This window comes from Pyxicephalus adspersus, chromosome 2 (assembly GCF_032062135.1).
Source record: "Pyxicephalus adspersus chromosome 2, UCB_Pads_2.0, whole genome shotgun sequence".
NCBI classification, from domain to species: domain Eukaryota; kingdom Metazoa; phylum Chordata; class Amphibia; order Anura; family Pyxicephalidae; genus Pyxicephalus; species Pyxicephalus adspersus.
In genome coordinates this window covers 32,032,746-32,176,924 of record NC_092859.1, presented here as the reverse complement: position 1 = coordinate 32,176,924, position 144,179 = coordinate 32,032,746, and the positions used below count along the sequence as shown (strand labels likewise).

At 38.5% G+C, this 144,179-nt stretch overlaps 5 protein-coding genes across 10 annotated transcripts in view; 4 read left to right on the top strand and 1 right to left on the bottom strand.

Moving 5' to 3' along the window:
• The window catches only part of LOC140323332 (patatin-like phospholipase domain-containing protein 2), a 17,450-nt gene extending 6,343 nt beyond the window's left edge, over window positions 1-11,107 (top strand). For both annotated transcript variants that reach the window (XM_072400299.1, XM_072400300.1), the window contains exons 2-9: window positions 1,259-1,491; window positions 1,905-1,970; window positions 2,726-2,935; window positions 4,175-4,235; window positions 5,847-6,062; window positions 6,237-6,369; window positions 7,225-7,326; window positions 8,185-11,107. In XM_072400299.1, the coding sequence (XP_072256400.1) occupies window positions 1,259-1,491; window positions 1,905-1,970; window positions 2,726-2,935; window positions 4,175-4,235; window positions 5,847-6,062; window positions 6,237-6,369; window positions 7,225-7,326; window positions 8,185-8,452 (1,289 nt within the window). In that variant the 3' untranslated portion in view covers window positions 8,453-11,107. The remainder of the gene's footprint in view (window positions 1-1,258; window positions 1,492-1,904; window positions 1,971-2,725; window positions 2,936-4,174; window positions 4,236-5,846; window positions 6,063-6,236; window positions 6,370-7,224; window positions 7,327-8,184) is intronic.
• A 2,224-nt stretch (window positions 11,108-13,331) lies between these two features.
• On the top strand, window positions 13,332-28,377 carry SAMM50 (SAMM50 sorting and assembly machinery component). Of its 2 annotated transcripts, none has more exons than XM_072400298.1 (15): window positions 13,332-13,478; window positions 15,649-15,759; window positions 16,402-16,503; window positions 18,000-18,087; window positions 19,168-19,274; window positions 19,448-19,578; window positions 20,138-20,225; window positions 21,863-21,991; window positions 22,407-22,478; window positions 24,108-24,194; window positions 25,703-25,773; window positions 25,870-25,937; window positions 26,167-26,313; window positions 26,944-27,085; window positions 28,178-28,377. In XM_072400298.1, exons 1-15 carry the CDS (start codon window positions 13,458-13,460, stop codon window positions 28,221-28,223), a joined length of 1,410 nt encoding a protein of 469 aa, XP_072256399.1. In that variant the 5' UTR covers window positions 13,332-13,457; the 3' UTR covers window positions 28,224-28,377. The 2 variants fall into 2 exon arrangements, with proteins under 2 accessions (XP_072256399.1, XP_072256398.1); XM_072400297.1 differs by having other exon boundaries at window positions 13,351-13,502.
• A 3,237-nt stretch (window positions 28,378-31,614) lies between these two features.
• On the top strand, window positions 31,615-61,069 carry PARVB (parvin beta). Of its 3 annotated transcripts, none has more exons than XM_072400294.1 (13): window positions 31,615-31,907; window positions 42,951-43,040; window positions 45,101-45,171; window positions 47,523-47,625; window positions 48,800-48,940; window positions 49,451-49,566; window positions 52,144-52,202; window positions 53,473-53,492; window positions 54,303-54,364; window positions 54,465-54,533; window positions 55,259-55,360; window positions 55,727-55,799; window positions 58,055-61,069. In XM_072400294.1, the coding sequence occupies exons 1-13, from the start codon at window positions 31,790-31,792 to the stop codon at window positions 58,129-58,131; spliced, it is 1,101 nt and encodes a 366-aa protein (XP_072256395.1). In that variant the 5' UTR covers window positions 31,615-31,789; the 3' UTR covers window positions 58,132-61,069. The 3 variants fall into 3 exon arrangements, with proteins under 3 accessions (XP_072256395.1, XP_072256397.1, XP_072256396.1); XM_072400296.1 differs by lacking the exon at window positions 31,615-31,907 and adding an exon at window positions 38,212-38,266; XM_072400295.1 differs by lacking the exon at window positions 31,615-31,907 and adding an exon at window positions 41,782-41,996.
• A 4,208-nt stretch (window positions 61,070-65,277) lies between these two features.
• On the top strand, window positions 65,278-91,073 carry PARVG (parvin gamma). 2 transcript variants are annotated; one of them, XM_072400293.1, is made up of 13 exons: window positions 65,281-65,430; window positions 66,355-66,417; window positions 67,163-67,227; window positions 69,877-69,979; window positions 70,840-70,980; window positions 78,581-78,696; window positions 80,081-80,136; window positions 81,265-81,284; window positions 82,474-82,535; window positions 83,792-83,860; window positions 85,120-85,221; window positions 88,914-88,986; window positions 90,837-91,073. In XM_072400293.1, the coding sequence occupies exons 2-13, from the start codon at window positions 66,360-66,362 to the stop codon at window positions 90,920-90,922; spliced, it is 951 nt and encodes a 316-aa protein (XP_072256394.1). In that variant the 5' UTR covers window positions 65,281-65,430; window positions 66,355-66,359; the 3' UTR covers window positions 90,923-91,073. The 2 variants fall into 2 exon arrangements, with proteins under 2 accessions (XP_072256393.1, XP_072256394.1); XM_072400292.1 differs by lacking the exons at window positions 85,120-85,221; window positions 88,914-88,986; window positions 90,837-91,073 and adding an exon at window positions 84,574-84,710 and having other exon boundaries at window positions 65,278-65,430.
• Window positions 91,074-136,992: 45,919 nt separating this feature from the next.
• The window catches only part of SHISAL1 (shisa like 1), an 88,161-nt gene continuing 80,974 nt past the window's right edge, over window positions 136,993-144,179 (bottom strand). Inside the window, exon 5 of the mRNA XM_072400291.1 lies at window positions 136,993-141,858. Coding sequence (XP_072256392.1) covers window position 141,858 — 1 coding nt within the window. The 3' untranslated portion in view covers window positions 136,993-141,857. The remainder of the gene's footprint in view (window positions 141,859-144,179) is intronic.

The following is a 144,179-nucleotide window of genomic DNA, read 5'->3' as shown; positions in this document are numbered from 1 at the left end:
ATTTGGCTTCTTAGACTTATCCTACTGTAAGGACGATTTCATGGTCACGTTGTGTTCTGCATTGCCTGAGTCCCTTCATTAATTATGAACCGGCTCTGTCTGTCCTTTCACAGAAATAATCATTATCTCTGGAGTCTGCACAAGGTCAGACAGCAGTTGCTTATTTTACATTAGATGGCAAATAATGCTGGATGATAAATTAGGTATTATTGTGCAGGAAATAATTTGCATTTATTAAAGAGTGGCAGAATTTTAATAATGTAAATATATAACTTTTGGTCAAGGTAATGGCTTTGGGGTTAACGAATCATCAACTTTAAAGGATTGCTATTACAAAAATGCTTGAATGCCCTTCTCTTTTACATCTGTATTCTTGTTCACCTTGACTTATCATCCCCGCAAAGTACAAAGTCACCAACCGTTACTATTAATATGTGGCTGGAAGTCTAACCTTCAGTGGTTTTGTCATGGACACAGATTCTTCCTTTCTGCTACTAAACCGCTGCCTCGTCTCTGTATAGATGTCTTTACCTTTTAAATGCTCAATCTGGAGAACACTCAAAGCTGACTGTCTCTCCATCCATCCCTGTGCATCATCCCATCACACATTCTGCCACTATTATTTTATGACCTCTAGGATACATTTGACCTTATAAATAAGCAGTAGGGTTTGAGGAATCGATGTTTGGCCATGAATGGGCCTCTAAATAAAGTTTTTGTAAAAACCGGATCTGTTCTAGTGAAATTTCAGCAGATCTTAGACCTGCGGTATCCAAACTTTTTGCAAAGTGGGCCAGACTTGGTGGGGCGACCATTCAGCCTGACATTCTTTGAACCATTAACGTGCGCTGGCAAGCTTGGCCACTCTTCTCATGCCATGCACCATAATAGTTTCTTTGTGTTTTGTGTTGTGTGTGTGTTGCCCAGTAACTAACAGTTGTAAAGTACCAGTAACATTTACATTTTTTGTATATAAATAATAAAAACAAGCGATAATACAGCACAAAACGCGTAGGGGATGATTCATGCATATGTGGTTTACATGTCCTGCTGTATTATCGCCTGTTTTTAACATTTATATTAAAAAAATGTCCATCTTACTGGTATTGTTGAATTTTACAACTGTTAGTTACTCGGCAACATAATCGTGTGTGTGTGTGTGTGTGTGTCATATCTGTGCTTTTCATGGACTGTTTCAAACATAAAACTTCTCTAGTAATATAAAAATACTAATGTTTTCCCGTCTTTATTTTTGCAGCTGAGTGTTGTTCAGATGTAATGGACGTTGCCAAGGAGGCCAGAAAGAGAAATCTGGGCCCTCTACACCCTTCCTTTAATCTGGTGAAGATCCTGAAGAACGGACTATACAGAAACCTTCCTGAAAATGCACATGAACTGGCATCAGGCAAGCTGTGCATATCCCTCACCCGGGTCTCTGATGGTGAGAATGTCTTGGTGTCGGAGTTTAGCTCAAAGGACGAGCTTATCCAGGTAATTTGTGTTAGAGATATCCTAGGTTTTTTTTTTTTATTTTTTTTTTACGTACCCAGGCTCTGTTTCCTGGTGTTATTAAAGTTGTTGCCAGAACAGGATTTGAACGGAAATAATTCCAAGAAGACCATTGTTCTGGTGACCACTCTTTAAAAAGCAAAAACCATCCCCTTTGGAGAGATTTCTCACTCTTAACAGACATCAAGTAGAGATACTCCTGACAGTGGGAGAAAAAACTTTTGTCCTTTTAACAAAGTTTTGGCTATAGATACAATCAGTAATTGTAAATCTGCATATAAAATACTCTTGTAAACCTGTCCATAGTTGGTGGTGTTGTGTTATATGTTAAAATGTTTCTGAATATTATACCAAATATATGTCTGCTGTATGTAACCCACTTGTTTTCTTCACAGGCTTTAATATGCAGCGCCTTTGTCCCAATTTACTGCGGGATTATTCCTCCAACCTTTAGAGGAGTGGTGAGTGTTGATCTATGTAGTCTTCTAGGAAAACCATTAAATTAGGATTAAATGTTAAACCTAGTATCCTAAACTAAATAGGGTTTATCAGCTGTCTGATCTTCTTTTTTTCTAATTCTCAACTTTTGTAAAACTATGATCTGACAAGGCAGGGAACCACCTTCAGGTAATGACCCTGGAATTAGACTTATCTGATTCTTGAACTCTGGGAAAGAAGACTGGGAAACAACTGAAGTTGCTGGTTAGGTTATTTATTTACCCATCTTTTCAAGTTCTGTATTTGCAGACCATATATTGGATAATTAAAGGATACACCAATGTAAAGTGATAAGAACATTTTTAGCGCAGAAAATTAGAAAATACTTGTTGATCTTGCAAGAATCGCACTTACGTGCAAACGACTGCACGATGCATGAACGAGCACTGTACATACAGTGCCATTCTGTTCTAAAGGGGGGGGAATGATGAAGCAGCACCCCACTGCACTGTGTCCCTCTTCACTTCCATTACGATCGCTCATCGTCTATGGATCCGCCAGGACGGTTGTTCGGGTGATGGACGACAAGCACTGTACACACACAAGATTCGAGACCCATTGCATGTGTGTACCTAGCCTAACATTCTGTGAGATAAAGACAGAAAAAACAAAATCCACTAGTCTTATCAATCTTTTCTGTAATAGAGATGAAACAAAGAATGATATGGTTGAAGTCCAGTCATTGACAACCATGTTTTTTTTTTTTTTTTTTCCCCAGCGTTATGTTGATGGCGGAATTAGCAACAACTTACCTGAATATGAGCTTAAGAACACAATCACAATCTCGCCTTTCTCAGGAGAGTCTGATATCTGTCCCAGAGATAACTCCACCAACTTCCATGAGCTTAGGATCACCAACACCAGCATTCAGTTCAGCTTGGGGAACCTTTATCGGCTAACACGAGCACTCTTCCCACCAGAGCCCAAAGTAAGTGACTTCACTTCTGTCTTGTCTTGCATAATGGTAAAGTGTCGCTTGTTGCTCATTCATGGCAGATTACAAAGTGAACAGGCCACCCAATGATGTTCTCCATCTGTTGGGTTCATCTGTAGGAGCTCCAAGAAGTGCCTGGTTATTGAGGTGCGGGGGTGGGGGCATGCACCCTTGTCCGCCTACTCCCAGGATGGAATGACTGAGGCTGAATGGCTAATATCCAAGTTCAAACACTGCTTTGTTTGGTGGAGAGTACCACCAGTATTGTACTCTGCATCCCTATAAACAGACAAAGCAGGAAAGAATCAGTGAGTGGATGGTTGCCTATTTATTTTTAAAATTTAAGAATGGGGGATAATATTTAGGTAGTCCATAATCCTCTGCCCTTTATATGTATTGTGGTGCAAATCATTCTGAGTAGTTTGGGATTTTATTTCAGCATGCTAACAAAAAAAAATCTCCCATGAAAGTTTCATTTACTTCATGTGCCATAGGCAACATGCATTCTATTTAATTGACGGGAGTACTTTTTGCCTCTATTTTCAACACTTTCCCAGCTATGGTCATTGAAAGATTTGTCGCTTTATCTTTATATTTTATTGACCAGAAAGGCTGTATTCAACTATTGGTTACATTGGTACCATTGTCTTGGTATATATTAAATGTATGTTGCTTGTACTCACAAAACTTGCCATTTTATGACCTCCTCCTTGATCATATAGACCAGTGTTTCTCAACCTTTTTTATAATGGGGGGAACTCTTGAAATAACGGTTAGGTCTTCAGGGAACCCCTGCTATAATCACTATATCCAGAAATCACAGCATATTAGTGCGGTGGTCAGGAAGAATGTCTCTTACATTGACCAGTAGGAAGAATTAGATCCTTAAAGATAGCAAAAAGGTCATTGGTGTCACTTAAACTGACCCGAGAGTCACAATCTGCTCATTTCTGAAGGAACCCCTAGCAACCTATGGTTGAGAAACACTGATATAGACAATGGGTCTCATTTCTAAAACATGGGAGTGATTATGTTACTAACAGCAACCAATCTGCTGTGTTTTCTTGGTAGACTGCTCTAAAAAACAATCTGATTGGCTGCTTTAAACACCTTCAGTTGCTCTGTTTGCCATTGTTTTGTATGCCTGTGACAGACATTACCATGATGGTATGCTTTCCTCACAGGCATCCAATTTGTCCATCACGTTTCATGGTCCTGATGTTGTTTCCACAGGTTCTGGGAGAGATGTGTCAGCAGGGATACAATGATGCACTTAGATTCCTAAAAGACAACAGTATGTTTTTTGGCTTAAATTTTTTTTTAAATCTACCAATGTAAACTCTGATTTATTTTCTGAATGTTCCAATCTTGTAACATCTTGCCTTTTGGTTATGACTTGGTCACATTACTTTTTAGGGGGCTACTTATTCTAAGACTATATCCTTAACCTTAAAGGGAAAATAGTGTCTATTGTGTGTGTGCAAATGTGGATCAAAATGGTAATTGTGTGTGTGTGTGTGTGTGTGTGTGTGCTTAAATTTATTTTTTTTTTTTAACTGCCCATATGTAAAACTGCTTTTTGTCCATCAGTAGAATTACCACTGGTTGGGAACCTCTGGTGCAAAGTTTCTGAGATGCTGTTGACTGGTACTGAAATAGCATTACCTAGAGCAGCGGTCACCAACTGGTCCACAAGAAAACTTTGGTGGTCTGTGTCTCTGACCAATACAGCCTCCATTGGGGTTAGGAGAAGGACCCCATTGGGGGGGAGCAAGGGCCTGAGCCGTGGACCATGTCCCCAGTATGGATTGCAGGCTTAGAGTGGTGGGCGGGTTGTGTCTCTTAACACAACTCCCCCACTCTCCATCGCAGGTCTGAGTGGGCAGTTTCTGGAATCATGACATCACTATGGGGAAAGTTTCTTCCCCTTACAGTGATACATGGCTCCCCACGCATACGCATTCTGGGGTTTGTAAATTTAGTGGTCCGGGAGCTCCAAGAGGTTGACCACTGACCTAGAGGACAAAAAAGCACACAATCTACTTTTTTTATGCCTAAAATATATTTTTTACTAATGAAGTATTTTGCTTGAGTATTGTTAATTGAATTCAGTGCTCTAGGCAACAGTGGCTATAGGTTCATAATTATCCTGACCTAAATTACTTAATTCTTTTTTTTTTCTTTTTTTCTTTTTTTCTCTAATTTGTTAAGTTCTATTGTGTGTAATGCTATGTACACACATTGGATGATTCTCTCCAGATACGAACGGTCACGCTTGTCTCGGGCAAGAATCTGACATGTCCCCATGTTCATGGATCTGTCCTGATGGATCAATTATCGACCGATGGTGAACGACCGCTATACAAGTCAGTGGGGAAGAGCGCAGCGAGGTGCCGCTCACTTGTTCTCTCCCCTCTCCTCTCCATAGAACAGAACGGCACTGTGTGTACATCGTTATTTGGTCATCTGTCATGAAAGATCATTTCCAAATATGAAAATTGCACGTGGGTGCGCAAGGGGCCTGTTTATGGAAACAAAATTAACTAACCACAAAAGGCTAAAATTGGGCTGGTCACTAAAAATAAGTTTTCTACTTTTTTTTTAAACTGGACCCTAAATATTTAATCATATGTAAAGTAACCATAAATATTCTCCAGAGGTGTCTGTTTAAAAAACAGTAAATCTGTTTTTTCCTGAAACATTCCTTGGTGGAGTATTAAATACTGCTAATAAACACATGGACCTGGAAGATTCTCCACCATGGAATGTTTCCAGGAATATCAGATTCCCTGCTTTATAAATGAACCCCTAAAAATCAAGGATATTTTTGACTTTTGATTTTTAAACATGTAAATTTTGACATAACCACTTGTGTAATAAATGTCCCCTCTATATTCTTTCTTAGATCTCTTAAATGTGCCATCACCCACAGGAGATCTGCATTTAACTCAGGAGAAATCAGTCATCTCTTCTCAATGCACCAGTCCGGAATGCACCATATCTTCTGATGTAAAGAAAGCAGAAGAAAAAAAGGAAGTGGAGAAGAAGTCTCTGCTGAAGCAGGAGATTTGGCCCCTGGACAAAAGGATAATGGATAAACTGCCACCTACACTCTGCAAAGGTAGCTACAACTTTTATCACAAAATTAAATTAAAATCATGCATACCACTCCCTAGAGAATATTCCCTGGATAAACGTATCTTATTTCCTGAAATCATAATGCATCTCAAGCAAATGTTAGTGAATGTAGTCTGGTGTTACTAAGCTCTAAATATATTTCCAATATTTATTTCAGTATTACAGGAGGCCTGTAAAGAGAAAGCAGGGCTCTACAACCAAATCACTGGTCTTCTGCCCATGAGAGTGGCTTCGTATATGGCTCTGCCTTGTACCCTTCCAGTGGAATCTGCTTATTCTTTTGCTATGAGGTAGGACCAGGATAAATGTATTGGCTTTTTACATATTGTTTTAAAGGTGTGCTGCTTGCAGTTATCTTTGCTGAAGGCTCCTGCATATTAAAGCAAAGCCCTGCCTCTACCAAGATAACCATATCCGCACACAGTGCAGAACTATGTTTGGTAAGGCATTTATTTAGAAAAGATCAGTTGCAGGGAGACCACGGGCAATACTGGTAGTCCCCGGATTACATATGAGATAGGGACTGTGGTTTGTTCTTAAGTTGAATTTGTATGTAAGTCGGGACATGTACATTATTTTAATAAATGCAATTAGGACAGATGTTTGTCTCAACATATTATTAAGTAGCGTGGTGTCAGTTACTGAGCCAATCACAAACAAAGCAAAAATTAAAATTTTATGGAGTCTTGACATTCATTACCTTCTGGAGCAAGCTGTGCTTTATTATGTAAAAAAAAAAACAACTGCAGAGTTTGTCCTTGTCATTAAAGAGTTACAAGGGATTGAAGAAGAGATCGTCCTTTTAAATCACCCACATCCTCAGCTGTGTTTAGCAAAAGATTTCTTGTGCAAGTCATGCAAACCGCCTCCATCCCCACTATCGAGCCTCCATCCTGCACATGAGGGAGCAGGGAAGCCCCGTTCAGATCTAGGAGTCGTCCGTATGTTGGATGCCCTTAACCCAGGGACTACCTGTACTGTTAAAATGTTGTCTTTCTGTCTTTTTAGGTACAGCTTCCAAAGTTTAGCAAAGCAAATTGAAATGTAAAAAAATCACTAATACATCAACTGAAAATTACTATTAGCCCCTTTTCTAAGTGATAAGTATTTTTAATGCTTTGTCTGTGTTTCCTTCCTGTATTCAGGTTGGTGGATTGGTTCCCTGATATGCCAGATGATGTTCGCTGGATGGGTTCTGTAGCAGGCGCCGTTTATCATCAAACAAGGAAAAGGTTGTTCCCACATAGGTAAGTGAAGCCATTCCCTTAGATCTGACTGTGAATGTTATCTATATTTTGGTGGGAGTAGAGGTTGGGATAGAACCCATTATTTCAAGTAGATAGAGTGGAAGTCCTGATCCTAATATAATTATAGCCATCAGACAACGTTTATCTGGCTAGTCCACCATCTGCAGACACCTCACTTCAGGTTTGGCCCTGCCCCATTTTTTCTGGCATTTCAGGGATATAGACACATCTAAATCGCAGCTGGATTTTTACATCTTTTTCAGAAGTTTCACCTTGGTTTTGGAATGCTTTTCTCTACACATGTGCTCATTACTGGTTCTGCTAGTACAATACAGATGTGAGCTGCAGCGTTTGGAACCTGCAGACCTGAGTCTACCACTACAGGCAATCAAATCTTTTATACTTTTTCTGTACAGCTGTGCACCAGACAGATGTAAAAAACAACAGATTAATGCAGCACTTGTAATCATTAATGCTTATTAATTGGATGTATTTTCAAATGCAATGCAGCCTGTGTACATGATTTGGTATTATCATTTTCTTGTAATCCCCTTTACAGCAGACTTTAGATTAGGATAGGAAAGGTGTGTGGCTGGTAGATGAGTGTGTTGCAGTGCAAACATGTAATATCCTGATAGGAGGAGAGGTTAGAGTGACAGAGGAGCACATTAGTCTGCTGCTTCTCACTTCATCGTCCTGCCACAGAAGGATTACAGGAAGACCTGTAAATGTTACTGAAAGTGCAACCACGCAGTGATTGTTGTATGTGTTACAGCTCAACTTTAAAGTAGAAAGGTAAGGACTTGTGTATATTTTTTTTAGATATATATTTTTATGTTTTTTTTTTTTCTCCTTTAGGCCACCAGTTGGCGGCACCTTGAAAAAGTGTTTGAGTCTCCCAGCTCCATTCCAGCATGCATCCACTTATCTGTCTCCCAATACCTACTCCTCCATGGACCTGGAAAACTGGGTGTTTGACTTTTCCTCTCCTTTGAACTCCGATGCTCTGAATTCTGATCTGCACATAAGAAAACTTCTCCCCTCTTTTAATTCTGATGACTCTGGAGTGGAATTATCCTTCTCTGGTGATGACATGGACTCTTGTTCTTCAGAAGTGAATTTCTAGGTTTTACTAGAATTGTGTAATAGAAGTTTCAGTCAGTGCTAAATTCTCAGGATTAGGACATGTTAGCAGTTTTACATGATGCTGTTCTAAACATCTTAACTGCCTGTTCTACAGCAGCCCACAATCTACACGGTGCTACTGTTGCTTCCTAGTTCCTAGTTTGCCTCTTTTGGATATCACCTAGGAAGTCTTGAATAACATATTCACACAAATCCAATTGTTTTATAAGAGAAATATAATTGGGGAATGATGTATATGGGTTAAACTTTTTTTTTTTTCCTGGGAGCCACACTGTAAATGACCTTCCGTGTTGTTTGCCCTTGCTGGTGCTGTTACTGTGCTTTTGTTTTAAAATTGCTCTCTATAGTGGGAGGTCAGCACATCCGGCACAACATGTCACTTTCGCATTGGTAAGTCCTTAAAGTGGAGTCTCGGAGGGAAGTAAAACCCTAAATCCATATTGCCCTAATGATGCCCCTACCTCCAAATGTAATCATTTTGGATGGAGTTCACCTTAAGTCATCTGCCTGCACTTCAGAAAGTTTTTAGGACACATCACGAACCACTGCTCCTTGGACTTTGGGGGCGGTGAAGTCTTTCAATTCATCGCATATGTGTTTGCTTTTTCAGTATGAGACCATTTAATATTACCTAACCTTTTACCGTATTTATATACTTCCTTAAAACAAGATTTCATACATGGTATGCATGGCATTGGAATTAGAGCAGCACCTAGTACACTGTTTTTTTTTTTACTTGGTGTATTTGATATGAATTCACTTTTTCACTTCTCATTTAAAGGGATGGTATGTGTATATAAAAAGTTTTATAATAATTAAACTTTGTGTTTTTAGCATGCTATTTTAATTTAAGCAACAATGTAGCACTTTGGTATACAGAACAAATGTTCAGGTAAAGCCAGTGAGATGTTACTGGTGCTTCTTCTGTGTTCTTACAAGGCCAACTTCATCCAGACTGTTTTATTTTGGTTGGCTGCATGTAAATGAAACTATGTGATGGCAGGTATTTTATTACATCCTAAGTTTAACCTAATTACTCCAGCAATTATAAAGCCAGTTGACAGTGTTTCACTTTGCTGATGGTTATTCCATGGCACAATAAAGACACTAGAGTGATACAACCCATCTGTAAGAGGGGCAGGGGATGGACTGAAAAAGGTTGTCGGACCATTGGAAGCTGGGAGATTTAAGAAGGTGTCAGGTGATTAATGCCAGCAATGTCCACCAATGCATTGTCTGTTCTGGTTATATTCTGTATTTAATAGAAGGGGATGTTTTCTGTGATAATGGTTGCCAATCTGCTTTTACCAAAAGATTAAGTGCCCTAGCTGCGGCAAGGCATTCTGGGACACCACTCAATTTTGCATCAATGCTCATTTGTTTTCTCTGTCAGAGTAATAGAGGCTATTTTTCCTTGTGTTTCGGAACCCCAAAAAATACTGCACTATTGTGTGTATCGAAATAATAAAGGAAGAAGTAGAGAAAAGTAACAGTGGAGCAAAAAATAAGCTGCTGTCCCATCGCTGCCTAATTAGTTTGGAAGATAAAAACTGGTTGGTTGTTATAAACAAATTTGTTTGTGAAAAGTTTAAAAGGACCTCTGCTATTTCTGAGGTCTTCAAATATCCTAAATATTGAAGCTTTATGTTCTCCAAAACTGTCCTGGAAACAGGAAAAGGAGAAACTGATTTGGTGCATTCAGGTGCCTTATGAAACGTAGATCTAGTGTGGCAGAGAACAGTTGGCATCACAGCATTAAAAAAATGCCTAAAATGGTAATGTACATTCATTCATAAGTATATACATATTCACAAAAAGATATGATCTTATGTATATACATATTCACTAAAAGATATGATCTACAATAGGGCTGACTTTAGGCTCTGTCTCCAGTGCCCACACAAAAGTGGAGTTTTGTCCTATAAGTGCTCCCCTCCTAAGCAAAACTGATGGTGATGTTGGGCCACTTCGTTTACACCTCTTTATTGACTTGCATGGATCCCTTTTGCCTGCTGATATAAATGAAGAAGAAATAGAGTCTATGCTTTGTTGTTGTGCTTCTCCATCCTTTGCCTGTGTACACTTTGCCTTGACCAACACACTTCCATTTTGTTGGAGCTTTACTCCTACCAATATTCAGCTTGGTATTTCAGTCTTTTTAGGGGATCCTTTTGTTCTACACTGTGCAATATTTAACCTTCCGTTATTGCTAGGAATCTGCTGTGACTGGTGCTGAAAACTCAGGCAGTGTATTGCTCTAAAACTGGCAGCCATGATGTAAGGTTGGTGGATTCTGTAAACTATGCAGCCTATGTCTGCTTGTCACTGGTTTACAGGGTGGAAATCTGCTTGGCTTACAATGGCTCTCCATTCTTTGTATACCTCAGATGTCTGTATAATTGGATATCTTGCAGAATAACGTTATTGGTCTGTGTAATGATAAAATAAATATGAATAATGTTGGAATAATAATATTTTTACTATGCAAAGCTGCTGTTGGCTTAAAACCTTTCCAGTGTCATTACTTGGTTTACATTTCCTTGGTTTGTATCAATTGTCCTGAACAAATTAGGGGGTTGGGGAATTTTTTTGAATTGCCTAATGGTGACTATGAATTAAATAAATGATGAATTAAATAAAGTCTTGTTTTATTCTGTGTTTTCTCTTGAAAGTTTAAAGCAGAAATCAAATTCTAATACACACACGCATAATTTTTACATATTGTTAGGATAAATATACACACACAGTCAGTTGGCCTTGCTGAATTGTAAAAAATGTTTTTTTTCTACCATCGTGAAATCTGTTCGCCCCAGTGGAGGAGTTGATTATATATTGCGTTTTGTTCTAGGCCTACTCATGGGGCCTAATTTATTAAAGCTCTCAACGGCTGGAGAGGATACACTATAATCAGTGAACACGGGTGATCTAGAAAACCTAAAATAGATCTGGTCCAGGATTCAAAACATTTGCTAGAAAATAGCAAATACCTTTTTAAAGAAATCCATTTCAGGTTTGCTGGATCAACCAGCTTCACTGATTAAAGTGTATCCTCTCCAGCCTTTGAGAGCTTTAATAAATCATGCTCATAGTCTCCATCTGTTAAATCATAAAGAGTGGGCTAACTCTCTGGGTTGTGGATGTGAGCTGCTTTTAAAACTGGTCATACATTGGTCTATGGATGCACAAAATCTGATCTGTCTCCTTACAATACAATAATTCTAAGGTTTACCAGCATGACAGTAGATCTAGGAATATATCCAATGATATGTGAGATGTTAAAGTGTTTATAAAGCCAATTTTTTGAACCTAGTTTGAAATAGGACCGTTGTAAGGTTTGTTCCCCTCACTTTTTGCTGACAAGTTTTATTAGCTAGAGTAAAAAAAATCTGCAAAAGACACACGCATCAATAAAAGCTAATAGATTCCAGCCAGTCTGTATGGAGACTTACTTTCACTTCCTGTCTGGGTAAATCATTGTCAAGAAAACAGGAAGTGATGGAAAATCTCTCCATTACACCGGTCGGCCCTGATTGGTGCACCCCCTAGCGGGGTCAGGAGAAGGAGCCGTGGACCATGTCCCCCGTATGGATTGCAAGCTCAGGGCAGTGGGCGGGTTGTGTCTCTGGACTCCTCAGGCTCAGACCTGCGATGGGAGAGTGGGTGGGTGGGTTCTGGCATCATGACGTCAGTCATAGTGGTCTGTGAGCTCCAAAAGGTTGGTGACCACTGTTCTAGTATATGCCCGGATAACAGGGAAAACTTTACAAAGAGTTCCAAAACAGAAAAACCCTTTCAACCACTAGGTATGGAGAAGTGTTTAGTAGTGGTTTAGACAGACTTTGGCTATACTTTTGCTGTAGTTCTGCAAACCACTACGAAACACTTTTCAGCCACTAAGCCTTGAGGCCAATTCTTTGCAGTTCATTAATGTGCAGGTGTTGGCATGCACCTTTCCCCCTTTAATGTAACACACTAAATCCTGCAACCAGGGCTGGATTTCCCACTGGGCCAACTAGGCCACAGCCTAGGGTGCAGCATTTCTTTTATCACTTATGTACCCTCTACTGGCAATATTAGACTGCTTTGTGTGTGCAGTTCCATTCAGCTAGTCCTATGTTGGCTGTGCTTGGGTACTTTTAACCAGGAGAATATCATGATAGGATTTAAATGTGTACAGTGCCAGCATGTGGCTTGTTCAAAATACATAGCAGGTGTACCTGTAGTGCTGTCACATCACAAGCAGCCTTAGCCCATGCAGGATGGAGGCCCAGAAATAAAAGTATGAGGCACCCAATCTACTCATCTACTTCCTGGCTCTGTCCCTATGGGGTCTCCTTGCCTGGAGCTAGAAGGATAAACGGAACCTATCGCTACATTCTTTACATTATAAAAGCTTTTACACTATAACATTTATATAATGAAAACAAATGGTTTTCTTTTATTTTTAAATTTCAGGGAAGGTCCATCCAGTGGTAAAGCTGGAATAGGAAACCTGCATACACATTTACTGCTTTGACTGATGACAGAGAGACAGTGTTCTTGCTTGTGCAGTCTGGGTATGGGGAGAATTATAAACTGCAGCATGAAAGAATTGGGTCTTCTTACCTACTGGACATGGTAGTACTGTGTGACAGAGCTGCAGGAACTATATATATATATATATATATATATATATTAAAAACATTAATACTGTTGCCTGAATTACATTGCAGAATGATTATTATTAAGTCTCAGTATAATGACATTTCTCTACTCTACATTCACTTTCAGCCCGTCACGTGACTTCTGTCACGCTCCGTGAAACGCCATTGGCCGCCTCAAGCCTCCTCTCTGTCACTGAAGTCCAATCAGAGCGCTCAGAGGGCGTGGACTGCCAAGGTGTCATGGCGGCGTCCAGGTCTGGGTGACAGGGCTGCGTCCGGTCGCTGTGTGGAGGTTACATTTGGGGTCAGAGCGGCGGCCGGAGCTCGGTATACACAGGAGTCATGGGGACGGTGCACGCCCGGGTGAGGAACAAAGAGGGAGAGGAGGTGACCTTCCCCGGGGGCGGATACGGGGGGCCGGTGTGGTGAAGGCCGGGATGGCTTGGGGGTGGATCACACCCGCCAGCTGTGACTGATTCCCGGCTGGGTTTTAGCTTTGGGAATTTTCTCTAATGTCGCTTTTGACTTCTGGATAGAAATCTTCTTCTATAGCAGCCAAAGGTTTCTTCTACACACACTGGCCAGTTTATTAGGTACACCTCTCATGCAGCCATAGAGAAGTCCTGGCATCCTCTGTACCCTGTGTGCCACTCATATGATGCCATGGCGGTGATAGAGGCCTAGCCGCAGTCATGGAGACATTCTGTGAGAAGTAACAAGGCTGCCATTGTCTGGTAATATAAGTCCTGGACAAGCTTGACGGCATTACCTGAGTATTCTGTATATCCATCATTCTTACACCATGACACTTCTAAACATTCACCATGACACCCTGTAAATTGGCAAAAATAGACGGTCTGCACTGGCAGCATGTAGAATTCACTCATGACAGGTCCTCTTTTTTTAAAATACGACCTAATGGTAGATTTCCCTTCCATTCCACTGCTGGATACCAAACAGGAAGTGAGAAGAAATCTCTCTGATGCTAGAAGAAATGCTTCTTTCCTATTGGCTTGCTGTTAAACCTCAGGCATTTTACTATTACCCGCCACTTCACTGTTCCCAACATTCAGCTCTCATTCAGCCATGTGTTGCTGTTATTTGTACTCTTTCCCCTTCTTTCCTGGACGTATCACTGGACATTCACAGAATATAAAGGACTCTGGCCAAGGACAGAAAGCGCATCAGTGAATGAGAAGAGAAACACCATGACCGAGCTTTTGTTTGAGTTGCACCCAGCTATCTAAACATTGGGGCTGCTGGGATTTTTAGTTTTGTATTAGGTTGTAAGCTTTTTGGAAGCAGGGTCCTCCTTTGACTTATACTTGTTTAGATTCTCTGTTAGTTGCTGGCCACAGATGCACTCTGCACCAGCAACTAACAGAGATTCCAGAGTCAAAGGAGGACCCTGCCTCCAAAAAGCTTACAATCTAATATGGAACTTTTAGCCGCGTCAATTTTTGTTCACCAGAATCACCAGCAACAAATACTTTGGACAAGTAAAGTTTTTCCTCAAAACTTTTTTTTTTGTTGTTGCTGTGTATGTCACCCCTTTAAGACTTTCACTCCTTTGTTTTTCATTGAGACCTTTATAACCTCAAAGGAAATTGGGAGATATATCATTGCATGTTCTGTGTTATCTAATAGGCAGTAAATACAATAAAAACAAACACAGACAGCAATAGAACACTGATCTATCAAATCTTTCCTCACTCTAATGCTAATTATAAAGTTTTGCCACAATTGCTCCTAGTGTGTATTTAGCAGTTCCTACACATACCTGCAGCAGCTTCTATTGCCCCCTCCACACACCCAGGTTGGAGCCTTGTGATAGGACCACAATATTCTTTGTGTGTGTGTAGAGCTGGCAACCTGAAGGGGCACTGGAAGCTGCAACCCTGTTGGTGAATACTTTGTATTCCTACAAGCAGATTTATTTATTCATTTCTTTTTAAATGACAAAAACACTTTACATATGACATATCAGGATCACACTGTACAGCAACACATGCGGGGAACATTCATTAAAATTCTTTAATATTTAGAGTTGCTAATCTATAGCTTCTTTCATTTATAAACATTTTTTTTCAGTATGCACTCTGCATATTAAATTAACAGCTGTAAACACATCCAATGTTCTGTGACCGTTCCGAGGTTCAATTTCCTAAAGAAATGCTTGCTGTTGATGCACAACAGAGAAAAAATGGCAGACACTATACTGACACGTTATTGTACAAAACTAAAACTAGCTTTGGTCACAACATCAACCCAAAGATTATTGCTAACATTTTTGCAGGCAAATTGCACAATAACCGATACTAAGCTGCTTAAATAAATATTCTTTTTATGTCTTAATGGGATTTATTTCTCTTCTAAGCTAGCCCCATTGGGGGTGGGGGGTTGTTAGGGTGTATTTGTTGAGGTCTTCTGTGCACTGCTTCGAGTGGTTTAGTGGTTTATCTATGTGATAAGTAAGTAAATGATATGTTGGTACTCATTTTCATATAATTACTCGTTGTCCTTTTATCTTTAGAGTCTGGATCCCCTTCCTATGGATGGACCAGATTTTGGAAATGCTGGCGATGATGGTGATCTGGTAGAGGTGGAGCCTCAGAAAAGGCAAGAAATTTTGGAAAACAAAGATGTAAGCATTTATACATTATAGAAGCAATATGGATTAACACGAGATAATGATACCATTTAAAATAGAAACTTTGTGAAGCAACTGTGTTGGTAGAATAAAAAAAAAAACTGCTTGTAAAGAAAAGATCTTAAGGGGCCTATCATTAAAATTCAAGGTTTTTGTTTTATATTCTTACCCCTTAAAATCAATTCACTGGCAAAGGTGATTTCAAAAAGAAATTAAAAAAAATGGTCCTGAATTTTAACACTTCAACAAACTCAGGTGACATCACCACTGCTGATCTTCACATGTCATAGCTTTCAGAGGAATCATTAAGATCTAATGCATTGGGAGTGTCTAATGTCTTGTCTCCTTCTGGTCATTGGGATTTATTCACTGACACCTGTGTCACTACTATATCCTGTAATGATGTAAGGTATGGCAGAACAAACCACAAGGTGCACAAGGGAACCAGTCTGTAACTTTTATAACTATGTATCGCCTTTGAGTGTCCTGTGTGAGAAGGAAAGTCTGCACTGTACTATAAAGTGGAAAGTGAATGTGCCATCCTTTATAAAAAAAATAAGGGGCAAGTAAATGGTTTACTAAGAAAAACAAAAACATTTTATTTTACCACTTTTAACAATTACCTCTGTCTTTCAGGTTGTGGTGCAACGTGTGCACTTAGAGGGTCTCGGAAGAACAAAGGATGACCTTATCATGCCTGAAATTAGTGATGTTTTTAAAGCGAAGAACCTTATTGATGTACGTATGCAATTTTTTAAAAACTTTTTTTTGGGTTCCTTTTATGTCATTTAATTCTGCTTTAGTATTTAATGGTTGATAAAAGAGGGAAGGCAAAGGAAAGGGTTAGACTATGCTTGGTAAACCTGCATGACAGTATTCAATATCTCTAATTCTTGTCATGCTGCAGCTATCTATCTGTGTTTACATTGACAACTCTCTGACATCCAGCTAGGCTCAGTAAACAGGAAGAAATGCCACTGAAAGCATCCCCTAAGCCTCTTACTGGACCACATTCTTACCCGTAAACCAGTTGCTTTTTCTTGGCGCTTATAGAATCCAGCATCTGATTGGCAGAAACCGTCTCCCCACCCCACTCCTATCAAACTGTACTGCGTTTCACATTGCTGCCATTCTTACATGTTTTGGGCACCAGACAAAGGCAGCTCACAGGAGAAGGAGAGCACTGATACAGCAGGTCTTTGCCTGCTATCTCTGGTTGAAGTTTCTAAAACTGAAGTTGACCTTCCAAACCTGTAACTGTAACATCCAGCCAATATGGACCCCAGGGAAGATTCACTCTTTCAAATGCTCACCCATGAACTCAGTTCCAGAATATAAGCAGTTTGAGGCCTGCACAAAAGTTTCCAGCAGACCAGGCCAATGCTAATGCTATCCAAACCCTCCAGATGCCTATTCTTGGGGTTCATCTCCCCACTGATTCTGTACCTGTCCCCCCCCCAGCTGAGCCATTGGCACTTTTGTGTTCCTGTACCCAAAAAAATTAAATGGGGACCACTCAAAATTCAAATGTTTCCAGCATGGCTGCCAAATCTTTATTTAAGGTTCGGCTATGAACTTACCTCAGTAGCTTTATGGTTTGAATCCATCATCTGCTTGAACAGTGCCGTCTGCTACTAGACTCACTAAATAACTTTTGCCTTCATAGTTTTTAGGTATGTTGAAGCCTTCACAGTTGAGGGGGTCTATTTACAAGCTCTGTACAGTTAAAGGACCAGTCATAGAATATGAAAAATATAAAAAAAAAATGGGAAACAGTTTTACTACTTGTTGATTGTATGTTAAGTTTAGTTGTGTGTTAAATTGTTTTTAAAACAGTAAAAATTATTAAAAAAAAACTGCTATACCCTGCCCCTTATTCCAGGGATGAAAGTTTTTACAAAACATTTCGTAAAAATTTTACCAAGATTGTCCTATCCTGATCTCTCCACCTCTTTGGCCTATCAAATTCAGTCTGATGGCAATGTATGTCAGGTAAATGTCTGAGAAATCAATGTTCTTTTTGTGGGTAGAAGATGGTGTGAGAGACAAACAATTTCACCTTCATGTCATGGGATTGCTGATGGATTTCCTTTTACTTTGTTGGTAGGTTAAATTTTTTTTAAGCCTTTCTCCTCACTTGGTACAGCTGTAGTCAGACTTTATGTCTGCATTCAGAACAGCAATTTATTTTTATTATCCTCTCTAAATTATTGGGAATATGTTTTGTTTTTTAGGTAATGAGGAGATCCCATGAAGCCAGAGAGAAGCTTCTTCGTTTGGGGATATTTCGACAAGTTGAGGTTTTGATCGATACCTGTGAAGGTAAGAACATCATTAGATCCCATTGGAAACTAAACTGACCAGATAACCACAAGTTCTCTTACTGTGAAATTGTTTGTGGTTGGTGCCTTAGCTATTTGTAAGGTTTTGGAACAACAAAAGCTTCTTTTCTCTGGGGCTTTCTTCTCTCTAGTGTGCAGGGAAGTTTTACATTTTTTCTAAATTGGTAAATGATGCAGTCAAGATGAATTGTTTCTTTTTATATTTAGAGATCTAAACTGCTCGGCCATTAGATGGTAATTAAAGTATATGTCTTAAATTTTTAATTTTTATTGATTTTTTAAATAGTCTTAAACTTTAAAACTGACAGTTAAAATGTGCCTTATCTGGTACCTTTGTTTCCCTTCTACATAAAAAAAAAAGTTAATGGAATTTTTAAATAAAGTCTTTTTCATTATTTAACTTATGTTCTACCCAGTAATATCATTACTAGATGTCTTTACTTCTCCATGCAACCTAAAAAAGCAAATTTCAAAATGCTTCAATAGCTGGCTGTCAGTCTGGAATAGTGAGCTTTCCCAGGCAGTATGCATTTGCATGCAGATCACCCTTGGTAATACTTAAAGTGTTCTGTGGCTCCATGATTGAAAGAAAGGAAGAGTTGAGGGTATTTTAGACTAAGAATGAAAGGGGTTGGTGCTGGTTGTCCCTCAGCCAATAAATGAGGCAGGTTTTATCTCACTTGCTGCAGCTTCTGGTGCACCTTGCTAGAAGCTCAAAATATGTAGAGAAATTAGAGTCAATAACTTTAGTACAGTAAAGCAGTCAATACAACTGCAAGACTGAAGGTTCCACCTCATAATATTTCCTGCCTCCATTACTATTTGCATGAATAGCTGTGTAACAGGCACACCCTTCTTTATAAGTGTGATATACTGTTCCCTACAGTTGTGCTTTCTGCAGTTACTTTTTATTAAATTATGCTAATAGATATGGACAGATGTTTTTATATTCACAGAGAAAAAATTATTTTTTAGTACTTTGTATTTCATTTTCAAAATTGGTACTGCTGGCTAGAACTTATAATCAAATATATTTATTGAGTTTTTTTTGGTTTCCTAGGTGATGATGCTCTTCCAAATGGCTTGGATGTCACCTTTGAGGTCAGGGAGCTGCGGAGGTTAACTGGAAGTTATAATACAATGGTTGGAAACAATGAAGGCAGTATGGTAGGGACATCTACTAAATGGTTATAAAAAGATAAATGGCAGCTATATTTGTTGACATTGTATGAACATATTTCAAAGCCAAAAAACACTTTTGTGTTTTTTTCTTTTTAAAATTGTTTCACATCATATATTCTTAGGAATGGATTACACGCATGTCTTTTAATCTCTTGTAGGTTCTGGGGCTGAAACTTCCGAATCTCTTCGGTCGAGCAGAAAAAATGACTTTCCAGTTTTCCTATGGAACCAAAGAGACCTCCTATGGCTTATCATTCTTTAAACCTCAAGTTGGGAACTTCGAGAGAAAGTAAATAAAGTTTTGTTTACAAAACTTTTGGGACATGATAATTCAATCCGAGCTCCAAATTGCTCCCCCCTTCCCTTAATGCAATACTTTTATACAGCTTTGCTTTGTACATACCTCTTTGTCCATGGGTCATCGGCTCATTCAGACAAGGTCACATTTCCTCTTCTACAGCACTGGATGGGTTATGTTTAGTGCAGAGACCAAAACCAGGCTCTATGCAGCTAGTGCATTAAATGATGTGAAGCGCTGGTCAACCTGAAAGAAGGCCAACATTGCATTGCAGAGTGGGGAATGTGTGTGGGCTGCTATACTGACTTATTACAGTCAATTTTAACCTTCCCCATTTGTCTTTCACTTACCTGATTATTCTGGAATCTGGATGCTCTGGGTTACTACTCTTTTGTTTATCTTTGTTCCAGTCTATTCCATAAGATTAAAAATATCTATCAAGGTGTTACAGTTTTTAGTTTGGTAATACATTTAGAAATAAAACTTTTTGAAAGGCAAAGTTTACAGCAACAAGTTTACTGTACATTTCTAATATGTTTTTTTCCTGCAGTTTCTGCCTCAATTTGTACAAAGTAACTGGCCAATTCCCATGGAGTTCCTTGAGAGAGACAGATCGTGGCGTATCTGCAGAGTTTAATGTAAGTAAATGTGTGCTTCTTTTATATAGGACAGTTTATCATTTAACACAACCACAGTCAGTTAATGGTTTGCATACTTGACGGTAAACTGATACTTGTGATAGGTATAGCTGTACTTGGGAACCTGCAGTGTAGGGATTTCTGTGCTTCTGCCTTATTGATTCTGTCGTCTATGGCAGTGTTTTTCAACCGCTGTTCCGCGGCACACTAGTGTGCCTTGAGAGATCTTCGGGTGTACCGTGGGAAATTATCCAATTTCAGTTAATTGGTCTCAAAATAATTTATTTATTTATTTACTGCAAAAAATTTGTCTTCATTTGTCTATACCAGCGATGTATAGTGATAGGCAGAACCAAAAAAAACTCTTCCACTAGATGGCAGCAGGTAGGTAATTTACATGTCTGACTTTTTGGTGGTGTTCCGTGGGATTTTTCTAATTGTAAAATACGTGCCGCGACTAAGAAAGGTTGGGAAACACTGGTCTATGGTGCTGCCTTATCAGTCCTCAAATCAAAAATAAGAGGAGTAGCTCTGATAAGTCCTGCTACTCTGCTAAGTGTCTATACACCCACATGGTGCAGAACTTTCTACCTGTTCTCCTTACTGGAGAGAAGGTGGAGTCATCAGAGGGCTAATACTGACATTATCATTTTTATTATTAATATACAGTATTTATATAGCGCCAACATATTACGTACTTACAAAGTCCATAGCCACGCACAATGTCAATCGCAATCTATTGACATGAGGAAGCAAAGTTCTGCCACCAATTTCTGCAGTTCAGAAAAAGGCATAATAAGTCTGTAATAAGGGAAAAGAACAGTTGCAGGTAAACCACAGGTAATCCCCGTGACTATTAGGGATTTGAAGGGATTTGGTTTGTAGGACTAAAAACACATGTTTAATGTACACTAAGGTATCCAGAGGATTTAATAACATCCTGCCATAATTTCTCAAGTCTTCAGCCTAAATTCAAGATGTGGGGTCTTGGAAAGAAAATAATTTTATTAGGCTGCTTTTTGTTTTGAGGAGGTAAAGTTCCTAGATTGGCTATGTTTTCATGCAGACATAATCCTGTCCGCCAGCGTATCGAAGGGGCTACCCAAAGGGACGCCAAGAAAAAAGGCTTGGTGATGCCAGGTAATGCAGTTGGCTCTGATTAGCAGCAGTTTCTGATTCACACTGTGAGAAGCTTGGTGTGCAGTGAATCAGATTATGCAAACTTAGTACAGGAGATGAGCCACAGGAAAGCCTGGAGTTCATCTTTGTTTACTATGCATATTCCAGAATATTTTTTTTGGAATAGGAATACTGAAGTAGGCTCTATGTATCTGTATAGTTATTCTGAGTTTGTAGCTCATTACAGGGAAGCATGCATGAAGATCCTTTCTTAAAGGTGCATTGACCCTTTAAAAACAAATATGGCACAGTAATAAGTGTGTGCTCGAATTTAAATGGGAAAAGCCTCATACAGGTAAAGAGGCTCCTTCTGTCTTTTGACTATGCTTTGTGTACATTTTTCACTGTACAGTCATCCACTGCAGAGCAGTATTCTGACAGATTCTCTTTAATTGGTTTTGCTGAACCTTCATCTGGCTGCCTCTTTGTTATTTCTAAAGTCCTGTTTCTTTGATCAGTTCCCAATATGGAAGACCAGTCACACCTTGAAGTGGGAGGGAGTTTGGAGAGAACTTGGCTGCTTGGCCCGAACAGCATCCTTTGCCATACGAGAGGAGAGTGGACACTCTCTGAAGTCCTCTCTAGCGGTAAGTCATCATCCCGTGGACGTGTTGTCACCTTAGGATATAAAAACATCTATTATGACTACATTGGGGGTGTTTTGTAGTCCTTATAGAAAGCTGGGAATAATGTAACTGATATTATAGTACTTCCCAAACATATAGCATGGCACGTGAAACTGTACATTACGAGGTCAAATGGGAGCAAAAAAAAGTTAATTGCTGAAGATTTAGGTACACTGTATATTGCAGCATTATGTGATGTAGCGATATGGTTTAGTTGCTCTACTGAAAATTTCTCCTTAAAGCTAAAATCCAAGGCAAGAGCACACACCTAGCCTTAATCATCTGGATTTCATGGGTAGTTTATGCATATGAGAATGATGGACAAGTACCTCGGACCAAAACTTTAATAATTTTTCATCTATATTGCTTTTTCCAGCATACAATGGTTATTGATAGCCGCAATTCTTCGATCCTGCCTAAAAGAGGTGCCTTACTGAAAATTAATCAGGTAACCTTTATAATCCATACATTGTATTTTGTAACTAATAGGCTGGCCAAAGACAGATATTTCTCCAAGAATGTCGAAGGCAGGAATACTATTCACTGTATGGCCAAAAGAGTTGTAAATAAAGGAAGGGAAGACTAGTTCAATCCCTCAATATGTTTTTGTAATATGTATGCCAACCCCTTATTTTCTAAAATATAAAGAGACAGAAACTCAAACCAGTGTTCTCGATGAGTTTAAGATAAGAGGACTTTTCAGACACTAGTATAAACTCTACTACACAGTTTAAATTTGTTACATTTAAAGTTATGTTGTAATAAATTTTGTGTTGTCTATACACAAAAAAGTAAAAGGTCTTGTTGCCCAACATGTTTGCCTATATAATGAATCCTCAGGGGAGGTTACTAGAGGAGACACATCCATATGTGAACTGTATGAATGACGGTGCATCCAGGTAATACAAACAGATCATCAAGAAAGAGTATGTCCATTGTAGTATAATATCAAACATCATATATTATTTAAAGGGTAAAATCTTACATGTCACCTCACATTGGCGGTGCTTGGGAAAGCTTAGGTATTGAGGGTGTTCAGCAAAAGTTGAGAAGCTGGAAAGTTGGTATAGGAAATTGTCCTATAAAGGTTGTAAAAAAATATGTATACATTTGTGTGTGTGTGTATATATATATATATATATATATATATATATATATATCAACTTCTATCATTAGCAAATCGTATAAATTATTTCAGGACAAGAAGGTGTTCGGATGGCATTAAGGAGAGTAGTATTATGAGTAAGAGAGGCATAGGTTATAATAAATTACTGTTAGTGCAAAAAAAAAAGTTATGCCAATGGTTCCTAACTCTGTTGTTGCAAGTGCACTAATATAGCTACAATCACCTTACACAAGAAATTGGAGTGTGTCTGTTGGAATGTGTGCCCATTCAGTCAGAAGAACATTTGTGATGTCAGGTACAAATGTTGAATAAGAAGACTTGGTTTAGTGCTCTAGGCTAGCTTTGTGCACGTGGGTACAGTCATGCTGAAACAGAACAGGACTAAACTGTTACCACAAGGTTGGAAGTGCAAAATGTCTGTGTGCTGTAACTTTAGTAGTACCCTTCATGGGAAACTCCTAAACCCAATAAATTAGAGAGGTGTGCACATACTTTGGCTATAGTGTGGATGTGATGGTCATGTCTCAATAGGTCTTTTCTTTTGACAAAATAATATATTCCTGTGCTCACATAAGAAATGTGATCCTCTTTAATTCTGACCTGTCCCTAAAAGCACTGCACATGCAGTACTTTTGGATTCTAAGCTGTTACAGAAGAGAAAAGTAAATCCCCCAGCTAAAAAATTGGAAAATATTCCTGTACAGTAAAGCTGCACCAATAAGCAGACAGTTGTATATGCAACTATTGTAGATTTGGTGAGAAAACTAGGACATTCGGAGGAAACCAACAAAAACCTGTAGAGGGCATTGACAAACAGATAGTATTCCCATGTTTACAGTTTGTTCATTAGACAGATGTAGAAAGTGTACACAAATATGTTTATGTTCAACAATGGCTGTATTGTTTGTCTAAGTGGTCTGTATTTCTAGTCATTCAATTTGTGTCTTACAGGAGCTAGCCGGGTACACAGGAGGAGATGTCAGCTTCTTAAAGGAAGACTTTGAACTGCAGTTGAACAAACGGCTCGCTTGGGACTCTGTAAGTTCACTTTATAGATCAATAAAGACAATCTCCTCAATGATCCAGAAAACAAAGATTTTGTTGTTTGCTAAGACAGTGGGCAGTGGAATAAAGATCACTTGTATGGCTGCTGGGTCAGATGTACATCTGCTGTTAGCACGAATACTATTTTATATAGATTGGGTACATGGCTGTAAAATATTTGGACTGTTTCAGGCTTTTTGATTCTCATCATTCCAAGATGTAAGAAAAATGTCCTTAAAGTGGACCTAAACCAAGAAAATAAATAAACACCAGGAGGAGGGTAGTACTAGTACAGATTAGTATCTGTTCTATGGCTCTGCATGCGGCACCACCACCAGGGATAATGTAGGTCCTGTTCATGTGCAGGAGTTACATCATCCAGTCAATGAACAGGATCACTGTCTCCAAGGAAGTCAGGGAAAATGGCGGTGCCCATCACTGCGGGAGGACAGCACAAGGTAGGTATGTGCCATAATCAGCAGGTATGCTTAGCATTATGGTGGAAGCTTACCACCCACCAATGAGTTTAGTTCCTCTTTAATACAATAGGTCTTCTCAGCAATATAGGAGGATATTAATAGGTTATGGTGAAATTTGCAGAAACCAGAATCCAAAGAAACAAAATGCAAAGTGCATTACAAGCCACATTAGGTCAGATACAACCTGTCTCATTTCCTGGATGGAGGATCTAGCACATTTATTGCAAACTGTTTCTTGCTCCTTTTATTTCGTTGTATTTCAGATTTCCTATTCATGTAGGCTCAGCATCCCATGTGGGTATTACCCAGGGCAGTCTGCATGCAAATGCACTTGCCTAGGAACCTACACTACTCCAGACTGAAATCCACCCTCATTTATATATTTGCATAACTCCTAAGAGCCAGACCACTGTTTTCATCAGGGGTGAGTGATGAGGCAGGGTCCTGTAATGATTTCAGAAAACTATTTACTGCACCCTGATTGTTCCTCTCACCAACCACAGCCTGTCTGCATTGCATTGTAAAGCACACAGACATAGTCAGTCTAAAATTAGCTATATAATAAAACCAGAAAAGTTTTAATTAAAAATGTCATGACCTTGTTGATAAGGTTAAAAATGAGTGAATCAGGGAAGGCAAAATATAAGCAGATTAACCTTCAGCTTTATTAAATTCTTCATCCAACTCATGAGCACACGTTCAAAATGACTAGTTAACACGTTTTTTTATTTTTTGTAATCTTTGCCAAAAAGCAGCCAAACAATATTGCAAATATTATGATTGTTAACATTAACCATGTCAGCGTCCTATTCTAGTAGCCCAGTAGAAATTATTGTTGTTTATGAAGTAATATCCCCTAAGTTAGTTTGTCCTAGAATGCAGAAAAAGTCTGCAGAGGAATGACTAGCCATCTAAAAGTAGTTTTTCATTGATAACATTTATTAAAATACGTTATAACATATAATGTAACATTCCAAATTTTCTTGACTTAAGTGAACCATATTTGGGGCTTTACTTTACCAGGTGCTTTCTACTTCTTTGTGGGGTGGAATGTTGGTTCCATTAGGAGATAAACCCTCCAGCATCGCTGATCGGTAAGTCCAACAGATTTAATTTCTTGATTAGGAATAAAAAAAAAAAACATTTTGTTGTTTTAATCTTGGATTTCTTTTGAATTTTGTGAATGAAAGGTTTTATTTGGGAGGACCAACAAGCGTGCGTGGATTTAGCATGTACAGTATTGGACCCCAGAGTGAAGGTAAGCATATTTAATTGTAAAGTATTTGCATAGGTTTCACTATGTACAAAAGCTGTTTGAGATATAATTGTATAGTACAATTCGGTTAATTGGTGTTTGTTTTTCTAATATTGCTGATCTCTGTAACTTGCTTTTTTATACTTGCAGTGTATACTTTAGCTACAGATTTAGCAGTCCATTATGGATTTGTAATTGTGACCCTCAGTCATGGATTTTGTTGTCCTTATAGGTGACTATCTTGGTGGTGAAGCATACTGGGCTGGTGGTATTCATCTCTATACCCCACTACCCTTCCGTCCCGGACGTGGCGGTTTTGGTGATCTTTTCAGGACCCACTTTTTCCTTAATGCTGGAAACCTCTGCAACCTAAATTATGGTATGTATGTAAATCATTGTGCTATAAGTATGCCCCCCCTCCAAAAAAAAAATATTGAACTGTGTGAATTGTTTGTATTAAAATGGAGCACAATTTTGAAATGCAACAATTATTATTTATTTTGCAAGAGATATTCCTCTTTTGCAATAAAACCAATGTACCTGTTTGCATCCCTCTGTAGAATGTGCACTGAGCTCATTCTCAGTAGTTCTCAGTGCCTACAATAAGCAGTTGAAGTTGTCTCATTCTTGCTTGGTCAATGCTCCCATTTGAGTGGCAGTGTTTGCTCCCTCTGGCCTTTGCACTGCATCCTGGGAGAAGACTATTCGCTCCCCCATAACCAAATAAACCAGATCTTTATCCAGATTTCCAATGGGATTAGTCTTCAGTTTTCATGAATGAAGTCAGAGCATGTGAAAGGTGAGCAGAAGTTGATTTGTTAATAGTTTTACTAGAGAACCTGTCATTTTGCCTTCAATGAACAATGCAACAGAGTTTCTTTAGGTGTATTTCATTTCCTGTAAGAAAAATAAAAAAAGGCTAAAGTTTTCTTTTGGTGGAATGTTGTGTGTCCTGCACTTTGGATAATAGCTCTCTCATGCTTTGTGTTTTCTCATCCTCTACTCTCAGGTGAAGGTCCAAGGGCTCACATCCGCAGGCTGGCAGAGTGCATCCGCTGGTCATATGGGGCAGGCATTGTGCTCCGGCTAGGAAACATTGCAAGACTTGAACTGAATTACTGCATCCCTATGGGCGTCCAGAGCGGAGACAGGTCTGTGTGAGAAGAGCATTGAAAAAAATGTGGCTTCTTGTATTTGTTTTTTTTTTCTATGGAAACAAAACAACCTAATGGAATGCTATTGGTGGTTGGCATGAATATCTTTACTCAGTTAGGGCTCAGTGCTTCACCTCAAAGGGGACCTATCATGGCTGAAATTTGAGAGCAGTCAATTTTATTTTGTTTTTAATGCTTTAGAAAACTCCTACAACCTATTTAATTTTCTATACAGTGCAGGAGGATTAAAACTTCTTTTATATTTTGCTGGCTGTGTCCCTGCCAGGAAAATTGCCCTCACTTCTTTTGAGCTCAGACCGAAAGACAAAAAAAAACAAAACTTTTTTAGGACAGTGAAAAAAAAAGAACTTTTTACAATGTTTTAATTTTTTGTCGGGACCTTCCAGGTTTAGTGAGGACTGATAACCCCCTTCCTATTTCCAGTCAGAAATTGAAAGTAAAAGGGAAAGACAATCCAGCAGAAGTTTTAATTAATTCTTCAGCCATTTTTTTAACTAGTGTTGGATAAAGTTATAATTCAGACCTATACTCACCTGTCCTGCCACTCGTTCTGTGATTCCTTGTTTTCTTACAGAGCAAAGCCACCAGCAGAATTTCCACATCTATTACACTTCCATCCGTGTCAGATGCCCTCAGTCCCTGCTCTGTATTAATTTATCTGTTGGCCTGTATGTTACTACAGGATACAGTAGGGATGTAGGGACCAGCAGGTGAACAGTATCGGTCTGTGTGGCTGGATGACAATGTAGGAGCACAATTGGAAAACAGGAACAGAACGTCATTCTGATAATTAAAATTCACTAAACAAAGTCCGTCATGGCAGCATCAACAGAAATTACATTAGTTTTTTTGGAATTAAGACTTCCGTTGGCATGTAAAAGCTCATTTGACATTTTGATTAGTTCTCCCCACCTACTTTTTAATTATATCTTTACTATTCTTTGACAGAGTTGTGTTACAATCTCTGTGCATGACATCTGAACATTGCACTATAATTTGTTCTGGGAAATATACAGTGTCTGTATTTCTCCTTCAGTATTGTAAATATGTTTGTATTTTTTGCTTTAGGATTTGTGATGGAGTCCAGTTTGGAGCCGGCATTCGCTTCCTTTAACTGTTGGAGAGATCCACTACAAAAGCACTTCAGACAGAAATTTCTGCACTATTTAAAAACCAACATTATGTTTTTCTTAAATTCTGTTTATGTACAATGTTTTACCCATCAGTTTATGGAGACAGCTGTACTATTAAAACAACAAAAAAAGTGATTTTGTTTTGTAATTTAATTATGACTGTATGTGGTATTTTACACACAACCTATCCTCTGTCCACTGCATTGTGCCTGGCACCACCTGAGCAGCAGGTTTATTTTGTCACACTGCTCCTGTATACATGGGAGATCTAAAAAAAATTCTACAAGTACCCTGAAAAAGGTTTGTTTCATTTGCTTCCATCCCAGTCCTCTTTCCTCATGTAATATGAGATTTGTCATGTGAAACATTCCTTGCACTGGTCAGCAACACTGTGGGGAAGAAGAATGCTTTCATTGCCTGTATAAACAATAGTGAACAATATGAGTGATGAATGCTCTTACCATGGAGAGATAAAGAAACACTATAAGTAGTTAGTATACTAACATGTAGTGCTGTATCATAACTGCTTTCCTACCAAAAAACTTTTATTTAATAAAAAAAGTAACTAAATCATCCCACTAAAAGCATTGTTTTTATTTGGGCACTTGACTTACAGTTCCTGTAATCCCCTGCAGCCAAGTCCATGCAACTCTGAGTCATACGAAAACACATTGGGCCTGATTTTCTAAAGCTCACCAAGACTGGAAAGCATACTTTTTCAGTGAACCTGGGTGATCCAGCAAACCTGGAATGGATCTGCTCCTGGTTTGAAAACATTTACTAACAAAGGGCAAATGATTTTTTTAGAAATCCACTCCAGGTTTTCTAAATCAGCCAGGCTCACTGATGAGTGTTATCTTTTGCAGCCTTAGTGAGCTTTAATAAATCGTGGGCATTGAAACTTGGTGTCCCTTGTCTCTCTATAGGTGCAAGGCTTCAAATCAACCACTAGATGGTGCTGAGCATACAGCAAGTTTTTTTCTGATACTGGTGATATTCTGGGTATACAGCAATTCAAAAGAGGGATATGAATCTAAAATTGAATTGTTCTGTTAGGAGCGAGGGGTGGGGTGTCATTTGTAAATTTGATGCGCAGCACTGTGTGTGTTTCTTTCTGGAGGTATGGGGTATTTTTCATGGTGGCACCTGAACAGACTGGTGGAAATAAAAAGTAAAAAACTGCTAGAGCAGGGGTGTCAAATTCTGACCCGGGGGCCAAATCTGGCCCTCAAGGTCCTTTTTTTGGCCCCTCCAAAGAATTCTGAAAATGAACTATATCTGGCACGCCCGGCTGCGTTACCACCTCACATCATCAATTTCAATACATTGACATTATTCCAGTACACCCATCATGTGACACAAAGCCTAGGCAATGAACACAATGTGCCTGACTACCAAGGGCATTGTGTTTGTTTCAATCCATTAGAGACTCCATAGTGTAATATTTAGTGTCAGACAAACTTGTGATGTGAGAGGATGAACAATACACAGGCTGCATAGATGATAGAAATTAGCCTTTTCAACTCTAAAGTGTGTGTAGAGGGGTTTGTTTTTGTTAGTTATGGATGAAATAGTAAACTTTGTCAATTTTTCAATAGATTTCAAGTTTGGCCCCTGACTTGGTCTATGTTTTAATTTCGGCTCTCTGTGTATTTGAGTTGACACCCCTGTGCTAGAGGCTCAATGCATCGGTTCTCTTCTGAGGTTAGATTTTTTTTTATATCTCATATACCTCCTGATAGACAAATAGCTATTTTGTGTGATGAATCACTACTTTTATTTGTGCATAATTAGTGACTGGACTGGGGGGTGATTCACACAGTCCAGTCACTAATTTATCTATGTAAAGTGTATCTAAGGCTACATTTGTGTCCCCCAATGGGTAGATTCACCCTTTCTACGTGTTCTGGTAAAACTGGGTCAGTGACTTACAGGTGAAAATAGAGTTTGTTGGAAGCCTACCCACGGGCCAATATGTCTTCCTCCCCCCATTCCTCTGAGCCAGCAGGCTGCACCTTTTACAAGGCGTTGATCCTCCCACACATGGATCTATTTGGGCCTGGCTACTCAGGGGATCCCAGGAGGAGTGCACATGCTCCCCCATAGATCTGACAAAGCACAAAATGATTAGGAGGTAGATTGGATTTTTACAAACCTTAGAGCTGGAATTTATTTTTGAATAGTTTAAAATGTAAATAAACACAGCTTTCACATTTACTTGTATTATATTAGTGTTTAGAAAAAGATACACAAACAAAGCCAAATCTTGTATTGGTAAATCATTTTGCTGCACATTTAGGGCCGGTGTCCATCTGTGTGGTGTTAGTACACAGCTGATGTCAGGTGAACCACCAATCACACAAGACAAGAGTACTACAGCCCACCAATGTGCATATATTGTGTATTGCCATGTGTTACCGCACCACAATGGTGTGAATCTGCTCATAGATCAGTGTTTCTCAACCAGGGTTCCTCCAGAGCGTGCTAGGGCTTCCCAGAGTATTGAGCAATTTGTGGTTCTCAGGTCACTATAAAAGATTCTAATTATTTTTTTGGCTCTCTGTATGGGTGACATTCTTCCTACTGACCAGCAATGTAAGGGACATTCTTCCCACTGACCATGATATTGATATACTGTGAACTGTGGATATAGAAGTTACAATAGGGGTTCCTTAAAGACTTGAAAGTTATTTTAAGAGTTCCCCCACAAAAATGTTACGAAACACTCTGTTAGGGTTATAATAAACTGCACTTCATAGAATAAAATGCCTACATTGTACATACAGTACTGCCAGTTGCTTTTGAATGATCACTGGATAAGGTAGAACTAAATCAAATGGCAGTAAATCCTATACTTACACATTGTTTTTTGGAGTCTTTGGGCTGGTTATATGACACATTATATCTTCTTCCACTTCTGTCACATGATGGACGGAAACCCCCTGATGTTCTCAGTCTTGTGAGCTGATTAAAACTGGGTGTCCTATAAGACCCCTAGACAACAGTAAATAGACCTGAAAGGGAGAAGCAGCACTAGGAACCAATTAGGCTCTACTGCACACACATGTGCTGATTAGAAGAGAGCAGAATGTGCATGGTTATACCGCTGCTCCCTCACTGTCCAATCACAGGTGCTGGTGACCAAGTCATATTACTAACTACAGCACAGAAAAGTCAGGTCAGTGGCTGGCTCAGGTATTTTACAGCTCTGTAAGAATCCCAGGACTGCTGGATCAGACATTTAAATCCTGTATTAGTACATCCTGGGTTAAATGGTCATTGGTCACTCCTGGAATATACATTATTATGGAGGGGTGAGGCAGATCGATGGAGGTAACTAATACAGGGAGGGGGATCTCATGGCCAGACTCCACCTAGAACTGAAAGTGTGATTAGCCTGGAGCTGTGTCTTTGCAGAGGTAAATCTCAGCACTGCACCGACCTGTCCCTGGGGAGGGCTCCGGCATGCCGATCACTCCCCCTGTCTATTGGAGGCACTGGGTGTATATAGAGGCTCGGCCTCTTCCTGTCCTCATCACATGAGCCGATGTCTGCTGCCTCCCCACTACGATCACCAACACTGCCCCGGGGCAAGATGAAGAAGGACGAATCCTTCCTGGGAAAACTGGGGGGCACCCTGGTCAGGAAGAAGAAAGCCAAGGAGGGTGAGTGAAGGGTGATAATGATCCCAGCAGGGGCAACTATCTGCCGGGGGAGATGGAATTTGGGATGGGTGTAGCTTGGGAGGGGTTATTGGAATGTAGCCTGGGGGGGGTAACATGGGAAGTGTTATTGTAGTTTATTCTGGGGCAGGGTGTGAAGGGTTAATGGAATCTGTGCTGGTGATAGCTTGGGAAGGATTCATGGAGTTTGTGTCAGGATGGGAAGGGTTAATCTGAGTGTCCCTATGTCACTCACTAGGGACCCCCAATCTGATGTGATGTGAAGGGTTAATTAAAGTGTTACTATGTCACTAGGGACCCCCAATCTGATGTGATGTGAAGGGTTAATCTAAGTGTTACTATGTCACTAGGGACTCCCATTGTGATGTGAAGGGTTAATCTGAGTGTCCCTATGTCACTAGGGACCCCCACTCTGTAATTGATGTCATCTGTTATTGGCCAGGCTTTTTGTGATTAGCTGATGGGGTGCAGCCAGAAAGGGGTTAATGGGGTTTATTATTGGTCATAGAGGAGGGCTAAGCAGGAAGGGGTTAATGGCGGGGTCTTCTCTATTCCAATAAGGAGGCAGGAAAGTAGTAATTAGGGCTGGAAGGAATGGGGTAAGTGTGATGTGCATATAGGCAGAGGGGGAGTAGTAGAAGGTGCAGCCTGTATGTGGGCTAGTGGTGTATTATCTGCCCCCAAATACAGAGTTGCAGCTATAAAGTAATAATAATTGTCCTTAGATAGTAAGCTCTTTGGGACAGGGTCCTCCCCTCCTCCTGTGTCACTGCCTGTATCTGTCTGTCATTTGCAACCCCTATTTAATGTACAGCGCCATGTAATATGTTGGTGCTATATAAATACAGTTTAATAATAATAATTCTGCTGATCAGGATGACAGATGTCATTTTTTGTTTCTAGTACCTATAATGAAGTGTTGAGCAGAACTGATGGATTTGTGACACCCAAAATGTTAACACAGACCAACTTCATACTAGAAGATCCCATAACAGCCCAATGTGTTTAGGTGTTCTGCATTCCTGAACCCAGTGCATGCTGCCATGGAGTGCATTGCAATACACAGGGACACGATAGAGCGCTGCCTGCCCCATTATTTTACACACCGACTGTCATTTGTCATGATACAAAATGAGGATTTTTGTGTTGTCCACACCTTGTGACTACGCTGACCAGCTTCGCATAATGCACGCAGTGTGAACAAACCTGGAGTGTCGCACGTTCCACATTTATATTTAACGTTTCTCTTGCAAATTCATAGTTTTTTGGTAGCACCAGAATCTGATGTACTGCTGTGCTCCCCAACTTTTATTATTATCATTGGCTGACTTGGGAAAGGGGTAGTGCCTTAACCCCCTTGTGGCAATGTTTCTCCAACACGGAATGAGAAACAACAGGAAGTGAGAAGAAACCCCCAGAGGTGATTGTCCCTCAGTTCCTGTCCTGCAATGTGGATGGAGGACCCGCATTTAATAAGATGAACTGTGACAGATCTGTCAGTGGCTGCCAAGTGCAGAGAATCTCTGAACTGCACAGGAAATGTTTCCATTGCTGGGAAAGTTCATCTGCTAGCCATTCATTAAAAGCCAAAACTTGGATGGAATAGACCAGGGGTGTCCACACTTTTTTGGCTTGCGAGCTACTTTTAAAATGTCAAAATGATCTACCAACAATAAAACTTGGACCTAATAACTCCTGTGCGCGGTGGAGTTTATTATGAAAGGCAGGGCTCAGGGATCTACTCGCGTTGGCTTTGCGATCTACTGGTAGATCACGATCCAGCTGTTGGGCACCCCTGGAATGCAGAATGGAGGCCCCAGTCAGTTTATTATTGCTGATGGTGATCCGTTCAGTCTGTGTCTTGGAATCTTGTTGTCACCAGGACTGAAGTGGCTGGAAACCCTTAATTCTGACTGCAGTAGAGGGGAATTCTTGCAGCGGGAAAACCTCTGACTTCCTGTTGTCTCCTTCTTGCCTGTAGGGTACTGGGGCTTACTCCCATCTAACCTACTCTATCCGAAAGATCTGAGGCATATTAAACCCTCTTTATATTTTTTAAAAGATTCATCTTTTTTTTCCTATGACTAATTTACTCAAGAAAAAGATGAAAGACTCAGAACATCTGATTTGTGGTCAGGGCAAATCCATTTGTAGAGATTTCTCTCCTGTTCCTGTTGTATCATAGGGACAGGAAATGAAAGGAAATCTTCCCAGCTGGAAACAGGCATCACAATAACTGAAGTGTTAACCCTTACTTCTGAAACTAAATAATAGTTTTGGCTTTACCTACATGTTGATGTGTACATCCATGAGAAGCTGAGTGTTCAGCAAAATTCCCACTTCACATTATCTAAATATCTTTGTCCTCTCCCTTCCTTTGTGTCATTCTTGTCCCCTTCTTCCACCATATAAAAGGTTTTCACTGCACAGGAAATGCTGCAGCAAACAATCGGTGACACATTCCTTCCCATTCATCTGGGTGGTCATATTGTACAATTCCTTATATGGGGCTCACCTATTCTTATACGCTTTCTCTAAAATATTTCACTGATCCCTGGCATTCTCATATCAGTGCCATGGCTGCAGATCTGTGGACCCCAGTGTGAATTTATGACAAGGGACCCCCCATCCCTTCCTGGGGTCTGTAAATATTTTCCCCCGTCTTCATGCCTCCCTATTTTGGGACACTTTTTAGCTCAAAGTACATATGTAAATGGCACAACCCCACCATGTCTACACTTGGCTTAAAGATGAATATGCAAAAAGTGTTTGGTTAAACTGATGAGGGGTTTTTATATATCCCCCCCCCAGAAAGAAGGATAAAGGGATCTGCAATGAAGGCTATCCCATCAAATCAGGGGCAGTTATTATTATTAAACAGTATATATGTAACGCCAACATATTATGCAGAGCTGTGCATCAAATAGGGGTTGCAAATGACAGATATAAACAATGACATAGGAAAAAGAGAGGACCCTGGACAGAAGAGCTTACAATCTAAGTTGAGGGTATGCATTCTGGAAGTGAGTAGTAGTGCTGATGTTTGCAGATTTTCACATTTTTCTTTATGAAGCTTTGTATTTACCAGCAGACAGGATTAAATCAATGCTGATATTCAATCATTCCCCTTTCCCCCAGCAGTTACATTTAAAGTTATTTAGGAAAATTAAGTCAGAGGAGCTTGGCCAGCACAGACAGTAGTAAGACAATTCCAGAAGAAGAGAACTATGACATCCAAGGAAGGAGGGAACTGTTTGGGAACCATGTTTCCTCTTGGTGCCATCAGTTTCTAGCAAATTCAACAGTTAAAAAAAAAAAAAAAATTCTGGGGAGTCAAAACATTGCATTTAGTACTCTTCATATTGATTATTAAAATGATTGGTAAATTGATTTTCTTTAGCCATTACTTGCAGTTTGTAAAGTTGGTGACAGGTTTCCTTTAAATAAACCCATTCATTTGATGTATCCCAGCAGAATGAAGTTTGTACTTTCAGCTTTTTCAATGAAATAGGACGGCACTGCAACACACGGACACATGTAATGCATTACATCTTGGGCATGTAAAATACCCCCTGGTCTGCCCTGGGGTGCCCTGTTCTGATATAGGGATTAGTCACCCTCTGCTGTATGGATTCTTCCAAAACCCAACCTTGTCCTACCCTGGCACAGGCTGAATGGATGTGTGAGCTCTGTTCTAGTTTTTTTTCTCCGCTATTTTTATATCGTCTCTCTGACCTTGGCTGTGTGAGGGGAACTACAGAGCAGGAATATGGCGTGCCAAAAACAGTGTATGATAACGTGCACAAGGACAGGCCGCTTCTCTGGCTAGTGAATGGGAATATCATTGTTAATCAATTTAAAAGTTCTGTAACTTCACTTTTTGGTCTGGTAAATATATAATCTGAAGTGTTTTGTTGTATCTGTTTGATAAGTTAAAAATAAAACCTGTTGATCCTGCCAGCAGCTTGTGAGCTGGTAACTTCCAAGGCTGACTGTTATCAATTACATTTTATTTTCCAGTTTTTGCTTTTGTTGTATGTTTAGCAGTTTGTATCTTGACCACTAGAGGGAGCTCTATGCATACCCGCTTTGGGGGTAAGAGATCAGCCACAGAGGGGGTGCATTGTTTTCAGTGTGTGACGCTATGGATGTGCATTGTGAGTTTGTTTTTGTTTTTTTGTTTTTTTTAAACCTCACCTACATTTATTAGTATAATTTCCATCAAGCCAGTCCATTTTTCACATCTAAAGAATTCTATACAATTACTATGTACAGCGGCCATATAATGGAAGGTTTCCTTCACCTCAGTCCTGGCTGTCATTATTTGAGGACCACCACCATGGCCTAGGTTGGTGTGTTGGAGACGTGGCAACAGCTGGGTATAAAATAGTTATTTACAGCTTGTCAGGGAGGTATTTAAGCACATTGTGTGGAATGTATCACCCCGGGGCTGGGAGGAGAGATGGCAGAAATTACAAGGTGGAGGAGCTGCTGTGTAAACACATCATAATCGCTATAGGAGCTACAGTGTTATCTCTTTAATTAGTGCTTCATTGCCCATAAAGAGGACCTGTCGCCAGACCAGCAGCAATCCTCACCTAGGGGTATATGTATATATTACATGTTTTATTCATTATGTCTGCAAAAATGTGCAGAAGTCCAAAGACCCCGACTGCTGCTGGGTGCCCCCATCATAGATATGAAGTCGGCAGACTCGGAGCTGTAACCCAAGTGTCTCTCTATAGGATTCTCCTTCACATCCCCCTGCAGCTATGGGTGGTGTAGGAAGTTGAGAAGGTCAGGGAAGCTGGGCCAGAATTAGGCATTTCCTGAAGAGGAGAGGACTGAGCCATGCAAGGCGGCTGTGCTAGGGAATGTTAACATTTTCCAGCAAGTTCAAAGGTGCATTGCAAGTAAATAAAATGATTTATGGAAGAGGGAGAATGCTGAAATACTTGATTTTTTTTTTAGTTAGTTAATTTTTTTTTTTTTTTTTTTTTGAAGCACAGGGTCAGTTTGTATAGTACAGCATGCCTGTAGAAGAAGAGTTGCTATACTTGCCTGTCTGTCTGGGGTGGCCGTTTTGCTGTTTTTACTCCGTCCTGGCTGCTGCAGGCATTCCACACTTCCAGATATTAGGGGTATCAGTTCCCTATCTATACCTCCATAGGATATACAAGGGGTGATTGGCGGGGTGCTCAACTGGTATCCAACCCACCTGGCAGGGTAAATACAGCGGCCGGGAGGAAGCAGCAAATCAACAAAGAGCCCCAGGTATGGTGAGCAAAGTGACCCTTCTATTACAGGCAATCTGTATATAGAGCGTCCCTGTGCCGACTGTCCCTTTAGGGTAAATAGAAAACCAAAATTGAGTAAAGAAACCTTTTTGACTCCCTAAACAAATGTAAATGGAAAAAATTCCCACCAGCAGAATGGGTGGTATAGTCGCATCTGTAGTGTCGCACACCTCCCCTCTGTTCCAGAGCTGCCATCTGCATCATCCGCATTCTACACTGTGGTTTCATCCTCTGACCTATCTAAAGCCATGCACACACCTCAGATAATGGTCTGACGTGTTTACAGTGGTCAACCAATGTTCATCAATCTGCCATTGTGGTTTATTGAATGACTGATTGGGAATGACTGCTGTGCACCCTATGAAGCAGCGGTCACCAGCCTTTTGGACCTCACAGACCACTGAATTCATAATTTTAAATCCCACAGATCATTAATATGAAATTTTTTTTAAATGATAAATACATTTGTAAAATATTGATCTTCCTAATGGTGCCTGACAAGGACTATGGAGGCTCTGATTCATTCATTCATCAGCTCACGGATAATTGAAGTATTACTATTGTTACTATTATCATTAGTTGTGTTATCTTTGGTATTACTAAAGAAATTCAAAATATTAGTTTGCTTTTTCTCACTCATAATGGGTTTATTTCATTCAAATTATTCATACGAAAAAAAATTGTCGATCTCACGCATGGGCAGTGAGATTGGCAAATTTTTTCCCCATCTACGTCACCCGATCTTGTGCCTGGGTCGGGTGACGTAGGAAGAAGAAGCCCGAAAAAGAGGAGAAGATGCCGGCGCTGATAGAAGAGACCTCCGGATGGATCCGACTGCCCTGTGGGATTGAAGGTAAGTGTATTTTTGTTGTTATGGGGTACTTTTTTGAATTTCCCCAATGTGCTATCAGCAGGAAGCAGTGAGCTGTGTATGTGCTGTGTCACTGAGGGTCATTTGCTATAAATTCTGAGGACAGTCCTAGTTATAAATTCTCTGACTTGCCATCAGTTTGCTCTGCAGAATAAATAGACCTTTGCTGAAAAGTGAGTTTTTCTTAACATTGCCTCCTTAAAGTACATGTCATTCCAATGGATGATATGTATAGCCAAATAATTTTTAGTTCAGGATAGGGAGGGGTACATTTTATTAGCAGTCTGTATATCATCTGTCACATTGGGGGGGTCTCATGGAGACTACAAATGGCTGACACATTAGTTGGCTATGGTGTAGTCACCATAGCAGAAGGCACAGCTACATACTACTTTTAACGTTAAAAAGCCAAAGCTATAGAGATTAGCTTGTAAAAGGTTTCACTTGTGGACATTGGTTGCAATTAATTTCCTTGTGTTTTTTTTTCTTCCCCAAAGTTTGTAATTGAAATGTGATTGGCCATCATATCAATGCTTGTTGTTACGTTTTATGGCTTTTATGTTTGTGCACACAAAAGACACAAGCAGGGGAAAATGCATCACAGGGGCGTATATGTATGAGTATGTTTAACCTAGAATTTCTATTATAAAAATAATCTGGGTTATATGCAAGTCAATGCAGCTTTCCAGGGTTTTCTTTTTATACTATGAGATTTATATTTGAGTATATATGGTGTGTCTATATGTAGTTGTACATCAGTAAGTTGGCACAGTGTTTTCTTCTGTCTCTCTGGCCCCTTACACTTTGTGACCTTGTATTGACCGTTATCTCAGTCAATGTGACTGAAGCACAGAGAATGATTTAGTTGAAAAATGTTTTTGTCCAGTAACAGATTCTGGGTGGGACAAGACCAATAAGAATTGGTTAACTGCAATGGAATAAAATTAGGTAGTCTGCCCTACCGCAGATAGTGTTGTGTTGCGAACCTGTGTAAATCTCAGGACTGGAATTGGAGCTGGTTGTCACCTTTCAACAGGAAGTGCCTGAACTGGGATCTTCCTGGCAGGATTGCCAGGTATTATTTCTATAATATATTTTTTATATCTAGTGACAAATCCAGAGAACAGTACGCAGGTTCCTTGCTATAAAGTGAGCAGAGAGCAGATTCCGGTTTTCCTCATGACTTGTTATTCCTGGCAGCTGATGTGTCTGTCCTCTTCCTGGCATTGTGTTTATATGCAGAATTCTAGTTTGGATGCCCCAACCTACCGGTAGCGCTCCAAGGAATCTTCTGCTGCCTTGCTGTTCACACATGTGCCACCTGCTGGTCATGTGATACTCCTCTGCCTTGGCTGATCATATGCTGGTCACAGTTGAGTCATGTTGCGTCATGTGATGTATCTGGGTGTGGGCTCCATCTGTGGTTAATCTTTTTTTACTGAAATCCAGTGGAGGGGACATTACAAATCTTATGATCTAATTTTTATGTTCTCAACTGCACAACTTAGAATACGCCTAAAAATGTATACCAAACAAATCAGTAAAATCTCTGCTAAGCTTTAACATGTTGTTGTTGTCATTAATATACATTTAATAAAATATCCTGGTGATCCTGCCTATGGGGTCCTTGTTCAGGCACTTCCTGTTATAGACAACACCCTGACTGTATTTCACAACTGTGCTTCTGCAATGCTTCTGATGGAGGCTACAATCCAGTTCAAAACCCATTACATGGCTATCGTCCCCATAAGAAGAAATGAAGTGGCTGCAGCCGATCTTATATACTTTGGAGTTGGTAATTTTATAATTCTGTTAGGCCGGTCTGGTGATCTGACAGTTATCTACTGTAGGTAAAGGGATCTGGTATCTCTACGGATCTGAATGTCCATACTTGAATTCTTATCATGGTGCAGCCTTCTGTCCTGGAAAGGAAAGCTGATATTTTATTTACTGGTATTCTCTCCCTGCCAGCCTGGAACATTGCCCTTTATTATTATTTTCCAGTATTTATGTGCTATATCTAATGTCCCTACCATAGTCATATGTCTTTATTACAGTCTAAGGTCAATTTGGGGGGGAAGTCAATTAACCTAACTGCATGTTTTTGTAATGTGGGAGGAAACCACAGAAACACAGCGAGAAACTGCAAACTCCATGCAGATAGTGTCTTGGCCAAGATTAGAGCTTGGGACCCAGCACTGCAAAGGCCAGAGTGCCAACCTCAGAGCCACTTTATCCTGCATGTTCTGTTCTAATGATGGGCACTGCCAGCAAAAAGTGAAGTCTGCTGGATTATCATTTCCAGCAGGGAGATTCCCTTGGCTCCCCTTTATTCTGCTGACCTTGAGTTGCCATTTGCACTAAACTTCATGGATCAGCTCAGCATAAAAGTTCATTTAAATCCCAACAAAGTTGTTTTCTCTATCATACATTATTGTCCTTTCTTAAATAAATCATTGTTTAAACCTTCATCCTATGTAGTATCACAGTACTGCTGTTCTCATGTTGTTTTTAGCAGCCAGTTTACGTCTATTTATGTGATGGCTGCATGGGTTTCCTGATGGGGACAACGGAGGACTATTCTGTGTAATGTGTGTTTAAACAGCCACTGGAAGTCTTTAGCAGATGATTGTTCTGACTGGTCCATGTAACTGCTCCTCTTACTTCTTATCTCTCACCCATCTCATCACATACAATAGAAGAGCAGAGATCACTGCCAGCCCTGCATTGTGTGGGGTAATATAGGGAGAGCCAATGCTTTGGTATTGGATGGAAGAATACGAGACCAGTCACCAGACCACAAAGTTTGGGAACTGTAAATCATCTCCTCAATAAACAAGCTGTACATTCTTGTTTATTTTTCTAATTGCAGTCCCACTGGAAAAAACTATAGGTAGACCTAACCCAAAAACCTCTGATAATCATATAGGCACTGAATAAATATGGCTGCTTCCACTAAATTGTAAGTAGAACATAGCGGTCTTACCAAAAGACTACAAGTATTTTACATAGCACGTGAGATCACTTGAAATCTTCTGTATACCCAATAACGTGCAGCTTACCAGGGCACACACCTTACCGCACCCATAACATGCCCATTCTGGTGTGTTGTAAGTCAGCACTGTAGGCAGGGCTGTTCTTTAGCTCACAAAGAGAGAAGACATATGATAACACTTTGTGGCACAATCCAGGATGAATCTAAATTATATACATATTTTTTTTATTGCCAAAACTTTTTCAATTGTGCCTTTACAGAGAAAAAGGAGGCAAAAAAGAGAAGTTTTATATTGGGGGTAATATACAGCCTTACTCTGGAGTGTCTCTTAGCTCTTTTGATGTTTCTATTTCAGCAAACGTACGCAGTGCAGAATACTCGTAAAGATTAAAGGTGACATCTTCCTATATGAATAAATTATGCATGTGTATAAACACACAAATACATTGTGGCCAGTGCACCATCCCCTGCATTACACTAATGAGCCTGCTAAAGGGTTGGCACAGTTCCTGGCACTGCTGCGGGTACATTTTTAGTCTACACAGACTGGGCTGATGCTTAATACTCACTAGTGAGATGTGCTCATCTGGAGACCAGTCATTTTCATTGCCGATTGGCTCCCTTTTGTCCTAAATTCCTCTTTAGAAACGCTCATTACAGCGCTCTGAGTCGGAGCCAGCTTCTGTTTTTACTGGGCAAGATTTCCAGCTGTCCAAACCCTTTCACTGTGCTCAGCCCCTGTGTCATCCGATCGTCACCCTGTCAGAAATAACCTGGCACCTGGCAGTCTCTGTCGCCTCTGTCCTATGCTGTTTTGCTGACCCTCCTTCAGGCTGAGACCACCATGTCTGGATTTCTGTGCGGGAAACGCAAGAAAGAAGCGATCAGCGCCAGCGAGAATAAGACAGGTCTGATTGTGTGATTGGATTGGGGGAAGTTATCTTTAAGTTTGTATTTGGATGGAATTTGAGTGGATCAGAGGAAAGGTTAGAACCTGCTGGCAGCTTTATTGTCGCCTGTGTCCCTAATCATGATATTCACATTCTGTCTTGATGTCCAAGCAGTATTTTGTACATTTATCACTATAATCAGAGGGTAGGGGTAATCCTTATTGGGGGTACCAGGTATTCCTCTCCCATATACTCTTTCTCCTTTTTGCCCAATGGAACACAGAGATCAAAAAAACAATCTGAGTTGTTCTGTCAAAATACCATGTAATTGTGATGTGAATATGGTTACAGAAATGAATTTCCTAGAAGTTATTGCTCAGAAATTATAAGTGGAGGTTTGTCGGCATTGATCACAACTCTTTTGAGTTGCCTTGCAGTTGTGAGATCTGGTTTCAGATCCCAGCAGGGATTCCTTCAGCAAACTTTGCATGTTCCTAGCTTTGTTTCTTCTGGGTAGTTTAGTTTTGAGAGTCAATGGATAAAACTACTTTGGCATTTAATCGTGTGTGTGTGTGTGTGTGTGTGTGTGTGTGTGTGTGTGTGTGTGTGTGTGTGTGGTGGGGCTTTTTCAGAAGCGGTCTGCTAAAATCAGAACTTTTTAGGGAGAAATCCCTGGTGGCCACTCTGGTCTGGGATTTTATTGGTGAGATCTCAGCAGTGCAGATCTGCACAGTACTGGGCTTTATCAAAGGTGTCCCACTCCCAGATGTCATCCGGTACCAGTTCCTATATCAGTGCTGCATCGGTTATGACAAGGATGTGTTTTACCTTAAGATCACCTAAGGGGTAAATACTGTAACTACCCAGTACCAGAGATAGGTAAAAAAATTGCATGATTGAGAAAAAAAAAAAAAATTGAGACCTGACGCATCTAATATTGTGTAATCTTCAAACAATTTTCTTTTTTTGCAGTGAGTGATCTCCAGGAAGAAGGAAAAAATGCCATCAATGCGCCAATGTCTCCCACTCCTATTGACATTCATCCAGAGGACACCATGCTCGGTAAGGTATTGCACTAGTTTGTGATGGGAAATGTTTTGAGTTTTTGCCTATGAATACATTTTAAAGGTACTTATCAATCAGTTTGCTGCAAGTCAATAAAGAGTACCTAAACTCCGAAATGGCAACAAATGTTCACAGAAACAAAAACAATTAGGTGTCTTTTTCAAGTTTCCCACCATTTTTTTATTTTACCAAGGGAAGAGTAAAACTGAGGGACTATCTGTTGAGTGGAATAATGTCCATGCTGCATGCTGTATGCTGTTTCCTATCATTCAGTGCAGAGGAAGCATCTCCGTTTCTGTTGTTCCTGTGCAGAGCCGCATGGAACCCCAGTCTTCATTCCATTTCTTTTTCCCACCTGGTCATTTCTAGGGGCCAGACCCATCAACTGCTACCAGTAGTTTGGTTTACATGAGTACCAAAACATCCTTGCCCCTACCCTAAGCTCATTTACTTGTCTGGTTCTAGATACAGGTGGACGGGTAGCAACCCAGGAACGGCACTGCATATTCTGATAGTGTGCACATTGACAACTGTCTACGTTATAAGCTGTCATCCTGTCATCCACTGTTATGGCTGCTGTGCACATGGTCTGTTGCTTCTACCAGAACAGTCTTTAGTCTTGGATCTTTCCAAGCCCCTTAAGGGGACAGGGACCTTCCCATCTCACTGGCTTTAGACCTCTTTTTATACAGACACTGAAAACTACCTGACAAACTTTTCACCCCTCCCATGGGCAATAGCTATCCATGTGGAAGATACTTCTATAATCAAAGGATGTGTAGGGCAAGAGGTTACAATCACTCTGTAGATCCTTGTTTTCTCTAGACTTGCTCTTCACCGCTTTTGTGCTGTAACCTTGCATTGTCAAACCATAAAAACTTGTGCTAAAAGTAAAAAAAAAAATATCTCTTCAATGCTAGAAGTTCTGTTTTAATTGGCTTGTGGGGCTAATGGCCATAACATTAGTTTACATCAATGAGCAAGGAGCACAAGATGCTTAGTTGCAAAAGGAGCGGTAGAGTGGATCCCTTACTGGGCAGAGCTTCATGTTTCAGCCTTGTAAACCATGTACACTTTGCAAATGCAGTTAGACGGCAGACTTCCTCCCCCAATAGCACCAAGACCAAGTGGAAAAAACCACACTTCTCTAGTCGTTTCAGGAGGGTAGAGGAGACTAGATGTGGACCTTCTTGCAGGGAAGGACAAACAAAACAGCCTCGGCTCCAGGTACAGGGATCAATGAATGCTCTGATGACTTCATGGGATCAGTAATTTGGATCTACACCTTTTCGCATATGAAATTTCTTCCACATCTACTGCACAGGGTTGAGATGGTGCCCAGATTGGTTCAGGCAGATGTAGTATACTGACTTAGTAAGGCTCCTGGCAGATAATTTTTTTGGCTTTACCTAATTGTCGGGACTTTTTGCTTCCTGGGTTGCTCAGAAATGCATTTTCAATTTGCTCACACTCCTGCTTTTATTTTTTTTTTTTTTTTTTATGAGTTTTTACAAATATGTATTTTACTTGTTTATGAGCTGTAGAAAGATTAGGTTTCTGTTATCTTGGGGTTTACCCTAAATAGCCAGCTTGCTTGCTTTAAAACAAACACAAAAAAAACAATCCTCCTGTTTGCTGGGTATCTTGATTTCATCATTTGCGTATTAAATCATGCTTGATTATTGCTATTGTCACACTGCATCATTTTGGCACCAAAACAATGCTTCCTCCTTGTTCCATAAGGAAGTTGCGCACACCCGAGTGGTACTTGAGGCCCATGACCACAATTATATTCAGCAGCATTAATAAAAAATGGTTGGCAGTTTCCGCACATTGATGCCTTTCTTAGTATATACCCAGTCCAGTCATACTTCTTGTTCCACTGGAAACTCATTCTTTTGGTGAACCTAATGCCCAAATGTGTCACCTTCTGACACACAAATATCTTCCAGGGAAGTAGATCTGTTTCCCTTTGTCCTGTGTATACATTTCATGATTGTGGCTGTTCAGACCGACTGCTGTCATGTCTCTGACTACACCTATGTCTTATTTCTCAGAGGAGAATGAGGAGAGGACCATGATTGACCCCAATTCCAAAGAAGACTCCAAGTTTAAGGAGCTGGTGAAGGTAAGAATAAAACTAATTGACTTTTTGAATTTAGGGGGCTTTTGTGGCCTGGTCACATTTTTGCATGCATAAAGTTCTTAAACACAGGACAAAAATGTGATACTTTCCTCGCATTAAGGTAGCCCACTCATTTTGAATGGGCTCTCCATGTGCCTTAAGCCAGACAAATAGAACTTCTGCACCTTGTTTTGCAATCTGTTTGTTATTGTGTGTCTGTTTAGGTTTTTTACATTCAGAATAAAGGACAAACTGATAAAAACTGTTTTTTTTAGTTTTTGTTTTACGTTGGATTTTTAGATAAATGTGCCACTGCACTGCTTGAAATTCAAAATAGGCTTTATTTGTGTTCCATAAGATGTCCCAATTTGCTGTTAGAGGCTGCAGGAATCCCCTTTTAGGAGGGCTGGAATATCGGAGGATTAAATTCTGGACTGGGCTAAGATAAGGGTTAAAAAAATATTTTCTGAGGATGGTGTATACTGCCTGTTCTAGCTTGTGTTTAGCAGACACTGAAGTGGCACATTGATCTCCATCCACAGTTCCACAAGGACTTTTTATGAGGACCCTGGGGACTAAAGCGATGCCTACCACTGTGAAGCCTCTCTTTAAAAAGCACAAGACACCAAGCAGTCCAGCAATACTTGATTTCTCCCCCATATAGATTCATAATATGATTTGGATTTGTCATAGGAAATTTCTCCATCAGGGACAATAAATGAAATATTTAGTAAAACAAGATATTGACTCTTCTGGCAATAACGTTTTTTGGTACCCTTCTCTCACCAACACATTTTCCCCCTTCAATTCCTCTCCAGTACAAAAAGGACCAGGGGTGGTGAAACCATTCTTCAATGAGCAATAGATGTAATTAGCTGGAGTTAGCCAGAAAAATGTTACTCTAATTGGTAAAACATTATCTATCTTCTATTTCTAAGCCTACAATTTCATTAGGAGGAAACCCCTTTTCCTGCATGAACTAAATGTTGTTTTGATAACTATTAAGAAATCAGGTTTACAAATTCTGCTCCATGCATTAATAAAACCATCTAGTAAAAGCTTTTTCCACTGAATAGCAGCTCATTTAACATGCATGTCACCCTCTCTTGTGTGTTTTCTGACTCTGCCGGCTTCCTGGGTTGCTCCATAATGTATTTTCAATTTGCTCACTTTTCTTTTTCTCCTTGTGTGCTTTTGGTTTTGTATAATGACCAGTAGGTATTTCAGCTACTTGCAGAGGGATGAGGCTTCTGATGTCTCATGGGTTGAGCTTAATATAGGCAACTCGCACAGAAAAGCTTTGCTTCTGCCAATGAACAATCCATCCTTTTTCACCATCAGAAATAAACTTCTCTGTGCTGGTTGGCTTTACATGCATTTCATACTATAGCAACTTTCTATACAAGTATATCCCTCTTTAGTACTGTGCAATAAAGGCTTCCCAGGCATTCTTTTTATTAAAATATTGCCTGGTGATCCTACTATGAGGCATATCATAACTTGCTTTTTTAAATTCTGCAAATTTTCCTTGTCATGCAACTATCGCTGGAGTAAAAAGACTGGAAGGCTGCAGGAGATCAGTGGAACAGAGATGTATAAAAGGAGTATTACATTTAAAAGAAAACCAGAGGGTTGTGAATGTTGACCTATACATTGCTTTATAAATATACTCCTACATGTCATTCAGTTAGGGTATGTATCTGCTTCAAGAACTAGTATAGCTGATTGTGACTTATTAAGTTGTAGTATTTCAATTGACCTTGCATTGCAGTAAATCCACTGTACTGGTGTCTGTGTCTGCTGTGCTTCATGGGCAAAGGGGCACCAGATGCTCCAGTAGGTTCGCACCTGCGTATTTCTAACTATGATAGATTCAGCCCTGACCACCACTTCATCCTATTCCATCCAGAAAGGAAAAGTCAGGACAGAACTTCTAATTAGCAGTCTCTGTTCACATTTACCTTTAAAGTGATTGAAAGTGGATACTTTACTTCTTAAAGCTGTCATGAAGACAAACCTTCTTCTGAAACTGCAAATTCTGTTTCATTCTCCTGGTCCCCTTTGCACTTTGTGGTTCTTCCTGCTGGCCCCTAGGTCACTACATGCAAAGTTAATGATGTGGATGGGTTTCCTAATGGTGACCACAGTGGGCCATGCCAGGTGTGAAATGGCCAGTCATAGTGTCCATGATAGGTCCGTATGATAATGCAAAACCTGGAGTGTCTTAACAAAGGCCCTCACCAGGATCACCTAGTATTATTGGAAGGAAGCTTCAGATTTCCAAAGAGGAGATTGGAAATAATTTTAAACCTTCTGAAATGTGAATAACCCACAAGCTTTTCTTTCATTCTCAGGTTCTCCTAGATTGGATCAATGAGGTCCTAGTTGAGGAGAGGATTATAGTGAAGAATCTGGAGGAAGACTTTTATGATGGACAAGTCCTGCAGAAGCTATTAGGTGATTAAAAGTTCTGTGTAAGGACTAGAATATGAATAGCTATGGAGGTTTATTGTTATGCATGGCTGTGTAGAGTTTCACTTGTGTTTTTTTGCAGCCTTTGTCAGTGGTTGGTTTTGCTGTTATAAACATTATTGCTATTATTAATTTCTGTGGTTGATACAGTTGATCATATCTAAAACTGAAAAACATTTTGGCTGAATTCTGCAAATCTTTCTACTTTAAGTATTTAGCGTAAGCAAACTGAGGCGAGTCTTAAGCTACGTACACACATCCAATGGTTCTCGCCCGATAATCGTCTCTGGGTCAATATTGGATGGGAATCTGGCGTGTGTACAGCGCCAGTTGTCCATCGTCCGAACGACCATCCTGGCGGATCCATGGACGACAAACGATCCTAATGCAAGGGAAGGGGGAGAACGCACATCGTTCTCCCTCTCCTCTCCATAGAGCAGGACGGTGCTGTATGTACAACACTTGTTCATGCATCGTGCAGTCCTTAGTCGTTGGAAGGGATTGTGAAAGATCCTTTCCGATGACTATAATTGCACGTATGTAAGCGGCTTTAAACTTTAGAAAGGGGGGAGGAAGTTGTGCACGAGAACTCTAATGGGCCTTAGGCTATAATGAGAACAGATGGTGGCAAATAATTGCAGGCCTGGCTTGTGTGAACTAGTAACTAAAGTGTATCTAAAGCCATTGCTATATAATGCATATTACCAGTCCTTAATGTTACACGTTTACTGGATTTCCAGCAGGGTCGTTGGGTAATTTTTGGACATTTTTAGGACAAACCTATTAAAATGCTTTATACGGCTTAAGTTAGGTTTTACATACACAAAGTTCTGTAGATGGGTTAGAGGGTCCAGCTTATCATGGAAGGAACAGCAGAGATCAGAGCAGGGCAGGTTCATATTATATTGCTATAAATTACCCTGCTAACTAGTTGTATATTTCACCTTCTCCATGTCATAAATGTAACCAATATGACTCTCTCTTTGCAATCCTGTTTTGTTCTATATTGGTTAAACACAACTTTACAGAACCCAGCTCAATATTTATTTGTGGTAAATAAAAGCATGGTGCTTAAAATAACTGAAGTGTGTAAGTTTTACCTATGAAATTGTTTGCTTCTCTCTTTATGTCATCTAAGAATAAGCAATCTTTCTTGCAGAAAAACTTGCTAATTGCAAGCTGAATGTGGCAGAGGTGACACAGTCTGAGATTGCACAGAAGCAGAAGCTGCAGACCATTCTAGATGATATTCAGGAGCTTCTAAGGCCGCAGGGGTGGGCAATACGATGGAATGTGGACTGTAAGTAACAGTTTGGGTTATAATATGTTTGGGTTATGGGCTCTAGAGTACAGATTTACATTCCTAATGCAGGCAAAACTAAAAAGATTATTATTCCTAGATTGTAAGCTCTTTGGGGCAAGGTCCTTACTTCCTCCTGTGTCTCTGTCTGTATCTGTCTGTCATTTGCAACCCCTATTTAATCTACATTTGTGGGCACTATATAAATCCTGTTTAATAATAAAGCACACGTACACACAATTTCCTACCTATACACTTAAGAATATTCATGCACACTTGTCTGAAGCCTAGGTGATCGCAGTGCAAGCTTGCCCCTCACTTAGTGTCCTTGTGACAACTGTCAAGTTTTGGATTCTCTTACAACATTGGTCACCAGAGAAAACGGAGAAGCTATATTTTCCCTGTGCAGACATGGACACCTGAAACCCCTGAAAAGGCTACAAGTCTTTTTAGGTATAAGGTGATATTTTTTTTTTGTTTATTTTTTTTTTTTCTTTTGTATCTTTGAAGCTATTCATGGGAAGAATTTGGTTGCTATATTGCACCTTTTGGTGGCCCTGGCCATGCATTTTCGGGCTCCGATTCGACTTCCTGAGCATGTGTGTGTGCAAGTGGTGGTGGTCAAGGTAATGTAGCTGCATGCATGCTTAATATTAGAAATATTGTTGTGATATTTAATACAAACATATATTACCCAACATCCTCTGCAGTACAGTTAGCCTCTGCTTTTTGTTTTTTTTTTTAAATGCCCTTGCTACCCAGCTATTAGTTGCTCTTTTGCTATAACAGATAATAATTCCTAAACAAAATATTTATCCTTGACCCTTTTTGAAAACTGATTGATTAAAAACAAAGGTTTAGGGGACTGTTTTCATCCAAGTTCTATCCAGCTTGAAAAAAAAAATCATGTACTTTTCACACTGGATTCAATATAAAAATGTATGAATTATGAGTAAAACTTAGCTTAACTATTTTTGAGTTGAATCCTAAATAGAAAAAAAAAGTTAGGTGAATATTGGGTGAAAATATTAAAATAACTAAATTAATGGATCTTTTAGGCTTATTTTCTAAACTTAATTTTTGAAATGTCTTTTCATTCCAATGTGCTAGGATGCACTAAAGTATTATTGGGCTGCTGAATTACATTGGTAAATGTTTGCTGAAAATTCAATGACTATGATTTAAAGCAGGAGTGTCAACTCAAATACACAGAGGGACGAAAATAAAAACTTAAACCAAGTCAGGGGCAAAACTTGAAATTCATGAAATAAATTGAAGAAGTTCGCTACTTCATCCATAACTTCATAAACAAACCCCTCTACACACACTTTATGGTTGAAAAGACTAATTTCTATCTTTCTATGCAGGGTTTGGGTTGTTCATCCTCTCACATCACAAGTTTGTCTGACACTAAATATTACACCATGCAGTCTCTAACGGATTGAAACAAACACAAGGCCCCTGGTAGTCAGGCGCCATGTGATCATTGCCTAGGCTTTGTGTCACATGATGGGTGTAAAGGAATAATGTCTATGTATTGCATGTAATCTGCCATGTGTAAGGAAATGAATGGAGATTCTCTGCATGTTCCAGCACACTATAATAGTTCCTCAGCCTAACACTGACTGTGTGTCCTCCCAGCTATGTACTACAATCATAGAAATACAGTTGGGACGATATAACCCATTGTTTTCCTGCTGCTGGTACTGCCTGATATAGAAGATTCAAATTAACCTTCAGGTAGTATTTTGGTGAATGTCAGATAAAATATTTTACCGTTCCTAGCAGTAACCCTAAGTGTGACTCGGGGTAGAAAAAAGTTGCTGAAAGCGGTAACCCAGAGTCACACTCGGGGTATGTAAACCTATGGGAAGGTTAGTAAATACAGCGATTACCTGATCCGCCGGCGTCCTGCGCCCTCCATTGCCACGATCCCTGTCTTCTTTCTTCTTCCTCCGGTGTCTTCGGCACACAATGAGTCACCGAGGGAGTTCCCGGTGACGTGGGTGCGTGTGTACATTGCCGGCGGGGCGGGAAATTCAAAATCCATTTGTATTGCATTCAATACAAAATAACTGTATTGAATGCAATACATTGGATTTTTATGTGTAAAAGCAGTAAATTGTTTTCAAGAACCATTTATTTTACAGTATGTATAATACTATGAAAATATTTAATTTTTTTTAAATTAAAAAAAAGTTTTTTTAAAATATATATTTTTTTAAATTTTATTCAATTTATTATTTTTGATATGATTTTGTGTTTTAAACTTTATTATACTCATACTGATATATTATACTGAAAAACAATGTACCGCTTTTAGACATATAAAACCGGAAAGAAATGAACCGCTAGGGAGGTTAAAGAGGATATTTATAAAATGAATTTATTTTTTTTTTAACTATCTGGTGAAATATTTTGGCAATTATTAGTTTACTGCACTGTAAAAAAGAAATGAGATTAAAACAAAATTTGACTATGAATCTAATATGAATTTATTGTATTGTCTCTGAAAATTTGGTAGATCACCACAAGGGGGCAGCAGAGCACAAGTTTAATTTTCCCAGGCTGGTCCTGGTGCAAAATGAATGTATTGATTATTTGATCTTGTATATAAGTCTATTGACTTGTTAGATTTATTCTGAGCACAGAGTGTTAGTTGCAGTGTTCACGATTAAAAAAGGAAAAAAATAAATTTCCACTTCACACCCCTGGGGCGTCCAACACACTGCGCAGGTCTTTAAATGACTAGCTCCCCCATTAATGTATAATAATCAGTCCCTGCTGTTTTACAGCCTATGGACATTTAGGTATTTCATTTGATAAGACTTGGGGCATGTCATCTTCAAAATTCACAAACGCTGAAGTCCTTCTTCTTTTTTTCTTTTTTTTTTTTTTTTTTTTACAGATAGGGCTTTTGTCACTTGCACCTCCTGTGGCTCAGTAACTTAGCCCATTCTGCACCCCATATCCAGCCATGCCTCACCCTGCTCCTCCTAATGCAATCCCAGCAGTTACTTGGCGTCTCTGCCTGGCCTGGGTATAAGGGAGGGAAGCGAGACCTGAGCTGCTGGGAAAACCTTTAGGAACGTCACTACTCCTGCTGACTTTGACATATACAGTTGGGTTTTATAAACTTCTAAATGTACCAATGCACCAATTTTACTAAATCACACCCATTTTTTTTCTGTGTCCTATATTAGAAACGTGAAGGCATCCTGCAGACAGCCCATGTGACGGAGGAGCTAACCACCACCATGGAGTAAGTTATGAAATATTGTTGGAGACTTCAAGACTCCACCATGATCTTCAAGGCAATCTATTCTGTTTTTCTCTTACTGTCTTTAATAAAACCATTCCTGAGCAAGATATGGAGGCTGCCATTGTTCCTCGAGCGGCTGTAAAATTAGAGGAAGTCATCGATGGTTACACAAACTGTTGTAATTTAAGCAGCAGATGTCCAGCACTCCGCCATATTGTGGTGTGTGGTCTAAGCTAATCGTGATCTTTCTCTGGCTCTTCATTGTATTGTTTGTCACACAATAATGTGAGCTTTGCTGTGACTGACAGGCTGAAAATGAACGTCAGATGAGCCGGTGGAGCCATTGAGACATGACTAAAATATAATTGCTTTTTAACTAATCTCCAGCCAGCCGCAGCTCAGTAATAATGAGGGTTTGATCTTCTGGTGTGAACTAGTTATGAGATCTGCAGGCTGCCAAGTGCCGCTGGTTCCTGTTATCCGGAATGAGGGGAGGTCGCTGCTGGAACCTCTCAGAACTGTCCTGACCCATACTGCGCGACAATGTCCAGTCACTGGTCAAATCCAGTCCAACAGAAGTGTATGTAATTAACCCATAGACCCCACTTATATATTTGGTAGTTGATATGAAATGTAATAATGCTGGGATTTAGTCAGTCATCCATTTGTTTGTATGAAGGATTTATAAGTGGAAACAGCTGACAATTATTCATTATTAAATGAAATGATATGACAAAAACATACATTCTAATATGCGGAGTACAACAGGGAAATGAATAAAAAAGTGTTTGGGTGTTCTAAACTAATATAATGCAATGCCAAGCTTGCAAAGTACTTTCTTGTATTGGAAGGCATAGACTTCAGAGATTAGGGCATAATCCTGCCCCTGTACAAAGCATTGGTCAGACCAAATCTGGAATGTGCAGTCCAGTTTTGGGCACCAGTTCACATACAAGGACGTGGAATTGGAGAGAGTGCAGAGAAGGGCAACTAAACTAATAAAAGGACTGTGGAGGAGCTCAGCTATGATCACTCTATATAAATGGTCCATATAGGGAACAAACTACTACTCCAGGAGAAAGCTACTAGTCTTGTCCACAAGGATCCCTGATCCCTGGCAATTGGTTACACAATGTTATTGCAGAATATTAATTAGGTGTAAGAAAAGACCTACAATGGTGCTTTTATATTTCTGACCAATATTCAGCATTACTTAAATATTTATAGCTAAAAACTAATACTTTTTTTCTTTCTTTTTTTTTTTTTCTAGGTTAATGATGGGAAAATTTGGTAAGCACTATTTTTTTTTTCATTTTGCATTCTAAGATTAATAAGTTACTTTTGCTGTGTTTGTGCCCTTTGTTGTGACTTCCCCTTGTTCTGTAGCGCCTTCTCAAATCTTACAATGTCTCCTTAATGGTGAACTCAAGTGAGGTGAAAACAAAAGGGGTTAGAAAGAGAAATAATAAGTACTAATATTTTTCAGTGCTCTTTGTGTCCTTGTTGGATTTTTTGTTCTTGCAATGACACGGACTAAGGGGGAAATCTTCACAATTTTTATTTTTGCATTAATTGGGTTTATTTTAATGTGGGTTGATTTATTCAGATTAATATGTTTTGCTCATAGTGCAATTATCTGCTTAAATGTCCATATAGGTGCGGATATCTGACTGGTAGTCTACGGCAAAATGGTGTTCATTTGATGTTCACATTTATTTTCCAGGGATGCTCAAGCCTTCTATGGTTTTCCAGATGAACTTTACACAACCACAAACTATTTAAATAGGATATTATTTATTGTGGTGGCCCCAGTACAATGTTTAAATGCATGTCCAATAATACATGTGTGTTCTGCCATAAATTAATGCTCAGTATCCCTCAACTTGCTATCAAAGACAGCCATCGAATAAGTAATGAACCTAAATTTGAGGAATACCTAATTAACATGACCTGGATTAGGGAATAATCTGCCTGGCTCGCCTTCTTAGAATATTTTTGTAAATCATTGGTACAGTTTGGAGGTTTTATATGTGAATGATAAATTAGGCAAAGAAGTACATATAAGAAACTTACCTCCCTTTTGTTTTTTTTTCTAATTAGAACGAGATGCATTTGATACTTTGTTTGACCATGCTCCCGATAAACTAAGCGTTGTTAAAAAGGTAAAGAAGTCCTCTTCATTCTATGACCAAGGTGTGCTCATTCAAAATGAAAGCATGTTTAATTAGATGTGTGCCTAATTTTTATTTTTATTTTTTGCAGTCGCTGATCACTTTTGTAAATAAACATCTGAACAAGTTAAACCTGGAGGTGACAGAGCTGGAGTCTCAGGTAAATTGGGGCCCACACTGTACTATATAGTTGTTCTCTTTTACTGCTTTTTATCACAATACAAATACAGAAGATGGTTCACCCACTGAATGTAAAGCTGTGTACACACTTACAATTATAGACGTTAGAAAGGATCTTTCACAATCCTTTCCAACGACTATGCACTGCACAATGCATGAACGAGTGCTGTACATACAGCACTGTTCTGCTCCATGCAGAGTGGAGGGGGGAGAACGACAGAGCAGCAACCTGCTGCGTGCTCTCCCCCTTCTCTTGCATTACGATCGTTCATCGTCCGTGGATCCGCCAGGACGGACGTTCGGACGATGAACGAGGCGCGCTGTACACACTTCAGATTCTCCTCCGATATCTGCCCTGCGACGATTTTTGGGCGAGAACCATTGGGAGTGTGTACATAGTTTAACAAACTCCTGTATGGAAGATGGTTTATCCTACCGGTTAATAGAAAACTGGATTAATTGCACTGAGCCTCTTTGAGCTCCCTCTTGTGGCTAATCTACAAATCTCTTTGCATAGTAGAATAATAACCACATAAAAGAGCTGGCATTTGAAAAAAAGCCATTATAAAACCTGTAAATTACAAATATATGTTCAATAAAATAATTTTACACACCCTAAAGACAAGTGAATATTTTATACGTAGCATTACTTTTATATCCTTTTTATTATTATTATTTTTATTGGTAACCCTGTTCTGTGTTCAGTTTGCAGATGGAGTTTACCTGGTCCTTCTTATGGGACTACTGGAGAATTATTTTGTTCCTCTGCACAATTTTTATCTGACACCAGAGGAATTTGAACAAAAAGTAAGTTGGTTGTTCTAGTTAAATACCGCATTTTACATTTGAAAACATATAGCTGCACTTTATTAAAAAATACAGTGATTAACCTTCCTTTTCTGCAATTTAAACACACCACCATTGGACCTGCTGTGTCCAAAAAAATGCAACTTGTAGAAAGTCAAATGCAGCCTCCAAAGTGTCCTGTGTACTGCTCAATAAAAGTCAAAGAGATTTCACTAATTCTGAGGTTGGAGATAGATAGATATAATATATTCCAAACACATTAAATGCAGGAAAAACAATGCCCATCAACATAGTTCAAGATACACAAATTTTATAAATATGTCTATGTAACGCTATAAAGATTTGCATTTTTTTTCTCCTGTGCAGGTTCACAATATTTCCTTTTCATTTGAACTGATGCAAGATGGAGGATTGAAGAAACCTAAAGCCAGACCAGAAGGTATGAAATGTGTGTTGTGTGTGTGTGTGTCTCTCTTTTTTTTTTTTTTTGATCTACTCCCAAAATAAACTTTTGTGCATATTAAGAAGGCAGCTGGTAAGGACACAACATGACCTCATAGAATGCAATCAGAAGATAAATCAGGGGGCCTTGTTGACCTGTAAAGGGGCTGCCCATAGTAATAAAGTGGGAGAAATGATAGAAAATGCAAAATTCTACAGAACAGGAATAGAGATAAAATCTTCCAATACTGACATATATTTTAGAAATATCTGTGACTTCCCCTTGCCTATGTTTTGTGTTGCCTAAGGGAAGTGATGGCAAATCTTCCCAATGTGAAATCTGACGTTTGATTCATCTTTGTTCCATCAAAAACTAAAAGTGCTTTTGCTGGGGTTCTACTTTAAGACGTAATACAGAACTGTTCTTTCTGCACAAAGCAGCCATTTGTTCATTTGGAAATCTAGCATACAAATCACATGTGATGGGCATCAAAAAGTGCTTTTCCCTCAGAAACTTTCAGGAGTAGCTACGGCACCATTCTCCTTTTCTGGCATGTGTCAGTATTTGGTCCCTGAGGTTCCTGTATAAATTACACCTTAAATTGGGGTTATTATCCTGGTTTTGCACATTGCCTTGAGGTGAGAAGAATTCTAAATCATCGTGATAATGAACTCTGCCTCCCAACAAAGCTTGACAAGTCAATTTCCAGCCCTCTGAGAGTCCAACATTACATTTAACACCGCGGACTGCTCGGATTTGCCCTGGCCTGTTACCATGGTGACACCACTTTAAGTATTCCTCTCCTGTCAATACAAACTTTTAAATCTTGCTCAGAATGCGCAGGTCACTATTGTAAAAATGCAGAATTATTGATTCATTTGGTACTTAATTATAGGATTTCTATGAATAAAATCCTGTATTATCATTCCTCAAGGATCAATAACTACTTCCGAGGTTTTGGGTACTGCGTGGGCCGAAATCCCCGGTGCCTTCGAGCAAATATATATTCTGGGCTTGCAATTACAGTTGGCTCAGGCATATTATAAATTCTAATTATAGGGCAAGGCGGACAGGAATATTGATATTTTCTTTAGTATGAATATATTGCTGCTGAAAGGTCTATATTGTGAAAAAAAAGGATCAGAATGGCACTTGGTGGGGAGATATAGATTAATCTCTTCTATGCATTTCAGCAAATCAATTAGAATCACAACCTCCGCTTTAAAAGGACTTTAATAAAAAATAGGTATTGCTATTTAATAAGGAGTTAGTAGAAACCACTAAATACAATCCATATTTTTAAAGGCTTTCTCTTGTCATCAGAGATTAGTTTACAGTGCAGAAAAAATATTTAGCTCCCACCTTCGGTCCATTGTGCTGATTGACAGCATGGATTATTTGGATCTAGCAATGGATGCTTCAGGTTTATTTTCCTGGCTTGGGGCCAATTCAGACCTAGGCTTGGTGTGCTAATACGTGTTAACACTGCATGCGTATCATGGTGACATTTATTCTGAATGGCACCACAACCATCTAAACCAGGAATTTTGAACATGGGTTCCTCCAGTAGTTGCTAGCGGTTTCCTGGAGCAATGAGCAATTAGGACCTCTCAGATCATCAATTATCATTGACGCCAATTATCTGTAAGGGTGACCTTCTTCTCGCTGATCACCATACTAATCAGTATTGGTGTTAATTTAGTAATTTAAGAGGGGGTTCCCTGAGATCTGAAAGTTATTTCAAGTGTTCCTCCATGTTAAAAAATGTTGAGACAGGCTGCATTAAATCAAAGCAGCTGCATTACAACAAACTACATACAACAAACTACAGCAAACCATAACACTCTATGAAGTGCTGTTTTTAGAAACAATAGTGCACATCTGATTTTGGGTTACATGAATGGACCACTTTAACGCAGCACATAGTAATAAGTAACAAAAGGTGTGTATATTGGCACATTATAGACCTGTATAGGTCTGGAATGACCATTTTCCTTCACTTGCTCTTTTGCAATTCTTCTACCAAAAGCTTACAGAGCGAGGGTTTAGCATTGGAACTGAGGGGGTGATGAGAGATGCAGGCTATCCAGATGGGTGTATATATTTTCTTCTATTGCAGGGTGCAGGCAGTTTTATGTCTTGATCTGACAAGCTACCTATAAAACCTTTTGTGTTTTGTTTTTTCCCCTTATTACTATATACATATCAGACATCAGAGATGACAAAAAAGTGTTTTTTTCCTCTTCTTACAGATATTGCTAACCTGGACCTGAAGTCGACGCTTAGGGTGTTATATAACCTGTTTACAAAGTACAAGAATGTGGAATGATCCACCGGTCAGAAAAGGCCAGCCTGCAACTCTTCTCTGTGCCTTACTTCTGTCTTCCTAAAGACCAGTTACACATGATGGACATCAACCTGAAGACTTCCACAGATCAGAACCACGTCTTTGTAATCTTATCTAAAGAAAAAGTTTTGGAACAAAATATGTGGAGCCACAATCATCTATGTGTTAGGGTATGTTTGCAAAACTAAGCTTCAGCCTGTCCCTGGGTGATATCTGCTTCCTTGTAAAACACTGAGGTTGTCCTTTTAGCAGCTCCCTGTATTGTGGGTTTACTTTAGTTTTTGTGGGGCTTAATATTGTAGATTTGGACAAGTGGTGCAGATGACCAACCAGTTATGGCCACATTTAACAAACAATTATTTTTCCTAAAGTGCACCTGTCATGGCAGAAATACGGAGTGTGTTCCATTGTTGTTCCTTGTCCGCTATCTAAAAATGCTTTTTTTATTTTTTTTTTTTACTCTTGTCAGTATTTCTGAGCCACAGACCAAGAACAAGTATGCATTAAATCTACATTTCTGTGCTCTTGTTATGGAGTGTTTTTTTCCTCTCTTCCTACCCTGGTGTCACTGGGTTAAGAAGTTATAAAAAAAAAAAACATCCTTAAAACTGGTGTTTTATTGGTATTCAGATTTGCTCTAATTTCCTGTCCAGATGGAGGATTACCAGTGGCACACGGCAATAAACACCTACATTTCATTAATTTGCTTAAGTGGGAAAACTCCTGTGGCCTTTGTGGAATATGTGTGCCAGTATATAGTTACATAGAATATGTAATTCATACATCAGTATGGTAAAATGTTCTATATTAAATGTTCTGGGAAAAAAATGTTTAACTTTAAATGCCTATGACTTGATTGCCCATGTGGCTGTGTAGCTCAGTCCAGTATCAAGGAACTAAAACCATTTATAAAATTGAAATAACAATATTTTTAAATTACAAATCAGATCAAATCTCCAGAACTGGATTCTGCCATCGGCTAACACAGAAATTTCTTATTCCACTGAACGATTATCGGATTGCAGCTATTTATTGAGATTTAATGAAATGGTAATATAAAGCTCCAGTCTAGAGATTTGAAACTTTACAGCCGTTTATATAAGTCGTTTGCAAGGCAGATTTTAAAGCTGAACTCAGGCAAGTAAAAGATGCAAATAAATTCAGCTCTGTATTTATTATGATATTATTAAATCTATTTTTTTGTAAATGCAAGCAATGTAAGTACTTGTATTTTACTTGATATCAGCCTTTTGCATCCCTGTACAGCAGAGGACTGGAAAAGGGAGGGTCAGCAGCAGAAGCTAATCCGGTATTCTGCATTCCCGTACAACAAGGAATAGGCAAATGGATGGGTGCATCAGCCTGCTGCTACTCTAACTATCCAGTAAGAAGGCTGGAGGAAGGGAGGGGACAACCCTGTGGCTGAGCTCTCAATTCTTAGGACTAAATGGACAGAAGCGGCAAGTAAAACCCTCTTCCTTATAAATATTTCTCTGTGCCGTTTGCCTACAGTTCAGCTTTAAACTTGCAAGAAGCCTCGTCTTAGGACAATAAAAAGGCTGTCCTGAGATTCTGTGCCATCATAGGTTTTTGACTTGCAAATTTGTCCCAGTTCAGATGCCCACGATATTGAGTCATACCTAGCATTTTCAGAAGGCAGTTTTGCATTATTAGTCAACAGTGGCCATACTCGACCCGGTCCATGCATCACTTGTGCTAATTGGACCTAATGGCTTTCCCTATAATAATAAGATGGTATATCTTTGGTATCTTGAACAGAGATTTTCTAGCTTGCAATGTGTATGCTTTTTTAGTATATTATGGGTATGGTTTTCTGGATTTTATCGCACTATGGCATGTTGTTTTTTTCATAACTAGGCAGCCTATTCAAATTTACAAGATTATCCCATTAAAACTTTAAAGATTGAATGATTTTTGTTGCAATCAATGGTTTTTTAACCTTTACTGGAAATTGAACATTGAAGAAGGTAGGATTGCAACTTTTGGGCCAATACAGACCATTATTTCTTAGAGACTCTGGCATATTCCTGTAGTGATAATCTATACTCTAAAATCCTCCCTACTGGCCAAGATGGGTGGACTGTATTGTCAAACTCTTCATGTGAATAATTTAAAAATTCTTGTGATTGGAATTTGTAGCCTTAACATAGAGTGGAAACCACTGAAATACGATAGGTACACTTAGTAGGAGACATAAATGTGTACAATCCCTATAACTACACTTTTAACATTTCACCACTGCCTATTCTTCCTTATTTCCAGACCTTATGTTGGATTTCCAGTAACTTGTAGAGCTAATATTATGAGACACAATCAAGCTTATACTGACTTTCTGGAAAAAAACTGCTCTGCCCATGTTCCCTTACATTTTTCTTTATTTTTGTTTTCTAGCACATGCTTATTAAATTAGCCTCCATTAGTATTAAAAATAGACCTGAGCTCTGTTCAGTTTCAGTTTTCAGTTCTTCCCACCAGGGTTTTCCAGTTTGCTACATGAAATTCCGTTTTCTTGGAGATCGACAATCCCTTTAAGTAACGTCAGTATTTATTTACCCTTATTTTGAAGACTTGAATTTGTTCTGCTGTTTTTGCAATTTGTATTTCAAACTTGAAAGAACATTAAATTGCATGTTGTATTCTGAGTCATTTTATATAAATTATACCAAAGAAATGGACATAACTTTAAGTAAAAGCCTGTCTCATTACTGTCACGTGTGCCTGAAGATATTTGTTAGCCCTCCTGTGTTTTGAGTGTTGGAATAACCTGTATTTGACTTGCTATTTATACCACTTGTCCTTGAATTTTTGTATTACATTTATGTATTTATTTCTCATAACCTTTTTTGACTTCTTGTTGATTAAATATCAATTTATTAAAATAGACATTCACCATTAAAAATAGTTTTGTGTTTTTACTTTGTTTTTGCTTTTTGGTCCCTAATTTACTAAATATGGTATATCCAATTGCTGAATTTGCTCAATATTACACAAAGGTGGAGTCTGTCACTAGCTTTTTTTTCTGAGTTCCTTGTAACCTGGTTTCCCTTTATTTCTGGATGACTAAAGGAAGTCTTTACCGTTCAGATTATACCCCTGTCTACAGGAGGATTGCACACTGGTAAACAAAAGAAAAAAAATAAGGCCAGCATTTATTAATTAAAATTTTCGTTTTTTTTTCTTCTTCAAAACAAATTTTTTATACTTTTGTAAGACCTGCCTCATTTTAAATCCTTGGATGCACCTTGATTTCATCCATGCTGATGATGTAGCCAAAAGGGATAATAACACAGTTATTTGCTGGAATCCCTGCTTCTTTTGGCACTCTTGCCAGCATAGTAGAAGTATCACACTATTATTTTCAAAACCACTTGAAACTCTTCCTTTGGTCTATTCCTGCTTCTTACCTACGGTGACTTGTTCACCTGTCCTACATTTATCTTCTATCAGCTGTTTGGGTTTCCAAACACCTTGCCTTGTACCATAAGCTAAAGGTGCCTATCTGCCAGGTGGTCACTCAAGTCTGGTTCTCTCTGAGCTTCGCACACTGCCGATTGTAGAGATTATTCTCTCCTACAAGGTGGCATTTTTTGTTGCAATCACTTCTTGAGGAGACTGGTTCCACTCCAGTTTAATATAAGATGATCTTTTATTGTCTGGATATGGTTTGGACTGAAAATGGGACTCCCTTTTGTAATCCAGGGTGGACCTCTTGGGGGTGATCTGTCCTCTTGATTCACTATTTTTGTCAAGTATATTTTACCAAAGCTGTTGGTGCTTCTTGGGCTTTCTGTCATCAAGCTAGATCAGCAAGGCTGTCATTTGGTCTTCTATATACTAATTCAGCAAATTCCTGCCTCTGCTGATGCCAGCTTTGATCTTAAGGGACTTTTACGTGTGTTCTTTTTGACATGCAGGTAGTGGAAGGCTGGGCTGCATACATTTATTTTTTTGTTCTGCTACTATCCTGTCCTGTATAACCCAAAAGTAAAAGACTTATTACCCCTAAAATGACTAAATGAAAAGGTTTTACCAAGTACTACTATTACAATAAACCTGCCAAATACAATACAGTTGCATCAAATTTAAAAGGTGTTCAGCGTTCTACAGCTTGTTGGTAAAAGTTTACTCGTTTTAGGAGACTTCAGGTTCCTCTGTAGAAACCATAGTCTTACAAAGGCCTTATATGTCTACGGAGAGTCAAAGTTACAGCGCTCTAATCGGCAGCATCCATGAGCTTTGCTACTTTCAAGCTTCAACATCACCCCCATTTATCATGATGTGATTGCCATCAGTTTCAGAAGTTGAGATCAAGAAGGGAAACGCCACATTTTCAAAGCAGACCAAAATGACTGGTTAACAGGAAAACTGGAAATGTTGGTCTACAGACCTATTCTTTCTGTGTTCCCCCTGGCAACCTACTTTCCCTTGCACTAGTAATTTAATGAAAGAGTCTGGTTATCATTGCCAACAGAGTTTTCCCTTCAGGCACATATATGAATACATCATGTGCCATCTCTGTTTCTATTATATATTATGATTAGCTAAAATGCTCTCTGTAATTTTCTTCTAGAGCCAAAAGAAAAAAAAGTTCACGTTATATATTTTTGAACTCTTTTGAAGTAAATGCCATTAGACGTAATTACAGATAATGTTGGCATCAGTCACAGCCCAAAATACCGAAAAAGCAATCTATTTCCAGACGGCACAGTCAGCATTTATACAACTGACTTACGATCTTGCCTCTGCTATTACAGGGACTCTGTATGTAAAACGCCATCTTTCAGGCACAGGTCTGAGAGTTACAAGCAATACACACCTTTAGTTACTTTTCAATTTAAAAGGTGTTGCTGCCTTGAGAATCAAGGCACCATTAGTTCTTTTTAAAAGGCTTTGAGTTGTAACATCTGTAAACACCATATTTCAGCAGAATTGCCAGTGACCCTGTCTGGTCCAATATGAACTTTATACATTCTCTTTGTACTCCATTCTACTTTTACTATGGAAATAAAACATTTACCTTTTAAAGCAGAACTCCTGTTGATTTCTTTTTTAAATCTTTCTCCTTTTTTTGGAATAATTTTATATATTGCTACCTGCTCCTTCAATGCTCTAGTCATCTGCTGCTCATCAATTCCCTACTCCAGGTTAAATGAAGGCAAGTATAACTCAACCCTTTCTGGTGAGCTTTGGCTTGGGGTGTGCCATGTCACTGACCTGCTGCAAGTGAATAGCACTCATGCTAATAAAAGTGCCATACAGTACGGACTGCAGTGTTCTCCCTAGCCCTTCCCCCAGACTGACGTCATGGGGGGACCATGTCTCCCGTATGGAATTTCAAGCTCAGACCTGTGATGGGAGAGTGGGCCGGTTCAGAAAGACAACCTGCCCACCACCCTGAGCATGTAATTCCATATGGGAATTACCCCCCAGTAGACCAGCCAGGGCCATGGACCACCAAAGAATTTCTTTGCAAAATAGGAGTGGGCATATGTGCCCATTCCTGAAAAAAAAGTGAGTGCATGGCGTTCCCACCCATGCTTGCCCCACTACACCCCTGGTAACCACCCAACTGTTTTTTGCTGCTTATTGAAAAGCTGGGTCCAATACCTTATAACTGAGACAAAGAAAGAGGGCAGGCATGTTAAAGTTGGAACAATATATAGGAGAGGGGTAGAAGGCTAATGGAATTAAAGGGGTTACTGGATTCTTATGGGAACAACAACTGGGAACACAATATGTCATGTCTTGCCCTGCCCCATTTTTGACCTCACACCTACAGTGATCCCCCCGTCCCAGCTGAAAAAAAAAATTTAGCTTACCACATTGGACGGCTTACCACTGCTGCTAGACCAGAATCGAGACGACTGGCAATGTCATTGTACCAGACAGAATACAGTTAGAATCTGGCTTTGTATATAGGTAATCTTCAAAAGGCCGGAGAATGCTATTTATTATATGATTAGCAGGCAAAGATTGTCTTATTTTGGACAATAACATACATTTAAATATGTCTCACTGCCACTGTCCTCATCAGTGGAAGTTTATGCAAGTAGTTGAGCTTAAAAACTTGACCTTGAACAGGTAGGAATGGGAGACATTTGGTTGCGCTGCATTCAGATCTGTGGAACAGGAACATGCTGGTAGGAGAAGAGAGTACAGTGAGCAGAGGGAAGACCTCATCAGCCTCCAGTAACTGTTTCATTGTTCAGTCACAAGCTACGGGACAGAGGAAAGACACCACATGCACCACTTTCCTCTGGTGTCATCTAACTTACTGTATCGTGTAATTCAAATTCTAATTATTTGACAGGTAAACAGTTTCCATAAGTGTAGCCACAATGTATCATCTGTCAGGCAAAATGGCAGATAGACTTTTTAGCATATTTGTCATGTGCCACATCCCGGATTATAATATCCAACACCATCTTGAAGTACAAGAAGGGACTTTTAAGGCACTTCAGATAAAATGAAAAAACATAACTTTTAATTTCCAAATTTAAAATTCATTCAGTTTAAAATTACATATAAAAGACTTTTTTGTCACAATAGCTTTATAGGAGAAGGTATACACATTGAGTGGGAACTGATTATTTTCAATGAAATAGGTAAGTCCACCTATTTTCAGACAATGGCACAAATTTGAAGATGTTATCACTTTTTGAAATGTATATTAATTGTATTTAATAGTTCCCGGCAACTGTTTCTCGAGGAAGCGGATACTACCGCGAAACGTGTCGAAACTTAATGAGACTGCTATTGTGACAACAATGTCTTTTAAATGTAGTCTTAAACCGTATGAATTTTAAATTTGGAAATTAAAAGTTATGTTTTTTTCATTTTATCTGAAGTGCCTTAAAAGTCCCTTCTTGTACCTCAAGATAGCTTCCATAAATGTATATTATCTGCATGTTCAGCTGCTTGTCTGGAGTTCAGTTTTAAATTAATGTTATATGTATCTGCTTTCACAGTTTTTTTCACCTGTTTCCAGAATATTTTCTATAAATATTAGCATTTTGTCTCATGCAGATTTCTGTGTGTACCAGAGGCAGAAGTAAATAGGGAAGTATTTTATTTTTCTTCAGCCACAACTTCACGTGTCATCATCACGCTCTCTGTACTGAAATGCGCAGGATGAGGAAGTGAAGGGCTACATAACGTCTGACGTTCACATTTCCGAGGAGACGAAGCTAAGCATTACATGTAGGACACATTACGGCCAATATAGAAAGGCCTCCTGGTAACACGGACAGTCCTAGGCAGGTGAGTTTATGAAAGTTGTCTTTATGTGAAGTGGATGATGATGATGATGGGAACTAATGATGGCGAATGGAATGCAGACATCTTTCCCTAAAATGTATCTGAACACAAAACCAAATATGCTAACCAATGCTTAGATGGGATGCTTGCATTTTTTCCTTACAAGAATTTGATTATTTTGCCAGTAACACACTTCCTATCCTAGGGTGACAATGCATAACCGCTGTACACATTCCAACTTGTGTCATAGACAGAATCTGCCCTTTGAACAAGCAGATAGACTTGTATCAGAGAAGTGTGCAGGATATTGGCTACCAAAGGTAATGATGAGTGTCTGTATGCTCGTAGGCAAAACTTTGAAAGGTTTGCAATGGATACCAGGTTTGCTTTTAAACCAAGGCACATATAAATTTAAAAACAAATGTATTTATGGATACTTTGTTTAAATGCAAGCCATTTGAATGTGTGAATTAACATGTTATTATTTCAGTGGTCCATGTACAGTAGAGCTTAAAATGGTGGAAGATGAGCAGCACAAGTAGCCCATTAGGTATGCTGCCGTTAACAAAAAACATGCTGATAGAAGGAAAATGCAGAATAACACCGAGATGAGCCCTTCCGTCTGCTGCTTTCCCTTTTCCTGTCTCATCACAGGCTATCTCGATCTAAAAGTGTTACTTGGCTATAGCCGAGAAAAATCCGGTTGCCCGTCCTATTGGACAGGTCTGTGCTGTGTGGCAGAGCTTATTTGCTTGGTGTTCTGCCCAACATATTCAGTACTGTATTATATAAAAAGGAAGTCATCCACTTTATGAATGGTATTATTATCTGTCATGTTTCCCTATGCTTTTCGAGAATCAGGAATAATAAGGATGCCCTGTGACAAATGTCTTTTTTGATGAGCCTTATTTTTTATTTCTCCTTCAGAGCAAATGGATCAGTTAGCACAATCTGGTGATTCTCAAATGATTTTTAACATAGAAACTCAAGGTAAAGTTATGACATTTAATTGACCCTGAACTTGAAAAAAAATCCTTTTCTTATTCTTTTTTCCTATCACCTAAATGCATGCACTGTATCTTCATGGGCTCCAACCTTCCTTCAGCATTTCTGCAAAAGCCCTCGAGGTGTGTACACCCCCCAGGTATAGGTTGACTGTGAGTAAACTAAGGACCCCTTGGCATCTCTTTGTCTTGCTGTTTAATAAATCTTTAGCTTTGTTTTATAATATTAATATTTAATAAATCATTTGCTTTGTTTTAGGGAAGCTCATTTTAACACACACCAGAAAAAAACAAAAAATGCCTAATTTGAAAAAAAAATGTGACCATTCACAGTAGTACATTACCATGTGTGTTCTGCAACACATCTGCATTGATTAATGCAATAGGGTGCCATTGACAATGAATGGTTCTGCAACACTGTAATGCACATAACATCCGTTAACATATAACACAATCACACAACATACAAGAGTAAATCTACATGTGAAAGATCAATCTGCCTTTACACTTCTGCAGTCTCCTGTTGGCTTATTGTTATGATTGGCAACCTCACTGGCCCATGGGAAGGTGTTTGAGACCAGCCATCAACACTACCAGCAGTCTCTGTGTGATCATGGTGTCTTCAGGAACTTCTAGGGTGCCAGGGTTACTTTAACAAAGAACATGGTATTTTTTTTTATATTTTCTTCTCTTTTTGTCCATAAATACATTAAAAAAATATTTGTTTGCAGGTGAAGCAAGAAAGCTACTTCTGCCCAATGCAGATAATGACCCCAAACTTCAGGAGCTGAAAACGGTATGTTGTACTGGGCTGAATCTTGACATCAAGTTTTATTGGGTGCACAAGGGAGTGGAGGGTTGACAAGTAAAAGCATTGGCATGCGACTGCCCCATCAGACAAAAGAAAGAAATTTTTGGGCATTTAACAATATAAACCAGTCAAATGTAATAATCTAGCTAAACACCAGGTGGGCTGCATTTGTTTACTCCAATTGGCTGATCCCTGCCATACTTAACTCTGTTTCTCTGTTTATCTTTCATTCTCTACAGTATAAAATATTGAAATACAGCAAGGAGAGCATGATCACCAATATAATAAGTATAACAGACATTCCCATGCAAAGATATTACTTACACACATATTTGGTGGTAAATTTTCCATCAAAAACTACAAAATCCATATTGGGTGGGCTAACCCATTTATTGCAGGCAGATTTGGTTACCCCAAATGGAGGCAGACATGCTAATGAGAAGGCAATCAAAACAGTAGCCTCTAGGTCAACCAGTAACACTTCTTGGTATCAAGTCCAACACACTTTGGTTTGTTGCCCACTATGGTGGTTGGAGAATTATCAAGGGCATATGGAGAGTCTGTGATGACAATGATTAATCATAAGGCATAATCAATGGAAAGGTTCACCAAAATTATATGGAGATGAATGCAAAAAATCTGATATTGAATCCTTGCATGTGCCGGGGATGACCTATGATATGTATTTTCTTTCCTTACAAGGACATACCCTATGATAAGCTTTGGCCCTGGTTTGTTTAGAAATGCCAGTTTGTTTAATCACTTTCTTGACTGTCCATAAACCCACTGTGTCTCTATCACCAAGCCATCCTATAGACACACAAAACTGCTTAAGCAGCAAAAGTTAAAGCTCAACACCCAGGCAGGTACCATGATTCCACATTTTAGTAACAATTGAAAAGGGTTAGAATTTCTAGTACTAGTACTAATTTATAGTAGATTAGATAATGGTCACTGGTATCTGTGACCCTTTTTGGGAGATTCCCCTCAAGTCCTTTTTTAACCCTGTTCTACTTTATCCAATGCAAAAATAAAAGTTTTTCTAAGAGCTTTACCCAAAAGTGAATATCTCCTAACTTTTAATTTTGGATTGGTTTAAATCCTATAAGTTTATTGATGGAGAGATTTCCCTTTACTTTCTGTCTTGTAGATGCAACATAAGGTAAGAAAACATCTCCCTAAAATAAAAGCATAATCCCAACAACAGTCACTAGAGCAGGTGCCCTCAATAATGATTTACCTTTACTTCCTGCTTTGGTGACAATTCCAAAATTTGAATTTTCTTAACATTTTCTGTATTAATATTGTTGGTCACCAGGACACAAAGCAAGGGGAGGACACAATAAATTACTTGATCTTCCAACTTCACCTAAAGGCAGAAAAAAAAAATGACTTAACAAACACTTTAAGATTTTTGTGGTTTTCCAAAGCTCTGAAAGTTCTAATAAGCTTATTTAATGTGCCCATGTTAGTTATAAATAGCTTGGCGAACTTCTTTAAGATAATACAACAGAGTGTGCAATTACAATTTGCCCCTGATTACAAGAGGACACCATAAAAAGAATCCCATTTGCCTGGGTATTAGTTGGATGAGAGGAGAAGTCACAAGTGACGGGCTAATTTGCAAGTTATTACCCAGATTTCCTTAGTGTCATTTAATCAGCCTGTGATGGGGAGCTGGCACAATGGAGGTTGGTAGAAAACTAATGGAAATGTATTCATAACAATTTATCTGGTCTATTATTCAAAGTTATCAACCTGTTATCCTTTCACAAAGGAAGAAAGGGGGCTTTTGTCATGAGCAATGCAGATTTCACTCAGGATGTGTCAGTTAAGTTGGTTTTATGATCATGTTATGATGAAATCCTAAAGGAGGACTCCAGTCAGAAAACAGATTTCTTGGAAATTATTATAGTACACAATTATTTAAAGGGCAGATGAACTGAATACAAACCCGAGCTTTCTGTTTATAATTTTCTAGTCCTTAAGGAGAACTGGTCTTGATTAGGCTGATGTTTTCATTATAATTGAGTGTTTTGTATATACAGTATTATCAATTATTCCATATTAACATTTTTATTTCACTTTTTTAATTTAATCTTTTAATACCTTTAAAATTCTTTATGAATAAATACCTGATGTGATACTTTCAAGCTATTGTATTTTTTTTAAATACCTCAACCTAATATTATCCTTTATCTCCAGGCTAATGACTTTGTCTAGGCTGAGATGATGCCATCAGTCTGCTGCAGGCAGGGGGAAGCATTTCTGGCATCTTTTCTTCCCCATTGGTCAGATTAGAATATTAGAATGTTGTAGCGGATGATTGTCAGAAGCAGGGGCTTATTTGGGTTACATAGCAATGATATGAAGTAAATGGTGACCTGCATGATAATTATACTCCTGATGTACAGATGATGATTATTTTGAGCAAATACAAATTTGCAACAAATTACATTAGATATAACATACATTACAAATTATATTATCTATAATAATCCTTATATTTAATATTTCAATATTTGCCCAGTAAATGTCACAGTGATTGCAGAACTCGGTATAGTAACTTATAACAGGCTGCTGACAATCTATATTGTACTGCACTCTCTAGTGATTATTTTTTCTTTCTTCCAGTTTCTTATTGACTGGATCAATGATGAATTAAAGCAGGAGCATATCATAGTACAGAGCTTAGAGGAAGATCTCTTTGATGGGTTAATTCTTCATCACCTTTTAGGTAAGATATTTTTACATAGTCTTGTAATCTGCTGGAAATCAGGAGCTCAAGCTGTTGGTATAGATTGGATGATGGATTTGGCTGAGATTCACATCTCTGACTTGTTTACCATCTCAGGTTTAAACTTGGCTATGTGTGAAATTCTTCTCCACACTGATACAAGATCAGAAAAAAAATATTTTATGTTCAAATTTTTTCATAGTGCTTGGAAATTGTAGATGTTAGGGTGGGATTGTTTTATGATTTTTGGAAAGCTGGTGAATAAGCTCCCACTTGCCTTTCAAACGTTTGCAAAAGCATTGTGCAAAAAAGATGAAATACTTATTTTATTCTATATTCCATCAATTGCTGCATCTGAGAGCTGCCGATCCCCAGCAGTCTGCCCCTTCCAGACACTCCAGGGATGGCATTTCTTAGGATAGGATTGGTGATAGTGATAACAGTGGATCATGACTGTATATTGTGTGTTAAACTGGCTCCATCAGAAGCTCAAGTGACAGGGTGGTAACACAAAAGAACAGTTTGGAGATATGGACATTATCACCATATAATAAAAGTACCTGAAGAAGAAGAATAATCATTTACATGAACCTATTAAGGCTTTAGTGATAATATAAGTGATCAGGTTTACATCTATGTTAACGGCTTTCATTCACCCTCTGTAGACAACATGAAATATCCTATAATTTGCGGTATATAGAAGCATGTAATGTTTGTCTGTCTTTCATGCATAAAAAGTGTATCAGTATGAAAGAACCCTATATATAAGGTAAATGGCCCTATTATGTCCCCAGTTAATTTGCTTCCAGATGTTGTATTTGAAAATTCATAGCACTTCCACAATTGTTTTTTATGTTTAGAAAAAATTGGAGGCCCCAAACTGGAAGTGGAAGAAATCACAATGTCCACAGCCAACCAGAAGAAAAAGCTAGGTGTAATTTTGGATGAGGTGTCTCGGTGTCTGCAAATGGAGGAAACTCAGCTAAAGTGGAACGTGGCTTGTAGGTACCACATAATCATATTACAAGATCCTTTACAAGTTGTTTTGTTTCTGTTTATTGCTACAAGTATATTTGTGCACAAACCTCATTGTGCAGCCTTTTATTTTACATTACATTAATATTGCACCTTGTGAACATGACTTTTATTTTATTTTCATTTTCAACCAGAGGGTGATGCTCCAGGCAAGCCGTCTGCTGTATGAAGTCTTAATGTGGATCCGTTGTTCTGAGCAGGGATTTCTTTCTTTATAGACTAATGCTATAGGCTCAGTTCACAAAGCTTTAAACAGGGATAAGGACATTTATTTTAGCCATGTGACTCTAAACTTTAAATTACATTGGCCACAGCTGAGACAATGGTCACTTTTTAAAAATAAAGAAATCATAATCTTGATGTGTTTGTACTTTGTTGGCTTTTGATCTGAGCCTTATATATCAAAACGCATGAAGTCAGTGCTCCACTTATGAGAAATCTGCAAAAACCATTAAGAAAAATAAATTTCCTGCAAAAATCTCACCCTATAAAAGAATAAAGAAAATTCTTAACACTGTGCTCTATTGTAGAGAAATCTCTTGATGGAAACACCTAGGATCTGTTCATACACTTCCTGTAGCACATATATACAGTATGTACTTATGTTTAATTGCATACTGGTGATCAGGAGGGTTTGGATGAGTATATATTTCTTCCTTGTAAGGAAAAAGCTCTTTGGGATGGGTTAGAGCAGGGTGTGTTATAAGTAGTTTAGGTGGAAAATTATAAAAGGCATTAGGAAATGCAAATGATACTTTATATCTGGGATGGTCAGGTAGATATACCTTGTGTAGTTCACTATGCCCTGTCTTTGATACCCCTGTATAAACTATTGAAGCTGCTCTCTTCTGTATATGCATTAGGTCTACATTTAGCTTTAAATGGGACTTGGAGCTAAAAGTAGACCTGACCCTTGCGTAATACCAAAATCACCCCAAGAATTAAGATTACACTTAATTAACATACTAAATATTAAAAATAAACATGTCTTTTGACACGTATTAAGACAATACCTAGGAAACTTTAAAGTGGAACTAAACCCTTTTCTCCAAAATTTTCATTCAAGCAGGTCTTTTATTGCAGAAGGGACAGGTGATGTCCTGTCTGCAATAAAAGACCATTACCTTACTGATCTTTATCTTTATTCTTTACTGGTTCAACCATCTTGATTGGCTGGGTTTAGATGATGTAACTCCTGCGCAGTCTCATAGGAGTACATTCAGTCCCGGCACTCTGAATGACAGAAGACGACAGCAATCCAGCAGCTAAGTATGGTTTAATGCAGCAGGGAAATCACAAAAAAAATGTCTGATCACACATTTTGAAACTTTAGTTATGCTTTAGGATTACTATATATAGTAAGACATGATGCCAAGGTGTTAAATAAGAAATTGTTTTTACAAAAAGAACAAAAGTTTTTTTTAATTTTATTTTTTTTACCTGTACAGGTGCTTTAATATTTATGTTATGTTCTGAAAATAAAAAAAGATCTAAAAAATTCCTTTGCATATATTGTGGCAGGAAATAGGCAGAACTAGGTTCTAAGTAAAGTGGGCTTACCCACCCCATACTATCAATTGTCAATAATGAGGATTGCGTAGGCACGTTGAAGCTGCCCCATTTGCATTATCTGTACGTGCATGGTTTGTCTGATTAGACACCATATGACATATCAATGTATCTGACCTGATCTACAGAATTGCAAAACTTTGACCAGTTTCACTAGTTCCCAGTTTATTCAGTTACTGGAAAGTTGTAGTTGGGACCCCTGGACATTCACTGTGCCCAAGGCTCCTGCTTAGATTGGCTTTTGGTTGATGCAGCTCTGATACGATTACAAATAATGTCTGGCTCCATAGACAGACATTGAGTCTTGGCTGCCAGAATGACAGCTTGGTCTTGCCAAATATAACAGCAGAATGGGCAGGGGACCTATATGTTTAAGGCACACTCCGAGTTTGTTTTAGGAAATACATTATATGCCCAACTTTAACTGGTAAATAATTCCTCTAAGCACTATAGGTGTCTCAGATACCCTGTTGTAACCCTAATGCAATTTCAAAAGAACTGGAACTGCATGAATTTTTCTGAATGTGTGATCACTCAAAACAACATAGTTTCACTATAAAACATCTTGTTTTGGGCATATTAAAGAATGTTTTAATGTTTTCATATGGATAAACCATCCTAGCTGTGGTTTAAGGCTACCCATTTCTCCGATAACAGCTAAAGAAAGCTATAATGAGAGGCCGCTACTTCAAAGAAACTCGCACACTATATTGTTATTCAGCAGATGTCCAAATAAACTCACGTTAATTACTGGCTCCTTTACAGCAACCGTAATCTTGCCAGAAATATGGAATGTTAAACCAGATCAGAAAAAAACAGGGAACAGAAGGTAATACTGTATTTTCCTTTTTAAATAGTTATGATAAATAAGTAAAGTATCTAACAGCAGATCCCTGTACAATGTGGGGATAACACTGTACACAAGCTAGGTTTTCACGAGACAATGATTATTATTATTATTTTTACACAGTATTTATATAGCGCCATCATATTATGCAGCGCTGCACAAAGTCCATAGTCATGTCACTAGCTGTCCCTCAAAGGGGCTCACAATCTAATTTAACCTAACTACATGTTTTTGGTATGTGGGAGGAAACCGGAGTACCTGGAGGAAACCCACACAGACACGGGGAGAACCTGCAAACTCCATGCAGATAGTGTCGTTTATATAGCATGTTCAGGGGTGGACATAGGGAGGTACAAAGCATGACGCTGCACGCTTCTCAGCCAACATGGGCTAAGTTTTGGACACATCCACCACCGAGCGTGTATATTTAGCTTTATGTTTGTATTTAACCTACACAGGGAGGAGTGTAAAGAATGTTTGTCCATCACTGAATCCACTGTATCCTCAAAAACATAACTCTGGGCTCACACAGCCTCTACCCCCTCCAACCCTTCCTTTGTATCTGAGTACTACTGCACCCTACTGTGGGACCCAGGGGGCAAGACTGGAGAAGATAGACTATCATGGGGGAACCTGAATGATGCGTCAAATGGATCTGGTCCACAATTGAAAACTTTTGCCAAATATTAGCAAATGTTCTAAGGAAATCCATCCCAGGTTTGCTGGATCACCCATGTTCTCCTATGATAGTCTATCTTCTTCAGTCTTGAAGAGCTTTAATAAATCAGGCCCATTGGGTTCACATGAAGTCAGTTGAATGGCGCTTGGTGCTATTTACAAGAGGCTGGGTGAAGCTTTCTTTATTTTTTGCCCAAACTTGGCTTTAATTTCTCATTCTCTATTAATTTCAAGTTGGTGAAATTTTGCCAAAATCTGATTTTTATTACCTTTCAATTTCACTCATCCCTTACTAAGAATTATTTCAAATATAAAACTGTGCCAGAGTGCGATGAATGCATTTTGGGGAAATCCCCACGAAAAACCATTGCAGATGTAAATAAATGTGCTGGAAAGACAAACAAGTTTACAATCAACAGATGGCTCAGTACTCCCAGTTATGTGAACGATGCTCAGACGCAACACACTGCAGAAGAAAAGAGCATGGGATATCATACAATAGAAATCCAGATAATTATAGTTTCCCTGACAACCATGCTGCCTTTACGTCAGCCCAGAGCAAATTTCAGCTCAGAAATATTGTGAAAGAAAGACTAAAATATTAGCTTGCCAGCTAAACAAACACTAATGCATAGCATGCATGGTGCTTCCCTCCTCAAAGGCTTTTTTATTTTACATTTGACATTTCTTTTATATGGAAGGCCATCATTAAAGTGTTTGTCCAGCCAGAACGTTTTTTCGTAGTTCTGGATAAAGTTGGGAAGGATTGGAACCCCCAGTGGGTTTGTAATTTTACCCTTGGCTCTATTGGAGAGATTTAACACACTTCCTATAATGGTGATAACAGTTTAATCAGGAGTTTTAGCTTTCTCCACTAAAAAATATTTTTTAATGTTATGTACCCTTTATAAGGGAATTTTCCTTAGTTCCTTTGTTGATGACCACAGTCTGTGACCAGGTGTGTGCTATGTGTATGACAGGGTCACTTTTTTTCTCAATGGGAACATGTGACAAGGTGACAAGACACACTATAACAGGAAATACTCAGACAATCTTCGTTATAGCAAGATTATCATATATTCTTCTTAATGAAAAATACAAAGATTGAAAACAACTTCTGTAATTACACTAACATGTTAAGGCATTAAAAAAATACATTTGCACTTCTCTTGATTGCCATTTAAAACTGTTGTATAGGTGAGCATGTGACTCTCTCCAGGTCATTGGCCCTGTTTATTCTCCTAATTAGATTAATTAATTAGAACACTGAAGCACAGTTGGTAGAGATTTGTCACCCTGATATTGGAAGCAGCTGTAGAGGAACCTTTATGGTAGGACAACCATGGATTCTTTTTGAATTACCTTCACTCTGTACTGTGTAGTTCCCCAAAGATTTCAAAATCTCTGCCAGCCTCTGAGGTCAGGGACCAATCAGAGGTAGGGGATGTGTCAGTGCAAGAAAGATAAGGACCAACCTTTCTACTGATTTCACACTTCAGCATTGTTCTCATGCTCTGCAGACATATTGTATATTATAGTGTACAAGCAACCCTTTTTTCTCCCATTTACTGAAATCTGAACAACCCTCTCTCTTGTGGTAAAACTGAACTGTTTAACCTAGAACTTGCTCCCTATCTCCCTCCCCCTCCAAAACAGTTCCTAACTAACCCGGGTTACTGCTGACAAGATAGTAAATCACAAACCTCAGCTTCTTGTATTTTATCTGTGCATGTGTAGGTACATCATTAGCTCAAGAGGTACAACCCTGTAGTACCATGACTCGCTCTGGGACTCCACACTGTAAATTTAGCAGACACCTGTGTGAAATAAACACCACGGAACAGCAAATTTTAGCAATGACAGGGGATTTCTACACTGAGAACCCCTCCTCTCACACATTGGGCCTGATTTAAAAAAGCTCTCTGAGGCTGGAGAGGATACACTTTCATCATTGAAGCTGGGTGATCCGGCAAACCTGGAAAAGATCTGGTCCAGAATTAAAAACATTTGCTAACAAATGGCAATCCATTCTAGGTTTGCTGGATCACACAGCTTCACTAAAGGAAGTGTATTTTTTTTAGCTTTGGAAAGCTTTAATAAATCAGGGCCACTGTATCAGCACATATGCAAACCACCTTAGGAAATGCTCACCCATGAACGTGATACTGAGTGACCGATAGGGCATTTAGCTGAAAGTGGGTGATCATTACATATAGAGCCATATATGTTCGGCAATATTGACAGTAATAACTGTTGAAATTTAAAATATATATATAAAATAATGAATAAAAATAGAATTTTTAAAACTAAAAATAGATTAAATATATAGGTTAATAATATTAGGTTAATGAGCATAATTTATTTTAATTAGTCTGAAATGACTTCATGATCCTTACTTCTGGTTGAGTATATGTATAGTGTGTGTTTGTGTAACTGCTATACACAAGTGACTAATTCTAAGCAGCATAGAGAGAGATTTTTATTATGACCATGTTTTGTTAATGAATACCAAAGCATAGCATAAAAGAACAGGATCTTTAGAAAATAACATAAAATTAAACTGCTTGGCAAACAATTTTGGGCAATATTTTTCTGCTGCAGACTATTTTCTTTCATTTTAAGGAAGATCTAGCGCATTAGGCTTTAGAGCTGTGAAATGTTTTATAAATCACTTATTTCCTGTTAAAACTGTTTTCACTTATTTCTGTTTTCATTGCCGTGGTTAGTATCCCATACTAAAACTGCAAGGCTTGGAGGCTTGGAAAAACAACAGGAATTTTTCATTATGTCTAGTAAACTAAATTTTCTAGGAAAATTGAAAAAAAAAGCAAGTATAACATTAAAAAAAATATATACCTACCAAGATAGCCAAATGTTTCCCTGGTTCTTCTGCCCTCTGTTTCAGGCGATGCGGAGGGATAGGGGACATGGAACATATTTGGTGGTAATGCCGGGTGGCACAAAAATTCTAGAGAAAGGTTTTTGACCTTCTCACCCTGGAGTTACAAACTTCTCTTTCCCCAAGCCTGGAAGGTGCCCTACTGAGGAAAATTGAGCTACCATTGCCGAAATACACAAGGAAATTTTGTAAATATCTGCTTCTAGTGGGTAGAATCACACTGCCCCGGACATGGAAGTCACCATGAATACCAATGGCCCCAATAATGGTTAAGTTAAATTGAATATTAGTTAATGACAAGCTCATTTGTACTATTAAAGATAACCCACATGCCTTTGAACTTACCTGGGATCCATGGATCACACATTGTTTCTCGACTCACTTATAATTCTGTTTGACGGGTCTACTTGATGTTTATTTAAAAGATACTCTGTAACCTGATGTGTTCATTATGTTCAAATTATACCTGCATGTTTTTGCACATATTCCTTTGTTTTGTACAATTCATATTTTCTATTTTATTGAATAATAATCTATTGAAATAAAAAAATTAAAAAAAAAAAGAATGGCATTTTGGCGGTTAAAAAGATTTAACAAAAACAATTCTGAGTTGTGGGATTCTTTCAGACTCGGTGGAGAGCTCCAATTGCTTCTTGCCATATCTCAGGTACAGAAAAAGCATCAAATCGTTTGTCAGTGAGCTGCAACAGGCGTCATAAATCAGCTCAGTAATGTGCATCAGTGACTGTTTTGACATGCTGGGCAATTTGTATTTTAACCCACAGATTTGATGCTTTTTTCATGATGCAAAAAACAGACAAGTGTGAATAGATCATTAATGAGGAAACGAATAGTTCAATGTGTGGATGGGTTGACATAAGAAGCCCTCAGCTACCACAAAGGTGTCAGTGCCCATTTCATGCTGTGCAGATCAGGTACAAATTGGCCTTGAAAAGTCTTTGAAAGGCAACAAGCTTATAAAGGTGATGGAAGGAATATGAAAACTAATGGCATCAATATTACTTGGCATCAAAAATAGACAAATACGTGTCCTGGGTTTGACAAAAGACAGAACACAACCAGCTGTTGTATTAGCACTGTAATAAATAACAAAGAGGATATTTGACAAATCCATAAGTATTTCCCCCTAGCATATGGCAGGTTGACCAGCATTGGCCTACTGATTCGGTCAAGGATACCCTTAGGGCTTGCAATGTGCTTTCAGGCTTGAAATCAGTATGAGACACACCTGAGACCATTCAGAAATCATTGACAGGTGTGTCTGTCCTGCAGTTGACCTCATTCTGTCCTGCAGCTGACCTCCTTTTGAACTAAAATTGACCTCCTTGTAAGCTGCTCTAACTTTCTTCAATCTACTTTTGCATTTCCATAAATTTGCATAGGGAAAGAAGCAGTTCTGGTACAAACAAAAACCTCTTATCAAAATCAACTTGTACTAAGAGTCATCTGAATAAAACTGAGCTCCTACAGGATAAAAGTGGAGGTTAGTAGAAAATGCAGTACAAAATCCTTTTCCGTGCCACCCTAAATTTTTGTGTGCTTATTCCCACAGTGATCCACAGCAAAAACCTTCTGGCCACCATACACTTGCTTATTGCCTTGGCACAACACTTCCGGCCCAACCTACCCCTCCCCGCTGATGTTTCAATAGAGGTGATTGTGGTGGAGGTAATTCTATTTTTTATTATATAATTATTCTTTAATTTTATCATATCACCATTCCATCCAATTTTCTTCTAAAAGAAAAAGGGACACTCTTCAGCACAAAGTGTGTAGGACCCTGAAAAATCCTGCATAGAACTTGGGATTAGAGGACAATCTACTCACATAACTTTGAAAAGTCATGGCTTCTCCCACTCCTCCTTTATTTATTTCAATTTATTAAAAGGGCTTCAATAAAAAAATAGCTTATTATCTACTTAGTTTCTAATGATAATATGATGTAAACTAGCATAGTTTTAATAAAATGTATTTTGCCTAGTTGAAATCAGGTATGGCACTTACAAAGTTAATTAGTATGAAAAAAATATGTCCATTGAGTTTAGCTACAAGGGAAATAAATAAACATACTAAAAAAATGCATAGAATAGACTAAATCCTACGCACACTTTAAATATCATGAATTATGCTACTTAATAAGCTATAATAAATGGTGCATTGGCTTCTGAAACTGGTTTTAAAAACTCAAACATACACCATGGACAATCTAGATGCCCCTACACACAACTAAATACAGGTTAACCAAGCCAGCTTCCTAAAGACATAGATAAATTTAAGGTATAGGAACTTGAATGGCTTGTACACAGATCTCACCCCAATTAACACCTTTGGAATGATTTCAAACATTGGATGTGAGCAAAGTCTTTTCATCCAGCATCAGGACATGACCTCATACATGCTCCTTTCGAATGACTGACCACAAATATCTACAGACACACCAAATTTTAAAGAAAGTCTATGGAGACAACCAAAGGTACAAAGAGATGACTAACTCCATATCGATGCCAATGTTTTTGGAAATGGATGTCAAGTAAGCTCATATACTGTAGTTGTGATGGTCAGGACAGGTGAAAACCTTTGGCTATATAGTGTGTGTTGGGTTGGTTCACCAAATAACCAGTTGTATAGATAAATCTGTGTGACATGTGAACAAACTTTTAAGCTTATTTCATGATATTTATAAGACAGGTCAGAGTCTGCTGAATGTTTTTGGTCACAATATGGCCGCCAACCTTTGTCTTGGCCATTGTTAAGTCCTTACATCGTACTGTTTTATGTGTGGAGTGACACATCTGCTTTGAGGTTATATTTAGTCTTGTGTTTTAAAAAGTTCCCCTTAATGTTGTTTTGGAGAAAATCTACATGTTTTGTTTAGGAAGTGACTCTAATCTGATTTTCCATGTGGTGAAAGTTAGCTGGTAACATAAAGGTCATGTCTTCATATGGTTCCCGCATGTCGCCCATGATTTGTCTTATTCGCTTCTCCAATTATATCTGACATTTGCTTTGGCTGATGCTGAGTGCTCCAATGTTTTTCTGTCCTGTGTCATAGCCAACAAAATCCGGAATGAAGACAGGAAAAGCCATTGAATGCTTCACTGGCCCCAGGTGAGAAGTGTCACCTTATAATGACTGCTGACAGCAGGGGCTGTCACACTCTGGTAATTGAAGTGCAACACTTCAGGTTAGCCTAGTATCAAGGAGATCTGTGCAATTTGCAGATGTGTATGTATATGGGTAAAAAATAAAAACTGAAATCCCTTTTCTCTATAGCTAGGGTATTCATCATAAAGCAAAACACCTGTGTAAAAAGTTTGGAAGGTGCCATTCTATAACTGATGGAGCAATTTAACAACTCTGTCCTTCAATTAGTATGTTGCCCGCCAGCACCAACTGTACAATTAGCCCTAACCATACGTTGAATTATTGTGCATTGCAATAATGTTTTTTTACCGCAGTGCACTTTCCTTAACCTTCAGTAACTTTACAAGTCTGCATGAATACATTTCTGATCATATATATTAATATACAAAATGTAAATTTTAAAATGGCATTATTGTAACGTTGTGGTAAATCACACAATAGGTAACTGTTGCAAGAGCTGTGTCAGATATTTGTAATCCCCCTTTCCCCCAAGAACTGCACAGGATTTACACGACTGATCGTAGTCCAGTTATAAATGGTGACCCTAGATGATACCTAAACAAAGATGGCTTTATCTTTCTGCATAAAAAGTAGATGAAGTCATGGCAGGGAGAAAAAATTGTTACTCTTACATATTACTTGTTATTCAATAACTTAACATTAAAATGATATCTGATGTTTGCTCCACTTTAGGAAAAGAAAAACTGAAACAAAAATTGTTGACCACAGTGGCCAATTTGTAATCATCTTTTATTCTTTCAAAATTTGAAGAAACAAATTTGGGTACAGTCGGCATCAACTCCCATTTTGATTTTAATCCGGCATAAAACATTTCTACAATACATTTCATATTTTCTGGGCTTTTCTTTATGTATTTTAGTTCCCTGTAACAAGCAGTTTGATAGCAAGCATATGTGAATCCTGTAAAAGAGCCCCTTGCTATTTTTTTTTTAACTTGTAAAACAGCAATGTCATTCGGAAATAGAAAAAAAACTGTTTATAATTTGCAACCGGTTTGCTTATGTTTTTCTTGTTTGTTCCCCTCATTAAATCACATTTTGCATTGCAATGCATTCCCCTGGGTCACCGCAGAGAGGAGGACGCGGCTGCTAGTAAGTCATATTATGTTTAATTCATGACTCCACAGTAAGGTTTGTGTTGTAAGCATCAGGTTTGGCAGGACTAAACGGAATGACCCCTCCAAAAATGACCGAGCCTGATTCAGGACGCACGCTGTTGCTGTGGCAACTATAGGAAACGTTGACCGGGTCTTATGGGGTGAAGAAAAATAGAGATTAATTGGCGTAGATGGGAACAGTGGAGAACATGCTTAAGCTGTCAAGGTTTCTCCGTAAGCTTTCTCTCGTTGTCTGAGCCACCGCAGGCTGGAGAAAGTGACAGGCCTTTGGAGGTGCAGTGTGGGCGCAGATAAAAGCCATTATTTGATAGGCAGCTTGTAAATGTTGGCAACCGTAATTATCGAAGGACAAGAAGGATCTGAATTTTTGGAGGCCTGGAGTCTCATTGCTCGGTGATTGATGAGGTCTGCCTCCACCTTTGTTAGGAAACTTTTGAGGTTTGGTTCTAAGAATTCTTTTTTTTCAGCAGAGCTTGACATGCAGACATACCCACCTTTCCAGCTTTACCTTCACTAAAGACCGTCTATAAAAGGCATGTCAAACTGGTGGATTTTGGGCCACATGTGCTTCCACATTGCTTCTTCTCTGCAGCCTTTAAGAATTTTGATTTACTTGTATTTATATAGTGCCAACATTTGTGATATGCAGCGCTTGATATAGTCATATCACTAGCTGTCCCTCAAAGGGGCTCATAATGTCCCTACCATGGTCATATGTCATTGACACAGTCTAAAGACAATTTTGAGAGAAAGCCAATTAACCTAACTGCATGTTTTTGGGATGTGGGAGGAAACATTAGTGGGAACATACAAACTGCTTGCAGATAATGTCCTGGCTTTTAGTTAAAAAAGTATCCCACTGCATATACAATCCTGGGTGACCGACTGATACAGATTTGAACAGTCGTGACTGGCCTCTTGAGATGAGCCAGAATTATCTCAAGATGAATGAAGAACTGGTAGGGGTCAGTTTTTATCCCTTTTTTTTTTAGAAAAAAAGAGGTATTTCTAAATAAAACTGCCTAGTTATGATAAATCATTCTCATAATCTGTCTCATTGTACCCCTTAATGTGAGAAAAGCTTCTATGTAATGTGATTACTTATATTGTGATATTGATTTTGTTTTAAAATTTATCAATTTAAACTTTCTTTCCTGTTTTAGAAAAAGATGCATTGGACCAACTCTTTAAAATGAACCCAGAAAGGATACATGATGTTAAACAGGTAATGCAGCTAAATGGGGGTTAAAAAATATTTTATGAGCATGGAAGATTTTCCCTTTGTGGCACAATAGTAGTAATGTTTTTAACTATATAAACTAGCTTTCTTTTTTTAATTATTTCTATATCTGCCTTTTCTAAAATTGTACTGGTTACCAATAGGGCTCAAAAACCTGCTTAAATCAGTCAAACTTTATTAAAACTGGCAAGCAAATATATATATATATATATATATGTATATTAACTGTGAGGATTTTATACAGTAATTGACACCATGCTGCCTAACATTATGTTGGGACAAACACCTGTCTTAATTGCATTTATTAAAATAATGTACCTGTTCTGACTTACATACAAATTCAACTTAAGAACAAACCTACAGTCCCTATCCTGTATGTAACCCGAGGACTACCTGTATGTGAATATATACACACAAAAGCATTTATCAAGGACTAGATTGCTGAAACACTCCATGTTTAAATACTAGAATGTACAAAGCATGTAATTAATATCTTCTTCTACATGGTATTTACAGGGATAGTCAGTAACCAATAATGTCAAGGTGATGGCTATAAGTAGTAAGGTGTGAAACTTACTAATAGGGGTTCAAGAAAGAGGGTTGTCTTTGTTGGCTCCATAGAGATGATCATCTTTTTTAAGACCCCCATATATCAAGGAGGATACATGCACAATAGTATTATCTTATAACCGGAGCCAGCTTGGATCATAGGATTGTCAAGCTAGGTCTGCCATAGGTGGCTCTAATCCACTATTCTCCTGTAGTTTATAGCTTATTCATATGTAATAGAGCCATCAAAGACAGGATCAGTAGCAGAAAAAAATCTTGAATTAACCTCTTCCAGCATCTGGGTAAGTTGCCACAGCCCTGCAGTTTATGGGTTCTTGACTCAGCCTGAAAAATCCCACTCCAAAGCATTCTGCCATGGTGGTTATCAATAGGCCCTATGGGACATGAAGGTATTAGTAGAATCCACTGAACACAAAATATTTATTTCAAATTGTAAAGGCCCTAAAAAGCACAACCTACAATACCCAAACTCCCTTTCCCACGCCTCATCAGGTTTCCTGTGTATATTTACTGGTAATTATAATTTTTAGTGCCATGTTTGATGGCAATCTTGCATGCTAATATGCAGCGTGAACTGGTAGAAGGCATGTTCTAGATACAAATTTACAGTAATTTTTCATTCTAAACCCTTGATTGATTCTAGTTTATTAACATCTCTTGTTTTCTTACAGGCCATAGTGAACTTCGTGAATAAACAACTGGTAAACCTCAGCCTTACTGTGATAGACTTGGATTCCCAGGTAAAAGCCAATATCTTCTTGACTTCTTCTCCTTTTTTTAATGGCAAACTACATGTTGGTTAAGCTAAGATTTTCTTCCAGAACAAAGAGTCATCAGATATAACATTGACTTTTGAAAGCTTTCATGAGCCATACAAGGTCAGACTGGGGTCCTGTGGCCCATCAGAGATATTGAGAATAGGGGTCCACTGGAATGCATGGTTTTCCTGGTACAGTGTTATTTTTCTTTAAGGAAGCAGAGGCTCGGCGCCCACCAGAGAACACAAAAATTAATTTTGAGAATATGTGACTGTGGCCCACCAGAGAGTATCTCCCTGTTAAAATCCCCCTGTGATTCACAAAACTAATTAATGATTTAATCAACCACAACTCATCTGAAACTAAAAGTATAATGTTTTGAAAGATTAGTGGCATGGCAGGTACACTTTAAATTTTCACCCTAAACTTTCAACTCCTTAAGGTAGGTCTTTAAATTATATAGGTGATAGTTAATAATAGGAAAATATATGCGATGAAAGACATCAATTTTAAGCGGGACTTTCAAAGCCAGTACCATCAGTATATTACAAAAATTAACAACATTTTATTAATAATAAACATTAAAAACAAACATCATTTCAAATACATAAAACACAATAAAATTGTGGGTGTATTTATTGACCTCTTCTTCCAAAGGGTTTAAATTCTGAATTAGTTCTTGACGCGTTTTGCAGAAAAATACGCTTCTTCAGGAGGAAGGAGAGGAGAAGTCTGATGTTTGTACTTCCAGCAGCCCTCTTATCTAAAATTGTTGCAAGGAAGGAGCTGGTTATGGCGACAATGGTATATTCAAATCCCGTTTAGCTAATTAGTGAGTAATCTCTTTCAATTTTCAATATAAATCACAGTGATCAGTTTCAGGTCCTTTAGTCCTCAAACAGATATACGAACATACAACAGCACAACCATGTTCCTATTTCATAGGCTTCCCTTGCAAGTGAGTCATCGCAGTTAATAATAGTTTTGTCTCTGATTCTAAAGCTGCAAATTAGCCATCATTGGTAGTCAGTGCCAGCCCTACCATTGACAGCTATGACATGCTAAAAATTTTCAAATCCTTCCACATGTAAAACTGATAAAGGCATATTTTATTGTTAATTATTATTAACAAAAGTTTGACATATTTCTGAAAAGATGTTGTGCTTATGTTATATGGTCAGGGTACATACTCCAAAGTCCTTCTGTGACTTCAAATAATTAGGTCTTGTTTTGTTCTGCAGTTCGCTGATGGGGTCATTTTGCTGTTGTTAATTGGGCAAGTGGAGGGCTATTTTATACCTCTGTCTACATTCTTTCTGTGTCCAGGAGCAGTAGAAGACAAGGTGAGTTACTAAATGCATTATGATAATACCAGGTTTAGCTGTGGTTCTATTTCACTGCAAACAGTATTCCTTGCAGACCCTAATTGCTCTATACATCATTTCTGTGTTTGTGTATATATTTGAAAATGCATTTTATAATAGAACTAGTGGAAGTACCTAAATTTGACTTTCAATCTGCCTTTTGTAATTTCCTGTACAGCAAAACTCAGACCAGAAGAGATAGAACAAATAGCACATGGAGCCATAAAGTTATGACGACTTGTTTCAAGTGACAATGCTAATAGAAGGAGAAAGCAGAGTGATAGACAGTTGGTGCCATAATTTTGCAAAATATTTCATGGCCCAATCCACATGAGCAGGAAGACTTATAAATGTTACTGTACTGCAGCAAGACCCCTGTGTGGCAAGGAGTCAGAAATTCAGATTTAAGGACGGCCCATCAGAGATATTGAGAATAGGGGTCCACTGGAATGCATGGTTTTCCTGGTACAGTGTTATTTTTCTTTAAGGAAGCAGAGGCTCGGCGCCCACCAGAGAACACAAAAATTAATTTTGAGAATATGTGACTGTGGCCCACCAGAGAGTATCTCCCTGTTAAAATCCCCCTGTGATTCACAAAACTAATTAATGATTTAATCAACCACAACTCATCTGAAACTAAAAGTATAATGTTTTGAAAGATTAGTGGCATGGCAGGTACACTTTAAATTTTCACCCTAAACTTTCAACTCCTTAAGGTAGGTCTTTAAATTATATAGGTGATAGTTAATAATAGGAAAATATATGCGATGAAAGACATCAATTTTAAGCGGGACTTTCAAAGCCAGTACCATCAGTATATTACAAAAATTAACAACATTTTATTAATAATAAACATTAAAAACAAACATCATTTCAAATACATAAAACACAATAAAATTGTGGGTGTATTTATTGACCTCTTCTTCCAAAGGGTTTAAATTCTGAATTAGTTCTTGACGCGTTTTGCAGAAAAATACGCTTCTTCAGGAGGAAGGAGAGGAGAAGTCTGATGTTTGTACTTCCAGCAGCCCTCTTATCTAAAATTGTTGCAAGGAAGGAGCTGGTTATGGCGACAATGGTATATTCAAATCCCGTTTAGCTAATTAGTGAGTAATCTCTTTCAATTTTCAATATAAATCACAGTGATCAGTTTCAGGTCCTTTAGTCCTCAAACAGATATACGAACATACAACAGCACAACCATGTTCCTATTTCATAGGCTTCCCTTGCAAGTGAGTCATCGCAGTTAATAATAGTTTTGTCTCTGATTCTAAAGCTGCAAATTAGCCATCATTGGTAGTCAGTGCCAGCCCTACCATTGACAGCTATGACATGCTAAAAATTTTCAAATCCTTCCACATGTAAAACTGATAAAGGCATATTTTATTGTTAATTATTATTAACAAAAGTTTGACATATTTCTGAAAAGATGTTGTGCTTATGTTATATGGTCAGGGTACATACTCCAAAGTCCTTCTGTGACTTCAAATAATTAGGTCTTGTTTTGTTCTGCAGTTCGCTGATGGGGTCATTTTGCTGTTGTTAATTGGGCAAGTGGAGGGCTATTTTATACCTCTGTCTACATTCTTTCTGTGTCCAGGAGCAGTAGAAGACAAGGTGAGTTACTAAATGCATTATGATAATACCAGGTTTAGCTGTGGTTCTATTTCACTGCAAACAGTATTCCTTGCAGACCCTAATTGCTCTATACATCATTTCTGTGTTTGTGTATATATTTGAAAATGCATTTTATAATAGAACTAGTGGAAGTACCTAAATTTGACTTTCAATCTGCCTTTTGTAATTTCCTGTACAGCAAAACTCAGACCAGAAGAGATAGAACAAATAGCACATGGAGCCATAAAGTAATGACGACTTGTTTCCAGTGACAATGCTAATAGAAGGAGAAAGCAGAGTGATAGACAGTTGGTGCCATAACTTTGCAAAATATTTCATGGCCCAATCCACATGAGCAGGAAGACTTATAAATGTTACTGTACTGCAGCAAGACCCCTGTGTGGCAAGGAGTCAGAAATTCAGATTTAAGGACTTTCAGCCTGATTTATTTATAAACAGTCTAAGACTGGAGAAGATTATCATGGGGGAACCTAGAATGGATCTGGTCTAGGACTGAAAATATAATTCCTAATTCATCCTAAATTTGCTAGATTACCCAGATTCAACCATGATACTCTATCTTCTCCAGTCTTGAAGAGCTTTAATAAATCAGGCCCATTGTTAGAGTATAAGTCAGTGAAAGGCACAGAGAATAAAGATGAATGTAAAGCGTTAGCACATTTATACCACCCTGCTTATTTATGCTTCCCTCCTATAAAAGACGAGCCATCATCACAAAACAATTCACCACTCCACAAGCTTCCCTAATCACTGTAATCACTGAGAATCATCAGATTGTTCCTTTTAAAAAAAAAAAAATCTCTCCCTAACTTTCAGGCATACGCGAACTCCTTCAGAAGGAGCGGGGCAATCGCCCACCCATTTTTAGCCTGATTACACGACACGCAGTCAGGGAATGACAGCCTGACAACTTGATTTGAGGTTTGAATTCCTCTATCAGCACTGACAGACAGGAGGAAGCAGAAGACTATTCAGATCCTGCACAAATGTTTTGATTTGAGTGACAGAATAAATAAAATGTTTGCTCGGGAACGCTCTCAGTCAAGAGAATCAGAGTCCCCGCCAGAGCCTCATGAATCTTTCATCAATCAGGTGGAAATATGTAATTTATGTAAATTTCTCCTAAAGAAGTCATTGGCGTTGCTGATATAGTTTCTCTCCAAGTGAAGCCAGTGACAAGTTATCTAAAGAGTGTTTGTACAGCTTTGCCGAGTCTTGTGTTCAGTTGAATGAGATACAAAACATGATGGTCAGGGGGACTGACAGATCCGCTAGTCATCATCTCCAAATATTGTTTTCCTGTACATATTTTATCTGGCTTTGCTGACAGTGTGGGACAGATACTTAATTCATGATTTTTGGATATCTGCATGTTTTGGGATCTACATAGAGTGATTGATCATTACCTTGTTATTCTAAATGTTCTTTTACAGTGTAAATTTCTTGAGATTCAAAGCCCAACTCGAATTTTCAGTTTAAATCCCTTTAATACATGCAAGGTGTATCTAAATAAGTTATTCAAAGTCTTACAGTTTTAAACTACCCACAACTTAGGTAGAAAAACCTTACCTTCCAAAAACAGGCCAAGATACCAAAGTTCTCCAAGATAAAAATAAAAAATCATGGGGAGAACCTGTGTGATCCAAGAAATATGGAATGCACCTGGTCTAGGGTTGAAATCATTGCCAACTAATAGCAAATTAGTTAAGGGAAACAATTTCAATCTTCTCCAGTCTTGGAATTAGGCCCAATCTGTAGAAAATGACCTTTACTCTCTGTTGGAAACAGTGATCTCTCTGCAGAGGTAGAGCTCTTCAATCAGCAGCATGCATACACTTGTTTGATGGCAGTTTAGTGAACCACAGTTAACAAAAAATGATCAATTATTGTTATTTTGGCTAACCTTTTTTAAAAAAACTGCTTTTTGCATAAAAGCTTTATTATGTATATTAGACAAATAATTTATACATTATTGAATATATTCTTGATATTTTGAAAACTATATATGTTTTATTTGTAATTTTTTTTGTCAGCTCCACAACGTTAACCTTGCACTGGATCTCCTTATGGAAGGAGGGATCTTAATAAATCCAGTGGATCCTGTAGGTCAGTGTTGCAAATGCACAATATATTCTCTGATCATTCACTGTATACCTTAATTATGTTAGGAATGTAAGAAAATAATCATTTTATTTACATGGCAAACCACACAGCTCAAATTATTACTGTACAATTAAAACACTTTGTCAATTGCAAACAGACCAGCATATGCTACAAAAATCCCTAATATCCCATAGGAAATCATACTACTAGTGCCTGAAAGTCTGATGTCAAATATATTGCCCAACACTTCCTACTAACCAAAAAAGGTATGTTGAGTAGTCTGTTATGCTATGGAGCTAACAAGTTTCTTTTGGCTCAGAAAAAAAAAGACTGACATTCTGTAATTACTGTTTTGCTAGTCAAATGCTAGTCATTTACTATCAAAACTAGTGACAAAATGGAAAGTATGTTGTCTTGGTTGACCAATATTTTTCCAGTACCTGGTGGTCATGTATAAAGTGTACTGTTCTTGGCACTGTTTTATCAGCCCCAGGTATGCAAGGTGAAAGTATACAGTCCCTGGTTGACCAAAGTTTCATCAGTTCTTAGTGATCAAGTGGAAAGTATAAAGGCCTTGGTTAACCACCGTTTATCAATCGTTATTAAACACGTGGAAAGTATACTGTCGTTGTTTGACCACAGTTTTATCAGTCCCTGGTGAACAAGTGAAAAGTACACAGTCCTTGGTTGACCACTGTTTTATCAGTTCTCAGTGACCAAGTAGAACATATACAGTGTTTGGTTGACCACGGTTTTATCAGTCCTTAGTGACCAAGTGGAAAGAATACTGTCCTTTGTTGACCATTGTTTTATCAGTCCTTAGTCACCAAGTGGAAAGTATACTGTCCTTGGTTGACCACTGTTTTATCAGTCAGTGACCAAGTGGAAAGTATACTGTCCTTGGTTGACCACTGTTTTATCAGTCCTTAGTGACCTAGTAGAACGTATACAGGCTTTGGTTGACCACAGTTTTATCAGTCAGTGACCAAGTGGAAAGTATACTGTCCTTGGTTGACCACTGTTTTATCAGTGCTTAGTGACCAAGTGGAAAGTATATAGTCCTTGGTTGACCACAGTTTTTGAAGTGCCTAGTGACCAAGTGCAAAGTATACCACCTTTTGTTGACCACAGTTTTAGCTGATCAATCGAAAAAATACTGTCCTTAATGTACTTGTCATTTCCTAGAAAACCGTATACAGTCCTTGATGATTTATTAGGAATTGGAAAAATGTGATTAAGTATTGGATTAAGTAAAAGTATTGTCCTTGGTTGACCACTGTTTCACTAGTCCTTGGTGACCCATTGAGAATTATACCATCTTTAGCTGACCACAGTTTTATCAGTTCCTGGTAGTGTCTTACAAATGATGCCATTATCCAGTGGCTTAATGGAATATGTAATGCTAGCCCTACGTTTAGGGTGAAAAGTATATATAGTATAGTATATGTAGTATAAAATCAGAAGAAAATGTATTGCTGACACTTAAAAAAAATTTTGAAAATGAGTAAACAATATCTTTCTGACAATGTATTATCACTCCCTCATAGAACCATGTAAATCCTATGTTTTCCCTACTAAGCATTGCAGGTACTTTAATTACTTTACCCTTTACTTGGCTGTTAAAGAAGGGATTTATACTGATATATAAAAATATCATCTTGGGGAGAAATAGATCACTGAAGCATAAAGCGATTTAAATCCACTGCACAACTCCTAAGTACATTCCAATGTCTCATAACAGTCATCAGAATAATACAAAAATCTTCTAAAATAGATAAGTTATTATCAAAAGTGCCTGCTGACATTTAACATTCAATTTGAAATGTATTTTTTTTGTTTGCTCCCATCCCCAGAGATTGTGAACAGAGATTTAAAAACCACCCTGCGAGTTTTGTACAGCCTGTTCCTCAAACATAAAAACATGCTGAAATCTTCATAAAAAAAAGGATTTAGATGAAGCCGAGTCACCTGGAGCCCAGCTGAGCCAAGGATGAAAACACAATTTATTACAAAAAATATATAGATCTACTTTTTTTTTATTCTTTGCACATTTATATTTCTAAATATAAAATAAAATACATGGAAGGTTAGTGCTCATTTTGTTCTCAATGGCAGAGATGGTTTTGTAGCTATCAAGAATGATCTGTGGGTTTACAGCATCGGTCTCTGCCTCATCTTCACTGAACTGAGCGTATATATAAAAATACATTTTGTTGTTAAAATAAGTAGGACAACAGCTGCAGAGCAAGAGATTTCTCAATATGCTGCATTACGAAGCAACTAAATCTATTTTTACCCTATGTCTTGATAAAACTATACAAACTTGTATGCATAAAAGTAAACATTACCTCCTCTTGATTAAAGAGAACTATACATACTTTGAACCAAAGCCAATATCAGCAGGAAACAAATGCAGGCGTCTGGAGGTACCTTCACATATCGTCAAATATTTTCTTAAAGTGCTTCCATATCAAAAAGGTTTTTAAGTTTTGGAGTTGAAAGGATTTATACTTTATTTAGTTTTTATTCTAGTTGGTCACTCTGTTGGACTGATTCCTTCACCTTCTGTTCAATAAAAAAATCAGGATTAAAAAAAAAAAAAGCAGCAAGACAGAAGTGAAGAGAAATACTAAAACCTTGAGAAACTTTCTATTGTCTATTTACTGATTGCATATTTTCTCTCACTTTCTGTCTAGTAAAAAGTCATGGCACAAACAGAGTTAAAAAGTTCCTGAAGTTTGTGTTTTAAGATAAGTGTCCCGTTTATCTCATGACCAAATGAGTTCAGAAAAGCCAAACCGGGATCTTTATTTCCTATTACCATTCAGTGATTACCTTGGCTTGTATTTAGGGTTCTTCCAATATTTGTTTGTGGCTTGTCCTCACCATTGCCTAAACTTCTTCTGCCCTAGCTTTAGCCTGTTTACCGAGTTTGCTCTTGTCTGCTCAATTGTTAATAATTTTAGCTATTTTCCTCCTCATCAGTCATGGACTGCAGTATTGGTACTTTATGAAACCCATACCACATTGCAAGATGACTTGGTGAAGTTTGAACTTAACATCTGAGCAGATTTTATACTGATGACACAGAAGGTCCAGACACAAACCCATACTGTTCTGCCTGTACCTACCTATTTATGCCACTACTGTCTTTTTTGTTCTTTTTATTTGTTTTATTTGGTCTTTCCTTTTCAAGGCCTAGTTTTTCTGATAGTTACACCAGTAAGGTTAATTTTCTCTAACAGAGAACAAGAAACCGTGCCAGGCCCTGACAGTACTGATTAGGAGACGGCTCTCCGCCTGTTGACTGCATAGAACAATCAACTTCATATTCATGGATCATGAATTGCAGACAAAAGACAGTTCAATGTCTATAAATAGTGGTGACATTTACATATGAAACTCCATACGTGCCAGAGAGGGATCTATCCCCATCTGCTATTCATTAGGTTATAATTCTGTCTGACAAAACAGGAGTCTTTTATTTATTCTATTTATTTAGTTGGTTACCATAATGAGATGCTCCTATTTCAATCCACCAATGTCACAGAATACAGGTTATTTCAATAAAGCAGCTGAAAGAGCAATTAGAAGAGGGACCAATTAGATTTCTGTTTACTGCTTTCAGGTCAGTAAAATATTCTCTTAGTGGTCACTTTATAGACCCGCTAATAAATGCAAATGGTAAATGGTAAATTATGTGGCTGAAACGTAATACTTAAAGCATTCAGACATTGTTCCGAGGCTCCAGTGTTGTTTGACTAAGAGTATCTAAAGCAAAAAAATGATCAGGCTTTTTGCCATATGTGTCTTTTTACCATATGTGTGAAATGTCTTTTTACCTTCTGCCCCGTAGACCTATTAACAAGCAGGAGGAATTCTTCCCCATGTGAGTTAATGCCTTCCTTGGGCACCTGTCACCAATATATTTATTAATGATTATTATTCATAAAGCAACAACATATTATGCACCAGAATCGTCCCCCTTTGTTCCCGCTTAGTGATAGCTCAAAATGTTGGATTTTCCTTCTTAGTTCCAGTGATAGTGGACACCAGAACAAACAGTAAATCTATTTAAAGTCGGCAAAACAATAAACCAGACAACCTACCTGGAACACCATTCAGTATAAACTTTGTAGGCTAGATTAGGCCTTAGTATTTTTATTAAACGTCTATGAATCAGACCAAAAAAATAAAAAAGCCAAAGAAGGAAAAAGTTTTGAGAGAACTGTAAGTGAACCTCACTGGATTAGACATTGTAAGGGCAGCCTGGTTATGTGTTTGGTGTTTTTCAGACTCCATTCTTGTAAAGGTTAGCTTTTCAGGTCCAAAGTCACTGACATTTTCTTTTAAGGCTCACTTAGTGATTAAGTTGGTCAGGCCCAATACCAGGAGCTACCTTTTTTAATTACTCCTTTAATAGCTTTTCATGCTTATGAATGCAAGCATCTCATTGAAGCTGCTTCTCCTTTCAAATCGTCATGTGGAACTTTGATCTTCAATTTATTGCTGTTGCCCACCTACAAAGACTTTGCTCACCTCTAGCCACCTGACTCCTACCTGCTAGCAGCTCTTTGGTTTTCACGAGTGTCTGTGGCCTTCTTACCCCATACATTGATTTATTGCCATGTAATCATTGAAGGGATATCCCATCTGTACACATAATACCCACTCTACTAAGGTCTGCAGGGCTGCTTGCAGACTGCACTAACACTCGAAGTGTTGTCCATATCATTCTCAGCGTCCTCTTCTACTCCATTGAGCATGGCTGTATCCTCTCCACTCGCAATGGGATTTGACCATGATCATGGATTACAAAGGCCACAAGCATGCTCCCATGCTCTATATTGCTGATTTGCCCTTTACCCTTGCAGCTTCTGAGCCATCAGCTGCAGAGACTCTTTTGACACCTTTATGGCTCTAATTGATAATATTGCACCTCTGAATATAAAGGATCAGCCTGTTGCATCTGCCAGTACCATTTTCAGTCTTTGGTTCTTAAGACCTTTGCAACTGCTTTTCAAACCACTTTTTTTATGGAAGCATACTAATATGTTGTATACTGTCGCTAAGAGACTGTTGGTGTTTTATCTATTTAGTAAGTTTTTTCAATAAGTAGTCTATCTCCACTGTAAATTTGCCAGTGTCCTACCGTATAAAGACTTTTACTACTCTGCTAGATGTACCTGTCTTTAGGAGCCCAATCTTTAAGCAGTTGCAAACTTTCTCTAGAGGGCTATTGTTGCTGATGGGTCCTGTCTCTCACTCAGTCCTGGCTATGACCTTTGTCAAATTTGTCTGATTGGTCAAAATTCCTTAAAAGAGCTCTTACAACTGTATTTGATTCCTTGCTTATAGAACATGTGTAACAGATGGTTGTAGAATTAATTTTCAGCTGTGATGGATTGCTGGAAGCATCTGTTTTATTTCATGCATATGTCGCATGTCATTCTGAATTCTGTGTCCCTCAATAGACTCCAAAAAATGATTTTTGGTGAGTATAAAAATTCTGTTTTTGGCATCAGATATGGGTGCTTTGGAATATAACCTTGTTTTATGGAAGTTTAGATACAGTTTTTTTTTTATAAAAAAAGAAATGCTGGTGACCAATGGATGTAAGCTGGCCAAGCAGCCAGTAGCATTATGTATATGCTAAGATGGAACTACAAGCTGCAATGAATGGGTTGTGTTCCTGAGCTACTTCAAAGTGTATGTCTAAATTGTTTTATATTGAAGGGAGAAAGTTTAGTGGTCTCTCCTGTTATCCAGGCCTTCGCTAGAGAAACTTCCCCTGACTTTGAGTCCTGCTCACATTGTTTTACTAGACAGAAAAATAGGGAAAACTCCCCAACAGTAACACAAGCTGAAATTAAAGTACAATAAAATCAAAATAAATAAATTTGTATTCTTGTTTATTTCAGCAGAACGGAAAGTAAAGTTAAAAAAAAACTAAACTGAAAACTGAAAAGATGTCCGATCCATTTAGGGTTTTTTTGCATCAGGTCCCAGCATCCATCCCAGAGCCGGCACTTCGGGTGCACTTCTCCTCCTCTTCGGGTTCTTTTACTTTACTTAAAAGGGTTGTCTATCTTATAATGTAAAGTGAAATTTCTGAGTTTAGGTACCCTTTAAATTTCTCAATAGAGCTCCAGATAGCAGTGAAGCCAGAAAGGAGCTCCAATCCTTATACATTCAAAAAGGCTTTTGGTTTAACATACACTTTAAATGTCCATTTTCCCATTTTTGCCCATTATTTTGTTTTTCTCCAGCAATGGTGTTTTGAGCATAATTTGTTTTGACAGAGTAGGGCCAGGTCTTCTTTCAAGCCATAATGACTTTTAGCACAATGACAGTAAAATGGCTTTCTTCAACACACAGATATTCTGTGGGCAGTAGCTGCTATTTTCAAAAGATGGTAGCGATATTTCTTAATTCGAAAGGCAAACACATATTTTAACGATTTCCAAGTATTTGCGTGCTTCCAACATGTCACGCAGCCAAGAAAGCTTGTTTTATCCGCCATATGTAGTATTGCTTAGCTTTGTTTTCTATAGTGGGAACTATACCATACAATCCACTTCCTCTCTGCAAAAGTGCATAAGAAAGGAAAAGCGTCCAAGTTTTATCTGAGCTATGAGCGAACAGTATTACGGAGAGGATGCAGAATATGAGTTTTGGCTGAGCAGATTAAAAAATAAATAAATTAGAAAGGTCTTTTCTTTGGCAAGCTGATAATGGAGTCCAGAGCTTCTGGCACATAAATCTAATATTACTTCAGAACTTGAAAAATCAGACCTAAAACTTGAGATTTTTACAGCCCTGTTAAAAACGATCGTGTTACGTCTTTTGGAAAACACATGGAATGCTCGACTCCAAACTTATTAAAAGTGAAGGGAGTTTCTGAATGTGATTATGTTTTCATGATCTGTGCCATTAGAATTTCTCAAGTCCTAACTGCAGGAATCTCCATGGGTTTATATTATGGTTTTTCCAGGCAGTGGCGGTTTGTGTGTTAACTCTTGTGCTGACGCATAGAGAAGACAATACTATAATTTGTTTATTTTTACATAATATAATAATATATAGATAATGATTATTTTTTGGCAGTTTACTTGGTTTGCGTTGCTTTTTTTTTTTTTTTTTTTATTCAGCTTTACTACATTTGTTTAAATTTGCTTTGTTTAATGTCATCCAAGGGAAAACCCTTAAAGTGGACTTTAAGGATAGAGCATAAGTTTTATTTATCTATGTTGAGTTAATTTATGCTCAGTAATGTGTCATTGTATGAAACCTAATATTACTTTTTAGAGACTATTTCAAACAGAGGTCCCAGTAATCTTCCTAACAATGACTTGTTCTTATTTCTCCAGAAAGATGGTACCATCTTTGTTTTAGCATTATCCTGGGTCAACATCTAAACCAGTGTTTCTTAACCAGGGTTCTGTGGGACCCTAGAGTTTCAACAAGTTGCTAGGGGTTCCTTGAGCAATTAGAAATCTTTGCCTCTCAGGTCAGTTTAAGAGACCCCCAAATGGTCTTTTTGACTATCTGTATGGGTGACATTCTTCCCACTGGCCAGCAAGTAAGAGGCATTCTTCCCACTAACCACCATGCTAATATAAGGTGCGCTGTGGATATAGTAATTATAGTAATGGTTCCCTGAAGACATGACAGTTAATGTAGGAGTTACCCCATATTAAAATGATTGAGAAACACAGATCCTAACTTTTAAGTAAGATGCAGACGCAGAGATAACACAACTGTGTAATTTCTGGTGCCAACCTAGTTCTTAGCTGTTCACAAATGTTTTAATTTACTGATACAGACACACATACTTCATTTAAAAATTATTTGGTTAATCTTTGTGCATTCTGGACAGTTCTAGAATACGTTCTCCCTAGGAGGAGATGGTTGGCTACCTTCTGTCAAAAGGGAGCAACCCAGACTTAGCAAGGTAGCAGCCAATCACTGCCCGGGTGCATCACTTTTTAGGCCTATGACATTATTTGTCTCTTTTTTAGGCAGTTTCTGACACAAGGTAAATTTACGGACAACTAGGGGAATGGGGGCAAGATTGGGCTAAGTAGGGCCGGGGGCCAGGGGGCCTTGAAGACTTGACGACTGAGGGGATGAGGTAGATTCCCAGTGGCTTAAGACTTGGATCCAGTGGGGAGAAGCTAATAAATGGAACCATTAGGAGAGGTACTCTGGACAGGGTCCTGTTGGTGCTAAATTTGGGATTGTTGTTCAAGGGGGAAACCCTATGGATTTAGGATTTACGAATAAAGGAAGTACAGTACAGTTTTGACTGTATAGAATGCTTCTAGATACGTACTCCTGTAATCCTTAATCCTCCAATAATCCCCTAAAAATGTATTTTCGTGGGCCTCTGTGCATTTTTTTTGCCATATTATTAGGAGAGACCTGTATATACATTAACTGCCCCTTTGGCTTGTAAAGTTACAAAAAGGTCTATTTAGAATAAATCCCAATTCCAGCCAAAAATGTTTTCGGTAATGTGGGTAAAAGTCTGAGCTTTGTTTATGGTTTCCATGTTATCTGGGTACTCATTAGTAAAATGTCTTTTTACTTCCTACCAGGATAAGATTGGAAAAAGTGTGAATGTGAGATACCATAGAACATAGAAATAAATACAAATTCTGAAAGATGTTGTGAACCTTCCCTGCTATGCTAACAAGAATATACTTCCATATATTTGTTGTCATATATGTAAGTTAAAACACAGTTATTCCTGTTTGATTTTTTTTCATTAAGTATGATTTATGACTGATTTTCCGATTTTTCTGCCTTCTGATGTAATCTTTTGCCAAGGGGTAATCTGTCTTCATTTATTACTTACTAACAGGCAAGTTTTCCCACTTAGTGGTTCCCTTCTCTTCTTTAGTGGTGCATCTCTGTTTTGCTGAGCATGCGCACACCCGACAATTAATGGAGTGATACATTTTAGAATTTATAGAGGGGATCATGAAAAGACTTTGGTTATTCCAGCTCAGTTGGCGGGGATGTTTTTGAAAATTGGTGCATGACACTTACAGCTGCTTTCTTCATTTTCATCATACGTCTTGTTCTGCTTTTATTGCTAATTTGATTCCAATCTAAATAAGTACAGTTCGTTCCTTGAGTATGGTTTACTTTGTGGGTTACAGAGAGTGAAAATGTCTGAGCAGCTCTTGCCAGCTATTACAGGTTAAATGGATTCTCCAGGAAAGAATCACTTTTCTTCACATATAAGTGGTGGTGTGATGGGGGGAGCTGAACTGCTCACATATTTACAGTCTAGAAGCCCAACTCCAGGATGATATTTAAGCAGAGACCGGTGAGCTGAGACAGCCCTGTCTTCTTCCTTGTCTTGAATGCTCCAACCATGCAGTCTCTTCTTCATGTTCTTGTTCTATTGTTCACCTCACCCTTTCTGTGTTCCAGCTTCTCCTGGTCTTTTACCTTTAACAGAAAAATAATAGTAGAATCATCAGGGATGGTGGGAGATCTTAATAAAGGGAACATCTGATGTCTAGCCCTTGGATAAAGGTCTCATTGGTAGAATTATTAAGAGACAGAGGAACACTGACAGGTAATTTTAGTTTGGAGATACACTATATGGCCAAAAGTTGGTGAAATCCTAACAATCACACCTACTATAGAGTGGACAAACCTGGTATTTTAATAGTGCTTACAAAAAAAAATCTAAAAATACAGAAAAGATAGCAATTTGGTCAATGATCCTTTCTAAAACATCATCATTGTGCCCTTCTGCACAAAACCAGCTCCATAAGGACATTGTTTGATGAAATTGGTATGGACAAACCTAACCTCAATCCAACAGAACATCTGGTTGATGAATTGTAACACTGAATATGAGTGGGATCTTCTTATCCATCATCAGTACCTGACTTCACAATAACTCTCTTGGTTGAATGGCACACATTCCAATAGACATACCACAAGATCTTAAGGAAAACCAGAAGAGTGGAGGGTGCTGATGTCTCAGTGAGGGGCCCAACTTCAAAATATCAAGGGTTTTGCAATGGGGTGTCCTACAAACTCATATAGGTTTGATGGCCAAATGTCCACTAACTTCAATTTTTTTACTGTATACACTAAATGTTAAAACAATGTACAGGTGAAATAAATGATCTTGGTTATCTAAAAAGGATGGGACACAGGTAGCAAGTAAAAGTCTTTTCTTGAAAGTGATGTGTTAAAAGTGGAAAAAATGGCTAGGCAACTACATCAGAGTATCTCCAAAACAGCAGTTGGGTTTTTTGAGTTTACAGTGGTTGGTACTTGCCAAAAGTAGAACAGGGAAGGACAATCGGTGAATAGAGATGATAATGATATACAAAAAAATGAGTTTCGTATGCAAATTGCACTGATTTGAAATTGAGCATATCAAACTCTGCTGCTACAAAGTTTGATATACACAAAGTCAATGCAATTTGCATATATTTTTCACATCTCATTAGGCATCTCTATTGGTGTACTGGCAATGGGTGCAGAAAACCAAATGATATATTTGTGTATGTGTGTGGGGAGGTGGGGTTGACTTGTTCCCATTCTCTGACCCCACAGCTACTATAGAAAAAAATGTAATGTTTGGTATGAGAAAAAAGGTGTTAGAATGCACAATGTATCACAGCTTACTGTGTATTGAACTGCACTCAATTTCTGTTGACCAGTAAAGTGCTCAAACTGACCCCTGTCCACCACCAAAAGTGTCCTTACACTGGGCATATCAGTAACAAAACTGGACCACAAAGTAATGGTATGGTGAATGTGCATTGTTAATCTGGGGAACAGATGGCTCCAGAATGCACTATAGGAAGAAGGCAACTGAAGAAGGCAATGTGTCTTAAAGGATCTGCTGCTAATGCCATGATATCAGAACTTGTAGAGTCCTTGCCTTGACTGATCAGAGCTGATTGGGAGGTGCAACATGTGCACAATATTATTATTATTAATATTATTAATAAACAGGATTTATTTAGCGCTAACATATTATGCAGCGCTCTTTCTGTGTCAAAGACAGTGACGGAAGGAGAGGACCCTGCCCCGAAGAGCTTACAATCTAGTAGGTGGGGGAATTTACACAAAATAGGATGGGAGATATGTAGTGGTGGGAAGTAGTGACGGTTTCAAAAGACAGAAGAAGACGGGTAGACAAGTTTAAAAGAATTGGTTTTGAGCGCTTTTTTAAATGAGCAGAAAGTAGGAGCAAGCTAAATAGGACAAGGAAGACCATTCCAGAGAGTTGGGGCAGCTCTAGAAAAGTCATCATCATCATTTCCAGATGAGGGTATTGGCATATGCATGTGCGATACAGGAATACTGTATTGTTCACACCGGAAACTGTCAGCAGTAGAAGCCCACCACTGAGTAACAGGCCTCCAGCATGGCCAGACGTCTGAAGATAAATATATATATATATATATATATATATATATATATATTTATCTCATAAAATGTGGCTCCAGGTCATCAGACACAGGCTCAGCACAGATGCAGAGTTTGCAGGATAACACTAAAGCTGCGTACACACTTGCAACTTTTGTCGTTGGAAAGGATCTTTCACGATCCTTTCCAACGACAAGGGGCTGCAAGATGCATGAACGATGCTGTACATATAGCACCGTTCATGCTCTATGGAGAGGGGAGGGGGGAGAGCGACGGAGCGGCACCCTGCTGCGCGCTCTCCCCTTCCCTTTCATTACGATCGGCTGTCGTCCATCGTCCGTGGATCCGGCAGGTCGGTCGTCCGGACGATGGACGACACCGACTGTACACACGGCAGATTTTCGCCCGATAATTGGCTGATGCCGATTATCGGGCGATAAAAATCTGCCGTGTGTACGTAGCTTTACAGTTGATGGATTGATTGGATGGGGGAACTGACCTTGACAAATGGAATCCCAGCGGTTCTTCTGTTCTTATCTCAGTATAAGTTTGGAAATATAGGCTAACATCTGATTGGCTATAGCAGACAACTCCTTCTCTTTTTCCTTCCAGCATCAATACGTGAACTGTCTGCTCTACAAACCAGACAAGAAGAGTGTTTTGTTTGGCAGTTGTCTGGCTATGCCGCGTTTAATCCAAAACATTCCAAATTAAACCTCCTAGCATCCTGTGGCTGACCAGCTTTGTGTCTCAGCTCCAACATAAACCCTAATACACTCTATAACCTAGGGTATTTGGCTTTCAAATTCTGCCAAATATATGCCAGAAAGGCACTTGCTATGGGATCTCCACCACACCCTGGACTCAGACTGTGTCTGCTCTGCTTGGAAGACGTGACACAATCCTGCAAGCCAATATACACACCAACATGTGCTGTTCTGCAGACGTATTCCGCTCTAGGTGGTATTTTTCAGTTTCAGAATTCCTTGAATACACAATATTCAGGGTAATGTTTAATGAACTATATAGTATAGTTAAACATTTATCTTATACAACCGTTATACGAGTCATTTCATAATATAATATTAATAAATCAAATTGCTTTACAATTTATAGTCACATAGGATTTACAAATACCATAACCTTCACATTTTGCTTTGTTTCTGCCATGGCTAGGCTAAGGAGATGCTTATGGTGTGCTGCAGGCAGAAGGAAACAACTTCCCATTCTCCTCTCCCGGAATGCAAATTTGTAATCTGTGCATACCATTGGTGAAAATAAACAAGAACTGCACTAGATACCAAGTACCAAAGCGTGTAATTTCTGAAGCAGTATGGCAATTCTGATTCTGATCCTGAATAATGCTTAAACAAAGATGGCCCTGGCCTTGGATTGTGGATATAGTAATTATAGCAGGGGTTCCCTGAAGACTCTAAATTTATTTCAAGGCTTCCTCCATGTTAAAAAGGTCAAGAAACACCAACTCCTCCCCTTAACTCTATAACGTGAAGAGTTTGCCTGTACTCATAATGGTTTGCCTGCACTCATAGCGGACCCCAGCAATCCAAAGGGGTAGGGCAATAGCCACAGTCAAAGCAGTCATATCTGTCTTGCAAGAAGCCTGTTTTTTTCTCTACAACAGTTCCATTACACCTACAGGTTCCTTCCCTCTATAACTGGGCAATGAAAGAAGAAGCAGCAGACTGATGATCTTATATCCTTGCCACTCTTCTCTCCCCACTTTGCACTTCAGTACACCTGATTGGGTCCTTGAGCTGCTTTTCCCACTCCATCTGTAATCCCAATAAGGAGGCTGATATCAAGTCAAGTTCAGATATTCACACTTATTTTTATTGTAAAGTATATGACTCATTGGTGGAGTACAGAGCTCATTATATGCTACACTCATCATATTGGCCCCTAAATCACTGAACAGATGGCCCAAATGAAAGTCCACATATTGTCACATTTTCTTGTAACTTTTGCTGTAAAGATGCCTCTTTTACACATGTTCTTCACCTGTATAATATAAATCTTTACGGATCCTGACACCTTTTCATGACTTACCAGTGGTGCCTATTCCCCCTGTCATACTATATATTCTATAGAATACATGGTTTTTGTCTGGTACAATATCATTGTATTCTGCCATTGCAGACACGCCTGGGAAGGTGGCGTTCATGTACAAGCCCAATAAATATACACATAATAATCCTTTGTGAAAGTCAATCTGGAATCTTTTTGATATCGCGGCAGGAAGGTGCTCAGCATGGAGGGTAGACACACGCTGCAGAATGGAAGTCTTTCTTGCAATAATAAAAGTGGAAAAAAGAAAAAATAAGAAAAGGTGAACAGCGATTTAGCAGGAGATGCCGGTTGCCATGGCGATGGGACTGTTTTCTATGGGAAGATAAGGAGCTGCTTTAAGCCGCTGTATTGTTTCTCTGTGAATGTGAAGCTGCTTATGGAGAAGCTGAAATTCAGAGATCAGAGGCTAAACTCTAAGAAACCCTCAACCTCTGCACCCCATTGACTGTCTCTTACAGTCCCTTGTGGGGGAACTCTAGCCTATTGTTATATACACGTGAATAGGCCATGCATACGTGTTATCTATATACAAACCCATCAAATCAAAAATAACATTTTTGTTATTTAACAACCAGACCTTCAATGAAGTGGCTGTATTTTTTTTATATTTTAGGCTTTTTATTTATATGTTTTTTACATAGCACACTTCCTGTGCTGCTAAAATGGAGTCAGTCAGTGATTCTCAACCAGGGTTCTATGGAATCCCAGGGTTCCTCCAAAGGTTGTTAGAGGTTCCTTGAACAATGAACAATTTGCATCTCTCGGGTCAGTTACCACTGACTCCAATGATCATTCTGGCTATCTGTAGGGGTGACATTCTTCCAATGTAAGAGACATTCTTCCTACGGCCCACCAAGCTCATATACTGTGAGCTGTGGATATAATAATTATAGTAGGGGTTCCCTGAAGACCATAAAGTTATTTCAAGGGTTTCTCCATGTTAAAAAGGTCAAGAAACACTTCTCTTGGACCTACAGAACACCTCCTCCCCTCATCAACTTCATACCATAAGGAGGAGGTGTGTTGTAGGACAAATAAGGTAAGATGCTGAGAACATAAGATTTTATTTTAGTGCACATGAGGTTACAAGGACACTGGATTTCTGTCCATCTCAGAGCAAACTGACAACCCCCTCCCACACTCCTCTCTTTAAATAGGAAATAAACCCACATTGGGTCTTTTCTCTTCCTGTGTTTACATCCACAATGTCCTTTTTGGGGGTTCTCCATTATTGCCTGTACAATATGGCTGTGGGACAGTAGGGAACACTATGTAACTGGTGGGTGCAGGAAGAGGTTTGCTGCTGGACCACAAAGGAAACGGCACTGTCCCCGGACCTAGACAGTGGATTAGCTGAGGGATTCTTTCATCACAAAGTAAAAGACACTGTAGGACATGTGGAATGGGTTTTGGGGGAATGGAAGATTTTTCCTGGGTAAGGACTTTAAGTATTTTTATAGTACTAGAGGTAAATATTATAGGCCTGAAAAAGAAACTAATGCAGTCACTACGAACTGCTAAATTGTAATATTCTATTTTTATTTTAAGTTTAATGCTGAATACCTGCTAATAAATTCCCCTCTGCTCCAATAGATTTGCCACACCATTATAACTTCTAAGAACAGAATCCTGTACCTAGTGAAATGATTGCTTTATTATGTGATTACAACTACACTGAATGTGTCATACCCAGCTCTTCTGCTGTTCAATATTGTATGGAGAGAAGAAGAATAAATTCTGTTTGCTAAGTAAGCAGAGAGATTTTCTGGGTGACAGCTGCACTGATGGTAAGCAACAGAATGCTTTTTTCTGACATGTACAGCTCTTTCTCTAAACCAGATGTGACTTAATCATGGATAATGGCTGCTACCAATACTAACTGTACTGAAATAGGGGGAAGATTTTACAAAGATGCCAATAATACCTAGGGACAAAGGCATGTAGGATAACTATATAAACAATAAGGAGGCAGATGACATTTTTTTATTGTATGTTATGCCATACTGTAATCCTGCTTTAATAAAATTTAATTCTGTTCCCCTACCAGACAACATAGTTTGGTCCTTGAAATCAAGCTAATCTCTATCTTTTCCCTTTAAAACCCTTATGCATTTTTTTATTTTTAAAAAGTTATAATAATCAATGAGTAGTTAAATTAAAAAAATAAACGTGGGTTTATTAAAAAATACAATAAACAAGGCCACTTTATCTATATATCACACTTTTCTATTCCTTCATCAACATGCATAGAAATTTTGTGGGTTTGTGTGCATAATTTATTGTACAGGGCTCATCCCTTTGCCTACATATCTTGGAGTAAATGTGTCCCTATCACTCATCTCAAACATTTAAGAAATATATATACCTTGGCTTTATATATCAGCTTGAAGTTCAGATTTAAAAATAATTACATTCATCACAGGTAACCAAAGAGTGGAAGATTTGTGAGCTGAATGCAGTCTGAGTATTTGGGCAACCGTGTTTTTTAATGGCAGGAAGGGTAAGAACTTTTGTTCATGTTATCAGAATCTTATTCAAATTCCTGGAGGACCTGGATGAATCCCTGGAGATTCATCCTTCCAGTGGAGGATAAAATATGTAGGCAGCTAATCTGCCAGGAGGCATGCAATGAATGCTTGGCATGGATATTGATGCAGATGAAGCTGAATCTGTATTTAGTGAACAGGTAAAGTGGTCACCTGCCTTAGGCAGCATGATTGGGGTAAGTAGTATGATGATTAATGGAAATAGGAATAGCACGAAGATTGCCAGAGGATTTTTAGAATGTATCAGGTTATACATTTTTTATTGTGATTATTAATATTTATTATTATATTTCTTTTTTTCCTTTCATCACCTATTTATCTCACTATATACCTTTGGCTCTTTAGTTTTCACGGCCCACATCTTCTAGCTGCCTGTATGTTAAGCAGGGAATGCAGAATATTTTGCAGTTGATGGTTCCAAGAAAATAATTTAAAGTTAAACTTTATTGAACTATTTTTGAAATAATAACTATTTTTGAACTATTTTGAATAAGTTGAACTATTTTTACCGGCAGAAGGTCCCATACAGTTTAGACCTGTCTGCCAGGGCTGAAGAGCTGTTTTTTTTCTGCTGTGTTCAGGTTGGGCTTACAGGTCTTGTCCCTCCCCCAGCCTGGCAGTAAAAGGATAAACATTAGTCTGCACCCTGCGGAACATCAGATGGGCTCCCCATGCGGCTTCATCTACTTGCATGAGTCCTGTACAGGGGATTGCAAAGGACCAAAAAGAATTCAAATTCAAGTACTTATCTTGCTTGCATTTACAAAGGTAATTTAATGATTAACTATTGATCATAGAGCTAAATGTATTTCAGTCTTTTGTATTTGCTTTAAACTTTAGACAACACACTGCATACTGATTTAGGAGAAAGTTTATTAACAAGGTTGTCCCCATGTATCTATGTAATAACAAACATAATTGTATATTTATCAAGTTCATAATAATATTTATAGGAAATATCCTTGTAAGCTAGTGTTATAGGCAATTATGATATATAGAGGGAACATATGTGCAAACCAATAGGTGGGAAACCACAAACAAACAGAATCTAGATATGGAGTTTTACACCTAAGATATATAATAATGGTCAGCAAAGACTGTTTTCTGGGGCTATTCCAACACCTCATCAATCTAATCACAGCAAACACTTCTGTAAATGTCATAAAACAATTTTTATAGGATGGAATACATTTAATAAAAACATACTTGGACTGTGTTCAAGAGCACTTCAGTCTAGTATATTATAAGATTTTCAAACAATGCCATTTACTTAAGTATTCACTCAATCAGAAATGATTTCAATATTAATCCTCAGATGTATAATTAACTAGCTGGGCTATATAGATGTTAACTTTCATATGTGACACATTTCAACCTTTTGTACCCCAAATACAAAAAAAAATAAAAAAGAACATTAAAATAGGCAATATGAAATTCCAATTACCATTTAGTCAAATGATTAAAGGCAAAGAAGGAGAGAAAATAGAAAGAGGGGCTTACTGTTCCATGGATGAAGTTGTTAACCATTAATTACTGTATATACTTGAATATAAATTCATCCAATATAAATCAGGATTTCTACTTTTACTTGAAAATACAAGAAACCTGCCTTGACTAGAGTATACACCTAAGGCATATTCAAAACTGTAATTATTAGATATACCAATAAAAGTATTACAATAAATACATCCATTGTGTGTTATTTTTGTAAAAATGTATTTAAGGAAAAAAATGTAAAAACCACACAGTCCCAGTCTTTATATATTTCTCCCGTTTTACAGGGTAAAGCATTTTGTACTTTTGAGTTATGATATGACCTGCTCCTAAATGATCCTTTGTCCATGGTTTCTGGCTACCAGTAGATGGTGCTGTGTCCTCATGTAAAGTGTGTTTGGTTTACACTCTACATGAGGACACAGCACCTTCTACTGTTGTGACCTGAATATAAACCGAGACTCTTATGAGGGCACAAAAAAAAAACATATACTCGAGTATTAATATGTTTATTATATTTATATTCTTTATAATCTATTTTTTTACCTAAACTTAAATGTGAAGTACATTTTCTTTGGAAAATCTAAAATGTTAACTGTGCCATTCCCTGGAAAGAATTACCTCCTTGAATTACTCCTACAAAATAGCACTTTCTGTGCCTTGTGTTTCCTAGTTGTATATCTGCAGTGTAAGATTATCTATGGCAATGCTGGCCCTGACTGCTAGTCTCACCAGATTTGGATTTAGCATTATTGATATCATTACTGCTCCCCTTGCCAAAAAGGAATATACCCTGCAGTGCAAGGATCTCCATGCTTTATGCGTGTTCGGGGTCTGTGCTCTCCTTCAAAACATTCAGCTATCTGTTTAATCTGATCTCTCCTGCTTTCCAGATCTACTTCACAGCAGTGGCTAGTTTTTGAGCCTCAAGGTGAAAGGCCTGGTATCTGCCACCTGCTGGTGAAAAAGAATAAATATTGAATTTTCACTTGAAAAAAAATGAAAACAAATTACCATTGTATTTTGTTTCTAGTATGGAACATTATAAAAGAATAAGTGTGATATAAACATACTGTACATTCCCCCTAACAAAGATATAACTAGAGAACATTTGCTTCAAGCAAACAGTGAATCGTCCACAATTGCTAATTTGTTTTTCTATAAGGTGTGAACGCAGGCGGCTGGTGCTGGAAGTGAGGTTTATTGTATTTTGATAGATACATTTCTCTGCTGTGCAGTGTAATGATTGAATTACTTCCTGCAGTTCATAAAGCAATATGTATTGGTAAACAAGGAAAGCTGGCAGGTGATGGGGGGGGGGGGGGGGGGGTAGCTAGATGGGCGCTTGCAGTCGTATCATATAATGATGTCTTCTATAAATCAGATGTAAAAAACCCAGCATGGCATAAACAAGCTGTAATTTGTGTTCCTGTCTGGTGCCCTCAATATCCAAGATATCCAGAATTTCAACAGCAAAGCCATGCAATGTGTATCCTCACTATTAACAGCCATTAAGTTATAGAGATCAGAAACCAGGAGGGGTGTTCTTATCTACCGTATTTTTCGGACCATAAGACGCACCAGACCATAAGACGCACCAGTTTTTAGTCTTATGGTCCGAAAAATACGGTACTTACCTTATAAATGTTTACTTATGAAGTCAAGCTTTGTAGAGGCCGCCGCTGTTTTTTTACTATTTCTGGTTGAACACTAGAGGGCAGCAGATCAGCTGCAAAGTCTTGCAGGCTTGCAGTCTAAAATAAAACTACATGTCCCATGATTCATTGCACTGTATATGTATATTTATGTATGGATGTGAATGTTTACACTTGTAGTCTCAGCTCTCTACACCACGATGGGGTGGCTACAAATTAAGACATTCTGAATGGAGCATGGGTTGTAGCCACAGCCATTAAGCATATACAGTTCTTTGTAAAGGAATGTATGGGAACTGAGGCATATTTTTAGTATAACAGCAGAAAAGAATGAATTATGAAAACTATTTTAGTTAAACAAGTATGTTCAGTAGTTGCAGCTTTTCTAAAGCATAGAGAAATGTACATATTTTGCAAAGATGTAGTTAATTCATTTTTGTCCTTGACAGTACAGAATAGTACCAAGTACTTGCAAGTTCCCTATGTTTTTCCCTTTACAGAATACTAAAATACCTATTGATCTGTAGCAAATTTAGGGAGGTTCTAACTTCCTGCTGCACTGACAATGCTCCTTTACTGCACTGAAATCTCAAGGAGTGTTGTCTGCTACGCCCAATATCTTCTTAACATATTACATGTAAGGAGTTAGCAGAGGAGGATTGAGAAGGACACATCCCTACTTTGCTATGAATGTAATGAGAGGGCTAAGTGCTGTGTAGCTCTAGGGTGACAGTGCCGCCTCCTCATAAATAAATAGTGGTGAGTGAGCATTGTCACCCTAGGACAAAAAATGTGTTACTGTCAGGATTATCAGGTAAGAACTAAGAAAAAAATGCAGGAGAAAACTAATGCAGCTACCACATCTAGGATTTTTGTTCATTACAATTTTGTTCTTGGATTTCGAAAATTATCCATGTAAGGCAAAATAACAGGTACTGTTTGCACAAAGAACATTTTAGCAATTCTCCCATTTCCAGACGTTTGAGAAGAAAAGTTCTGGTTGTCAGAATCGCCAAGTTTCCTTTTTTTCTATAAAGTTGTTTTGACTTGGGGTAAACTGTGTAAGGACGGTGCATTATGATTCACACAAAGACTGTGTTTTTCTCCTTCCTCTGTGAATTTGGCTTTGGTCTTCATCTTCCAGTCTGATCTAATGCAACCAGACAGCAGCGTATTTCAGAGATGACTCATATTAATTGACACAGAGGCGCTCTCTCTTTATTTTCCTCCCTTTACACAGAATTTGCACCAATTTACAGCTGTATAAGATGATGAAAGAAGATAACTGATGGCTGCGCAGTAGAGGATGGAAGGGAATGATTCAAAATATTCATGACACTGGAAGTGCGGCGTAAGGTTCTTTATTAAATGCATTTTCTGTACAGGTTAATGCTACTTAGAAATCAAATCTTAGATGCTTGCAAGGTAAATGCCATGCTGGCATTTTCTTACTCCAAGGATCTATAGAGGATCTCTCCACCACCTGGCCCCAGCCAACTTTTTTGGCTTAACAAACCTAAGTGATAGGATCACTCTTCCAAGTGGAATTCCATATTGCAGAAATTCCATGTTATAAATGTATACTGTATGTTATATAATTTACTGTCCTGTACACTGTCCAGTATGTTACTTATACATCATACCATTGCACTCTATATACACTCTATTCTATATACTGTGCAGTATGTTATATACACCATAACATTGCACTCTGTATGCTCTCTATTTTATATACTGTGCAGTACATTATATATAGATCATAACACAGCACTCTCTGCTCTTTATTCTATACACTGTGCAGTACAATATATATAGATCATAACACAGCACTCTCAATGCTCTATTTTGTGTGTTCATCACTATTCTACCCATTACACTGCAATGTTCATTATATAATTTACACTGCTCAATTCTGTACACTATAACACATACATTATAGACTCCATACCACTCTATCCTGTACACTGTGCTGTACATTATATTTCATATATAATATAACGTTGCATAATGCCCCACTTTGTAGGGTCGTTCATTAATCCTTCCTGACAGGGGACTATTTTTATCCAAGACAAGCATGATCGTTCACCTTGGACAACAATACTGCTGATCAATAAACTTTTGCCATTAGGACCAAAGTAGCATAATGCTGTCCTGGACAAACTTAAATATTCACATTTTTACTAACTGCAACCCATGTTCCATTAAGTATGGTATCAGCTTTATTCACAGGACAACAATATACTCTACAGAGCATTAATACAAGAATTGGTCTGAACTATAAAGATTCTTTTGACTACTCCCAATATCTTCTGCACCATTATCTTGTATGGCTAAGTTTAAACAGAAATGTCCGGAGGTAGCCAGACTACAGAGTCAAACTAAGATAAATAAGTAGATAATATTGCCACCCATGTACCCCCTGTACTAAAATCACCATTCCTTATCTCCAACTCCAGTCTTACTTTTCCAATTCCTATTACCTATCCCTCTTTAGACACCATATAAACCCTAACAATGAACTCCTGCTCTTTGGTCCCTTTTGGTCTGTTCAGCTAAATATTAAAAGCATTTTTGTTACATTTGCAAATCTTATCAGTTGATTTTGCCTACTATCAAAAAGTGTGTGTACTATCAAAAGGACTATTGGACGCCTCTGTCAATGTTATGGAAAAGAGAAGAAGGGAAGGTTGTGTAGTGTTCTGTAGTCATGCCACATTTTCTTTGTTAGGGTAACACTGCTCTTTCATTAGAGATACAAAACAGTGATGGAAGGAAAATAATGCACTTCTGGCAAGATCATCAGGTAAAGAATAAAACTGACAACAAGGACCAGTAAACTGCAATATATCACCTTTTTGTTCTTGGATTCAAATACAAGGAGACAGCAATGAAATTAATATTTGGATATAGCCCTATAAAGCCTTGGGCCTCCCCAAGAACAAGGACCTGCCTGTGACCCCAATTTGCTAGCTTTGTCACAAGTCGTGTTTGAAACACATGTAATGGTTTTCATAAGTTATTGTATATAAATTACATTTTTTTAGTCTGCAATTCTCCTTTGAAATAGCCAGCATGCTTCAGCCTTCTCTTTCTTATTTGTCAATAAATTCATAATAGAAGATAAAGCAGTCTCGCTATCAGTACATAAGTCCTCGGCAATTGGCTTCTCCCTCCAGGAGCTGACGACACAGGCGGAAAATATAGCCGCTAAGTGAGATACAAGAGGACAGGACACTGTGTTTTGTTCTCCCATAAGTCATCACTCTGATAATGTTCATCTTATATGAAAAGCAAAACCTGCCAGTACCTGCTAGAGTTAGCATTGGAAGACTTTTATAATCTATGTCCAAGTCCTGTAATTCAGCAGATGACATTCACTGCATTTTGTCACTTCTACCCTTACAATGCTAAAGTGGTGCAATTAATCTGCCAGAGGGATGTCTGCGCCCCTTTATCTTGCTACAAATAAAAAATTAATTTGTACAGAGCTTCAGTTTTTTTAAAGGGGAACTGGCCGCTGATAAACATACAGCTGAAATCAATACAAATGTGGGGACTTGGGGCCCTTATATATGCTATTGGGAACACTCATTTGAATGTTACACTACCTGAATGTCTACAGCCACCAGCAACAGATGAAGGAAGGAGCACTGTACACACAACACTGTTCTGTTCAGTGGGGAGGGGAGAAGAAAGAATGAGTCATTTTGCTGTGTTCTCCTTCATAGGAGTGAATAGGGGTCATTCCTAAATATTTGTTTGTAAATCCGCCTTTGTGGGTTGATAAATGATATCCAGGGACCATGGGTGTAGTGGGACTCTGTTTACACAGAAGTATTTTGTGGCCTGCTGCTCTGGCCGGTCCACCTCCCCACGGGGTCAGGAGAAGGACCCTGCTGGGGGGGGGGCACACTGGCCAGAGCCGCGTACCATGTTCCCCGTACTGATCTCAGGCTTTGGGCGATGGGCCGTTTGTCTCTCTGAACACAACCCGCCCACTCTAACTTTGCGGGTCTGAGTCTGCAGTGGGTGAGTGGGCGGGTTCTGGTATCATGACGTCACTCTGGGGGAGGTGTCTTGAACCCCTTGAACGACACAGGCAGGGGTGTAGTGGGACGGGCATGTACTGTGCCCCCTTTTCTTTTTTTATGACTACACCCCTGCCGGGGACCACTCTAGATGAGCAACTTGGGCAAAGGTTATCTGATGCGTGTATAAAGCTTAAGAAATAGTGATATCTTCAGTAACAATTGGCCATCACGATAGCAACCAACAAAGAATTCACCATTCAGTATGTATCTGGGGATCTGTGTGTGTCATATTTTCTTATTTTCCCACAGCTCCACCTAAATTTTCTTGCAACATAAACTTTACAGACTTTATAGTTTTAAAAGCAACATCATATGAACTAAGAATCAACATAAAGGTGGATTTAGGCTAAAAAAAAATGTGGCAGCAGATGGGCTCCCTTTTGCCACATCTCAAATATACTGGCCTATACCTGTGCAATCTTCGCAATCATTTTGGATACCTGAGTGCCAGAATGAATAAACTCCCATGCACATGCACAAGAGTTCCTTCATCCCAGCCTAGCCAATCAAGATGACTGAAGATCTCAAACTCATAAAAGTACTGGTGCAATTGATGGAACAAATAGAGAGAAGTTTACCTCTGTTATAAAGGGTCATTTTTCTTTTCGAGAAGCTTAAAAAATCTGCTACAGTCCTACTGTTCCTCTGGGAAAACATCAAAACTACTATGTGATGTCTTTTTGAAACAAATAAGTTGCTAAGCAAGTAACTATAAAAATAACCCATAAAAAGATGACCTTAAAACTTAAGGCTTTGGCGGGCTGTTTCCCCAGTGAACGTGGAAAACCATTAAAAATTAACCATTAATCCAGGTAGGTTTAAATGTATTCAAAGTGATCAGAATGATTTTACAGTGATAACTGTAACTTTACTTAAAGTAACCCTGTCACCAAACCATGGATTTCATTACATTTATACATATTTAATTTATTTTATATGTGATATTTATCTAAAAGAAACTGCTGATGGGTACTGCACCTTTTACATCCGATGCCAGCAGCTCCAGCAGGCTCAGAGCCGTCACTTAAATAACATTCTCAATCAAGGTTCTAAGGAACATATTGGTTTCTTCAGAGGTTGCTAGGGGTTCCTCAAAGTGGTTGATTGATTTCCAATTTGATGATGGCTATATAATTCTGAGGCCAACCTGTCTTGATAGAGCCAGTTGCATGATGTTCTTAGTTGTCTATAACAGTAGTATTCTAGCAACCACTGTAGGGTCGGCCATCCTTCTACTGGCTATCAATTAAATAGTTTTATTCCCCACCAACATTCAATAAATTAGTTTTTAGCAGTAGTTCCCCAGGACTTGAAATTTGGGTTCCTCAGGAATAAGAAAGTTTAAAAAGGCTGTTCTCTATTATTCCTCTTCGTAGCAGCTACATAAAGGTTATGTAAAGAAAATACCGGTAACATAGGGAGGGCCGGAGGAGCTATAACTGCACAAATAATAAATAGATACCCCCAGAAGAGAAGAGGGCTATAATATACAAGAAGGAAGCTGGGTTTGATAAGGAACTGATTCTTGGAGTAATCAGATTTATTATCAACTGTGAAGGCACATTATTAGTAAATTGAAAATAATTTATGGAAAGGAAAAACATAACAAGTAAAAGTTTTTAAGCTGGTGGGTCTCTTTAAAATGCTTTTATTTATTGTAGTGTGGGCCGTTTATTGATTTTGTTGTAGCCAGGTTCCAGGTTTATTTATGTTTCTGGTCCGTTGGATTGTTTACTTTACTCATTATCGATGGTATTGCACAGCCTCCAAGCTCATTTAAAGGTCGTATCATTCATTCCTCTGCACCATCATTGAGGAATTAAATTTGACTTTGCTTTTTGTCCTTCTTCTAATTGTAGTTGTTTTACTAGCTCTCTTACTTCCCATGGCAAGCTCAAGAAATCCTTTTTGTGTGTGATCCTTTTTAGGATCCTGATGCTCCTCTCTTGCCTTTTGCTGAGATATATGTATTTTGTTTCTGCTTCCCCTGCATGAAAATGGTGTTATTTGGTTTTCTAATGGTTTTCGAACCAGAGCACAGTAATTGCTCTGTTTCAGGTGAATGTAACAGTGCTATTCACTGAAGGAATGAAATGCCAGTGTGGTTGAGGAAAAGTAACATTCCATTTTATGGATTTATATGACTTCTGGATTTTATCATCTTTATTGCATTTTTCCATTGATAAGCTTTTGGGAAAAGCAACTTTACCTGCTAAAATTATTTAAAGGGTGAGAATATAGTCATCCTGAGTTACCAAAGACCTGGCAATGTATTTTATATGAAGCCTGCTTTACAATACTTTTCATGTTGGCTGTCCGTTTTCCTTTTTTCCTTTTGCTTTAAAACGTTTACAGAGCTCAGCAGCTTAAGCTAAAATTGACACAAACAAAACAAAATATACACTCACCCCAGAAAGGTTTTAAATTTATAGGAGAAGAGAACAGAGAGATGAGGTCATCAGTCTGGAGGGGGTACCAAGACCTGTAAGTTTTTATTAACTACTACTTAGAAAAATCAGGTCTGATGTCTGTGCTTTTTCCCAGAGCTGTTGAGTTTACTCAAATAATATAAATAAGAATTGGAATATAAGACAGATCCCATATATGTATTTTTCTGTAAATTTAGCTTTTTACCTGGAGTTGTCTAAAACAAAAAGACAAAATAGAACAGATATTGATGAAGGACATTTTTGGGTTTTCACACTTTTCCAAAAAAGTCATTTTCTCACCTGTTTAGATTTCTCATTGGGAGCCTTCGAGTACCCAGCAGCTGTGATAGTTAACAGAACACAGAGGACTCAGAGAATAAGCTGAGACTGGCCCTGGATGTATTTTTAGATTCAGACAAGGTAATTCTTTCTGCAGAATCCTCCTGCTCCCCACAGTTCCAGTTCCTAATAAGATCATACATTAAGGCTGCTGGATGTCGTCTCTTATTTCCATTTCCAGGGCTGGGGGTCTCATTATCAAACTAGAACACAGAGACTTGTGAAAAATAAGGATTCCTTCCACTTAGGTTTTGTTATTTCAAGCGTGGTAAGTGTGGCTCCCTGACAGCTGTGACGGGGGATTCAGGCTTTGACAGGCGGGTGTAAAACATAGGAGTTTGTCACTGAAACACATATATGATCAGGATGGAAATATGGGAGCTGCTGTTGCTGACTTTCCCCTGGATGTGTATGTCCAGTGCTATTGTCTTTATCCTTTAAAATGAATCACTAATCTTAAGCTGTAATTAGATTTTACCAGCTATGGCACAAATATTGGGTAGTGTAGTTTAGTGGGTTGACTGGTGATGTGGCCATGTGGTATTACTGCTGCCCTGTTACTGGGGGTTAAAAAGGTGGACACTGACTCTTTCTCTCTGAAAGTTCACAATCCAGGGGCAAAGTCTCCTGGTAACATTTCTGAGTCTGTTGCAGAAACCTGCATTGCATTTTGAGTAAACTTAGAATATGTAGCATTATGGGATGTGTGAGGCCAGGATTGGAGGGATTTGGCAGAATTTCCTTCTTTTTATACTGTGTAAGCGATTAAAAGGCATTGATACGACTGCAAGTAATTGTTGTGCTGCAGAGTTGCAGAATGTTATTTGGGATCCAATTCTGGGGTGTTTTAGATAGAAAGGTTGGGCCAAACACTCCATCTGTTTCCCAGGCTAGGAATTGGAATTGGCTCTGGATCACTTGGCAAATGCCAATCAAAGGCAATCTTTAGGTAAGATTAGGGGTTAGAGTCAGAACCTGAGGCCGGGTTTGGTTTAGTAAGTGAGGCTTCTATACCAAAAGGCCAGCAGAATTCTATAGGCACCTAGGAGGTCTCCAAACTAAAGGAGTTGGCTTAGTGGGCCTGGCGGTGTCCCAAGGACATTGTCAGTGACTTTAGGTTAATAAAGTGCTGAGAAGGTAATTTGCGAGCAGGAGGGTCTCTAGGAACACCTGCATAAGAGTAGTAAAACTTCTGTATCACAATGTCTGATGGATCATTGTTTTGGAAATGCCATGATGTGAACTGTACATTCTTTTCATGAAATAAATGCAAGTCAGGGGCTTTTAACCCTATTTCTCGTGTGATTTTAGATCTGCTGAATAAACCCTTTCTCCATTTTTTGAGCTAATCATCTCCAGAATATTACAATTTAAACCATTATTGGTTTTGAGGGAATCACTAAAACATTCAATCTGCCACGCATGCACAATGAGCCTGTAAAGGGGAACTTTAAACCATTTTTGATTCACATAAATAAAGAATATGGAAATTTAGCACCTCACTTGCTGACCTTTGCTCTGTGAGAGAGATTGTTAGAAAAGGTGAAGTCAAATTGGTCATATCTAGTTTGGGTGAATTGATCCATTTATCATTAATCATAACAATCAATCTTGTATGCAACTTTAATTAGTGTTTTCCTGCAAGTGCAAGGGCATTTGACAGACGCCTAAAAACAAATAATGTTCTATTGGGAAATTTCCTGATGTGTCCGGAACTGAACTTTAATCTTTAACGAATTCCCCTTGTTTTCTCCTCAAGCGGATGCAATAAATCCCTTTCATTGTCAGTCATCATCTAAAACACAGATCTCCTCTGGAACAAATTAATGTTTTCAATGCCGTCATCACGCTTGTTAAAAGGTGATCGGTTGATGTTCTGCGATAATGGACAAGCTGATTGTGGTTTTAATCCACAGTAAACAGCATACCGAGCGGCTTTGCGTTGTTCATCTCTCCTTGTAATCCCATGTTTAATCATGTCCACCCAGACATGTTTATGAGAAAAGCTTATTATTTTGGGAAGCTTCCAGGTTCTGTGCTCAGCTCTTGCTTTTGAGATAACAAAATATAAACATATTAATTGGTTTAAAAATATTAAAAAAAATGATAAAAATGTTTACAGCTCTAGATTTCGTTAGGAAAATAAAGTTGAATGATCCTGTAGGATGCAGATAGATAGTAGCCATACACACACATATAATGATAATGGTATGTAAGATGTGGGAATGGTTTATATAGGAAAAGGCAGGCAACGATGTGACATGGTCATTGATTCCAGGGTAGGAAATTACTTGAGATACCCAGATCTGCCTGGGTTTGGTTTGTGAACAGGTTTGTAAACTGTGCTTGAAGTTCAAAGTTTTTAAACTTTGCAGTGAACCCTAATAAAGTCTATGATCTATGGTAGGGAATCGTGGTATTCACCTCGAGTCGTTTATATGACTGAATCAAGACATTCTCATATAAAATATGTAGAAAGGCACTGTCATTGGGGATATATATCAATGCCAACATTAAAAAAAAAATAATATAAAGAAAAAGATTTTTCTCCACAGCTACAATATATACTGACAATATCGCCACTGCGAGCACCCCCTTTTATAGAAAGGGAGTTGGGTTGTCCATTATTTAAATACTGACTGTGGTTCAGGTGACCAAGGAAAATGTTTTGCATGCATTATAGCTTGTTCTTTAAATTTTGCCAAAATGTGCAAAGGTTTTAGCCAAAAGTTTATAACTTGTGGAATTGGCATATCCTGTATAGCTTCTACAAACTGATACCTGCAGTGAACTTGAGTGGGATAATGTTAGAACCTAGTTTGCATTTTATTGCTGTCTGTATCCCTACAAATTTTCCCTTTTTTTCCAATTTTTGTTGTTAATTGGACAGGAATTAGGGAGAAATCTTGTAAGTTATTCTCATAAAGGATCTATTCCAACAAAGGCAAGTACAGGTAGGAAATGGTAGCTGGGGAGTGCCCATAGCCCAGTGGGGCAGTGGATTATGGGAGCAAGGTTTCATTTCCCTTTACAGACCCAACACTTCCAAAAAATGATTCCAGAGGTTGCAGTAGGTATTCATATCAGAGTTTTGTTAAATGCCTCAAGCTCCACTTTTATTTTAGGCTTTTGAATTTTAGCCAATTCTTACACAGCCATAAGGTAAAGTTTGGTGTTTTGGTTATATAGCACCTTTTCTAGGGATATTTCCATAATATTCTTATTTTTTGTATATAAGAATATATACTAGGTCACTAGGATTTGTATTGCTGAACCAATAGAATGGATTGGCCTTGTAAAACACTTCTATTAGGAATTTTACCTGTTCCAGGTTTCTATTGTGTTGTGCAAACACATTGACGTTTCCCCTTAGTGACTGTAAGTTTCTGTGAGGTCACTTGTCTCCCCAAATATACTGAAACAGATTTAGCCTAAACTCTATTCTCAGAAGTCCGACATCCTTCCGCTGACACCCTAACTGGTATATCTGTACACTGACTTATTACCTTCATTTTCATGCTGTTACTCGATTCACAGCAGCTATGTATCATATTTGCCCAGGAGACAAGCAAGAGGCGTGTAAATTAATCATTGGAAAGGTTTCACAATAGGATTCGGCGTCGTATTTGGATGTACCTGCATGAATGTTCCTGCATATGACACCAATGTCTCAGCAGAGCAGTCGACTAAAAATACTTGTACCAGTTAAGTATCCAACTGTGGCTAAATGCTGAGAATAAAGACATTAAAGTTTTGTGGAATTAGAATCTTGAATGTAAATGAAGATTAAAATAAATTTACTAACATTTTGTGGACTACCCAAACTTACTACCTACAAGCGTGATTGGCATGAATCAACTTCCTGTTGATGAGCTTTCTAATGGTTATTATAGGATAGGCACATGATGTCATAGGAAGTAATAAATGCTGTTTTGCAGGAACTAAGAAGGGGTAAATGGGAAATTAGGGGTAGATATGGGAAATTTGGATTTGAGCTTCTGTAACAGGGGGGTTAATTGTTTGGGATTGTCTATGATTTGATTTAGGGGAAAGAGAGAATTCACTATATTTTTATTCTGTTTTACTAAAATGACACCTTGAGATCCCCCAGGGTTTTCTGGGTATATTCTTGGTCCCAAAACCAACATACTGACTGAAAATCTATGAACTTGTTGGCAATGTAAATTTAGTTTAGCTCATTTATACAATCAGACATACTAGTCTATATAGCAAATGCTCATATTGCTGGATTACCAGTCCAGGTCTAGTTACTATGAAATTTGTATTTTGTGGTATCCATTCCTTTTTTGAACAACAGTTTATCTTTAAATCAGACTTTTTTTTATTTCTTACTTAGCTCATGCTAGATCATTGATTAAACCTTCATCTGCACATTTCCTAACCAGAAAAAGACCATGGCTAGGTATGATCCAGACGCTGGGCTCTGTTCCCAGTCTGCGAGCTGGCGTTTTGCAGCCATTACGCTAATGTTTTGAGTGGCTAATGTTTTGAATGGTGGCCGCTCATATGTTTCAGTAAGTTCCGGACTTCTCATTACTGATATAATTGCACAAATTGCAAACACACCAGCTGAATAAAAGAAGGAACAAAAACCAAAATCTCCTTCCCAGCTGGTCGGTAACATTTTCTATAGACACGTTAATAGCACCGTTAAATAAATTAGCTGCTAAAATAATTCATTTTAACTTAGGTGGTCTGCTGGGCTGCAGCTGTACTAGACTGGAAATACTTCCATAACTTAGTAATTTGGTTATTTGTACTTTTAGAAACACAGCACATTAATAACACATACAGTCATTGCTGAACCTGTTTCAAGGCCTCACAGTTGCTCAGAGCTCAGAGAAAGTCTACTTCTATGGGGCTTCTATGGGGAACTGTTTAAATAGGTAAAATAACACTTTTGTTTTATTCAGTAGAAAAGCCTGTCCTCTGCCAGCATGCTGCTGGGAAGGATACTTGCTTCCTGTATGGAAACAGCGGTTTCTGCAGAAATTCGGCATACCCCCTGCTGGGCCAGAGCTTGAAATTTCCAATGAGCAGGGAGTTTAAGCTTTGCTGATTGCAGTACAGGTCTAGCTTAACATTGGGGATTTATGTCAAAATGTTCTAGTTTTCAAATCAGTGAGGAAGAATCGGTTTTATCTCTATCAGTGCCTCTGTTGTTGAGGGCCACCCCAGATTTGTCCTGGCTAACCTTCAGAGGACATTCAACATTTTTACTGACATTTGTCACTAAAACATTGGTGGGTTATCTTCTGAAGATTAGATAAAAAATTACTAAATCTTAGTAATCTCCTGTAGACAAAGTAGGGCTTGGGTGACAACCAGGATAGGAAAAAAATGTATTTCCAACCCCATGGTCCCTGCACTTGCTTTCTAATGTCAAAACATGCCCCACTCTATAAATGTTCTCAGCCCAACACTAATTAACATGAATACCTTGCAGGGGCTACTGGAACTTTGTGTGGTGGATCTATGTTACTTAGGAAGGAATTGGGGCGGGCAGGTGATTTTCAGAACTAGGCTAATGTAAATTAACATTTGGCAATTTTGCAAGTTCCTGCACAGGGTATTGCGACCAACGGGTTCCCCTGACCCCTGCTCTAGCAATTTTAGTGACAATACTACCAGGTTGGGCTTAGAAGATCTGTAGAGTGGGGCATGTTAGGTTATTGGAAAGTAAATCCATGAAACTGGAAATGTCACTGCTTCCTCGCTAGAGAGTTAGATTCTGCAACATTTCAGGTCGCATTGGGGAGAAGCTGCAGAGCAGAGATGAATGCTCTTTTTTGCAAGTCTGTTGTTGGCCAGTAACCAGCTTCAAGTTCACTGGTGTATCATGGGCCTTGGGCTAGCCAAGAAAATGGACTGGAGAGAAGACACCATGTGGCAAGAGGAATATATCCCTGTCTGTGGTGGAAAATCTGCTTGAATCTAAAAACGTATTTTGTTGTTAAAGGTGATGATTCAGTTGCACTCTCCTTCTTTCTTTTATCTTATCAATCCTTCCTGTCCAGCCATAAGAAGAAGCCTGCCTTTGTTATGTCTTCTTATAACCTTGTTATCTGGGTGAACCATAGAACTGGAAAACAGAGAGAGAAAAAAGAATGCCAATTCCAAAGTGAAAAGCTACACCGTACACTTTGGGATTCTAACATCTGAACTTGATTCAAAATAAACAGCCAGACACTCCCAATCTAATCAGTCATTTTGTGTTTATTTAAAGGGAACACAAGGAGGCCAGACAGGATGCTTTGATCATTGAGCTAGATGAATGCCGGGCTGACATTTTTCATGGACTCCCGCCATCGGCCTATCACGCGATACATCTAAGACTCTGACGTGAAGACCAAGGTCTTCTAAAGAGCAGAGCTCACTGGCAGAGAATGAGGAAAACTTTTGCAGAACAAATGAATGAAATCTATGGTTTCCTGATCCAGACTAGGACTGGCAGTATTCTATGTTTGCTAACTCCATCTAGTTCCAGCTCAAGGCTTACTGTAGTGGTAATCAACTTACCTAATATAGCTGACCTCAATGGCAGCCCCTGATATCACCAAAATCTTTGTACATAATGTCTATTGGATGGAATGCTAGAGAAAGTGGCCAGAGACTGGACAAACAGCACATTTTTTTCAGATTGCAAAAACGTTTTAGCTAGAGTTACATGGAATTCAATAATGCCAGGGGTTATTTATAATGGTGGCAAATTAAAAAACTTCCCAATCTTTGAACTGGTGGTTAGAGGCCCTCTTTACAGGCAGTTAAAAAGGTCATTAGCTTTATGCTGCTGGCAGTTGTTGGCATCAATCTATGCAGGTAGCATCAGATAGAAGGTCAGTCCCAGTTTTAGAACCCCTAACACTGGAAGAACCCTATGGTTCCAAAAAACTCTGTGAATGGCTGCCCTAGAGCCTAACTAGCCTCTCCTCTCCAGGCACTACCAAGGTCCTCAGCTTCCTAGCTACTTCAGAAACTATTTTCCCAGCTCCAAAACTGCTTGAAAATAATCACATCTTTATGTTCCATTGTTCAGTCAATGACTCAGTGATAAACAGTGAATACATTATATTTAGGTTAATTTATTAAATTGTACTGCCTGCAATCAATTTATGAACAGATGTTCTTTTTCCAAGGATGAAAACAATTTTTTTTAAAGTAGATAACATTTTATCACACAGATCAGTTGTATTTTTTGCAGTGTTGTGTATCTAAAAGTGAATTCACAGAAATTATTGTATTAGTTGCTCAAGTAAATAAATCAGGAATGGGCATAGAAATCCGGCCACTCTAGTTGAATCTTCAGTGTCTAGCATTTCCTTCCAATGATGCCCGCTGTTCCTTGCAGCCCCCCCATCTGATATTACACCAATATAACATTTTGAAGCTGCAGTGAAAGTTGGACCAGCCAGACTACCCATGAAGGGTAAGTGAATAGACCTCCTGTGAATTGTTGTGTTTAAAGTAACTTTACGGCACTTCCTACCAATGTCACTGCATTAACCTACTTGTTAAGGCATTCCCCAGGTACCCCTCTGTGGTTAAGGTGGAACTAAAAGTTGATTGCTCCATGGAGCTGTGAGAATCACTGAGCTGTGCATGCCTGGCAATCCTGGCTTCCCCTGCATCTGTCAGCACTGAATTAACTACTGCATGCCTACATTGGGGTTACGTTATCCTGGCCAAGCCAATCAAGATCACTAAAGATCGCTAGAAGAAAGAAGGAGGCGATGTCCTGTGATAACACTAGGGCAGGTAAGTATCACAGGATTTAGTTTTACTTAAGGCATATTTGCACATTATAGTAAATTCTGGGACCTGGCAGCAGAGTAAAATCTTGCCCCTAGAGCAGCATCCAAAGCTACAGGTGAAGGGAAATCCTAATATCATAAAAACTATCATAAAAAAACTGTCATAAAAAAAACATAAAACATGGTGACCCAGGCAATACCTCCATTACCTGCCTGAACATGAAAATGGGTAAAGTTTAAAGCACCGAACAGTACAGTATAGCAAGTTATCTCTGTATGGCTGCTGTGAGCCCACACTTATATAATGGGAGACTTGGTTACCCATTCCTGCAGTTTGCTGGCTCTTGTGACTCAGCCAAGCATTATGGATTATTTCCTATTATTACGTGCAAAATTTTTATAGAATTAAGGTCAAGATTTAAAAACCCACTGAACACAGAGATTTGTCTTGTCTTGAACACATGGTATTGACAAACCCAAACCTATACCTATTTCCATCTCTTTTCTATTCAAAATAAAGTATTTATTCTAGATACAGTTGAAACTAAACAATGGGGTAAAAATGATTCTTTTACAGATAAGTCTGTACTAAATAATAATTTAAGTTAGGTTCTCGTATTGGCTCTGGCTGGTTTACTTTAACCCACAAAACTTGCTTGACATTTCCATCAATTATGCTTCTGGAGTGAAACCTTAGAGCCAGTCCAGACTTTTTACTGCAGCAACCAGCCCATTTTATTGGTTTGTCTTCTACCCAATAAAATGCATCAGCGCCTGGAAACATGTTGAAAGAGTTGTATGGTAACTTTACAAGTAGAAACTTGGACTTCCCCCTGCCTGTAATATTCCTCTAACCTGGCGTTTTGGAAAATCCCCTTACAGCCAAGTTTTCTTTACAGAACTCTGCTATGCACACAACCTATTTTTATATAACTACCACTAACCTTTAACTGTATTCCTCTGCTCTTAACGTGAAGTACAGAGATTTGATTTATTGTTACTGTTTGTATCACCATTTCTCATTGCCATATTAAAACTGAGCAGGAATAAGCTTCTTTAATGAAAAAAAGACATTTTATGTAAATGACCACCAGCTCAGATGAACACTAACTCTATCTTGGGTAAAATAGAGAATTTCCCTACAGTCATGCTTCCATTTGGCGCTTCCAAGCTGGTGGTAGAAGTTATGTACTTAGTCTACCCAACTACCATGCAGCCCTATCCATGTAGAGTTTTAAAGCCCATCTACAGTCAATCATTTCGATGGGGTTGGTTAAAAAAATAAAAAATGTTTCTAAAATGTCTTAAATTTTGCTGTACTTAGATTGAGAGAGAAGGTGATATGTACTGATAGGGTGGGAGGCCTTTAAGATAACCTGTTACCTTGACCTGTATGGGCTAAAAACAAGCTAACTCTAAGATTAAATTTTTGTAAAATATCCATTTATATGTACAAATCATGTATATTCTAGATACACTTGAAACTAAACAATGGGGTAAAAATATCCATTATTATGTACACATCATGACCTCTAACCCTTCAGTTAAGTTTGGCTCCTGCCATAGGAATGAATGGAGCTACAAGAAACAGGCAAGAATATCTTAGCACCAGGTATAAAGGTAAGTATATAGGTAGGTGGGGGACAGTATGGCTAAAAACCAGGTTTCAAGGTGCTAATTGTTAAAGCTCAATTCTAAGTAGACATTCTCTGCAATCATTATTATATTGATAAATGTACTAAAATGCAAGTACTTTGATTTGGTATGAGCCCTGTACAGTCTCTGTAAAGCAGGGCTGTAGTGTTGGATAGAAAATCAATACAAGAATGCAATGATATCATGTGCTAACAAGAAGCATGCTGATAGGAGGAGAAATAAGAGTAATAAAGAGATAAAGTAATAAAGAAGTGTTGCTTCTTCTTTCACTGTCCAGTCACAGGTCTGTGTAGGACGAACTGGGCGCAGAAGAAGCCGGTGGACTAATGCTGACCATCTAACTAAAGTGGCAGGAAAAATACTACAGAACAAATCTTTGGATCAAACGTGGCAACAGTTGGTTTTGTTATGTTATTTTTAACTGCTATTTATTTTTTCTTGTTATTTTTGGCTGGAATTCTTTATTAATATCATTTAAGCACTGTCTCTCAAAATTACTATTTAATTTTTGCATTAGGAATAAAAAAAAATCCTTACAAGCTTCAAAGTCTGCTGCAATGTTTACTGAGAGATCAGTGCGAGTATCGTTTTCTTGTCATCTGTCATCCCAAGGATTGAACTGACAAGCCCTTTTTTCCATCTGGAAGAATATTCATTTTCTTTTTATAACAAAAACGCTCTCTCTGCAGCCAATTTGACATTTTTTTTTTACTTTTTTTAATCCTCAAGTCTTTTCTAATAAAACTGAACTGAAATATTGTAGTGAAATAAATGTGTTAGACTAGAAAATGGCATGTCTGGCTTTGCTTGGTGCATGGTGGCATATGAGCTTTGTGATATGATACCCTCAACTCACGAAAAAGAACAGAGAAAATTGATAGGGTGTATTCTAAGTTATTTTTAAAGCAAATGTGAACCCAACTGAATTACATTTTGTTTAATAAAGTGTTAGAAATCATATATATTTTACATTTAAAAAAATCTGTATATACTCAAATATAAACTTATTCACTGAACCTCCTTTTCACAGTTAAATCTATTCAGTTAGATCTAATGTGTATTATTGTTGGTCACCAGTAGAAGGTGAGGAGTCATCAGTGTGCAACAAACTTTACATATGTCCCAGACAGCTAAGGTTTGCTATACAGGTTACATAGGGACACAGTGTCATCTAGTGGTGAGACCTAAGTATAAGTAGAGATTCTTTCAGGTCTTGGTTTATATTTGAGTACATACAGTACTTTTTCACTTTTTTTAATTTCTTGCATCTTATTTATGTTGATCTTTTGCAACCTCTTCCTTTCTTTATACACTCCTTCAGTTTTGGATATATGGTATTTATCATGGTGGGTTTCCTGACTGTGAAAACAGTGGATCATGCCTTTTGTAATAAATGTTTTAAAGCCCACTTCCAGTTAATATTAAAAACTGCCTAATAGAATCACAGTGGACAGGGAAATGGCAATATGACTCTATAACATGAAGTGTCTGTACGAGGACCAGGCAGGACTGGCAGGTATTCTTTTAATGACAGCTATGAAAATGGCAATATTTACATTGTTTTACACAGAGTTTAAATACCCCCCAGTGAGTACACTCCCTGAACAATTCTTGTTTTTTTAATCATCTCTCATTTGTAAACCTTCCTGTTTTATACTTTGAAACGTTGATTTTTTTTTTTTCTTGTTCTCCAATTGCACTTTGCTGTGATGTTTAACTGGACTAAAACATCAATAAGCAACAAGAGACACGCGTTGGTGCTGTTTTGGTGCTCTTGTTAATTTTGTTCTTTTCCTTTCTTTTACTTTGAGTACTGATTTTGTGATTTGGTTAATTATACAATTTACTGTTGTTTATATTTATATACTTCCTAAAATAGGCTGAAATTGAGGTGGCACTCAGTAGGACATAGGAGCCCTACAATACCTTATAACTAATATTATTACTTAATGTATATATAACTACTTTCTCCATAATCTAATGTAACATAGGAGCTGAGCTCAAGGATTAGCTTGGCAGGAGAAATTTGCCCTCAAAAAGCATATTGATTCACTATCATGCAACACATACCGATTGTGCTAGGATTCTTAATATTCCTATTCATAAATAATTACCACCCTCTTATCCTGAGACTTGGTCCATCTGTTTATATGTGCCAATGTGAATAATATGGAGGTAGAAATTTTAGCCCTTTATCTACACTTACCAATCTAAATTGTTTAAACACCTATATACCAGGCAATCCAGTATGGGACAAATTTCATATTTCTTGTACGTGACTTTATGCGATTCTCAGTCTTCTTGCGAACACAGTCCATTCGAACATTTGATCTGACACCTGACATTAGTTCCATCTTACTATGAAAGTTTATCTTACATAGTTCTGTGTCTGAAACAGACTTGGCCCTCACATTCCTTGAAGATCTTATGTTTAAATTCTTTCAGGGGGCATTTCCAACCATGTGCCTTTACTTATTAAACTAACAACTTTGTGAAGCCTAGGGACAGGTTATTGAAACTATCCAAATATTTGTTCAATCAGCTATCTTTAACCCTCCAGCTGGTAAGACCATTGGTGTTGATAGTTTTCTATATGAATATAAATAATGTGGTTTTCATGGCAGCTGGGTTAACCAACCTTTATAAGATGTTTGCTTTCTATGGTGTGCTTCTAGAGTCAATGTACCTGATTTATTAAAGCTCTCCAACTCTTTTAACTCTCTTTAACCTCCTGAGCGGGAATCCCGAGTGTGGCTTGGGGTAAAAAAAACCTGCTGAAAACAGTAACCCAGAGCCACACTTGGTGTAGCTAAAAACATAAAAAATAAACACTTACCTGGTCCCATCGGCGTCCTCCGGTGTCCTGCCCGTCTGTGACCGTCCTCTGGCCGTGTCCTCTTCCTCAGATCTGCCCCCCTACGAGTGCGCTAATGTTCCCCAGGAGTTCCCGGTGATGTTGATAGCAAAGTAATTTGCTAGCAAATGTTTTGAATCGTGGACCAGATCTATTCCAAGTTTGCTGAATCACCCAGATTGATGATGAAAGTGTATCCTCTCCAGCCTTGGAGAGCTTTAATGAATCAGGCACAATATCTAAAGCTGTAAGTGTGCTTGTGCTTAAGCTGGGATAATAAATGGATAAATGTAAATTATACTACCCCTTGAAATTACCCTAGAATGATAATGTTTACTTTACAACTACCTCAACTAACCATACTCAAGGTTGGGTTGTCATAACCGTGTACTGGTGGTTTGCTGAGCCTAAAGATCAGTATGATTTGGTTTAACTGGAGCCAGGTTGCAGAGCTGTGTAACCTGGTTTTCAGAGAACTAGCAACATACACCACCTTATATATGTCTATCCTGAAGGTTGTTTATTTATATAACCAGCAAACAACAAAATAAAACAACTTTGACTATAAAATGTAGCTTTTCAGTCCAGCAAGGTAGTCTAAAGCAAACCTACCATCAGATCCTCAGGTTAGGTACATTCTTACTAAATAATGTTGTAAGCTCTTTGGGGCAGGGTCTTCTCCTCCTCGTGTGTCACTGACTGTATCTGTCTGTCATTTGCTACCCCTATTTATTGTACAATGTGCTAGGTAATAAAGATGACAGAGTAATAATAATAATAATAATGTAACAATTCCAAGTTATTACTGCTTACAGAAATCACAGTACTCCCCATCTGTTTTTGTCTTCAGAAATATGGTGTTACCTTTGCTCAGACGTGCTGGCTCAGAGATGACACAATCACATAAACTCTGGTGCATGTACATATCTTACCTGTGGTTATAAATATCTGACAAAGATCAGTCCCTGCTTTCACCTTTCAGCCTTTCACCTTGAGCTAAGTTACAAACTTTTAATCTGATCACTGGAGAGAGGAGACTAGGAAAATGCTTCTCCTTGCTTGCAGGACAGTGATGATGACATTACAAGTATTTCAGCCTTGGCAAGACACCGGACTGCAGCTCTGTGTTGGGAATGTATTCACCCAGACTGAAAGTTACTGAAATGCCCAAAGCAAAGAAAAGAGATAGGTGGCTTTTTAGGAAACCAGACAAACTACACTTGTAGTTATTAATTGCATAAACAAATCTAATTTTAATGATATTCAAAAACAATACACTTATTCAATATAACATTTGTTTTTATGAATATATCACCATTCATCAAAATGGACATATAGTGCCAAGGTATTGTACATAGTGTGAATCTACTTAATGATTATCCTGTATACCCGACGCGTTTTGCTGTATAGCTTTCTCAGGGAAAAACTTTTAATCTGATCACTGGAGAGAGGAGAAGACTAAAGAAATGCTTCTCCCTGCCTGCAGGACACTGATGATGACATTATTTTAACCTTGGCAAGGGCACCGGACTGCAGCTCAATGTTGGGAATGTATTCACCCAGTCTTGTAGTTACTAAAATGCCCACTTTATGGTAATGTATACTTGAAAAAAAAAGTTTAAAGTTTCAATGTTTTTATTCATTTTTTAATCCACTGTATACACAATGTAGATGTATACATACCAGGATTAAACATTTCCCATTTTTGTGTATTTTATAAAGTGTAACATTTGGCTTCCTATTCCCTGTGCTTATTATTAATTGCAGCAAAGGACGTATACTCATACTTTGCCCAGCACGTCTGCTATCACCATACAGCTAAGCCTGTTTTTCAGCCACTGACATCTGGAAGGTTTTAAGATGACTACTCGTAGGTTTTCCTGCTTTGAAAACTTCTCCTCTGCAGTCTGTCCAGGATTACCCGGCCAAAACTATTTCACTTTCTCAGACAGATGGCTGCACTTGTGAGCCGTTCTCTGGCTCTGCATCAATACTCTGAACACCTACTATGTTTTCCTCTTTCCTTGAAAGTTCTCTAATTCATTCCCTGAGTATTTCTTTCTGTACACATCAGTGCAAACTGCTGGTCTGGATTTGTGGAATGGATTTCTAGGTCCGGGCCTCAGGTGGCAAGGCTGCCATGAGCTACCTTCTATCTTATGATACATACAAACACCAGATTTCTGTTGCTGAAATTATCTTATGTGATTAATTCAGTGACATGAGAACAAAAGAGTGTTATGCACACAGCAATATTCAGTTCTTTGGAGAAGGAAGGGGAGAGGATGTGTCAGGGGCACCCCATGGTGTCCTAAACCATAGGAACCATCTAGTGTGTGGCTAAGACTGTTCAGGATATTAGGTCACAACACATGCTGGATGCAATTTAGTGGTTGACAAAGCCACCTTCTTCTTTCTCCTTGACAGTAGTAGCCAAATGTCAAATGGTGTCCAGGAATGAGAAGGGGGTGAATAATGAGGTGACAGACCTCTGAGGAGAGGAAAACGCAGTAGGGGCCTTTGTCATGTTTTTTTTATAGCCACAACACCATTTAGGTTGGCAGCCCCCTTGCAGCATTCTAGCCACGGTGCCAGCTATTTGGAAACTACATGCATGAAGAAGCATTTGATTCTCCACCATGGGGCTTGATGGAGCAACATCAAAGCCACCTGTAACACCTTTCTCCCCACTGACGCCACAGAATCCTTAACTCCGCAGAACCAGCATTTCCAAAGCTAAATACAACTGTGAGGAATGCCATCTCACAGCCCACACCCCTGGGCATAGACTTTCCAGCACGCTCAGCAACAGTCCACACACCAGCAGGCTGAAGAGGGGGCCATCACGGGGCAAGGTTAACCACTCTGGGAACCCTTGCCACACACACCATCACAGGTAGACTGCCACCACGTGCTTGGACGGAAGCACGTACCGTTCCCTTGAAAAGCGCAGGTATGCTTCTACTTCTTTAGTGTCACCCGCTGCCACTCCAGACAGGGATGTTTAGAAATCATAATGTTTATAGTAGCCTTTTGAGTTAGCAATGCCTGGTCCAGTGGATTACAAATGGACGAGAAATGCTTACTTGGTAAACCTATGTGAGGTAAAAGGCATTTCAACAACCCAGGGGCAGACTAAGGAGCAGCTGATCTGCGCCCTGGTGGAGCAATAAAGGGCAGATCAAGCCCATGAGGCGAGGTCGCTGGATAGGACCCCCATGCATCAGAGATGGCCCCAGGAGAGGGAATGTGGACTGTTGCTGAGTGTGCTGAAAAGTCTATGCCCAGGGGTGTGGGCTGTGAGAGGGCGTTGGTCAAAACAACCATTCCATGTTTCACCCCATTGGGGATGGGGGTCATAATGGGCCAAATCTGGTGGCTCTGTAGGCCCTGGCCAAGAGGTTGCTGATCCCACATCATCCCCCTGCCAGGAATGTTGGGTGTGATAATGGCAGTAACTTACTGGCCTCATTTTGCCACGTAAATTCACTCTTTTACCCTGACTTTCACATGTCCTTAACTTGGTGGTGCTATGATTCATCATGGAGTACACCAGCTTCCAGGAGGTCCTCCATCTGGTCAGAAAGGTTTATGAAAATTCGCACAGACTTGGTACCACTGGATCCACTTTATCACTACTGAGGAATATTGCCGTTTGTTACGACCACCCGCCTAGATACCTGAGTATTCTGGGATGGATGCCTAATTGCATTCTGCCACTGTTTCAGAGATGTGATTGATTCTATAGCTGATCAGCTTAAAATTCTCTTTCTCTTTCTTAGTTAATTTGTTTGTTCTTCTTTTATTTTTCTTTTCTTATAAAAATGTTTTTGAAAACCTTAAGATATCATGGTTCCTGCTACTGATACAGCACAACGGGTTGGTTACAATGTTTGTATTTCTATGCGGTTGGCCGTTAAGTCACAAGCTTGAAGATATGTATTGTTGGAACCTAACCTTGCTGTATGTTCTTTTTTGAACTGTATGTTACGACCACTTTTTTTTCTTTTCTCTGTATGTACCTTGATATCTTTTAATAAAAAAAAAAAAAAAAAAAAAAGAAAAGAAAGGTTTATGGCCAATCAATTTTTTTTATTGTTTGCCTGTCAGAAATGCAGCACCGGGCTCAAGAGAACCGGGAGTGTTTTCAACATGTCAATAGCTCATAATTTAGGCTGTGTGCAGCATTTTGGCACCTTTAAATAGGAAATCAAAATGGTAAGCCGCAATGAGGTGGAGATTAGTGAGACAATCCCTCTTATGTTCCTTCAGGAGCACATAACGCCTGGCCTGATAGACTTGGCACTAGAAGCAAGTGGAAGAGAGGGACTTGTTGATGTCTGAGGATCAGCCAACTGATACATTACTGTGAAAAGGCGAAGGAGATATATGAAGAGGATGGTTTGGGTGCCGGGGGGTGAGGAAGAAAAGTAAATGGTGCAGAATAAAGTAGATACTTAGAAACCTCCAGCGTTATAGATGGGTTGAGTGTGCTGAAGATGGCATTGTCCTCAAACACATCACATGCAGTGCTGCAGGCAATTTGGGGTGAATGGGGTCATTTTTTTCTGAAATGTCTGTGCAAGAATCTCAGCCCTTTAATCATTGATATACCATTGGGCATATTTATTTTAAAATCTACATTACAGAGAAAGATCAGGTATCCTCCCCTGTTACATAAGGTTGTATGCCAGAGGTGTAAATAACTAAAGACTGGTGAAGAGAAATACAGAAATACAGAATATTTGGCACATCAGACAGCTCCTATATATTTGTATTTAATCTGTACACATAGCTGTTTGCCTGGAATTCAGCTTTAATTTAATCAAAATGATCTGATTTTTGCTAGTAATGTTTTTCGGATAAAATTGAGTCATAATGGTATCTTATTCCTCTTTTAATTTTGAAACAGATTTGGTTTGACTTAATACAATTTATAAGATCTGTACACATTGTCACACTTTATAAATAGCTGGGAACATATATTGACACATCTTGCGAGAGAAACAAAGTATGTCTGAACTTACATCTCAAGTGACAAAATATGAATATGGAGGAGCAACTGTATGAAATGTTATCAGCTTGTCAGAAGGGAAAATAACAGTCTGCTCATTAGTTCTGAGGGAGGAAAGAGGAGATCTGGGTACAACTACGTGACTCTCCAAAGAACTGAGCAATAACACATCTGGAACTTTGTATATTAAAGCTGAACCCCAACCAGACAGCTAAATCACAGTTTAAATACAGGTACAGCAACTGTTAGAACTGCCAAAAGAACTGCTATTCAGCCACTTTGTGATTCATTTACTCATATAATATTTATACACCCCTATCACACTGCATAGCTACTATCTCTAATATAGAACTACAGGAAAAAGGCAGCTTGTTGAAACCTTTGCAATGTTTGCAATGATGTCAGTGTCCCTGCAGGGCACATTTAACACCTTTAGCTCCTGTGACCATTGTTACCCGATGGCTGGGTGAACTCTTCCATTGGAAACACTAATAACAGTGACAAGTCTAAGCGAAGCTGACCTCTATGTTTGTATTTCCTCTCACTTCATGTGTGAATAATAAATGGGCAGCATGGTGGCTCAGTGATTGGCACCCTGGCCTTTGGAGTGCTAGATCCCAAGTTTGAATCTTGGCCAGGGCACCACCTGGATGGAGTTTGCAGGTTCTTTGCGTGGGTTTACTCCCACATTTCAAAAGCATACGGTCAGGTTAGTTGGCTTCTCCCTAAATTTGACCATAGACTGTATTAAAGACATATGACTATGGTAGGGACATTAGATTGTGAGCTCTTTTGAGGGACAGTTAGTGACATGACTATAAACTTTATACAGCGCTGAGTAATATGTTGGCACTATATAAATACTGTGTAATAATAATATTAACGCAGCAAGACCCAGAAACTGTAAGATAAACTGATGGGGTCAGATTGCACCTTTAATATATTCTAAACGTAAAAAACAAACTTATGTACACCAGCCTGATTTTTTTGCGGGCATTAGGGTGGAGTGCTGCCAAAGGAATAAGGAGTGAGTGTTTTTCAGTATAAAGTCTATAATGTCTTATGTCTGTATAATGTCTACCATAGTCATATGTTCTTTAGAAATATTGAACCAGTTAAACCAAAAAACTGACCAGTACATTTTTGGAAATCTTGAATGAAACCCACTTAAGGTGGGCTTAGTATATTATTGCTGGAATTATCTTTCCTGATTCTTTTCAAGGACACTAGGAATGAGTGCTGTACACACAGTGCTGTTCAAATGCAAAAAAACAGCAAGTTCAGTAACCCCATGACAACCAATCAGAAACCATCACTGACAATGCCCCCCATCCTGGTAAAATGTAATGTGACAGGTTGTTGTGGTTTACAGCACTTTTCACATTGTCATTTCTTAGCTCTACTTCTCCTAATTAGCTTGACAGCCATTCATTTTAATGTTAAGTCCTGAGGCTTCTAAAGCTTTTCTTTCCGCCAAAAGTATATAAATGAAACAGGGACAAAAATGTGCATTAGATGGCAGTTAAATCCTTGTGGATAATCACTTAGACTGGCAGTGTATCTTGGAAAGTGTACCAGCCTAATGAGGAATTACATGGCCACTTTGTAGCCAAGTGGACCTGATCCATACACAGACACCCCGGTGACATAACCACATCTCATATGTCTTGCTTTATCTCGGGGAAGGTGCCAGGAGGAATGCAGAAGTGCTGAAACCCATAGAAATTCATCAGTAATTATTTCTTTTCTGTTGTGATAGGAAGGGTAATTTTGTTCAGGGATGAGTTGAGTTTTATTGTATACAGTCTATTGAAGCCAAGTTCAGTAAGCTTCTCGGGATACTTCTAGATGGGGATATGACCCTTGTGTCTTGTACTGTGTATTCTCCTTGTCACAGAACTGCAGAAGATGGTGTTGGAAATCATAAGCGACTCCTAAACATGAGAATAAAATACCTGCAATAAAAACACTTTTGTTTATAGTTGTAGCGTTAGAACCTTTGCCAGGGTTTTATTACTGATAGATCCATATCCATACTTATTACTGGCACAAGAATATCCTATCAGTTTGGCTAGGACCCCAAAACATTTTCCAGTGTTCTCAAATGTTCATATCTACCTTGTGTGTATAATTACATTGCAGTGAAATATTTAACCCAACAAAAAAAGACAATATTATTCTTGGCCTGTGTAACAATTACAGCAGATCCACAAGCCATCTCTACCCAATAAAAACATATACATACTTGTTTTCCTGTCTGGAAACTCATTTTCCTGGCTCAATTTTCTGCGCTTGTACGGTACGTTCTGTAATGCTGGGATGGGTATAAAAGGATTTCTCATCTTTAAAGTGCTGCCTTTTGATCACACATAATAGCCAATATATGTGTTTTTCCCATATCTCTGCTAAGCTTTTCCTTCTGAAGCTGCTGTTTGTAGAATAAAGGAGAAATGACATTGATTTTTTTTCCCAGTGTCACGTTTTAGCACCTGACATTTAGGTCTTGGCTACGTGGGGGCTGGTTTTTTTTGGATGAGACATGACTTCAGACATGAAATGATAGAAATAGACCCAGGCGGACACAACTAGACTGGGTATTTGGGCCTAATTTCTATTGCCGTGTTGATTTAGTACAACATGCCTCCTTTTGTTCTTCTGTGATTTCACTTGCCAGCAATGTTCATGCAAGTATAAAATATTCCTGAAGCGGGTGTGAATAGCAGATTGTGGCATGGGGATAATAAGCAATTCAAGTTGAAACAGTCATTTGTAGTCAGTGGAGGAGTGGTATCCAGTGACATGAGGGCCCCCACTGAAATAAGTGCCTGCATGGTCTGTTAGATCAGGGTCTCTTTACACTGGGGGCCATGGAAACAAAAATGCCCCTTACAGCTAGGAAGCAATTGTACTGCAGTGTATGTGTGCCAACTGATCTCTCCTCTCACCTGACAGTCCAATGGAAGTACCACCTGCTACTCAAAGCTAATCAAATGGACCAGACAGTTATACTTTTACCTGTCTGATTTCTCCCCCTGACCACCAATGGAGGGGCAGTTTTTAGCATTAACCACTATTGGTTGTTAGTAAGGAAAATGCCTTTACCCTGGCAGTGATTGGGTAAATTTTCTGTATATTGGAGGTTAGTGGAAGAAATAATGCCTCTTACTGTATGTTGGTGGTCAGTGAAAATAGTGAGGTATGTAAAGAGAAGTTTTAACATATAATTATCATGAATGAAAGGGAGCATTATTCAACTGATTACTAATGCAAGGGACAATTTTCCCATTTACCATCAATTAAAGGGACATTTTCCCCATTTTTCATCAATTTAAGCAACATTTTCCCAACAGGCCACCGATGTTAGTCACATGGCCAAGTAAAGAGCATTTTTCCCACTGATTGCCAATGTAGGCAGAATTCTTTGTAGTGGCCACCAATATAGAGTACTTTGTTTGCAATTGACACAAATGTAATAGACATCGTTATCAAGGTAAGGGGCATTTTAAATGGTGGAAAAGTGCCCATTATCTGTGAGATAAAATGTGTACCAGTGATTGCACACCTGTGAGTGGAAGAAGTTACATTTGCTGGCTAGGGGCTGCTGCCAAAGCTGAAATGAATGACATTGGTGCTGGAACTGTATCAGCCACCATAAGACAGTGGATTCATCTGCACAACATTGGATATACATAATTGCTTTAGTCCCCTTATTTCCCAGCTTTACACTTCTGTTTGCAGAGAACATGTTTAACAACTAGTGAGTGCCATTGAACCTATTATGGTTAGTGGTAAAAGAGCAGGAAAGCAATGGGATCTTTGCAGGAATTCAATTTTTTTTAAAGGAGCCCTTGATCTATATTTAGAAAACACCTTAAATGTCACTTCCCCTGAGCACCAATACAATATTTAGAGTTCAGGGTAACATTATAAGGTCAAGTAATTAAAGGAAGTAAATATGAGGGTACTTTAAGGTGCTTTAAGAGTTCAGTCCTAATGACCATATCTGGTTTCCTGCAGAGATAACCTGTTGCTGACAGTATCTCCTCCTCCTCCATAGGCATAAACATTAAACTAAGCATGTAGCTGAACCAGTGGCATTGGAATGGAATTACCATCACTTGCAGCTCTTTGAAGGGTCCAGATGAATCACTTCCCCAAAGTTTCCCAAGTGAAAGGTGCCAGAATCCTCATTGTAGAGCTGTGCAAAAAAGCTACAGGGAAAAACGTTGTAATACCTTCCAAAGTATTCTTAGAGTTTAGGTCATGTGATCTAATACTATAAAGGCAGCATAGTGTTGAGTAGAGAAGGGGAACAAGTTGGGTAAACTAAGTTTCCCCATTGAAATGGGATGATGTGTTACATACATGCAACATTCAGGATACAATGGATGAAAAATTTGGACGCGTACACCCAAATATGTCCTTAAGAGTGTAGTTTAAGGCAGGTGCTTAGGTCACAATTTACAGTTGGCCGCCTAGTTATATACCTCCATCACTAAACCGAATGTTCATGTTTATGCTTGCATCAAAAAATATCTCTTCAGACAGTCTAATCATGTCTGCATATGCTATCATCCGCCAAGGGCTATTGCTGCCTTTATACAATACCACAAAATCCATGTTCTTTAGATCTAGTTAACTGAATAAAATCAAACAACCTTTTTTGTGTTCTATCAAAAGAATATTTAATCAAATTTGAAAGATGACAATTGTGACTTTTTGCCACATACAAACATCTTTATGGTTATGTTTCTTTACTCAGTACTTTGAACAAAGCTATCCAAAGGACATCATGTAACTTGTATTTGTACCAAAGAGAAAATTTGACCCTCGTGTATAGAAGTGTCAGAAGAAAAGACTGATTTGCCTGAAGCCATCAGTTAACTTCCTCTTTTATGTTTTTAGGAGGTTAGAAAAGGAAAAAGAAAGAAACGGATTCTATATTTAGAAATGCACTTTTCTTTCAAACACTTTTCTATGCAAGGACCCATATTCTGAGATTTTGATGTAAATGTCCATATGAGTCACTTTATTTCACTTAACTGCCTAATTTATTGCTTTCCCAACAGCTCTGATTATAATAAAAACTGTTCTGATTTACTGCCTCTCAGAGACTGTATAGGCTTTGGTTTTAGTCTGATTAGACTGTTTTGGAGAGAAAAGAATTGGTAGTGGTAAAGTACAGTTTTATCCGTGCCAGTTTATCATTTTAGAAAATATATTTAATATCTTCAGTTAAGCCAGTTTGTAGAATGAAAAGAAGGTCAAATACAGAATTATCAGACTGTAAGTATACTAATAAAGGCATTTCTAGTGATTCTTAAATATTAACTTATAACAATTTTAGGACAGCCCAGTTCCAATCCAAATATAGTCTCCTGGTCAAGGTATGTATGACACTAGCAGTCTCTTTCCTTCTTGGTCAGATCTGAGGCACACTCTATTACTAAGAACCTACAGTCCTCTATAGCCATTCCTTTGAGGATGAGCTTCTGTCACACCTACCTTTTGTTCCATTATCCAGTGGGTGAGTTATAGAAAACAGAAATGATCTGGAAGGGCATTGGACCCACATTCCCAAATATGGGAAAATCTATTTTGGGTAGATTGTGCTTTGCAACTGGGATACTTGGAGGTGGGGGTCTTTGGTCTTACTAAGATAAATTTAATACTTGCCCACCTCCTAAAGAAACATAATGTGCTATGCAAAAGTACCCACTGCAGTCCAGCTCTTAGACACTCTTAGTACATTTCTGCAAGATTCTTAAAGTATTTGAAAATATGTTTATTTTATTGTTAAAGACAATCCTACTGCAATACTTCCTCAACAAATAAATTCCCTCATTATCTGTGTACCACTAAATGAGTCAGTTTGATCCTAATACCAGTTTTCTAAAGCTCCCCCTAGAACCCACATTCCTATATGGGTCTCCTGGGGTGTAAACGCTCCTTTGTCCAGTCAGAGGGGTCCCCTAAATGAATTTTCAGGACTACATGCTCTCTTGTATAAAAATTACTCTGGAAAGACTGATAATTTACCATTTTGGTTGTAAACTACAAGATCTGTTTTGCACATCCACAGTTATCTGCACAGTTTCACATACACTTGGTTGACATTCATAAATCTAGTGGGGGAATTATATTCCTGTCAACCCAGAGACTTTTACGTGAATGATTGGGTGGATACAAATTTCAGGTCTTGTCACATTTTATTTTACTGTTAAAGGACAACTCCAGGTAAACCATCAAATTCTGTAATAAACTGTATAAATAGCTACATTTAAGCCTATAACCCCAAATTCCTGCTTGACTTGTAATGCTGGATTGTTGTTTGGTTTTTCACCACATTATACCTTGCCATCTGAGTCAAAAAGGATTAAACTGACTTTAACAAACAGAATAAGTAGGACATTTTGTGTCAGTTAGACACAACCTGATACTGTAGGGTAATTTTACTAAAGATACGTAGACACTAAAACATCGATGTTCAACTCTAAGCTATTTTCCTAATGATCTTAAATCTTAGATGTCTACTCCCTATACACATAGATAATTCATTATATAGTTAGGGTTACCCATATCCCCATTCATGTGCAAGCAAAAATCAGGTTTTTCCATTTCTTTGCACATAATTGTGTATTCGCTAAGTGAATTATCTCTTGCAAAGGAATCTTTCTCTTTGCTAAATGCAAACTTTAGTAAATCAACCCTGTGCATTTTACTGATTATTGTAACCTTGACTGAAGTTTTCCTTTATAGAAAATACCTGTCTGACTGCCCTATACAAAGACACTTTAAGTGATTTCTGGCTCCTAAACTTCAAATACTTCCAGTATACTGGTAGAGGGCTGCAGCAGATGCCACAGACTTTTAAGATGCTTGTCATTACCTGTAGATATTCCAGTGACTGTAAGATAAACTGAAAACTTTGTAGAAAAGCATAAAAAACAAAACTCTTTCTAATGCATATACTTGTGTGGAAATGAAAAACCCAATTTGCTTTCACTAGAAGCAAATCTGATGACAATGAGTCATAATACACAAGTGGTGCTAATATATTTATAATCTCCATGAAAATATATGTATATAAACAGCAAGTTGTATTCAATAGAAACACTTATGTATTATACCAATATCAAGTTCATTACTTTAGATTATAGGTGTTTACTAAGTCACCTCTGTGTGTTCTACAAGAGGACGTGTGACATAAAGTAATATTATGCCTCACTGGCTCTTAAAGACGGATCCAGTTAAAAAAAGTCTACTTTTAGGTAGTTATTGTACTTTCCAAATTTGCAGTGCTCTCTAATGCAATTTCTTTTAATGCTTCAGATGTCATAAAGAATAAATATAGTCTGTCCTGCCCACTGGAAGTGCATTTGGGTCTTTGGTTCTCCCATCATGCTTTGAAATCTGGTGCATATGCTGAAGAGAGCAATGACTTTGCTTTACACCTATGATGAGCTAAGAACACAGGTGGGTATTACCCTTTTGGGCCACTTTTCTCAACCAGGGTTCCTACAGAGGTTGTCAGGGGTTCCATGAACAGTGTAGATTCCCTTGACCTGCTTAGTTTCATGGGCAGCATCACTTGGCCAACAAAGCGAGTCCAGCAAAGCTGATACGGCATTCATACACTGATACCAGTTATTTTCTTAGCTGGCGGTAAAGGGAGCAATTTTCTACTGACCACTTAAAAACTTTTAAACCAGCCACAAATGTAAGTAAGTCCTCCCCACTGACCACCATTGTAACATTGGCGGATGTAGCCAACAAGGGGACCCCCCCCTGCCGAACTGACTTGGGGCCTCCGTTGGCCCACCAATCAATAATATTTATATTAGTTTATTTCATGTTGAAATTATTTTGAGGTATAAGGCAAAGTAGGGAATAAAAAAGAAAATTCTTTCTACATGTATATATTACTTTAATTCGACAAATTACTAATGATACTAATGTAATGTGAGATGTACATATAATCATTTTTAGCAAAGGGCTCTAAAGTGTGTTCCAGCTCATGCATCAAAATATAAAGCAAGATAGGAGAGGACACAACCACCATGCTGGCCCTGGGCAGGACCAACAGTGCACATTTATGTCTTCCAAGCATTTCTTGGGGGTAATTGATGTAGAAAGCATTGTTGTAGAGAGAGGAGGGACGAATATGGAAAGTACATAAAACAATTCACATTTTACTTAAATGCCATTTACAAACCCATGATTTTCTTTTACAATCCTTGGTGTTGTAAACCTTCCTCATATTACATGGCTGTTTTGCTGTTTAACTTTTGTAAGTTATTAACATTACTGAGAATGCAGAGAAATCCATTTTCCTATTGTATGTGTCGAAGTCTTGCCTCTTGACATTTGCCTAAATCTGAACAAGTCAAGCAGGTACAAATAAAACACCATGGATGTCATAGACCCAATAAAAGAGAGAGAGTGGAGAGAGAGGAGGGGAGAGTGGACCTCATCAGTGTACTGCTGTTCATTCAGTGTCCAGTTACAAGTTAAGGTCAGGTTTTATGAAAGGCTATATTGCAGATCATAGTATACATAGCGGTTTGACAAGTAGGACCTTGCAGGGTAGTATGGGTCCTAAAACTGTCTGAACAGAGAAGGAAAGGGGCAGATATCTGTTGCCCCTTCACCATGCAATCAAAAACTGGGGGCAGGTCCGCAGTGTGCCTTACTTTGCTGTCTGGCAGCCAAATGCAGATCATAAGACTGGTTGCACAAAATCATATATTCTTTGGCAGGAGGGGCATTTACAATATAGTTCAGTTGTGTATTCAGCAATTTGCTTAAACTTCAGATTTTCATTTTTCAGAGCTGTGGTGTAAAACACTTAGTAAGACAGCAGTGCCCTTAAATTCTGATGTTCCCCTCCTCTCTCATTTTACCACCTATTGTAATCACTATGATTTTCTGCCCAATTTGGAATATCACCAAAATTAACCAAAAATATACCCATTAATAAAATTGCATTATGTGAGGTTTTTAATTTAAAAAATATAACTGTAGAAGCCGCTCTGTTATCTGGAGATGTTTGCCTTTGCCTAGAGTTCTTCTTTAACATTCATATAATCTACATTATACATTACTACTCTATATGATATACCTTTTCTGTAAAGCACTGAGGCCAGCCCGTACATATTGTCACACACAGACTAGATACTTGACAACGAATCAACATTGAAGGCAGGGAGTCATTGCCCGCCATTGCTTTTATTGACTGTTCCCCATTTTCTTCTTTACGGTTAGTCGGTTAGTGGTAAGAGACTGCCTTCATTTTCTTTTGTCAACAGTCCAATTTAAAAATAATCTTCTCACGCTAGAAATAAAAATATTGCTTACAAACAGCTAAGAAAGTATTCGCAGATGAGCTTTAAAGTCTGTCTCCTTTAGAGCGGTTCTAGAAATGTCAATCCACTTTTAGTCCATCTTGCACCATTGTTGCTATTCTCATCACACACTCTTCACCTGGGTGATAATCTTCTCCTGTCTTTAGGCACTGGAGTTATTCTGCAACACAATAGAAAAGGTCATTACAGGTCTATCGATTGATGGTTACGGAATGCAACGAGCAAGACATTCCGTACACTTGTGTGCTAACAGCCAAGGTTATTAACCAATATAGAAAAGACCTTGGTACAAAATTGGATAACTGGAATCTGTTTGTAAGTAATAAGGAAAAAAATACTGCCGAGGTTAAGGAATAAGTGTATCTTTGTGAAAAGTTAACTGGTACGTTGCTCCACATGCAAGTCCGAGTCATCGGCCCTGATTTACTAAAGGCTTGAGAGAATACACTTTCAGAAGTGAAGCTGGGTGATCCAGAAAACATGGAAAGGATTTTTAAAAATCATTTGCTATTTGACAGCAAACGTTTTGAATCCTGGACCAGATCCATTCCAGGTTTGCTGGATCACCCAGCTTCACTGATGAAAAGGTATTCTCTCCAGCCTTGGAGAGCTTTATTAAATCAGGGCAATGGAGCCTGATTTTATTAAAGCTCTCCATGGCTGTAGGGGATAAACTTTCATTAGTGAAGCTGTGTGATCCAGCACACCTGGAATGAATTTCTCCATTTGCTAGCAAATGTTTTGTATCCTGGACCAGATCCATTCCAGGTTTGATGGGTCACCCAGCTCTGGAGAGCTTTATTAAATCCGGTCCATGGAGTAGAAGTTTACTTCAGTTTACTAAAGCTTTTTCTATACTAAACAGTTGCCATTTTTTTATTAAAATCCTTGTGGCATGTAATGCTGATCGCCTGCAGCTTCCTTGTCACCCCTTGCTCATGTGTGGTCCAATGATAAATACACAGCAATTCTCAGGTGGGTTTTCCAAATGGTGACATCAGTATAACATGTCTGCAGATTGTGTGTTGAAACCATAATTTGTATTTTTTTTAATTGTTTTTCTTTAATTTTAAAACTCAAAACTCATCCTATTGGTTTTCTAATATATTATAGGGAATGGTAAAGAAGTGGGACACACAAAATTGGTCAGCGAAAAAAAAGTGGCCAGAAACACTAAAAACCCCCACATGGGCCTGGACAGAGGAATTTAATTATGGCAGAGAGATAACTGTAGGCAAGTAAGCAAGACACATTCAAATCTCAAGACAGGCTGTTCCAACCAGGCTCTGCCTATGCTTAAAGGATCTTTTTTTAGGTGGACTGATCCTTTAAGTGAATAACTATTTTGGTTCCTCTCAGACCCACTGACATAACCTAATTGGCTAATTCATCCAGCAAATGTCCAGGTATCTAGAAGAAAAGCTTAGTTCGGATTATTCAAAAAGTCACATACACAGTCATTTGAATTTTAGAAATAGTTGGAAAATGCTTGAAGACAGAAGTGCTTTATCTCTCAGAATGTGCAACCTTTGCATTATGTAACGATTTATCTAGTTGGGGGAAATAGTTTTCTATTATTCTCTTATTTTATTTACATCCTAGTCACATAAAAGACACTGCCTTCCCTTGCTGCCTCATTTGATATTCTGTTTAATGCTAAGTGAGCAGTAAGGGACTAGGCGCAAATGCAGGACTTTTTTTTTTTTAAAGATAATTTTTTTTGAAAGTTTTCCATTATATAATACAAACAATATAAAAAAATGATAAAAAAGAAAAGAAAATCAGTAACCAAACAAAAACAAACAAAGTGCCAGAAGTTAACCTAGCAATTAACTAATATATCAATATTGTAAATCAGAAGTCATTAATACAGAACATCAAATACAACCAGTTATACTTGCACTGTGCATTTTGGATGCGCAAACCATGGGGACCAATATGCATGAAATTTAATCGATTGGTCGGCGTTATAAGCAAACATTTTCTCATATAAAACCTGTATAATAAACTTGCGTATTATGTCAGATACATTTGGAACATCTGTGATTTTCCAATAAGATGCAAAGGTCTGTCTGGTTGCACATAAGCAATGTATAACAATAGGTCTATGTTCTACTGGATATTGTTCAATCCGTAAATTAAGTAAAGCCAGAAATGGGTTTGGTTGCACAATTATTCTGGTCACATCAGATAAAAGTTTAAATATCTCCATCCAGACACTTTTAATAATTTTGCAATACCAAAATATATGATTCAAAGAGCCCATATGGCCACACAACCTCCAGCAATATTGCAAAATATTTAAATCATTTATTGCCACAACATATGCCGTTCTATACCATCTGAGTAACATCTTAAGGTAGATATCCCGAGTAGTACATCTAGTGTATTTAAACACAAAGTGAATGGCTCACCTCCATAATTCAAGACAAAAAGTTTTATTTATTTCAATTTCTCATTTCCAGATATGAGTCGTTGTCA

What these genes read in the sequence shown, in the direction of transcription:
- SAMM50 (XM_072400297.1), top strand. Translation starts at nt 13,458, where the DNA reads ATGGGGACGGTGCACGCCCGGGTGAGGAACAAAGAGGGAGAGGAG. An exon ending in GAAACAATGAAGGCAGTATG is followed by an intron (nt 19,275 to 19,447) that starts GTAGGGACATCT and finishes AATCTCTTGTAG; the next exon opens with GTTCTGGGGCTGAAACTTCC. An exon ending in GTTGGGAACTTCGAGAGAAA is followed by an intron (nt 19,579 to 20,137) that starts GTAAATAAAGTT and finishes TTTTTCCTGCAG; the next exon opens with TTTCTGCCTCAATTTGTACA.
- PARVB (XM_072400294.1), top strand. Translation starts at nt 31,790, where the DNA reads ATGTCTGCTGCCTCCCCACTACGATCACCAACACTGCCCCGGGGCAAG. An exon ending in TCCAGAGGACACCATGCTCG is followed by an intron (nt 43,041 to 45,100) that starts GTAAGGTATTGC and finishes CTTATTTCTCAG; the next exon opens with AGGAGAATGAGGAGAGGACC. An exon ending in AACTAAGCGTTGTTAAAAAG is followed by an intron (nt 54,365 to 54,464) that starts GTAAAGAAGTCC and finishes TATTTTTTGCAG; the next exon opens with TCGCTGATCACTTTTGTAAA.
- PARVG (XM_072400293.1), top strand. Translation starts at nt 66,360, where the DNA reads ATGGATCAGTTAGCACAATCTGGTGATTCTCAAATGATTTTTAACATA. An exon ending in TTTTAACATAGAAACTCAAG is followed by an intron (nt 66,418 to 67,162) that starts GTAAAGTTATGA and finishes ATTTGTTTGCAG; the next exon opens with GTGAAGCAAGAAAGCTACTT. An exon ending in GGATACATGATGTTAAACAG is followed by an intron (nt 82,536 to 83,791) that starts GTAATGCAGCTA and finishes GTTTTCTTACAG; the next exon opens with GCCATAGTGAACTTCGTGAA.